The sequence below is a fragment of the Amphibalanus amphitrite genome, unplaced genomic scaffold (genome assembly GCF_019059575.1).
Source record: "Amphibalanus amphitrite isolate SeventyFive unplaced genomic scaffold, NRLGWU_Aamphi_draft 000485F_arrow, whole genome shotgun sequence".
NCBI classification, from domain to species: Eukaryota; Metazoa; Arthropoda; class Thecostraca; order Balanomorpha; family Balanidae; genus Amphibalanus; species Amphibalanus amphitrite.
In genome coordinates, this window is record NW_024881979.1 from 148718 (window position 1) to 268905 (window position 120188).

Here is a 120188-nt window from a genome sequence, read left to right on the forward strand (position 1 = left end):
AGGCTCAATAATACCCGTCGCTCGTTCACCTTCAAACATAACAGAATTCAGAAAAAGGATCCGACGTCGACAAATGACCCATACCGAAGCAGGCACCCTCCTAGCCAGTATTACGAGGCGGAAGACGAGGTCAAGTCCGTGCTGGAGCACGCGGGGCAAGACGCGCCACCGCCCACGAAAATGTGCAGCGGTGTGGCGTCCAACGGATAATCGCCCGCACCTCACCGTGCCCTGGGGATGGCCGGCAGTTCAGGGCCGTGAATAGTGACTGAGGGCCTGTTGGAAGCGACTATCGCAGTAGAAAGGGAGACTGATTTGATGCCGCGGCCTGTAGTGGCGCCCACACGTTGCAAAACATCAGCTTCTTCACCGTACCATAAATGAGCAACAAACAAACAGATAAGCGGGTTTGCAGCATTCGGTAGGCATTGAGCAGCACAATGCGTCTTTCCATTTAGCTCGGCTCGGCTTGGTCTTTTTAGTCGTTCGCGTTCAAACCCCTCCCCACATGCTGACACGGTCAGAAAAATGCAAATCCCAAAATGGCCACCGTTTGCTTCTGACAGTGGGAAATCCCTCACTTCAGTGCTCCTTGATAGAATTTTGAACCTACATCTCAGGACACATTCCATTGGCTCTGAGTGGGCACATCTAATTAGGTATACCTTGTGATAAAGCCCGGCGAACGGACAATCGAACCATGCTCCAAACTCCAACCCTCCAGCCCTCGCCGCGGACACGTCTGCACTCAGCACCAACTCTTGGGAGGGACCTCAGACCAAACAAAGACAAATCTGTCGGCTAACTTGAACTCCGGGACCATTATCCCCTTGCCGCATTCAACGGCATGCTCGCAGTCTCGTTGGATTTGTAGATAAATTCCGGCCCCCGGCGGCACTGGCTGAGCTGTTGGCGGTACTGTAGTAGCGACAGCACTCGTCCTGAGTGGATGTATCCCAGACCGGGGAAACTTCCAGGCTTCCCCGCTTTTACCATATCTCTAATAAGTTCCAACTTATTTTACTCAACTGCAAATACCTACTGATTTTTTCATAAAAGAATCTTTTTATCTGGCTGGTAACTCAATTACTATGTGAATTTTATTTGCACGATCACTCGCTTTTTGGATATTAACCTTCTCTAGCTGATTTAATTATGCTCATTCTGGCGCCTTTATAAATCAGGTCGTTCCAACAACACCGCTCCGATACGGTTGTATCTATGATTGGCGGCGCTCCTATCCCAGGAGCTTAACTGAGCATTTTGTGAAGATAACGATTCACCCCAGACCACATACATACCAGGCAGCTCTCATTTTGTAGGCGTTCCAAAGTATATGAGACGGTTAGGACTAGCCATCGCGAGATATCCATTATAGTAAATTTCTAGTTTCGGTGGCAAAGATTGTGTGTTGCTAAACCGTTTAAAGCTGCCACAGCAAACATTCAGTGGACAAATGTTCACCATCAGTGACTCTCACTGGCATTTACTTCGTAACTGCAAAGCTATGTGGGGCTATCGATGCGGTTCTTCCGGACCTTGAACATTCGCTGAGTAGCGACGGCCACAAAACGCAGCTCTATTCCGACATGTACAGCTAAAATTGCACTAGATGTCTGAGGAAATTTTGCTGTTCTTGGTATTCTATTAAAGTTCCTTTTATGCACAGCGTTGAGCAGAAGCAATCCTTTATATAAAGAAGTGCAAGATTGTCTCACTACCAAAGTTGAAACAGCATCCATCCAAATTGTGTTGTGTCTTGCTATAGTCGTTCTGCTGTACTTGCTTTGGCGTGTTTATTTAGGTGTATTTTTTAACCCGCGCCCCGCTGGGGGGAGGGGGGGGCAGATCTGCCCCCCTCCCGTTTTTCGCCAATAACTTCTAAACGCGTTTTGCCAGCGACGTCAAACTATCAGTACTTTATCATACATCAATTTGACACGTTCCCTGAAAATTTGAGCGAAATCCGTCGGAACTTTCTGAGAAAATGACGTTTTAGTGACGTCATGTTCGCCATTTTCGCCTCAAAAACGGCAAAATTTCAAACGCCGCTAACATCTTCATTTTTAAAGGAATCAGGACGCAACAAAAAAGGTTATACGTGATTCTACTTTATCTATCAAATGGCTGTCTCAGTTTTTTGAAAATTTTGGATTTTGGTCCAAATTTTTCAAAAGAAACTGACTTTTTGGGGAAAATAACTATAAAATCCAAAATTTTGAGTGTATCGAAAAAACCGGAATATGTGTCAGAGAAGTGGTCTATGTGCACCTACATACCAATTTTCAGAAGAATCGGTTAAAAAATGTGGGAGTTATTCAAAACTTTATGACGTCACGACACACATTTTTTTTGAAAAAAATGATTTTGTTGGAAGTTCTAGACCTCGTACGTAAGCGGAAATAGCACCATTCGATTCGCCGTGAAAAACTGCATCAGGTAGATACCTTTTTAGGCCTTAACATAACAATCAACTTCAAAATTTGACCTCAGTTGACTCATGACCTTGACCTGACCTCGACCTGAAGTTCATCCAGAGGTGGTCCATATCACTTATTGAGTGTGCCTTTTGAATTCTATGAATAAAATGGCCCATAAAACATGTGTTGCACATGCCCTTTTCTATATTTTGTTTTTGGTGACCTGACCTGACCTTGACCTTGACCTTTGAATGATATCATATGCAACAATATTGTCTTGGTAGCCTAAGAACACGTTTTGGGCAATCAGTCTCAGTCCATTCTTCGGCAACTACGGTGCAAGGCCGATAATGTAGAAACTTGCATTTTGTACCCTTGACCTGACCTTGACCTGACCTCTGACCTACTTAAGCAAACAAATTTGGGCTCTTAAGATCCGCCTTGTTGGGAGCTTTCTATTGCCGTTTTTCCCGTCTTTCTACGACCATCGGTTCGGAAGTTAGACAGGGGACAGGGGGCAGAATCTGCCCCCCCCCCCCCCCCAGCAGGGCGCGTATGGCTGAATAGCCCTGCGGGGCGCGGGTTAACAGCATGGGCAGCACCTTTTACATCAAACAGCATATGTCGTATATGCCGAGGGGGACACCGCGCGCTGCCGACGGAGGCGGGACTGCCGTCGCCGTCGGTGTCGGTGTCGGCGACGAACCGAGCGCGGCAGGGCCGTCGGTGCCGACGGACCGACCGCCGCAGGGCCGTCGGTGCCGACGTACGGTGTCGCGCGCGCGCGCGTCGGTCGGGTGCGCCGCGCGGCGGGCTCGCTGCCGGCGGCGGGGGCAGTGTGGTGCGCCCGGTGCCACGCGAGGGTCGGAACCTGCGGCAGGTCAGTCCAGCCCCGGCGACTGTGTCTTCCCAGGATGTTTTTTTTTTTTTTGTTACACTACTGACACAGTGTCCGGTTTCACAGTCCAGGGCTCAGGTCGATTTGGGGTTGATTTTGGCTCCGCCCCCATGGTCACCAGGACTGGTCCCTGTCCTGGACCCATGCATGGTATCTGTTCTGGCTCCGTTACAGGACCCGCTGTCACTACCGGACCGTCCGGACCACTGTCCTTGACAATTTTAACCCGCCCATGACTTAGGGAAAGCTCGGGCCCGCTCCCGTTTTCTGCAATGGCTTCAAAATCACGAAACGTATCGGCACAAAACTTGCAGTTTACCCTCGGATACATCAATTGGCACTTACTGTCAAAAGAAAAGCTTCGTAACTGCCATAGGTCGGCCGGAAATGACGCCATAGTGACGTCGTGTTTGGTCGATTTTCATGCAAAACATGGGATTACGCAAATCGCTTTCAAGAGCCCAGTATAGGGGGAGGGGGTTGAACAAACTCCCTCGGTTTTTCGCGAATAACTCGCGTAAAAAGCAGCCGATCGCAACGAAACTTTCAGTACCCTCGAGTTGATTGATTTTACACCTACTCTAAAAACTTCATGACCCTAACCTAAATGACCTTTGACCTGTGACCTACTTTTCGAGACCATGTTTGGCCGGAATCATGATTCGGCGTATGTCGGCTCGCATTAGCCGCGCTTTTGCAGTCTTTTCGTGGTTTCAAGCGTTCAAACATGTGATACGATGTTGCCCCCATGCATAAGGGTGGGTGTCAAGGTCACCTGAAGGTCAGGTCAGGTCATTGACCTTTGATGAACCCGGTTCACTTTTTCGAGTTTTACATGTTTCTAGGTCAGTTTTAGGAGCTGAATTTGAATTTAGCAGCCAGATGAACATTTACAAAGTTGTTTTGGTGCCTTCGTAACATGTTACGAAGCTGTCAGAGGCGGTTGAGACCTTCTACGAATACCTGCCCAGCCAGCAATCCCAGTCCGTTCCCGATCGGGATTTTCGGACTCAGCCCGCACCACCCCGATCGGGACCGGAGTGGGACGGGATTGGGAAATGAGACACTTTGTACGGGCTGGAACGGTCCGGATATCCCAACCTACCCCGCACGGCCGGTTGGGAGATCCCGCACGTATTCGGACCGCCTTATGACGTTTTAACAAGCACTGAACTCCGATCCCGATCGGGATTCCCCAAATCTCCCCGTACAACCGGTTCGGAAATCCCGCACGCATCCGGACCGCCTTATGGCATTTTAACAAGCGATGAACTCCGATCCCGATCGGGATGTCCCAACTCGGCCCGCACGGCCGGTTTGGGAATATCGCAGGCATCTGACATATTAACCGCAGTCTTATAACCGCAGATTGCTGTTATGCAGATGCGACCACTTTGCTTGCGCCACCGCAACCCCCTCGCCTCTTCATTATTCTCCAACTCAACCTTTATAATGCCTGCACGACAAAATGAATTACATTGGACACTGAAATATATTCACAAATTTACTGGTTGCACACAGGTCAAATTTTCACAAATTCACAGCCTGGCCAGCACATTCGTGGCGTCGGCCATCATCTTAGCGCCGCTGCAAGGCGCTGGCACAGCGGACTCACTTCCGGTGTTCACTGTTCACAGTCATTATAGCAGGCCTGCGCCTTGTTCGTGTCGGCTCCTCTGCGAACAGTGTGTCCGTCTGCCGTCACGAGCTTCAGAGAGCCACCGCGAAATTAGACGGCTGGCATCTGGTCGGGCGGTTCACCACTGTGCGAAGAGAGCATCTGAAAATGACCAAGAGGTTATTAATCAAAGTCTGGGACACACTAAAAATCACTAAGAAATAACCCACATCTGACATTTCACATGGTATGCCTGGTAATTCAGGTTTCAAACTACAATGCAACCATTAACGACACTTGACAATGAGACCAAAGATCTTCTGTCCATGATAATTGATCAAACATGCGACAGCACGAGTGTAATTCACATGCCGTACAACCACAACGAACATAACAATTTCTATTACCTACAGCTTTCCCGCTCCCTACATCACGGATGAAGTGTGCACTATACTCACCCTGTTCTCAAAGACGGACTGATTTCCCTGCAACGACAACAGTTGAACCGACCGCTTGCTAGAGCCAGTTCAAAGGAGAGGCAGCAGCTCAAAGGAGGGATCGACACTTGACCAACGCGGCAGCTAGACTGGCCGCTGCGCTCAGAGGACGCGTCTGCCTGCACGCGGCCCATCTGATTGCTTTTCCAGGCTTTCTGGGCCACCGGATATGGTGCCCGAAGCGCCTTCTCAGATCGGTTGGGATAACAACGTAAATCACAAGCCTGTCTAAACATGGGATTCGATTGGGCTATCCGTACCGCGTCCCAACCGATTAAGCATGCGGTCCGGAAATCCCGAGTCGCCCCTACCGCCGGCCATCGAGGTCCGGTATCGATTAGGACAACCCAAGCCTACCCAACCCGGTAGGGACAAGTCGGGACATCCGGAGCATATCCCGACCGTCCCCAACCGCATCCCGGACGAATTGCTGGCTGGGTGGCAGCACCCGTACTGGTTGACCTGACCTGACCTGACCCGACCTGGCCTATATGCATAAAGAAATCATCTGTGATCAAAACGAACCTGATATTCGTGATCCGCACCCCGAAAAACCCCATAGCAGCCACACTTTACGACGTTCCAACACTTCCCGATTTTCCCGACCTTTGGGTCATTGACCTGACCTGGAAGGTCAACCAATGACCTAGGACCTTAAAATTGGGTATCATCGGCTTTCTCTCGTCACGGGCAACATGCTCGTTTTTTTCCGCGAAGCTCTAGCTCGATCCGGGGCGAAACGGCAAGGGGAAGGTTCCAACGGACCCCCCCCCCCTTATATACGTCCCCGGCTGGAAAAACACCAATATGGCGAGGGCTAACCCTCGCCCTGGCGCATATTTACGTCTGGACAACGAGTTGCGGGGAAAAGTGCTGATTTTGCCGCACTTTTAGGAGCCGGTTATTAGGCTGGATTTTGGGGGTACTTTTTCGTTCTGATTCCTGTATTTCGTGGTGTTTGGCTTTTCAATATTTTAGTTCTTTCAGATAAATATTTATTGCCTTACAGATTTTGTGAAAATGTTTCAGTTTTTATGAGCCGACCGGTAGAGTCCTAAAACAATACATCAGCACTACAATTATTGTAAACAAACAAATGGAGCACCACTTGCAAACCACTTGGCTCCGTTCTGCTCCGTTCCAAGGGCTTTTTTAAGTTTATCTGGTGGTTTTCGAACTCTTGTATGTCGTTTTGTTGGAAGTTTTGAATCCCTTGTGACTGAATTATATCATATTAAAGAAGCATGTCGACTGAAAACAATCCCAAGTAGAAGCATACAGGAGGCTAAAAAGAGTCCTGAGTCCTGAGTAATATCAGGTTGAAGTTAGGAAAGGTTGGTTGATAAACGCAAGTTGATCTGGCTCACTTATCAGCAAGAAAAAAGTAAAATTAAAAGAGCTTACTAGTGTCAACCACAGGCTCCTTTTACTCAAGCTCCGTCACTCTTTTAACATCAGAGGTCTTGCGTATAGCTGGATTGAGTCTTACTTGTGCCAGCGCTCCCAACGGGTCATTGTCGATGGGAAGCACTCTGAGTGGACGCCAGTCTTGTCTGGCGTCCCGGAAGGCAGCATTCTCGGCCCAATCTTGTTCGCCTGCTATGTCGCTGACCTTCCAAGCAATATCAAGACAGGCTGTTTGGCATACGCGGATGACGTCAAAATTTTTCACCGCATTCGAAATCACGAGGACACCCTTTCCCTTCAGGCCGATCTGAACCGTCTGCGCGACTGGTCAAAAACTTGGCACTTGAAGCTCAATCCAGCAAAATGCAAGACGATATCATTCACTCTCCGCACGGCCCCGGTACAGGGTACTTATTACCTGGACGGACATCAACTGGAGCGATGCGAGCAGATACGCGATCTTGGTGTCGTCCTGGATGCAAAACTGACTTTTGCCGATCTGTTGATGCCGCGGTTGGCAAGGCGAACCGTATGCTCGGTCTGCTGATGCGCAGTGTCCAGATGTCCCCATGTGCTCGCCGCCCAGACTTCAATCATCATGCAATCTTGTCAGCGTACAGAGCCCACGTGCTGTCCGTGATGGAGTACGCTAGTGTCACCTGGTCCGGGGCCGCCGCAACTCATCTCAAACGCATGGAACGTGTTCAGCATAGGTTTCTGATGTGGTTAGGGCGTAAAACTCAGCCCCGCTGCCCTTCCATGGACTACACCACACTCTTGAACCATTTTAAAATCCAGTCCATCAAAGCTCGCCTGATTCAAACCGACATGAGGTTCTTGCAGTCTGTCATGCATGACCGCCTGGACTGCCAGTATCTTGTATCCGTGTTCTCGCTGGCTGTTCCCTCACGACGCACCCGTCACACTGGCATGTTCCATGTGCCGGGCGGGCGAGTGAAATCTGTGCGTAACGGCTTCCTGTCGCGGTTACCGGGAACATGCAACGCGCTTTTGAAAAAAGCGCCAGGGACTGATTTCTTTTACTCACCATCTTCTTTTAGATCTCAGGTTTTTAAGTTCGCAAACAGTGAGGGTTCCTACTGATGTCCATGGTTGAGGCAGCGGTGCTATCTACGTATGCTTAATCTACGCTGTCTAGTCATTCATCTTTTATGTTCGTGAATCTTTTATGTGCCCCATGTATGTTATGTGACTGCAGTCGTAAGTGGGCCTGGAGCCTGTGGTTGTTTCGTGCGTAATAAACAATAAACATAGTTACCCTTCTCATACTCGATTAAAGTAATGTACGAAATTTGAGCGCATGATCGGCCCAGCCGTTCTTGAGATATAAAAGCGGCCCGCTGCACGTGCGCACGCGCTAACTGAGACTCTAGATGACTTGTGCCAGCCACCCTTCAAAATTGTTCCTAACGGTGTACAAAATTTGAGCGAAATCGGCCCAGCCGTTCTTGAGATGAATAAGTGGACCCCTCACGTGCGCACGTGCAATCGATCCACCCTACCTGTCACACATGACCATGCATCGCCAGGTGAGTGCCCCCTCCACCCACAGTCCAAGTTTCAGCGCAATCAGCCCAGTAGCAGCTGAGTTATTCCTAGTACAATAATGTGCTGTTTACTGGTAAGCGCTTATTTTCAGTGTTTGGAATTCCCCTTTGCGGGCGGTGCATTGCAGCCCATGCTTTGATAGCTATTGTGAAAAGTTGAATGACTTGCCGGCCATAAGCCATCGATCGGATTTTGTCTAAAAATACCGGTAACGTTAACAAAACACAGTCACATGCTTGAGTCATTTTCACAAAAGTTTATTGACTTTTCGATAATATTTTGGGTGGATATTGGTCAGAAAAGAATGCTCTTTCCGAATATGTAGGTTTTATAGCGATTGATCAGCGTTTTCAATACGTTTTGGTGTTGTAAAGGTCATCGCGCTCCGCGCGAATCAAATTTTCAAATTAATTTTTCATTATTAAGGAAATGGTACGGATCATCAGTTTTTGTTTGCTATTCTCTGATTACACATACATTTGTCTGCAAAATGATACAACACCGATTTCATTCCGTCAAGCCGTTTTCCAGCGGCATCGATTTTCCCGTCACAATGCACGAAATCGGTCATTTTTTCACAACCGGGGGTGCTATCTTGCACGTGGCGCGTGCTATATTATGAAACCATATCAATACGCTAGGCCCATCTCTCCTCTATCCAGTGGTGAAAACCGCTTCTCGCTGCGCCCACCCGTTGCCGACTTATACAGCCGGGAAGCGGGCGCCGCAGGCCGGTTTTCGTCCGATGTTCGTTTTGACCGTTTCCCATGTTAACCCTATGGCGCACGCGAGCGCGTGCTGACGGCGTACCCCTGGGCCAATCCGTCCCAAATTTTAATACAGAGGTGACATCAACCCACAGATTGTGCCCACAAAATTTCACGTCGCTACGCGGCGCCGTTCCGGCGCATTAAGACACATAAGGCATGACAGTCGCACGGACAACTTATAAATCATAATATAGACTAGATGGCATGTTTTGCGCTATAACTGTGCGTTTTGATAGATGCGTTTGATGGGGCATTAGTTTGGGGGTGGGAACTTGTGATTTTTATTTGTCTTATTTTGTCGGAGTTGGATATTTGTTTGAACGGCATGGTATGCTGGTGCTGGTTGCGGGTTGTTAGAGCCTTTCTCATGATTTGCCTTTATCGAACTCAAACCCACCCTACCCTTCCATAACCTTCCCATACCCTACCTTACTAATAACTTACACATAGTTACCCTTCTCATACTCGATTAAAGTAACGTACCAAATTTGGGCGCGATCGGCCCAGCCGTTCTTGAGATATCAAACTGGCCCACTGCACGTGCGCACGCGCTAACTGAGACTCTAGATGACTTGTGCCAGCCACCCTTCTAAATTGTTCCTAACGGTGTACAAAATTTGAGCGAAATCGGCCCAGCCGTTCTTGAGATGTATAAGTGGACCCCTCACGTGCGCACGTGCAATCGATCCACCCTACCTGTCACAAATGACCATGAATCACCAGGTTAATGCCCCCTCCACCCACAGTCCAAGTTTCAGCGCAATCGGCCCAGTAGTAGCTGAGTTATTCTTAGTACAAAAATGTGCTGTTTACTGGTAGGCGCTTATTTTTAGTGCTTGGAATTCCCCTTTGCGGGCGGTGCATTGCAGCCCATGCTTTGATAGCTATTGTCAAAACTTGAATGGCCTGCCGGCCGTAAGCCATCGATCGGATTTTGTCGAAAAATACCTGTAACGTTAACGAAACACGGTCGTATGTTTGAGTCATTTTCACAAAAGTTTATTGACTTTTCGATAATGTTTTGGGTGGATATTGGTCAGAAAAGAATGCTCTTTCCGAATATGTAGGTTTCATAGCCAGTGATCAACGTTTTCAATACGTTTTGATGTTGTAAAGGACAACGCGCTCCGCGCGAATCAAATTTTCAAATTAATTTTCCATTATTAAGGAAATGGTACGGATCATCAGTATTTGTTTGCTATGCTCTGATTACACATACATTTGTCTGCAAAATGATACAACACCGATTTCATTCCGTCAAGCCGTTTTCCAGCGGTATCGGTTTTCTTCCCACAATGCACGAAATCGGTCATTTTTTTACAACCGGGGGTGCTGTCTTGCACGTGGCGCGTGCTATGCTATGAAACCATATCGATACGCTAGTTCCATCTCTCCTCTATCCAGTAGTGAAAACCGCTTCTCGCTTCGCCCACCCGTTGCCGACTTATACAGCCGGGAAGCGGGCGCCGCAGGCCGGTTTTCGCCCGATCGTCGATTTGACCGTTTCCCGTGTTAACCCTATGGCGCACGCGAGCGCGTGCTGACGGCGCACCCCTGGGCCAATCCGTCCCAAATTTTAATACAGAGGTCACATCAACCCACCGATTCGGCATGCCAAATTTCACGTCGATACGCGGCGCCTTTCAGGCGCATTAAGACACATAAGGCATGACAGTCGCAGGCACGCACGCACGCACGCACGCACGGACATCTTATAATTCATAATATAGACTAGATGGCATGTTTTGCGCTATAACTGTGCGTTTTGATAGATGCGTTTGAGGGGGCATTAGTTTGGGTGTGGGAACTTTTGATTTTTATTTGTCTTATTTTGTCGGAGTTGGATATTTGTTTGTACGGCATGGTATGCTGGTGCTGGTTGCGGGTTGTTAGAGCCTTTCCCATGGTTTGCCTTTATCGAACTCAAACCCACCCTACCCTACCCTACCCTAACCCAACCATACCCTACCTTACTAATAACACATAGTTACCCTTCTCATACTCGATTAAAGTAACGTACCAAGTTTGAGCGCAATTGGCCCAGCCGTTCTTGAGATATTAAACTGGCCCACTGCACGTGCGCACGCGCTAGCTGAGACTCCAGATGACTTGTGCCAGCCACCTTTCTAAATTGTCCCCAACAGTGAACAAAATTTGAGCGAAATCGGCCCAGCCGTTCTTGAGATGTAGAAGCGGACCCCTCACGTGCGCACGTGCAATCGATCCACCCTACCTGTCAGAAATGACGATGCATCGCCAGGTTATTGTCCCCTCCACCCACAGTCCAAGTTTCAGCGCAATCGGCCCAGTAGTAGCTGAGTTATTCCTAGTACAATAATGTGCTGTTTACTGGTAGGCGCTTATTTTCAGTGTTTGGAATTCCCCTTTGCGGGCGGTGCATTGCAGCCCATGCTTTGAAAGCTATTAACAAAATTTGAATGGCCTGCCGGCCATAAGCCATCGATCGGATTTTGTCGAAAAATACCTGTAACGTTAACGAAACACGGTCGTATGTTTGAGTCATTTTCACCCAAGTTTATTGACTTTTCGATAATATTTTGGGTGGATATTGGTCAGAAAAGAATGCTCTTTCCGAATATGTAGGTTTTATAGCGATTGATCAACGTTTTCAATACGTTTCGATGTTGTAAAGGACATCGCGCTCCGCGCGAATCAAATTTTCAAATAAATCTTTCATTATTAAGGAAATGGTACGGATCATCAGTTTTTGTTTGCTATTCTCTGATTACACATACATTTGTCTGCAAAATGATACAACACCGATTTCATTCCGTCAAGCCGTTTTCCAGCGGCATCGGTTTTCTTCCCACAATGCATGAAATCGGTCATTTTTTCACAACCGGGGGTGCTGTCTTGCACGTGGCGCGTGCTATACTATGAAACCCTATCAATACGCTAGGCCCATCTCTCCTCTATCCAGTGGTGGAAACCCCACCTCGCTACGGCAATCTGTCACCGAGTTTTGGGCCCGGGAAGTGGGCGCCGCAGGCCGGTTTTCGCCCGATCTTCGATTTGACCGTTTCCCGTGTTAACCCTATGGCGCACGCGAGCGCGTGCGGACGGTGCACCCCTGGTCCGAACACGCCCAAATTTTAATACAAAGGCCGCCCACGCCCACAGATTTGGCATGCCAAATTTCACGTCGCTACGCGGCGCCTTTCAGGCGCAATAAGACACATAAGTCATGACGGATTACGCACGCACGCACGGACATCTTATAATTCATAATATAGACTAGATGGCCATGTTTGCGCGATAACTGTATGGTATTCAATTGATTTTACGGGTTCTGTAGTGTGTACCAGATTTGAGAGAAATTGGCCCAGCCGTTCTTGAGATAGGAAACTGCTCCTTCCCAGGTGTGCACGTGCATTAGCATTTAGCACCCTACATATGGTAATGTGTCGTTCGATATGTGCCCGTTGACAGTCCCAAAATTCAGCACAATCGGCCCGGTAGCGGCTGAGTTATTGCAAAAATAAATTTATTTTATTTACTGGCGAATTCCCCTGGCGAGAGGTGCCTTCCGCTACCGTTTGTTGTCAAAGGTTCAATGGCCTGCCTGGGCCTGCCTGCCGAAGCCACCGATCCGATTTCGTCGGAAAATACGCGTAACGTTATCAAAACACGGTCGCATGCTTGAGTCATTTTCACAAAAGTTTATTGACTTTTCGATAATATTTTGGGTGGATATTGGTCAGAAAAGAATGCTCTTTCCGAATATGTAGGTTTCATAACGATTGATCATCGTTTTCAATACGTTTTGGTGTTGTAAAGGACATCGCGCTCCGTGCAAATCAAATTTTCAAATTAATTTTTCTTTATCAAGAAATGGTACGGATCGTCACTTTTTATTTGCTTTCCAATTATTACACGTACATTTGTCTGCAAAATGATACAACACCGATTTCATTCCGTCAAGCCGTTTTCCAGCGGCATCGGTTTTCTTCGCACAATGCATGAAATCGGTCATTTTTTCACAACCGGGGGTGCTGTCTTGCACGTGGCGCGTGCTATACTATGAAACCATATCAATACGCTAGGCCCATCTCTCCTCTATCCAGTGGTGGCAACCCCACCTCGCTACGGCAATCTGTCGCCGAGTTTTGGGCCCGGGAAGTGGTCGCCGCAGGCCGGTTTTCGCCCGATCTTCGATTTGACCGTTTCCCGTTTTAACCCTATGGCGCACGCGAGCGCGTGCTGACGGCGCACCCCTGGCCCGATCACGCCCAAATTTTAATACAAAGGCCGCCCACGCCCACAGATTCGGCATGCCAAATTTCACGTCGATACGCGGCGCCTTTCAGGCGCAATAAGACACATAAGACATGACACACGGATGGATGGATGGAGAACGCACGGACGACTTATAAATCATAATATAGATTGGCCGAAAACAAGCTATAATAGTTATTGCAGGAGATCAATACTGAAGAGCACGCACAGTATCAAGCCAGAAAATATTGGCTGAGGAACGTGTATTGATGTATTGGTATGAATATTGAAATATAACTTACAGCAGCAAGATCAAAGAGTGCTAACTATCAAGTGAAAAAATCTAGAATGAACGAACCCGGGCAGCTTTTACATTACTATGCAGATGGTACCTAATGTGCATTAGGTACTCAGTGTCTGGCAAATGAAACATGCGATCATTCTATTGCTACTGGAGGAGAAAGCCTGGATCACTAAATCGGCTTAATGTTTAATTTGATGTTCATCATTACTTTGCATTTCTTGAAAAAAGGATTTAAGTACAATTGTCAACGTGACAATCCATGCAACGATGTGATCATATCATGTGTTCATAATAATTTGTGATGGTGATTATTGGTCTAATATACACAAGCAAAGCTGTCAGCATTTCTTTCTGTGGATGGCCAGAAGGGACTCAGAACTTAGAAGTATTAGTTTTCCTCACAGGGCTGGGATAAAAAGTACTGAGGGTAATCTTCCAGAAAGGAACTTTATTTTGACTTGGTATGAGATGTAGGCACAAGTAGGTAGGTGCTCAGTACCTATAGTTTAGTAGTTATGTAGGTTTAGTTAGGTTAGCTAAGATTTGGTCATGTTAGCTTGTTTTTTTTTTTTTGCCAAGTGTCCATGAAAAATGTGACCTGATCAATTCATACCTGACTAACCTGACCATAACCTCAATCATCACACTTATTTGCAACTTACCCAAGACCTGCACATCATTAGCACCCAGTTAAAGGTACTAGGCACTCACCTTAACTCAATCTTACCTGCTAACCTTCAACTTGACAACAGTTAGCTCACCTTGCCAAACCGCATCCAGGGTAACAGCCAAATCATGAGGAACTGGCTCATTGGGTGGCTGGTGTGAGTCTGTGCATTTTAAGTGTTTCTTCTCTGAAGCTGCTCTGCACTGCTGTATGCCATGTTATATGCTCAGAAAAACATGGGAAATGATAGCTAAGCTAGTTTATAGTGCTTTGTTCATGCTCGAGACATCAATAAGTACAAATCCTGCGGGGTACAGCTATGAGCTAGGTGAGTATGTTATTTGAATATGCTGTTTGACTGTAGTAAATATAGAAACAATCACAGGTTCACAGTTATATTCAATCTCTGCATAAACATACAACAAAATGCCCATAGCCTCACTCCGAGCACACAACAAATAACTTAAGCCTTCGCAGGCACAAAAATGCTTTGATTTACAGGATGGGTATGCAAAATATCCTCTGTCCTTGGGGATCTTGCTGCAAAGTTTGAGTTGAAGTAAGATGACTGAACTTCAGGTATGATTAACTTTTTTTTCTTAGCCACTGCTTATGTACGAGAAAGACTTAATGCTTGGTTGATCAACGCCTTGAAAATTTAATGATCCATCTTCGATTCGACATGAAGGCACAAAGAAAATAGTTCCCACTTCTCTCTCGTCTTGGTACACGAAGCAAAATATTTAATAACTTCTTAGTGGAGGGACATGATGGACAAGAGCAATTATCATAGCTTCCCTTCAAGTTAACCTCTGGCAGTTGGCACTGATCACACGGACACCTCTGACCCAAGATAAAATTGAAATGGATAAATCCGTCTTGTCAATTATGGAAGGAACGGATGAACTTGAGGTCAATATCAAGGCCCTATATACCGTCAATATGATATTTTGCGATTATACACTTTTTTGCAGGTTCGCTTCACATTTTGTAACAAACGCGCAAAAACTGCAATAAAACAGCACTATATGCTTCTGGGCAAAATACAATGATAGTAAAACTTAGCGCTGATGGTATTCATTCTCGGCCAAAATCAAATTACAAAATATTTTGTAGTAAGAGCTAACTTTCGGCTAAAAACAGTGCACGTTTAAAAAAAGAATCATTCCAATGACGGTCCATTATTGCGGTCCTGAAATCGCCACTATTTCCGGCCTCTCCAACGCAACTCGTTGTCCAGACGTAAATATGCCGCCCTGGCAGGGCATTTTTCATAACACGTCCTGGCAGGGGGGGGGGGTCGATGCGACCCCCCTCGCGATTGGCTCCTATGGCACCTAGAAACACCAAAATTGGTAGGTAGGTGGGCCCTTTGGAGTTCTCGCCCCTGTGCAAATTTGGTTGCTCTAGGTCAATATTTAGGGGGGTTTGGGGGGTATAAATGTAAAAATTTCGCTAAAAACAGGTCAAAAGTTTTTCGCTTTTAACTTTTGATCTAATTAAGATAGAGCAAAAGGAAAAGCGCCAGTGAACTCAGCACGTCAAGGCGTGTCGAATGAGATAATTTTTAGATTGCTTAAGTGTACTTAAAGTTTTTCTTAATTATTAAGTAAACTTTAATTATTTCATTAAGTTCAAGTTAACCAAATTGCATCATGTCGCATATCATTCGATTTGGCTGATCACCAGGAACACAATGATACCATTTTTAAGCTCTAGCGTCATTATGTGCCAAGTTATTGGCAAAAACGTCATTTGACCTCAGTTGACCTCATTTGACCTGACCCATGGATAAGTACACCAAACAAAGAAGCACCAAGTGACCTGCTGTTAAGTACTGTGGTTTCAAAGCACAAAAGTGATAGAACGAAGCGGATATCTCCAGTATTTTCCTAATTTAGTATTTTCCCCATAGGCTTAACATTACGACATAATGACCTCTAACTGACCTCAGGTCAGAGACCTCAAAAAACCCGAACAATATGCTATACAACTCGGTGAACTTAGCACATCCTGAAAGTTTGAAGGAAATCAGTGAACAACTGTGAGTTGGACAGGTGCAAAAAGAAAATTGAAATTTGACCATGACCTTGTACCGGTTTTTCTGACCTGGTGATGACCTGACCCAAAGTCACCCGGACCTGAAATTTTCACGTCTTATGTAAAAAGGCTGCCCCATAGGCGGTGCCAAATTTGGCGGCGCTGCGCGCCGCCGTTTTTACGCTATCTTCGAAAACCCTTAGGGGGGGTCGCATCGCCCCCCCCCCTGCCAGGGCGAGGGTTAATATAGCACAAATGTCTTTGCATGAGGCGACGCAGAATATAGGTTATCAGTCTACTTTCTCGGAATTCATTAATTGAATAGTTGAGAAATTACGCTATGAAGTCGGAAAAATGAAAATTATTTCAATATTTTTTGTTACTTTTCCTAAAATAAACGGAACTTATGTGAGAAACAACGTAACAATCAATTAGTTACTCAATGAAGTCCGATGTCTTCGAAAATGGCAAAGTTTCCGCTTTTACATTGTGCCCTAATTAATGATTCATCATAATCAATAAGGCAAATTAAATTTTCAATACGTTTTGATATCATACAAACCAAAACAAATAGCACTTTTGTGTTCCTGAACATAAACTGCATCTGATAGACGCCTTTTTAATAATTTCATGTTCAAAATTTGACCTTTTTACCTGTTGCTGACATTCCTAGATGCATTCCAATAACATTCCTATAAAGTTAAAATTCCCTATAACATTCCTATAAACGCTGTCAGTGTCTTCAGACGGCACATGTGCCGTCTGAAGACTGCAGCGTCTGCAGACGATGAAATTTTCGATTTCCATGTCCAAAATAAACCATAAAACATGAGTCACATCACCTATACAAGCTTTGAAATGTCCTTGACCATTTATGACCAAGGTGTTAGGTGACCCGAAACAACCCGAGTACAAGCTCAGTACCCACACTCAACAGGGCATCTTCAGCGTACATATTTATGAATGTGTTAATGTAAATCGGCCTTATACATAATTGTATTCGTTAACATTTAACACTGGGCATTTTCAAAGCTTGCTTACCAACTTCAGACACAAAAAGAATACCAACCAAAATTATCAGTTGCACTCAAACAATATATTCATTTAGAATACTGATTGGCATTTTTTTTTCTTCCTTTTTCTTGCTCTAGCAGCGCTATGCTGTAGTCTTTCTCATCACAACATTTTCAGCACTTAACCCGCGACCTGGTGGGGGGGGGGCTATTTTTTGCCCCCCCCCCTCCAGACTTTTCTATATATCTCCAGAACCGCTGCGCCGATCGTCACCAAACTTTCAGTACCCTCCCGGACATCAATTTTACACATTGTGACCAAAAATTTTTCCAAAGGCTATGATAGGTTGGCCGGAAATGACGTCAGAGTGACGTCATGTTCTGCCGTTTACGACCCAAAAAAGGGTTTCACGGGAAGAGCTGTCAGGCCTACAGTTTTAGAGATACCGAAAAATGTTTTTGACATAAAAGCTGTAGAATTAACAGGGCTACAAAACTGCTATCTCGGATTTTTGAATTTTTTGGGTTTTGACCCCCAAAAATCAAAAAATTAATTTGTTGGATATAATAATCAAAAAATCCAAAAAGTTTTTTGAATTTCGCAAAAACCGGAATATATGTGATAGTCCTTACCGCCTTCCATCCACATACCAAATTTCAGATTGATACCTCTTTTTTTGGCGAAGTTATAGCGAAAAAACTGTTCAAAATTGATGACGTCAAATTTTCAAACTCAATTTTTAGCCATTCTAGACCCCGTAGCGCAAAACAAAGACCACCATTAGACTCCCCGTGACGAGCTGCATCGAATCAATACCCATTTTATGCAAAACTATCAACTTAAAAATTTGACCTTTTTTGGCCCGACCTTGACCTGACCTTGACCTGAACTTCACCAGAAAGTGACCTAAGCCGTAGCTGATAGTCTTATAACCAACACCATTGAGTTGGAAATGAAAAATTGGCCATAAAACATGCATCACACAACCTTAGTAAAGTTGGGCTCATGTGACCTGACCTGTGACCATTGGTGACCTGACCTGTGACCTCACCTGGTATTGTCAGTGACCTCTAATAGCAACATATCTACTAGGCAACTGACGCCCTATCGCTGATTCTCGACAAAATGCGTTTTCCTCGATGTTATAGCGCATTCCCTAGAAGACCCGTGAACGGTGAAACATTTCATCTTTGACCTGACCTGTGACGTCATCGGTGACCCCGAGGTCAATGAAATTTGGTTTTCCTCGACGAATTTGACAGACCTTTCGAACGCCGTTTGAATTTTGTGGATCCGTCCAGTAGTTTCGGAGATACGAGGGGGGCAAAAAATAGCCCCCCCCCCACCAGCTCGCGTTATAAACAGACCCCACCAGGGCGCGTGTTAACCCTCGCCGGCACATGGGGGGGTTGATGCAACCCCCCTAAGGTTTTTCGCGAATAACTCGCGTAAAAAGCGACCGATCGCGACGAAACTTTTAGTACCTTCGCAGTGATCAATTTTACACCTACCCTGAAAATTTCATGACCCTGACCCAAATGACCTTTGACCTGTGATGTGACCTCTTTTCCGAGACCATGTTTGGCCGGAATCGCGATTCGGCGTATGTCGGCTCGCATTAGCCGCGCGTTTGCAAGCTTTTCGTGGTTTCAAACGTTCAAACATGTGATTTGATGTTGCTCCCATACATTAGGGTGGGTTTCAAGGTCACCTGAAGGTCAGGTCAGGTCATTGACCTTTGGTGACCTCGGTTTATTTTTTCGAGTTTTACATGTTTCTAGGCTAGTTTTTTGAGCTGATTTCGAATTTAGCAACCATTTGAACATTTACGAAGTAGTTTTGGTGCCTTCGTAACATGTTACGAAGGTGTCAGAGGCGGTTGACACGTATTACGAATACCCGTCACGACCCCCACCGGTTGACCTGACCTGACCTGACCCGACCTGGTCTAAATGCTTCAAGACATCATCTCTGATAAAAAATAACACGATATTCGTGATCAGCACCCCGGAAAACCACATAGCAGCCACACTTTACGACTTTCTAACAGGTCCCGATTTTCCCGGTTTTCGGGTCATTGACCTGACCTGGAAGGTCACCCGATGACCTAGGACCTTAAAATTGGGTATCATTGGCTTCCTCTCTTGACGGGCAACACGGTCGTTTTTTCTGCGAAGCTCTAGCTCGATCAGGGGCCAAACGCGAGGGGGGTCGTACCAACCCCCCCCCCCCCTTGTGCCGTCGAAGGGCGCAAAACGGCCTGTGCCGGCGAGGGTTGAGTATCGTGTAAAAAAAAACTATATAAATATATGTGTAAAGCGATAATGTGAACACATATATTGCACAAACCGTTTTCGATATTACTTCATCAGTGTGCAAATATATAGGAATAAAACACAAAATACAAAACGGAGACGAAAGTTGTGGCTTATGTCGCTTTGAATACATAAAAGTCCTTTTGGGTAACGCATTCTGCATTTGGCGTTGGCCAAATTATCATAAATAGAGAGGTATTTTGACATTCTACTTTATCAGCAAGGAGTTGTGCACGGGTTGGCCTGTGTGTGCTTACTGCTTAAGTTGGTTTTCAGGACTCTTGTATGCATTATGATAATAGGTGCTTAAACACAAGCATAGAGGCCTGAAATGCATTAACATCGATGAATTGCCAAAGCAGTTACATTATCCAGCGTCATTACATGAACATTTTATTGTCATTTTCTTTGCACATTTCATGTTTTGGATTGATGGTGTTCCTAAATCCTACCACAGATTAATTGAAGCCAATAAGTTAAGATCTCCTTGTTGGCATATAATCATATAAGTAGAGAATTCAAATGAGGCAAATATGTATTCGATTCACTAAGTATATTTTTGAGAAATATTGTGCAATGCCACTGAATAACAATGGATAATGTATACGGTCATAGGCATGCGTGTGTATTTTGCATTATTTTGTATGAAATTTATATATGAAAAGGTAAAAAATATATAGAATATAATTGTGTGTACTTGCATATGCATTTAAGATGTCTGTAATTCAGGCACAATCGCCTCGAACGACGAGATGCAATTTCATCTCTTTGCGCTAACGAGCTCGCGGTAATGTTCTTCTGCGAAAAGCTGCCTGCCCAATCAAACGATCTCAGAAATGTGATATTGTCGAGCCACCGACAAGCACATCAGATAGATAACGATGCATCAAGCACAAATGTCAGTGCATTGCCGGTGATATGTTCTCCATGAACCCGGAAAGTTCAATTTACACATGCGCTAGCTAGCTGACCGTTTGAAGCGTCTCCACTGATCTTCAATCATCATTGAGGCGTATATGTGATGAGGAGGCACTCCCTCTGTGCAATCCTAGGGCGACTCTGGAGAAGTACCCCGTCCGTGGGTGTAAGTATACTGTTGATAGTTGGAAGATGATCATTATATCCGGTTTTGCCCTGAGGTATTTGCTGCGACACACTGTGATGCGACTCTCTGGACTCATCTCTAAAGAAGCAGACGTGTGAGCTGCTGTGGAAGACGTCAATAGTACCTACAGTTCTACATTTCCAACAGTTCTCCTACAAATACTTCTTCGTACTTCCAGCTTGTCTGAATTTCGATTGGCTCTGTTACCTTTTACGCTTAGTTCCTCATCATTCCTGTCATAGATTGCATCAGCCACTCCGTGTCGCGTTCTCAGAGTGGCTCTCTGATCGTTATCTGATACCTCCCACGACACTTCAGCACGTATCAGGTGCCAGTGTCTCAGCGAGCCTACGTGAGCCGGTGTGGGATCGAATTAAACGCAGAGTGGCGTTGCGGCACGGCGAACGGTGTCACTCGCAGTCTCACTGGGTCTGGGTGGGGTCAGGGGAGGGGCAGGCTCGGCCAGAAATTGACCCGATCTCGCAGACTGAGCTGGAAGTTGAAAACTGGAGACCGAGATTAAAGGTAGTGTGCCACCTTTGAAAGATTTCCCATTTTATTTTTCCTAGGATAAGAACCTTCTGTTTTTACCTAATATCGCAAAAAAAAATCAAAAATGGGCCTGGAATAGTGCCTTTTTCGCCTAAAAGTTTATCGGTTTTTCGATATGTATAACAACTGTAGTGGGCTGGCCTGCAAACAGGCGTCGGCAACAATCGCGAATGCGGCGCACATGTGACAATAAGCAAAGGTCATTATAGAGTTACGAGTTACGATACGACGTACGGGAATGAGTTATCAGCTGTCTAATCGTAGACAACACAATGTCGAGCCGTAAACTGTAAGCCTGTATGGGTATTGTTTCTTTTATTTGGCTGTCGAACATTATTTATGGTTTGAAATATGATTTTATGTAAAATAATTGATATGAAAAAGCCGTCTCTTAAGTTATGACCCCATTTCACCACACGCAAGTGGCAGAAATGACAATGATCAGCTGACGCATTTTTCTTGGCCGAAGTCAGAGCGCGCGGCCCGACGCACCACCACCGCACCACAAAGTATGAGCAGAAGCCGCGCCCAAAGCCAGGGCCCCGGTAACGTGAGGTAGCCGAGTCGGGGCAGCGTGCGCTGACCCAAGCCAGGGCCGCAGCTTCGGGCGCGGTCTACCGCATCCCCGCGGGCAGCCCCGGGCTATCACATGACACCGGGAGGACGCGCGGCCCCGGCTTGGGTCAGCGCACGCTGCCCCGACTCGGCTACCTCACGTTACCGGGGCCCTGGCTTTGGGCGCGGTCTACCGCACCACCTAACAGGCGTGTTCGAAACCGCAGGAGATGCTGATGAACGGGTTTATCGAAACTTGATTGGATGAGCATATCGGTAATAGCGATTTCAGTGTGTGCATTTATTGTTCATAGTGGTGTGAAATGTGGTTGGGGTACGACCGACAACCCGTCGGGGCGAATTTCGCACTGGGGTACTCAAAATTTGAAGAATTTAAGACGTTTCCATGAGTTTTGAAGGTATGGATAAGTTCTAAAAATCCGGTTCTCCTTATCTGGGCCATTAACTCCATACGGTCCAGGAAAGCTGGCACACTACCTTTAAGCTCGCCTATGGTTCACGATTCTTCGGAAAGCTACTTAGTTTTCTTTTCTTAAGTCAAGTTTTGTCATGCATAAATGTACCTAATTGATCCTCAAACAATGATTTTTTAACAAGCTTACAAGCTTTCTTATTTGGTTTCAAGGCGGTAATCGTTTCCAGAAAACCTTTAGGTATAATCTAATAGGCACAATAAACAGTTATGAAGGACTGTGATTCAGAAATGAGAGGAATTTAGCCTAGCTCAAGTGACCTATTTTGGCTCGTCCTCAGTGCTTCAAGTTATGAGTCGTAGGTTCAAGTGCTTAAAACACATAATTTTCTACTCGCAGCATAAAGTAAAGTCCCTACGCGATGCATGCAAGTCCTGCCCTTACTCGCAAGCTTTCATTTTGTTCCCACCATTGTGTCTCATTTGCATTTATAACAAAGGTGAGGAAGCCAAACGACTGCAAAAGCTACCAGCGAACAATGATACCTGCTGTTGAATGTATCAGCTTTGAAACCCATCATATCTAGACCAGAACCGGCATCCTGCAGCACTTTAGCAATTACAATGGCGCCGCTTCTGACGGCCGGTCGCATTTTCTCGACACATTCGCCATTAGCGCGCCTCCCGTAAGGCACGCGTTATTTCCTCGGGGAAATTAGGGATCGTTTCGAACTGGCGACTTAACACGATTAGAGCTGCCGCTGGGGATCGGCGACACTGGCCGGCAGCCGTGTCACAAGATGAGGTCACGACTCGCCCCGCTCTGCGGCCCGGCCGACCGGACAGCGCGCTTAGATATTCACCGGTCGACGCGACAAAAATATATCATATGTTCTGCGAGTGCATGCGCATTATTCATTTCAAGTTCGTGCTTAAGATCGTAAGTGCACTTGTGGGCACATTTGAACGAAGTCGTTTATCATTTCCATGAACGGCATTTGCATAGCGCGTGTTGTTATCGACGGTTCGAGTGTGTGGAACTTCAGATGACATCAATGTCAAGTTCGCCTCTTTCCGGGGCCTAATGAATAAATCATTGTGCTGAGTCGCGCTGAGCCCAGCAAAGTGATGTCGAGACTCTCAGGGGCACTTCGCCATGAAGGCGCTTATGTGTCCACTTATTCAATTTTCGGACGGTTGGAGGAGTTTTTCCCAATTGAAACACCTTTTGCCACTTAAAAAGGTAACCCGAACTTGGCTTTTACGGGAACTTCAATTGTCTATAATAGTTCAATTGCCTATTTCTGATTTATATGGTATGTTGCAACGGCCAGCGGGATTTTTCTTAGGCATTGTGAAAATATGATTGCGAAGATAATGTAGGGTAAGGGCGGGTAAGAGGACGCGGGCGATAAGAGTACGCATCAGCTGTTTCGGTTGCCTAGCAACGCGGGTTTGTCGAGTTCATGAAGTGACATGAAGCCGCCAGTGCGTGTTTGTCACCAACGGAACGTGGGCGTTGTGCGGCGACGCTGTTGAGTTTAAGGCGATGAATATTATTTTGGAGCGTTATGATATTATTATGGTATGGTACAATAATTTTGATACTTGGCAGTTGAGATAAGGTACATTTTTGTGATTACTGTGGGAAACTTGAGAGGTTTTCTGGGGAAATACTGTGCAGTGCAATATTCTGTTTGTGAAGTTTTGCACAATGTTTCGGGGTTGTTTTGTGCGCGAATTGTATGGAGGGTAAGAGTACGCACTGTCCATGAGGGTAAGAGAACGCAGAATTATACATTATATCGAATACCTATGCTTTTTAGGTTTTATACAACTACCAATAAAAATTAAACTTGCAAAAAAATGGGAAGGATACAGCCTGAACAAAAAATGCGTCAGCCTCTGTAACCAGGCCTGCGCACAGCTCAAATACCCACACCACCCATCGCACCAGCAGCAACCCCCCCCCCCCCCCACCGTCCATGTCATGTCACCGCCGGTCGGGGGTGGCGCTGACATCCCAGTCCGACGTCCGGTCCGCGCGCCAGTCGTAGCTGAATGTGCGACTCACCGCGCACGGCACGCGTCGTCGTCGACACGCGCGGTCGACCCGCGGTGATTCGCACACTCGTCACTGTCGACGGCGGGTCGACGGCGACTGCGACCCATTGCGCAGGTCGTCCGTGGGTTGGAGCGATTTATGGTCATCGGATGCGGGCAGATCCACCCGGGTGTTTTCCGGTAATTAGCCGGGATAGTTTTCATCAATTGGTGTCTGCAGACCATCAGGTCAATCGGCTGATCGACAGATCTGAAAATAAATATAAAATCATCGATTGCATTGAATGTGGCTACAAATCATGTGCAATTCACCATTTAACCCTCGCCGGCACAGGGGGGAGGGGTTGATGCAACCCCCCCTAAGGTTTTTCGCGAATAACTCGCGTAAAAAGCGGCCAATCGGGACGAAACTTTCAGTACCCTCGCATTGATCAATTTTACACCTACCCTGAAAATTTCATGACCCTGACCCCAATGACCTTTGACCTGTGACCTCTTTTCTGTGACCATGTTTGGCCGAAATCGCGGTTCGGCGCATGTCGGCTCGCATTAGCCGCGCGTTTGCAAGCTTTTCGTGGTTTCAAACGTTCAAACATGTGATTTGATGTTGCTCCCATGCATTAGGGTGGGTGTCAAGGTCACCTGAAGGTCAGGTCAGGTCATTGACCTTTGGTGACCTCGGGTGACCTCGGTTCACTTTTTCGAGTTTTACATGTTTCTAGGCTAGTTTTTGGAGCTGAATTCGAATTATCAACCATTTGAACATTTACGAAGTAGTTTTGGTGCCTTCGTAACATGTTACGAAGCTGTCCGAGGCGGTTGACGCGTATTACGAATACCCGTCACAACCCCTACCGGTTGACCTGACCTGACCTGACCCGACCTGGTCTAAATGCTTAAAGACATCATCTATGGTCAAAACTAACACGATATTCGTGATCAGCACCCCGGAAAACCACATACGAGTAGCAGCCACACTTTACGACTTTCTAACAGGTCCCGATTTTCCCGGTTTTCGGGTCATTGACCTGACCTGGAAGGTCACCCGATCACCTAGGACCCTAAAATTGGGTATCATCGGCTTCCTCTCGTGACGGGCAACACGCTCGTTTTTTCCGCGAAGCTCTAGCTCGATCAGGGGCCAAACGCGAGGGGGGGGGGGGTCGTACCAACCCCCCCCCCCTTGTGCCGTCGAAGGACTCAAAATGGCCTGTGCCGGCGAGGGTTAAGGTGAATGGAAACAGTGAGAAAATTTAGATGGAAAAAATGTTTTCGTTCTTAACCCGCGCCCCACTCGGGTCTGCGTATAACACGCCCTACCGGGGGGGGGGGGGGGGGGCTCTCCATAGCCCCTCCCCTCCTAACTCCGAAACTACTGGGCCGATCGTCACAATTCAAATGGCGTCTGATAGCCCCGGAAAAACTGTCGAGCGAAACCTAATTTCATTGACCTCGAGGTCACCGATGACGTCACAGTTCAGGTCAAAGTAAAAATTATTAGCATTTTGGCTTGTTCACATTTTGGGCTCTGGCCGCCTCTTACAAGTCAGATCAGACTCATTTTTGGTTTACACACTCGTGAATTGATGCTCCAGATACCTTGAGGGTACCAAACTTGTACTTTGATTTTCAGGTCAGGGTCAGGTCATCACAGGTCACGGAAATATTATATCATGCGTCGGTCACGTGACACATGTTTTATGGTTCATTTAGGCCATGGATTTCGAATTTGATGTCGTCTGTGTCATTCGAGGTCATTTTGAGTCGAATTTAGCTTAGGTCAGGTCACTTTCAGGTCAAAAAGGTCAACTTTTGAAGTTGAAATTTTTCAACAAAAAAGGTGTCTATTGGATGCAGTTTGAGCTCAGGAACACAATGGTGCTTTTATATTGGTGTACGATGTCAAATACGTACTGAAAAATTGATTTGAAAAATTAATAATTGTGATTTTTTGCAATAATGCGTATAACGTGGCCATTTTTGAAGATATTTAGCTAAAACTTGCTAGAGTTAGTCATAAGCATGCGTTCTGTCACATATATTCCGTTTTTTCGAAAAGTCAAAAACTTTTTGAAAAAAAATATAAAAATATAAATTTTGATATTATTATAGAGAAATTTTCAAAATTTTCAAAATTTTGAACATCCGAGATAGCAGTTTGATAGCGCATTCAATTTTGAGTCCTTTCATGCAAAGAAATTGGATCTAGCTTAAAAACTGAGCTCTTGGGAGCGATTGCCGTGATTCAATGTTTTGCGTCGAAATCGGCCGAACATGACGTCACTCTGACGTCATTTCCAGCCGACCTATGGTAGCTACGACGTTCAAATTTTGACACAAGGTGTCAAATTGATGCAGCCAAAGGTACTGAAAGTTTGGCGTCGATACGTCAAGTGGTTTGGAAGTTATTGCAGAAAAACGGGAAGGGGGGCTATGAATAGCCCCCCCCCCCCAGTGGGGCGCGGGTTAATTGATGGTCCACGAGACATTATGTACACATCGAAATGAATAGGGCTTGAAAACATTTGTGCGTCAGGTAACGAAACGAGGGATAGTTGACTGACACCGAATGGAGAGTGCTTAATATAAAAAAGTATTACTCGGCAGTTGCTTCCATTTACGACAAAATCTCCCACATGCTCCTTCAGAGCTCTCCTTCAGAACGTCCGTGTAGATTTGCATAAGCACTAACCGATTGGAGTAGACTGTGGGCGTGGTGGCCACATCATGTATCCCTTCATACGTTTCTAGGATGTTAGAGTTTAGACATAACGACGCTTGACAAGAAACATATATTTCTTCATACTCATATAGCAAGTTCATGGGACACGTTGGTGCATGCCCCGCCTAAAGGCAACATACTATACGGGCGTAGACTTTACAGTAAAACTGCATGTTGTTGAACATGCTGCTGGTTTCGCAACCGGTTCTTGCAATATAGTAGGCCAAACAAATAGGTCAAAGTCAGGAATTCAGTTGTATAATCAATGATGCTGAGAATCTCAATTTGCTGTAAAATGAATCACTTAAAACTCTACAACTTAGGCACAGGTCAGCTCTGCTAACAACCCACTATTTATTGGCCCAATCACGGCTCACGGGGTGGGGTGTCTGAGCGACGAATTCCGGCAGCGGTCTGTCTGATAGTTTCGTGTCCGGGTGCGATTGTGGCTGACTGGAGCTATTACGACAGCCGCCGGCGACCTCGGAAACTCGAGCTTTCCTGACCAGCCCCCATAGGCAGCGCGATCGGCCCGCTTGTCGGCCCCATATTGAGTGCCGCCTGATTATAACATTGGACCGCTAAGTGGCGAATGTCACGAGTTGAGCGTCAACTTGGATAGGCATGTGTTTAGCCTGTTGGCTGTTTAAATTCAACGCTCAAAATGAGTCATTTTAGACGAAAAGGAAAAAAAGCTTCACATTGTTTGCGCCATGGGTGCGCTTTCACATAGACAGCATTTTATTCGTCATAGGAACTCGTCGGGCTGGTGAGCGGTATACGCATAAGACAGCATGGTCAGTTAGGCATCCAAACTCGACAGGTGTATCGCCTGCGGTCTGCAGTGCCTCCCAAGGAGGGGACTTGTCTGATGACCTACACCCATGCACGCTCGCAAATGCATGGCTAACTATACAACTTACGCAATGTGCTAGGCATGACCAATGTTTTAAGTGGAAGCTTATCCATTATAAGTCCTGAAGTGAGCAGTTTGCTTAATTATTGAGTACTCAATCCGTTTAAAAGCTTCGCTTGACATGCTGTAAAATTTTCAGTGAGGTTGGTTGCTATGGCTCGGACTGGAACAGCCCCAGAGCGGTACTCGATAAGGCATATTTATCTTCTCTCAGCCCACCGCGGGACAGGTGGGTGTAGGTCAGAGTCATCTGGAAACGAGAATTGTCAAATATCGCTGCGAGTTTTGCAAAATATTTAGCTTGATAGTTTTTTATTAGGCCCGTTTTCATGACCGTGCCACTGGTATGGCTCATGTCTCAACCACAACCGAAAATACGCATCAGTTATCGAATATATGGGAGCTAGTGATTTGGAGAAGAAGTGGGACCGCTGCTAGGGCCGACTGCTAGTCATCTCTAGAAATGGTGTCACGGTGCTTAAAGTACTGGACGAAAAGAAGGGTGTAACTGTATATTTGCTGCGAAATCGGTGACGGAGCGTATGGCGCGAATAGTCAAAGGTGATAATGAGATATTTAGGTAATAAAGCAATTGGATGCAATTCTTAACCCGCGCCCTGATGGGGGGCCATTTTGCCCCCCCCCCCCCTGTGGTTTCTCTTAAATAGCGCAAAAACGGGCGGCGCTGCGCCAAATTTTGGGTACCTTACCGGGCATCAATTTGACACCTTCACACAAAATTTCAAGTCACAGGTCACCTAAGGTCAGGAGTTATTGAGGTCAAACTGAGGTCATGTTCGAGTAAAAATGAGCAAAAAACATGACATCTTGAAACGCTCACCAATCCTACAGTTAACAAGCGATTTTTAAGTTCTTTATGTGGTTGTGTAGAGAAAAGACGGCGCTACAAAACTGCTATCTCGGATTTTCGAAATTTTGGGATTTTGACCTCCAAAAATCAAAAAAATTGATTTTTTTTTAGAAAAACTCAAAAAATTTCCAAAAAATTTTCGAATTTCGAAAAAACCGGAATATATGTGATAGTCCCTGCGCTCTTCGATAAACATAATAAATTTTAGATCGATGCCTCTTTTTTTGGCCAAGTTATAGCGAAAAAAACTGTTAAAAATTGATGACGTCAAATTTTTGAACTCAATTTTTAGCAATTCTAGACCTCGTAGCGCAAAACGGAGACCACCATTGAACTCCCCGTGACAAGCTGCATCGAATCGATACCCATTTTATGCAAAAATATCAACTTTGAAATTTGACCTAATTTGACCTGACCTTGACCTGACCTTGACCTGACCTTGACCTGACCTTGACCAAAACGTGACCTAAGCTGGCCCTAAAGTCTGTCTGACCCACATAATCGCATTTGTCATGTAAAATGGACCATAAAACATGTATCACACGACACTTTCATATTGTGACCCCCCAGTGACCTGACCTCTGTGACCTGACCTGGTATCAGTGACCTCAAATAGCAAAATATGTGTTTGAAGATCATTTCCCCATCGATGATTTTCAATGAAATGCATTTTACTCGATTTTACAACGCATTTCTTGAAATGCCTGTAAACGGTGAAAATCTACCTTTGACCTGACCTGTGACGTCATCGGTTTGACCGAGGTCAATGAAATTGGGTCACAAGGTAGTTCCCCGTTGGGGCTATCCAACACCGTTTACCGCTTGTCGCTATGTTGCGTGGTTCTCGAGATCTGAGGGGGGCCAAAATGCCCCCCCCCCATCAGACCGCGCTGCTCGGCAGACCCCATCTGGGCGCGAGTTAATATTTCTGTGGCCACGAGCAATTCGCATATATAGAAAATTAATGTCAAACACACTGCATTCTGCAATGCCAGCTGCAGGAAGCATTCAGTTCAGATACCTCGAGATACAAGATACAGGAACAGATACAGGCAGAAACACAGAAAGGTACCTCGATACAATTAGGTACGACGAGCTATTGATGATTTGGAAGCACATTTAAAGTAGATACGGCTGCATAGCATCATGTACATTATATGAACTCCGATGCCGATAAACTCATTACATGCTAAGCCTCAGGTGTGCACTTGGAAGAGAAATATCATTCTCGTTACTTCATTCCTACTTCATAACAGGGATTCTTGAAGAATGTACGAACGCTATGTACATCAGCACTAGCATTCCACGTGCCATGCAAGGTCGTCTACAGAGGCTCATTCGAACTGCAAAGAGTGGCCAGTGACCGTTTCTTTGTTGGTCGATAGGGGAATGACTTACAGCGCCCGGCGTAGGTAAAGAGCCGTTATGAAAAGGGCGCCTTAGTAGTAACACCGTCCGACTACAGCTAACAGCGAAGAAAACGACTAATAGCCTACAGTAGGGAAATGCACTCTGAACATGCTGCTCACAGGAAAGCATGTGTTAAATGCCGAGAACCGGTATGACTTAACAGAAAGCGAGGTTACAAGACGTGTTCTTCCTTTTGCATGCATGCATGAGCTGAAAGCTGTTCGGCGTCTGAGAGCCAAATCTTTAGTCTATTGCAGAAATCAATGTTTTCAGGAAAATTTATCATTTTCGCTTCACGTAACATGCGCATTTGCGAGAGGCTTATGATGATGCTATAAGCATCATAACATCGTCCATGTCTTTATGCGTTATGTTGTCTGTACTGTCTATATCGTGACACCAGCTCACCGTCTTCCTGAAAAAAGCATCCCACCGCGACCAAAACAACCACTTTGCAGCAACTTACGCCAAACTGCCGGCAATATACGTCGGGATCAGCGCGGCGCGACACATCGCGGCCAATCCATCAAGATCACAATTCGATTGCCGGCTGATCTGGCGATGCCCTGCCGACTGGCGGGCTTGCGCAGACGAGCGGCCTGGGCGGTGACTGGCGGTCCGGAGACAGCCCGCCAGCGCCGCTCGCCGGGACGGCCGTCGAAATACGGCGAGCCAGTCACCGGAATCAGCGAAGCGCCCGTAATAAACCGACGGCCCGATCCCAGATAGAATTCCGGCGTGAAAGCGGCGTCTTAGTCGGGCCTGCCGGCGGCCGTATCGGCCCCGCATCAATGGGAGTCGCCGCCGTGCCATTCGGCCGGCCGGCCGACTCGGCGCGGCGTATGACGGTGGCGGTGACGTCCAAATACGGCGACACAGAATCAGATAGGAGCCGGCCGGGACTGACGTAAAGGTCGTACACCGTGATTAACGTCTCTGCAGCTTCGACATCTGCGCCTGACACGGCCGGAGGCTAAAGACGAGTTCACTAATAGATCCAGAGCAAATTAGAACGTATCTTATTGGACGGCTTTCATACCAAATGTTAGCAAGCTGCAGAGGAAGGATCAGTTAATGTTGATAACAATTTTAGTAACAAGCGCAGTTATGAAAAATCAAAATAAATACTATTTTACTTCGTAACAAGCACCGTGGTTACCACTTTAGGTAACAATGCGACACTTCTCATGACACTGCGGACTTTTGCAATAAATAAGAAACTAGGAGAATGTCGATCCGAATAAATAAAATACCAATTCGCATCAAAGGCCCTTTTTGCCACTGCATGTCGTGCTGCCAATGAATGGAAATGTGGCATTCACCATAGAGATCCTATATGTAAGATCTCTATGGCATTCACCACCACTGGAATGGCTTATAGGTACATATGTAGTCAAAGCGTTAGATCAATCAATTCGTTCTTTATCCAATCAGTATTCCACTTATTTTTGTTTTAAGTGAGCTCGCTCTTCATTGTTGGCTCTTAGCCACTCAAAGCTTTTCTAATTTTTCGCTTCTCAACACATCGAATCGTCATCTTCACACTAAAGCACTGCTTCAGTATTCAATTCCTTTTGCATCAGTTTTATAGTTTCCCTGACTTCTTCTCTTGCATAACTGATAACGGAGATAACGGAGATCGCATGATTCGGATACTGCCTTTATTCAGCATCAGTTTTATAGTTTTCCTGGCTTTTATTGCATAACTGATAACAGAGGCCCCTGTGCATATTTACATATTCCTAAACTGATAGTCGCGCATATATTTTAGAACATACCTAGAAAGAATCGTCACAGCAAGCCATATTAGGACGCGTGCCTATTGGTTGGATGATCTGAATTCTGACCCGGGAAACCATACATAAGACAACACTCGACAAATTATAATTAAGCTCAGAGCAATAACACTGTTGTCGGGAGCTAACAACAAAGTTTCTGTCATGTCATGATATCCAAAAACGAGCGTCATGTTGGTATATAGGAAGGTGATGTTACTGTCAGCTTTTAGCTGATCTATTTCATACCGCTGCTCCCCGTACAAATTCTTGAGTCACTGCCCGTCTGAAGTATGGCCGTTTACTTACGTAACGCCACCGCACCAGCTGCGTCTGAAAGATTTAGAGATAAATAGAGCTGAGGGGAATAAACCAGAAAGCTTAATTACTTCAGAGACATTGTTCTCACACCGAGCGAAAATTGGATCGCCTAATTTTGGGAGCGATCGTACTTCAAATCAAATTTGTTTGTAAAACTCAAAGGGCTTCCTATAACTGAAATGGTTTCAACCGTCAACCCTTACAACTGATAGTGCGCTCGGAATAACCGCAGGCGGTTTGAAATTGACAAATACGATTCGTTAGAATTGTGTTTTAATCAGAGATCGTTATGTGAGAAGGGTTTGTGCTTCGGACGTGTTGCTCTGTACTGACGCATGCATGCACTAGTCTGTCGGTCGGCTGGTCGATCGGTCCTTTGGTCAATCGGTCGGGACGACCGGTGATTCGATCGGTCTCCGGGTCGGCTGGTCTGTCGGTCGGTCGAATTCAGTCGTCCGTTCATTCGGTCGGCCCTTCATTCGTCCAGACGACTTTTGGTCGGTCGGTCGGTCGTCTGGTCGGCGGTCGGTCGGTCGGTCGGTCGTCTGGTCGGCGGTCGGTCGGTCGGTCGGTCGCTCGCTCGGCATTGCGTCGGTCGTTTGGTCAGGTGGTGGGCGCCGCTATAGCTCTCGGCCAACAGATTCATCACCTCTCGGCCGGACACCACCGGTGCCCTGGGGGCCGGCCGGCTGAGAAATGGCCGTCATCACGCCATCGCAGCCGGACCGGGCCGACGGCGCGGCCGCCTCCGGGCCTCATCAGCGCCGCGCCGACCGGAGATAGCCGGCCGCCGGCCCCGACCGGGCTGGCGCACCCTATCCCATCATATAGCACCAGTCCCGACCGGACCATACCGCCTCCGCCCCATCACGACACACCGGCCCCTGACCGGCCGGGACTGCGACCCTATCCCATCATAGCATAACGGCCCGGTCCTCCTCTATCCCATCAGAGCACACCGTCCCGTTCTGCCCCCATCCCGTCACAGCACACCGTCCCATCCCGTCACAGCACACGGTCCCCTTCTTCGCCCCATTCCATCACAGCAGCACATTGGTCTGGCACACCTCCACGGCACACCGACTCCGACCGGGAGTGGGCCGCAATGTGGCGGTCATTTCCGCCCCAAAGGGCGACACAGTGCTATTTCTGTCCTCCTACCTTTGTTTCTCTCGCGTTGCGTACCTGCTTCGCCCCCATTCCATCCCCATTGCATCACTCGTAGTTCTTCTCTTTGCTAAATGTATGTTCTGCTAATATTCGTTCTATTTCCGTTCTAGTTCTTTTGTAGTTACAGATGTTTTTGCTTCGTCCCGCATCAGCAGCATTTTTTTTTAAGCACATATAAGTCTGCCCGTCATTGGTCGTCGGTTATTGATTTCGAGTGCTCTGGCCTCTGGTAGGATTGGTAGGCTAAAAAATCGATATAAATTTAATGAAGTAGGCATTTTTCTGATGAAGTATATTTGAGAAACTTATATGACAAAACAATGACATTCTCCGCATGAAATCCTTTTTTGAACTCAAACAAAGACTGCGGCTCAGGTATTTCCCACAGGTCTTCGTTTTAGCGTTTTTATATCGCCTGCCCCGAACCTCTAAAATACCACACGACGCTTCATTCTCCTAAACTGACCATGAAGCCAATCTAATGAAAGCGATGGCCAAACTTCCATTTCACTCAATTGAGAGCCAACCACCATTTAGGCCAATTCCGGAAATCCCTAAGCGGCATTTGCAGCTAAAATATAACTGGGAAAATCCAGCGGCCAGAGTTCCCGTAATACCCTTTAGGAGCGTCATTTCCTGGGCAGAGGACACTAGAGGAACCGTTTGGCTAGCTGGAGCCGACCGGTGACCACCGCAGATGTTACCATCCAGTCGTGAGCAGGGACCGTTCCAGTGGCGAGACAAATGTTTATTGCACGACGGTGTGTTGCTACTGAATTGTTCCGGTTGTAGGTTGGACTAATTGGATCGTTGGTTGGTGTAGATTGGCGAAACACAATTTGATAATTTAATTAAGATCAGAGCATGTCAATTGCGGTAGCAAGCGAGTTCACATGAACATTTACGGGCTAGGTAATTTGTAATTTGACTGCAGGCCTCCTCCGTCCAACCCCGCAGCCCGTGGAGCCACCCCTTCACCCTTCCGAAGCCCGGATCCAGTTAGTCCTGACCTGTCTGCGCTGTCCGCAGGTGGCGGTGCCGAGTGGGTAAGCTGGCGGTCAGCCGGCCGGATGATGCGGCGGCTGGCTGCAGCAGCTCCGACCGGGCCCTGGCTCCTGGCTGCCGTCCTGGTCGGTGCCGCGCTGGCGCAGCATTCGGTGCTACTCGACGGCGAGCTCATCCTGGGCGGCCTGTTCCCTGTGCACGAGCGCGGCGAGCACGCGCCGTGCGGACCGAAACTCTACAACCGCGGCCTGCAGCGGCTCGAGGCCATGCTGTTCGCCGTGGACCGCATCAACAGCGACGACTCGCTGCTGCCGGACATCCCGATCGGCGTCAACATCCTGGACACGTGCAGCACGGACACGTACGCGCTCAACCAGTCGCTCGAGTTCATCCGCACCTCACTGGATGTGATGGACACGGTGTCGTTTGAGTGCGCCGACCTCTCAACCCCGCAGCCCAAGTACCGCAGCAAGCCGGTCAGCGGCGTGGTGGGCGCCTCCTACAGCACCATCTCCATCAACGCTGCCAACCTGTTCAGGCTGTTCCGCATCCCGCAGATCTCACCCGCCTCCACGGCGCAGAGCCTCAGCGACAAGTCGCGCTTCGAGTTTTTCGCGAGGACGGTGCCGCCGGACACGTTCCAGGCCACGGCGTTGGTGGACGTCGTGCAGCTCTTCAACTGGTCCTACGTCAGCACCGTGGCGTCTGAAGGATCGTACGGCGAGAGTGGCATCGATGCCTTCCAGCGTCAGGCCGTCGAGAGGAACATCTGCATCGCGGTGCTGGAGAAGGTGCCACGCGACGCCGTCGCCAAACACTTCGAGGCCATCATCCTGAGCCTGAAGAAGAAGCCAATGGCCAGAGCGGTGGTCCTCTTCGTTCGGGCGGAGGATGCGAGGTAAGTGTTGGCTGTGTTCTTAAAGCAATTCGTGTGAAATAATTGTTTTGATTTTTTGGTAATGCTCACAGTTACAAAGTTTTCTATGCATAATGCATATTCACACAATAAGTTTTCTAATGAAGGCAACCTTATGAAGGCAACCTGACTGACAGTTGACACTATACAGTAACTTCACTGACTCTGACGAGAGTAACTACAATGATGGCATGAACTTGTCTTCAGGCATCTGTAAGATACACTAGGCGACTAAATGAATATGAAGTCAGCTTCTCTAAATCAGCTTGACAGGCTATCAACGCTTAATTAAGTAGTTTTTCAATCGAGCCCTTTGGAACTATGTGATATCATTTAATCGTTATTCCGTGGAGATGATACACCGCATCTATTTCACTCTCGCTTCAGGGACATCCTCCTTGGCCAAACTGAAGCCCGAAGTTAAGCGTAGTTTCGTTGCTAGTTAAAAGTTGGGCCTTTTTTCGCAGTGTTTGCAGCCGGGCGGAAAGGCGTCAAGCCTGAAAAGTGTTTGGCCATTAGCGCTCTGGATAAAAATATCCGCTTTCCTTCTCTTAGTGGATTGATTTTTTTTCCCCAGTTATAATTGGAAGTCCGTGCACAGGGCAAAGGCATAATGCATAAAATGCAAGTTGCCATCGTTGAGACGCTTTGAGACAAACCTTGTGCAACCAGATAAAGTTATTTTCCTATATGTAAGCTCGATAGCTCGTATGTGCAGTGTGCAAATTGTAATGCGATCCATGACTGCCAGACTAAAAGGTTGTGTCGCGACCAAAGCATGACTAGACGAGCATGCTAATGAGGACTGAACACATACGGGCTATACATATCATCCTGTTGTTAGCACCGCGATCTCCATTCTCCTGGCAGGTGGTTTTAGCTAACTGGTAGCCCGGTCCTCACTCCCCCATCATTTGACACCGCGCCGGCCGAGGCTTTATTTTATGCGCCATTCTCGGCATCGCTGTCGGCCCCCGCGGGGTTTGACCTTTGACATCGGGCCGGTTTTATGATCGCCGGGGCGGGTGACAGCGCTGGGGGCTCCGGCAGCGCCGGTGACACCCAGTGCCATCTCTATTCAGTCACGGTGCGGACAGCCACGCGCCGCGATCATCGTATATCATGCGTGATGACAATGGAGGGCGATTTGTTATACAGCGGTACACAGTCGAACACTGAAACTGATTAACCGCGCTTTAAAGACAGTGGCTTCCGATACCTGTTGCTCAATACGCCCTTTGATTTCGGCGATCAATGTGAAGTACTCCACGAACTCTCAATGTGACGTCCTTTTTCACAGAAACGGACGAAACCTGGCAAAGTTCCACAATAAAGTGACTGAGGAATCTTCGGAATATCTCGAACACCTTGAATCCCGGCGCTGACAATCGCTGGCATGTATTAGAGCCACAGACAAAATAATAAATGTATGCCATCACAGAACTGAAAGAGGTCCAGACAGCCTAAAGATTTTCAATTCAGTGGGCTATTCGGCTTCCTAGAACAGCGAGTATCATGAACAGAAAAGGCCTGCTATCGGTGGGACCATTCTCGCGTCAGCCATATTCATCTGCGCATTTCGTCAAGCGTCGGTGAAGTTAATATGGAGGCTTTCCCGACCAGTAGAAAAAAAATCATGTCAGCAGCAACAACTGAGAAGGCCCACTCAAATTTGGCAATTACGGCTGTTTGCGTTATAAAGGTGCCTCTCTGTTGCTGCTGCTCCACCTCTGTTTCTGTCTTGCGCCACGTTTGTTCCTGTCACTGTGCTGTTTTGTTGCCGCGACCCCGGCCGCAGTGGTGTGAATGAGCCTCACCCAGGCCATAAGCTAATGACGGCGCGATTCTAGGGCGGCTAGTAACGAGATCCATTGCAGTGGACCGGTATTTCCAGGGCTGCATCAATGCCGCAATTGGAGCCACGACTGAATGAGAGTCCGGCCCTTGTACGGATTATCTATTTCTGGCTACACGCTAGAGGGTTGATAGGACACACACAAAATGGCTAAAGCCGGAGCTACACTTGGCAGTGGATATTGCACATCGCTTGGATCTGCGTTCGCGTTAGGCTCGCAAGGGCGAGCTCCCAACTAACGTTGGGCCGACGTTGGATCGTTAACTGTAATGTGTAATCCGCATCGTAACACCCGAAAGGCAACATCCGAGTGGCCATTGTTTCGCTGAGGCGGCGTTCTTCTCGGGCGTCTGTTTTGCCATCTCCCCACCGATCCGGATTCCGACGAGGTGAGAGAGAGCTGGCAATCGTATTCCCCCTCTCTGGGCCGGATGAAACGCTTCCGTCGCGCCGCCGCATTATATTATCACCGTCGCCACCGTATTTCCAATAACAGCGCCTCAAGTCGCCCAGTTCCTTTCTCCTTTTCTCAAATTGCTCCTGTCATCCGCTAGCGGACCTGCACGGATGGCTCGACTAATATGCGCCGTGTGCGAAATTCAAGATCCACTCCGACACAAGCGTTCAATATACATGCTAAAAAGCAGGGATCTGAGGAGCGTTGGATTAAGACACGAGCTGGCGTTGATTTGGTGTTGTTGCAGCTCGCCAATAATAAATCATGTATCTATATTTGTGTCTGTCTAATATAGGGCTATTAATTGCATGATGCTTTTTGATAGTAACTTTGGCTGCAAAATGATTGAACCGATGCAGCTAATGGCAATACTTATCAATCAATGATCTCGGGAGATGTTAGCAAAAGCTCTAGTGTTTTTAGAGATCATTGTGAATCATTTCATTTCAGACCCATTTACTACGGTCATTTCTTTTTGCGCATATCTTTATCTATCTTTATCTAAAATCGGTCCTGAAGGATGCAATTAAGCTGAAATTAGGTACCTAGCTGGTCGATGTGACCGTAAGTGAAAAGCAGGACTCTCTAAATGTATTGCACTCCACACAAGAACAGAAAGCGCTCTGCAATTTGTTATATTGCATTCCTTTTTCGAGCACATGTTCATCCACTTCTGCGGAGTGGCGCGACATTTGTCCGAATGCTGATCGATAGGAGAACGCCTAGCATTGACGTATACGGTGAAATATTCATCCTGCTAAAATTACCGCCGGCCATTTTCCCATTAAAGCACTCCCAACATATTGCCACGCTGGTAGAAGGCCATGATTGGCAGCTGACGATACAAAGCGACGAGCCATTCTTTACATTGTTACGTTTTTTCTCGTTTCAAGTAAAAAAGGGTAAAGGACATTTCAGGACGATTGATAACTGCGCGCTACACAAAGAGGGACAGTCATACAGATGATATGAACAGATTTATGCTAGACACTGCCAATATATTTATAGCATGGGGAGCACGTGTTGCATAGCATATGCTACTTCATACATATATACATATATATTAATTCAAACATGCATGCTTACCTGCATGCATGATACTAACACTATACATACACCGCACAAACGAAAGCTTTTAAAGATTCCACTCACCTGCACGACTCGCAATATGATATTCTAGGCATATGACCATTAACCCGCGCCCCACTGGGGGGGGGGGGGGTTAATGGTCCCCTCCCGTTTTTCTGCAATAACTTCCAAACCGCTTGACAAATCGACGCCAAACTTTCAGTACCTTCGGCTGCATCAATTTGACACCTTGTGTCAAAATTTGAACTTCGTAGCTACTATAGGTCGGCCGGAAATGACGTCAGAGTGACGTCATGTTCGTCCGATTTCGACGCAAAACATTGAATCACGGCAATCGCTCCCAAGAGCTCAGTTTTTAAGCTAGATCCAATTTCTTTGCATGAAAGAACTCAGAATTGACCGCGCTATCAAACTGCTATATCGGATTTTCAAAGTTTTGAAAATTTCGAAAAAATTTTATATAATAATATTCAAAATTTATATTTTTATATTTTTTTCAAAAAGTTTTTGACTTTTCGAAAAAACCGGAATATATGTGACAGAACGCATGATTATGACTAACTCTAGCAAGTTTTAGCTAAATATCTTCAAAAATGGCCAAGTTATACGCATTATTGCAAAAAATTCACAATTATTAATTTTTCAAATCAATTTTTCAGTACGTATTTGGCATCGTACACCAATATAAATGGCACCATCGTGTTCCTGAGCTCAAACTGCATCCAATAGACACCTTTTTTTGTTGAAAAATTTCAACTTCAAAATTTGACCTTTTTTGACCTGAAAGTGACCTGACCTAAGCTAATTTCGACTCAAAATGACCTTGTATGACACAGACGACATCAAATTCGAAATCTATGGCCTAAATGGACCATAAAACATGTGTCACGTGACCGACGCATGATATAATATTTTCGTGACCTGTGATGACCTGACCCTGACCTGAAAATCAAAGTACAAGTTTGGTACCCTCAAGGTATCTAGAGCATCTGTTCACGAGTGTGGAAACCAAAAATGAGCCTGATCTGACTTGTAAGACGGCGGCCAGAGCCCAAAATGTGAACAAGCCAAAGTGCTAATAATTTTTACTTTGACCTGACCTGTGACGTCATCGGTGACCTCAAGGTCAATGAAATTAGGTTTCGCTCGACAGTTTTTCCGGGGCTATCAGACGCCGTTTGAATTTTGACGATCGGCCCAGTAGTTTCGGAGTTAGGAGGGGGGCTATGAATAGCCCCCCCCCCCCCAGTAGGGCGTGTTATACACAGACCCCAGTGGGGCGCGGGTTAAAGGTAGTGTGCCACCTTCCAATGATTTCCCATTTTATTTTTCCTAGGATAAGAAGCTTCTGTTTTTACCTAATATCGCAAAAAAAATCAAAAATGGGCCTAAAATAGTGTTGTTTTTTTTCGCCTAAAAGTTTATCGGTTTTTCGATATGTATAACAACTGTAGTGGGCTGACCTGCAAACAGGCGTCGGCAGCAATCGCGAATGCGGCGCACATGTGACAATAAGCAAAGGTCATTATAGAGTTACGACGTACGGGAATGAGTTATCAGCTGTCTAATCGTAGACAACACAATGTCGAATTTAAACTGTAAGCCTGTATTGGTATTGTTTCTTTAATTTGGCTGTCAAACATTAATTTATGGTTTGAAATATTATTTTATGTAAAATAATTGATATGAAACAGCCGTCTCTAAAGTTATGACCCCTCTCACCACATGAAAGTGGCAGAAATGACAATGATCAGCTGACGCATTTTTCTTGGCCGAAGTCAGAGCGCGCGGCCCGACGCACCACCACCGCACCACAAAGTATGAGCAGAAGCCACCTGCGGTAGACCGCGCCCAAAGCCAGGGCCCCGTTAACGTGAGGTAGCCGAGTCGGGGCAGCGTGCGCTGACCCAAGCCGGGGCCGCGGCTTTGGGCGCGGTCTACCGCATCCCCGGGCAGCCCCGGGCTATCACATGACACCGGGAGGACGCGCGGCCCCGGCTTGGGTCAGCGCACGCTGCCCCGACTCGGCTACCTCACGTTACCGGGGTCCTGGCTTTGGGTGCGGTCTACCGCACGACCTAACAGGCGTGTTCGAAACCGCAGGAGATGATGATGAACGGGTTTATCGAAACTTGATTGGATGGGCCTATCGGTAATAGCGATTTCAGTGTGTGCATTTATTGTTCATCATGGTGTGAAATGTGGTTGGGGTACGACCGACAACCCGTCGGGGCGAAGTTCGCACTGGGGTACTCAAAATTTGAAGAATTTAACACGCGCAGTGGAAGGGGGGGCGGATTTCGCCCACCCCTCCTTTTTTTCGCCAATAACTCGCGCCGCGAACTTAATATCAATGTGAAATTTTGGCTACCTGTCCAAAATTGAATTGCAGATCTTCTTGTGCAAGAAATAAGAAAATCGGTTCACAACTTTTCTAGTAATAGCGGTGTAAAGTCAAACATCCTGCCGCCGCGGTGGCGCGGCGGCGCGGCGGCCGGCGCTAGCCGTTACGCGCCGCCTGAATTGTAGACTGTGCCGGGGCGGGACGGTTCCGTCTTTACATCGCGCTCCTTACCGCTGATTATATTAGATTCGCGTCAAATTCGGTGAGAAGACTGAGAAATGTACAGGCAGTCATATGGTCAGAGAATTTTGAAAATCGGCCGGTAATAATTTGAGTTATGAGTGTGTAAACACAAAATTGTGATTGCCGCGTTTCCCGCGTCCGCCGATCCCGCTTCAGCCGGCGACATCTTACCCTTAGCAGGCTTCTAACTGCCATATTTTTTGTTGGATTATCTAGAAATTCACCATACATACTCCCAAATGTTTGTTCTTTCGTACAGTGAAAGAAAAAATAAAATCGGCCGGTAACTTTTTGAGTTATCGGCGTGTAAACGCCAAAAAGTCGCTAATATGGCAGATTTGACCACATTTGACCTCATTTGACCTTGAAGATATTGACCTAGGGTCATGAAATTCACACACAACAGAGTTCCCCATGGCCCCCACCTACCCTCCAAATTTCGTCTTTCTAGCTCCAGTGGGAGCTGAGATCTTAGGGGGGGGCGACATCCGCCCCCCCTTCCACTGGGCGTAGTACTCGCAACCCTTCCACTGCGCGTGTTAAGACGTTTCCATGAGTTTTGAAGGTATGGATAAGTTCTAAAAATCCGGTTCTCCTTATCTGGGCCATTAACTCCATAGGTCCAGGAAAGCTGGCACACTACCTCTAACCCGCGCCCTGCCCAGCCAGCAATCCCAGTCCGTTCCCGATCGGGATTTTCGGACTCAGCCCGCACCACCCCGATCGGGACCGGAGTGGGACGGGATTGGGAAATGAGACACTTTGTACGGGCTGGAACGGTCCGGATATCCCAACCTACCCCGCACGGCCGGTTGGGAGATCCCGCACGTATTCGGACCGCCTTATGACGTTTTAACAAGCGCTGAACTCCGATCCCGATCGGGATTCCCCAAATCTCCCCGTACAACCGGTTCGGAAATCCCGCACGCATCCGGACCGCCTTATGGCATTTTAACAAGCGATGAACTCCGATCCCGATCGGGATGTCCCAACTCGGCCCGCACGGCCGGTTTGGGAATATCGCAGGCATCTGACATATTAACCGCAGTCTTATAACCGCAGATTGCTGTTATGCAGATGCGACCACTTTGCTTGCGCCACCGCAACCCCCTCGCCTCTTCATTATTCTCCAACTCAACCTTTATAATGCCTGCACGAAAAAATGAATTACATTGGACACTGAAATATATTCACAAATTTACTGGTTGCACACAGGTCAAATTTTCACAAATTCACAGCCTGGCCAGCACATTCGTGGCGTCGGCCATCATCTTAGCGCCGCTGCAAGGCGCTGGCACAGCGGACTCACTTCCGGTGTTCACTGTTCACAGTCATTATAGCAGGCCTGCGCCTTGTTCGTGTCGGCTCCTCTGCGAACAGTGTGTCCGTCTGCCGTCACGAGCTTCTGAGAGCCACCGCGAAATTAGACGGCTGGTATCTGGTCGGGCGGTTCACCACTGTGCGAAGAGAGCATCTGAAAATGACCAAGAGGTTATTAATCAAAGTCTGGGACACACTAAAAATCACTAAGAAATAACCCACATCTGACATTTCACATGGTATGCCTGGTAATTCAGGTTTCAAACCTACAATGCAACCATTAACGACACTTGACAATGAGACCAAACATCTTCTGTCCATGATAACTGATCAAACATGCGACAGCACGAGTGTAATTTACATGCCGTACAACCACAACGAACATAACAATTTCTATTACCTACAGTTTTCCCGCTCCTTACATCACGGATGAAGTGTGCACTATACTCACCCTGTTCTCAAAGACGGACTGATTTCCCTGCAACGACAACAGTTGAACCGACCGCTTGCTAGAGCCAGTTCAAAGGAGAGGCAGCAGCTCAAAGGAGGGATCGACACTTGACCAACGCGGCAGCTAGACTGGCCGCTGCGCTCAGAGGACGCGTCTGCCTGCACGCGGCCCATCTGATTGCTTTTCCAGGCTTTCTGGGCCACCGGATATGGTGCCCGAAGCGCCTTCTCAGATCGGTTGGGATAACAACGTAAATCACAAGCCTGTCTAAACATGGGATTCGATTGGGCTATCCGTACCGCGTCCCAACCGATTAAGCATGCGGTCCGGAAATCCCGAGTCGCCCCTACCGCCGGCCATCGAGGTCCGGTATCGATTAGGACAACCCAAGCCTACCCAACCCGGTAGGGACAAGTCGGGACATCCGGAGCATATCCCTACCGTCCCCAACCGCATCCCGGACGAATTGCTGGCTGGGTGCTGGGGGTCCTGGATTTCCACGCCCTGCTGGGGGGGTGTTTGAACACCCCCCCCCCCCTTGTAACTCAGCTCCTGGGCCACGTAGCGATACGCGGAAGGCGGCGTTCGAAAGAGCGTAAAAAATAATGACGAAATCACTTCGGTCAATTTTTTGGTCAGGTCAAAGGTCAGGTCACCAGAGGTCATTGAAGGCAAAATTTCGCCGATTTCCAGGCCGAATGTCGAAAATTTCCAAGAAGCCAACGCATAACTCGGGAACCAATAGAGCTACAGCGCCGCGGAAAAGCGCATTCGATAGCCCTATTAACGCCCTTTCTGAGTAATTCTCTCAGATTTGACCTAACGTCAACGGTTTTGCCTGCAGGGGGCAAAAACTGCAAAAATAGCCGATTTTTTCGAAAACAGTTTTTCTGCAATAACTTTTGACCCAAGCCTTGTACGAGCTTACTTTTACCGGCATCGTGTTCCTCTCGTCAAGACGCATCGAATGAACTATGACTTGACCTTGAAAGGTCAACTTGAAAATTTGACCTCAGGTCAAGGTCATGACCTGACCGGAAAGGGTCATGTTGCATATCAGTCGATCCGTATCGTCGAGCTGAACACATCTAAGGCGTTTTCATCGCTCTAGCATGCCTCTATCAAAAGTTATTTGCGAAAAACTGTTAGATACCATTCGTGACCTAAGATGACCTCAGGGCATAAACAAGGGTCACGGACACCATTTTCAAGTTCAGTGTGTCTAAACCACTTGTAATTCGGTGTTTGGGAGTGTTTATGATGTCTTTCATCCAAAAGAGGCGCATTTCAATTTTCTCCCATTGACTTATAATGGGGAGGTCGCAAAATTGACCTGACCTTAGGTCATCGATATCAAAATTCTGAGATATACATTTTGTACATGCTATTGCTCTTAGCAATCGCTGAAAGTTTCAAAGCGATCGGTCACTCGGTGTAGCTATGACAGACATTGAAAGTTTTTATGAGGTGAGGTCACTTCAAGTGACCTGGTGACCTGACCTTGAATGACCTTGGTCTGAAATTTTCACAACATGTGTAGAATTGATGTATGATAAGGTGTACCAAAAACGGCGGCGCTCCGCCCCGCCGTTTTTGAGATATTCGCGAAAAACCACAAGGGGGGGTGTTCAAACACCCCCCCCCCCAGCAGGGCGCGGGTTAAGCCTGAATAGCACACAGGAGAGGTGGAATTATTTCCCACTGTTCTTGCTTTTTGTTGTCACTCACACAACATTCCTATACACCGACTGTCAGTAATCCATGTGGGCGAGTGTACTAACAGCACTTGACACCGCTCGCAGCAGGGGCCGGCACGCAATAGCATCACGCACGACATCGACCGTCAGCGTCCGTCCGTAAACGTAAACGGTCTGTTCTGTTGTAGTTAGCAGAGGCTCGATAAACGGTGTCCATATCTTGGTCTCTGTTGTGCTAGGCTCGATATGTGTGCTGCAGTGTCCATTGGAATGTTTTCGGTTAGTTATCGCACAAAGATAACTGAGGTTCTGGCCAGCGGGAAACGGACGGGAGACCGGCGCAGGCGCAGCGGCCATCGTGGGTTGGAGGCTGGGGCGGGGAGGGGACGGGAGAGGAGAACGGGGCAGTAAAGTACACACGGCCGGGCCGTCGGCAGTGATAACACCCTAGGTGACAAACAGGGGAGGAGGGCTGACCGCGCCGCCGCACAGACAGTCAGTCGCCGCGTGGGGGCGAGAGGAGACGACGCTGTGCGGTGAGGCGTGGACGGACGATACTCTGTGGTGAGGCGAGGGGTACCAGGATACCAGCGTCCAACAGCCGGAAATGGAGCCACCTCCAAGTAAGTCCCGGGTTATGACGACGCCCGACGGGACGCCCCGGTCCGCTACGCTACCATTACCAGCCTCACTTCAGAAGACCCAACGGCACACACGCCGCACTCAGTGTCCGCCATACCGCGCCACCACTGCCGTACTAGCGGGCCGGGAGCCACCCGAGACGGGGTCAGTCGTCCCCGGGCACATTTTCTGGGTGTGAACAGTGTCGCTATTAAACGCATGCGCTAGACCCCACGGGTCCGGCAGCCGCGTGCATGGGTCTCAGGGATCACTGGCCGCGCGCAAGGCCCCACGGGCCGGCCTGACGCACAGAAGGGCCCCACGGGCCTCTGGATACATTCATTAGGCCCGACGGGCTCGACAGCCGCACGCACGGGCCCCATGGGCCACCGACACATACATCAGGCCCCACGGGCCCGCCAGTTCCGCACACGGGTCTTACGGGTCACCGGCTGCATACATTAGGCCCACGGGCCCGCCAGTCGCACACATGGGTCCCACGGGCCGCCGACTGCATACATTAGGCTCCAAGGACCCGCCAGTCGCACACATGGGTGACCCCCGGCTGCTTACATTATGTTCCACGGGCCCGCCAGCCGCCACACGGTTCCCACGGGCCACCGCCTGCATATTAGGCCCCACGGGCCGCCAGTCGCACACACAGCTCGCAGGGACCACCGGCTGCATACATTAGATCCTACGGACCCGCTAGCCGCCGCGTTTAGAAGCCCCATACACGGACCTTGCACTGGCTGTTACCAGCCACCACCACCGTCGTACCGGCGGGCTGAGGGAGCAGCCCGTAGCGCGGTCAGTCGTCCCCGGCAGAGTCGGCCTACGTTACGTTAGTTTGAAGTTTTCGGTAACCCGTAACTGTCAGTTCCGTTTCGTAGCGTAATTGGGATGTTTCGGTAGCGTAGTACGGAAAATAATAGAATAACGTAGGAACTACGATATGGATTCGGCAGCAATTTCAGGTCAGCCGTATTTGTATAAGGTACATATTTTTTTTCAGTTTACTCATATCGTCACCAGACCTCCGGCCGTTTACACGGATATGAGACGCCTGCTATATGAATACCACTGAGTCTTCCGGCCGGACCGACACCGGGGACTTCACACTGGGGAGTCCCAGGGAATTCCCTGTCGGAAGTCCAGCGCATCTAGCGAGTAGCGCGTAGGCACTGCCGCACCGACGATGCTGCAAAGCCGGCGATCATTGTGCGCAGTATTTGGCTTACTAGAGACTAACCGTTTCCACTGGGTAGTGGATGATGACATATTGCATAACGTAGTACGATCAAATAATGTGCTGCGTTTATTAACAAATGCCGTTATTCAGTAACGTAGCAATATATATAACGTATCGTAATTCGGTATCGTAGTTTTGGAAAAGCAAACGTAGCGTAACGTAGTGCGCAACGTAGCGTAACACAGACCAACTCTGGTCCCCAGGCATATATGTCGCTATACATATTGCTGTGTGCAACTATCTCAACCAGCTGTACGTGCAGACCCCACGGGCTCGCCAGCCGTTCACACCGGTCCCAGGGACCGTCGGCTGCACGCGCACGCCGCCTCGGCTCGCCAGCCGGCCGTAAGTAGGTATTGGTCCCACGGACCGGACAGCTGCACGCGCAGACCCCACAGGATCGCCAGCTGCTCACACCGGTCCCACGGACCGTCGCACACAGGGCCGATCGCCAGGTCTAGCACGACATGGGTAAAAAAATCGAACTTTGTGGATGTGCAATGAAACCTATACCAATTTGTTCAAAAATGATCAAACTACATTGCTGTGGTCTTTGTTTTCCAACACAAAGGCTATTTCATGGCGAAAACTCAGCTTAAACACGAACTTCGGAATCGTTTGGACCGAACTCGTCCCCCGCACTCTTCGACAACGTATCTTTGATCTACGAAAACAATCACAATTTGAGGAGGAATTCCACATTTATATACATCAAACGATAGCTCCGGGTCTGCAGAACACACCTAACCACATGAAAATGGCGAACTCTTACTTGGTTATGATGTATTGGCACCGCAAAGATTTAAAGACGAAAATATAATTTCACATAATTGATGTCACACACAAATAGACTTTTAAAAAAAAAAGTACCGCAGAGTACCGCTTCGAAAATCTCGCTACATGTCAATAATTCATTGCACTACAAGATCCGACAGTCATTTTTTGCGACTTTTTGCGACTTTGGATGTAGCAGCCAAACATCAACCCGCGCCAGACCGGTGCTCGGCGTCTAACGCGCCGGGCCGGGAGGTGTTGATTGAACACTCCCCTTCTAACTCGGCTCTTGGGCCACATAGCGACACGTAGTAAGTGGCATTCGAAAGAGCGCCCGAAATTCCAGATGGAGTAATTAGTCATTTCTAGGTCAGGTCAAAGGTCACGTCACCAGAGGTCATCAAAGGTAGAATGTTGCATTTATCAACATTTATCGAAAACCGGCTCTTACATCGGGGACCAATAGAGCTACATCGTCGCGGAAAAGTGCATTCAATTGCTCTTTTAGCGGTCTTTCTGAAATAAGCCCTCAGATTTGGCTTAACCCTCGCCCCTAGTGGTGTTTTTCCAGCCGCGAACGTATAGAAGGGGTCCGTTGGACCCCCGCCGTTTCGCCCCTGATCGAGCTAGAGCTTCGCGGAAAAGACGAGCGTGTTGCCCGTGACAAGAGGAAGCTGATGATACCCAATTGTAAGGTCCTAGGTCATCGATTGACCTTCCAGGTCAGGTCAATGACCCAAAAGTTGGGAAAATCGGGACCTGTTAGAACGTCGTAAAGGGTGGCTCCTATGGGTTTTTTGGGTGCTGATCACGAATATAATATTATTTAAGGTCATAGTTGATGTCTTCATACATTTAGGCCAGGTCGGGTCAGGTCAGGTCAGGTCAACTAGTAAGGGTTTTGCCGGGTATTTGCAGTAGGTGGCAACCGCCTCTGACAGCTTTGTAACATGTTACGAAGGCACCAAAGCTACATAGTAAATGTTCAAATGGTTACTAGATTCGAATTCAGCTCCAAAAACTAGCCTAGAAACATGTAAAACTCGAAAAAGTGAACCAAGGTCATCAAAGGTCAATGACCTTACCTGACCTTCTGGTGACCTTGACACCCATTCTAATGCATGGGAGCAACATAATATCCCATGTTTGAACGCTTTAAACCAAGAAAAGACTGCAAACCCGCGGCTAATGCGAGCCGACATACGCTGAATCGCGATTCCGGCCAAACATGGTCTCGAAAGGTCACAGGTCAAAGATCATGAAGGTCAGGGTCATGAAATTTTAAGCTTAGCTGTAAAAGTGGTTATTGCGAGGGTACTGAAAGTTTCGTTGCGATCGGCCGCTTTTTACGTGAATTACTCGCGAAAAACCAAGGGTTCCGTTCGAAGATGCAGGCCCTGTCGCGCTAGAATGGCATATCGGCCCACTGTGCGTCGGCTGCACGCGCACGCCGCCTCGGCTCGCCAGCCGCACGTAAGTACTGGTCCCACGGACCGCACAGCTGCACGCGCAGACCCCACGGGCTCGCCAGCTGCTCACACCGGTCCCACGGACCGTCGGATGCACGCACACGCCGCCTCGGCTCGCCAGCCGGCCGTAAGTAGGTATTGGTCCCACGGACCGGACAGCTGCACGCGCAGACCCCACGGGCTCGCCAGCTGCTCTCACCGGTCCCACGGGCCGTCGGCTGCACGCGCACGCCGCCTCGGCTCGCCAGCCGCACGTAAGTACTGGTCCCACGGACCGCACAGCTGCACGCGCAGACCCCACGGGCTCGCCAGCTGCTCTCACCGGTCCCACGGGCCGTCGGCTGCACGCGCACGCCGCCTCGGCTCGCCAGCCGCACGTAAGTATACTGGTCCCACGGACTGCACAGCTGCACGCGCAGACCCCACGGGCTCGCCAGCTGTTCACACCGGTCCCACGGACCGCAAGCTGTACGCGCACGCCTCCGGGCTCGCCAGCTGCTCACTCCGGTCCCACGGACCGCAGGCTGTACGCGCACGCCTCCGGGCTCGCCAGCTGCTCACTCCGGCCCACGGCCGCAAGCTGTACGCGCACGCCTCCGGGCTCGCCAGCTGCTCACTCCGGTCCCACGGACCGCAAGCTGTACGCGCACGCCTCCGGGCTCGCCAGCCACACGTAAGTATATGTACCGGTCCCACGGACCGCAGACAGGTCCCACGGACCACAATCTGGTCACGCGCAGACCCTACGAGCTCGCCAGCCGTTCACCCTGGTCCCACGGACCGCCAGTCACCCCCCCACCCCCAGGCCCCTCGGGCGCTGCTCACACCATCCCCACGGACCGCCAGCGGCATGTACAGGCCGTACAGTACAGGCCCCCCAGCCGCATACACGCGGCACAAGGACCACTGCTGTCCCGGCACCGCACGTCTTCTTCGGACCGGCCAACCCACTTCATGGTCTAACGTCTCGCCGTCACATACGAGTGTCGAGTAGGAATGGAACAGCTCAGTCCGGCCAGCCAACGCCCGGCCCTGCCACTGGCGATGTTCGGAGCTGGGCCTCCTGCGGCCCCGGTGACAGGCTCACTCCCGGCCACGGGCCTGGGAAGCCAACATGAGGGCCCCACGGGGCGCCACAGGACGGGAGCGGCGGCGCCCGGAGCGCCCAGCTGCGCAGCTCCACGACGGCCAGCCGCGAGACCAGCGGGCACAGCGCGGGACACTGGCCACTGGGCCCCGTGTAATCGGACACCGATCCCGTCTCCACCGCCCGGCCCCGCGGCGGCCGGCGGGCGGCCAGGGGAGAGATAAGGCCCACGGCCAACACACCCGCACTGGGCCATGAGTTCGGCAATCAACACGTGGGGAGACGGGCCGCCCGTCGCCACGCAGGCGGCACTGGCCGGTCCCGGCCCGTCAAAACACGAGATAAGGGCCGCAGACGAACCAACAGACCACAGGTTCCAGTGCGTCATCGGACCTAGACATACAGTCCGCGCACAACACCGTCGGCGGCAGAGCAGCTTGTCGGGGACCGACAGCGGGTCGGCGGACAGTTCAGACAGCGAGAGAGGCGTGCAGAGACGGCGCAGGGGCGTCCGATGAGTTACCCATAGCCGTGGCATCGGAACAAGGAAACGACAGCGGCAGAGCTCCTCCAGTGCTAATAGCGAGGACACCAGGCGACGCAGCAGACACCGCCGTCAAGAACGCCAGGACAACGGCACCCCCTCCCCCCCGCAGACGGCGTACCGCGGGCGCACGGAGCGCCGGGCGACCACGGGGACGCATCGACGGGCGAGCGACCGGACTCTGTCTCCTCCTGACCCATGTCGCCGAATTCGCCGCCTAGAGACCCACTCCGTGTGTGTCCCTCGTAAGATGACACCCACCGGCGCTGTACGGCTCCGTGGGTCAGCGTCAGCCCAGCTCCCCTCCCCTCCCTCATTACCCACCCCACGTTATCTGGCTTAGTATGACGAGCCAGTGCAGGCTTAATCGGACATGATGTTAAACCACCGCCGACCTATTGCTCTGACGCACAACGAGCGCTGGTTTTACTCGGGCACCGGCTGCTCTCCCCCTCACTCCTACATTATCGAGGCAACTGGAAACACGCGCTCCCCAGCCAGTCGCAGCCCGCCGGAGGAGACGGCAAGTGGGCCGGCCGCCCGAGACGCCATCTTCCCCACCGTGGACCGTTGGTTGTGCTACAGGGCGCCCGCCCTCACCCAACCGCCGGTCCGGCCGCGGCGCGTCCACTTCGGCAAATAGAGCGGCGACGCTCTTACCTCCCCTGTGCGATTTTTCCCACCCCCTCCCCCCCCACCAGGCGCTGGAAAAAAACAACCAAACCAAGTGACAGAGGTGAGTCGAAGCCCAACCCCCCATTGTGTGATAGGTTACGTTTACCCACCAACCTTGCCAACTGCCGGTCGTCTCGCGGCCGCGGCCGGGCCTGACTGAGCAGGCCACTTTACGCCGCCCCTCCTGGAGCACGTAAGGAAGGGCGGAATAGACAGAGTGTGAGAGGGCCGTCCCGTAGATCATCAGCCCATCATACGGCAAACACCTACAGGTCACTCCGTTTTGGCGGTTTTTGGCGTGTTTGAGGACGTAAGGACAGGAGCCGTCGCCCGGCACCGGGCAGGCGGCGCCGAGGGCAGGCCTCAAATGGCCAAATGGATGACATGCATCGCTGGGAGGTAAGCACGGGAGTGAGCGCTAAGGCCAGAACGGTTAGTTATCGCACAAAGATAACTGAGGTTCTGGCCAGCGGGAAACGGACGGGAGACCGGCGCAGGCGCAGCGGCCATCGTGGGTTGGAGGCTGGGGCGGGGAGGGGACGGGAGAGGAGAACGGGGCAGTAAAGTACACACGGCCGGGCCGCCGGCAGTGATAACACCCTAGGTGACAAACAGGGGAGGAGGGCTGACCGCGCCGCCGCACAGACAGTCAGTCGCCGCGTGGGGGCGAGAGGAGACGACGCTGTGCGGTGAGGCGACCCGCCCCCATCCCCATCATGCCACCTAACCTCGTCCCACATTCCTTTCCTTGCCCCTTACCGTCTGCCCTCGGCACTGCCTCGTGTTTGAGGACGTAAGGACAGGAGCCGTCGCCCGGCACCGGGCAGGCGGCGCCGAGGGCAGGCCTCAAATGGCCAAATGGATGACATGCATCGCTGGGAGGTAAGCACGGGAGTGAGCGCTAAGGCCAGAACGTGACGACAAAAGCCCGACATTTGTCGAAGAGTGGCATTCGATGATTGTTATTGTTCTCTGATGGTCCCAAAATGGTGTATCGATGACACGATGGTTCAGACCTGTACGAGTACAGCCAGGCTAAAACAGGAAATATGAAACCTCACCGCAAATGTGAGCTGCACAGTGTGTTGTGTTGTGATGGATATTCGGTCTTTCCGATGCGTTGCCGCAGCCATCTGACCATGGCGGATACGTCCGATTTTCAACCGAACGACGAACGTTAACTTTCCTCTGCAGGCGAAACTAGGGTCGTAGAGGTGATATGTCTGGCTGCAGGAAAACTTGAACAGTTTCCTTCAGCGCTGCGGGCCAGATTTTCGTCAACTTCCGTCATTGAGGTTGCCGCGGATTCCTGTAGTTCTTGAAAAGATAAGACGCAGACACAGAAAAGTGCTTGGTTGTTCAAATTTGTGTTCAGCTGATATGCATTCCATGCATTATGCGAAACTCCTTATTCCTAACTGAGAGTGCAACAGTTGCAAGATATTCTTGGCCAGGGTGCTTCACACATATACAGTTCAACGATCTTTTAATGTATTGGCAGGAACAAACTTTGATGGTTCCACAATGAGCGCTAAAAGCTGGGATTACTGTTTAAACAGTACATTTGCTCCAACAAGTGCCAGCTTGCTTAACTCTTAGATCTTGCGTCGATCGCACTGGTTTAGTTGGAGCTGTTAGCAGCTCCGGGTATATATAGACAAGTACCAGCGATCCTATTAGCTCGAAAACCGGCTCGGTGCTGGCTCGCTGCTAAGGGGCCCCATTCTCTGATAGCTGCCGAAGGAGGGCGGGCGGACCAATAGCGAACAGACTGACCCACCCACCGACTGACCGACCGATAGTGGCGCTGTGCGTGGTTCACTCAATTTGATACAGATGGTTTAACTGGACAAAGCCGTAACAAGCTCTTGTAGCGCCATCGATGGCGTGCCTGGTGTGTCTGAGTAGTCAGCACAAGCGGATATCAATTTATAAAAGGTGTCACTAATTAACCCGCGCCCCGCTGCGCTATTCAGCCATACGCGCCCTGCTGGGGGGGGGGCAGATTCTGCCCCCCCCCCTGTCTAACTTCTGAACCGATGGTCGTAGAAAGACGGGGAAAACGGCAATCGAAAGCTCGCAACAAGGCGGATCTTAAGAGCCCAAATTTTTTTGCTTAAGTAGGTCAGAGGTCAGGTCAAGGTCAGGTCAAGGGTACAAAATTCAAGTTTCTACAGTATCGGCCTTGCACCGTAGTTGCCGAAGAATGGACTGAGACTGATTGCCCAAAACGTGTTCTTAGACTACCAAGACAATATTCGTTGCATACAATGTCATTCAAAGGTCAAGGTCAAGGTCAGGTCAGGTCAGGTCAGGTCACCAAAAACAAAATATAGAAAAGGGCATGTGCGACACATGTTTTATGGGTCATTTTACCCATAGAATTCAATAGGCACACTCAATAAGTGATATGGACCACCTCTGGATGAATTTCAGGTCGAGGTCAGGTCAAGGTCAGGTCAAGTGAGGTCAAATTTTGAGGTTGGTTGTTAAGGCCTAAAAAGGTGTCTATCTGATGCAGTTTTTTACGGCAAATCGAATGGTGCTATTTTTGTTTCCGTGCGAGGTCTAAAACTTCAAAAAAAAAAATCATTTTTCAAAAATTTTGTGCGTCAGGACGTCATACAATTTTGAATAACTTCCACATTTTTGAACCGATTCTTCTAAAAATTGGTATGTAGGTGCACATAGACCACTTCTTTGACATATATTCCGGTTTTTTTCGATACACTCAAAATTTTGGATTTTATAATTATTTTCTAAAATAAATCAGTTTTTTTAGAAAAAAATTGGGGCCAAAATCCAAGATTTTCAAAAAACCGAGATAGCCATTTGATAGACAAAGTAGAATCACATATAACCTTTTTTGTTACGTCTTGATTCCTTAGAAAATGAAGATGTTAGCGGCGTTTGAAATTTTGCCGTTTTTGAAGCGAAAATGGCGAACATGACGTCACTAAATCGTTAATTTCTCAAACATTTCCCGACGGATTTCGCTCAAATTTTCAGGGAACGTGTCAAATTGATGTATGATAAGGTACGGAAAGTTTGACGTCGCTGGCGTAACGCGTTTAGAAGTTATTGGCGAAAAACGGGAGGGGGCAGATTCTGCCCCCCCCCCCAGCGGGGCGCGGGTTAAAGAAAATGGCTACCACAGCTGAAAGATAGTAGGGAACTAGTAATTACGTATGTACCACGTCACCTCAGCTTCATTGAATTATGATTAGCATAGTTAATCAGAGTTCTTTTAACGATTGAAAGGCGCGGATAATTAACTACCTAATTCACATTTGGTTTTACGTGAAAAGCGTTGATTTAAAATGATGATGTCATTTGTCTATATCAGTTATCTTGTCAGCTTTCGTTAAAAGGACAAGCTTGACATGCTAGTTGACTGGTTCATGCTGATGGCAGGAATCCAACACAATTTTTTCTTGAAATGTTCTATATTTCACGCAGTCGTGCACCAATGAACAGTTTGCAGAACAAATTGCCTGACCAGGGATATTTTTTCAAGTTACCTACTTCTTTTGAGTAGAAATTAAAAAGTTTCATGAAAACCGAATTTAATCATCTAAAATATTTACATCATCCTTATGCGTTATCACTTGATCTATGATACGATTACGAAGATCGTTGTATAAATGGCTTAATAGATGTTTTGAAATTGAATGACATAATAACTATTTGCCAGACCGAGGAGATTTTAATTATATACATTATAGAAGCACAGTTGCATAATGCATACAGCAAAGTGGTAAACATCACGATAGAAGCGCTTTTTCATTCTAGTGCTATAATCCTTCAAGTTGCCAGTCTTTTTGTGATGAAGGGCCCTTTGGTGGCCAAAGTTCGCAATAAAAAGTTGTTGACTGCGGTGGAAGTTTCATTTACAGCCCGATCTTTGTGTTCCAGGGGGATTCTCATGGCCGCCAAGAGGATGATGCTATCGGAGCGCTTCTTCTGGATCGCCAGCGACGGCTGGGGCAAGCAGGACAACCTGGTGCAGGGCCTGGAGGACGTGGCTCAGGGCGCCATCACTGTCGAACTGTCCTCCAAACACATTCCCGAGTTTGACAACTACATGGCGTCGCTGACGCCGTTCAACAACCGGCGCAACCCGTGGTTCAAGGAGTACTGGGAGACGCTGTTTCAGTGCGAGCTGGACGTGTCGGCTGAGGTGCCGTGTGATCCTAAGCTGCGACTGCTGCCAAAGTATGGGTTCGTGCAGGAGTCCAAGGTGCAGTTTGTGATTGACGCTGTGTATGCGTACGCGCACGCCCTGCAAAGTTTGCACCGCGACGTCTGCCCTGGACACAGAGACGTGTGCATGGCGATGAGAAAGTACGACGGAGGACAGTTTTACAACAACTACATACTCAACGTGTCGTTCACAGGTGAGTACATTGCCCATCTCTGTTGAGCATGGTGCTTGTTTCCGATACATTTAATTGCAATGAATGCACGCTGCTCGATGTCTAATTTTGTGCATATTTGGTTATTTATCTATTTATGTATTTATATTTTAGCGACAATTAGCCATTAGCCAAAGATTAGGTAACTACATACAAAGTTTTCCAAGACTGAGCCAAAGCAGACCTATGTGAAATCTGACAAACGTTCAGCCAGAAATAGTAACAAAACTTTCAGACAGTCTGAAGTGGGCACAACGTAGTTTAACTAATTATGCCTATTTATAGACAAGAACGCCGATTTAAAGAAAGACAGCTCTTTCTGTCACGAGTCAACCGCGGGCGAAAATCGTCGTCATTTGTTATTTCCTCCAATGCTAACTGGAGCTCCGCTCACATTTCGGTGTTGGCCTCACTAAATCACTTCAACAGATCTTTAAACATCCACTCGAACAGAACTGCGATTGACTTTCGAAGCATCTCCGTCCTTGTCTGACCGCTGAGTGAGGTGCCTTTTCCCGTGCCTGAGCGTCGAGTGGGTGTCTCTGCCCTTGTCCGTAAATAGCGCTGAGTGGGCTGCCTTCCTTCGTGTCTGACCGTCGAGTGGGTGTCTTCTTCCTTAGCTGAGCTCTGAGTGGGCGTCTTCTTCCGTGCCTGTAAATGTAAATACCGTCGAGTGGTTTGGGTTATTTACTGCTTGACCGCCTAGTGGGTTGCCTCTGTCCGTGTCTGAGCTGCGAGTGGGTTGCCTCTGTCCGTATCTGCCACCGAGTGGAGCTGTCTCTGTGCGCGTCTGCCACCGAGTGGAGCTGTCTCTGTTCGTGTCTGCCACCGAGGGGAGCTGTCTCTGTCCGCGTCTGCCACCGAGTGGAGCTGTCTCCGTCCGTGTCTGCCCGCCCACCGACGGGCCACCCCTCCGCTTACAACCGGCAAGACGTCGCCGAGCTGTTGATCACCGTTTGTCACCGCCGCAGCAGCGGTGGCAGCAGCCGCCGAGAGCTATTCGCCTGTGCGCGATGCATGGGCCCATCAGTGAGAATTGATCGCCGGTTATGGCCTAATTGAGGCGGGCTAGCGGCCGGCGCCGCCGCCGCCCGCTCGCGCTCTCTGATGCAATTTGCCGCCGACCGGCCCTGATTTGCCATTAGGGAGCGGCCCCCGGCTCGGCAGCACCAGACCACTGTCTGCCGTGCGTAAAATATCGTCCGACAGCGCCCACCATGAGAGGTCTAACAAGATCGGAATCTCGGCCGGCGGGATACCGACGGACGGTGGTGGCTGGATACCTACTCGTATAAGGGCTGGTGGGATAGCGAGCGGACTGGTGGGATACCGAGCGGGGACTGATGGTACACCCAGCAGGACTGGTGGAATATGGGACACACTAGGGTGGGGTACCTCCGAGCAGTGATGCGGTATACTTACGAGTTGTGACAACGAACAGACTTTGATTGCGATGTATCGGAGCATTATCCGTCTTTTTGCATCAATGGAGTATGCATCTGAGTACTGTCATCACTCTCATCTCCCCATATATAGCCCTAGAAACCCGTAAGTATCGTACCACCGGCTCACCGCCCGAGCCCATAGCCCCCCCCCCCCCCCGTGCTACGGTCCCTGCGGTGCCGCACCGCATGTCTGAAGCAGACGGCGTGGCGCCAACGGACTTCGACCAGCGGCGATCGACTCCGATCGACTGCCATCGACTGAGCCGACCCCAGAGGATTCGATGGCCTCTCAGAGGCTGCGATGGATTCCAGTGAACCTCATCTGACCTCGATGGGACTCAATGGATTTAAATATTACTTCATTTTGTCCACGGCCAGCGGGCCCGAGGTGAAATATGACGAATATTCAGGCGCACCGCTTTCGCTTGATCTGGTGACATCAAGTGCCAGCCTATTTGGGCCTCACTGAAATAAACAGGTCAAAACCCAACTCGATACTTTCACACATGGCTTGTTAGGACATGTGACTAGAATCGTCATCTAAAATCCTATCTCTCGTTGTCTCTCATAGCCATGGCTCAGTTTCAGTTTCCTCGGCTCTGAATTCCGCTCAGCTCTGATCCCGTCCCGGGCCGACCGTTTGCCATTCACTGAGCAGACACCATAACGTCAAATGCGGTGGTTTCACGGCCGCCACGGGGCCGGCGTGGGTCAATCTGTACGGTCTCCAGAGTCGTCGCTGCAGCGAACCAGAGTCGTCACTGCAGGGTCCCAGAGTCATCACTGCAGCGATCATATGGGAGGCTCGGGCGAGCAGTGATCGGGTCCGGACCTCCCGAATCCAGACATGCGCGTGGCGGCGGTGGGGTTAGTCACTACAGTCAGTTGTGTGAGCTACATTCAAGGCGCCGCTCTGTTGAGCTGGGCATGGCGAGGAGGCAATAAGGCCTGAGTTTCGTATGTGAAATTCAGTAATGCAAGTCGGGTTGCCAGAGGGGACGACCCAAGGCTGCGAAGTGGAGCAGTGGTAAAAAGGCCCATGGACAGCGAAGGAGATGCAGGCAGCTAATGTCCGACAAACATCGGGTCAAACAGGCACCAGTCTCCAAGGTCCGGCTTGACCTTCATTGCCACTTTCCTGATGAGACGTCCGTCTTGGAAACCACTGCATTAGCTTAACATCGGGAAAGTACCACACATTTAGTTAAGCAGCTCGGACCGGCCCGGACTAGAGCATTATTCCCTCATCAACTGGTCTAAGTAATGGTCAGTGCTGTTTGGAAATTCTTTCAGTGGCCTTTGTTTTGTTCCTGTGGCTTTCTATGCGGCCATTCTTTTATTATGGGCCTACCTGCCGACGTCCAATATGAAAATGCATCACGAAAACACATTACAGGAAAAGCAACCATCGGATCTGGAAATAGATGAAATAAAGGCGAAAAATCTTCGAACGTGTTATTGGTACGCTGTCATTTGTACCTTAAAACATATACAGATGTTCCGTTGTGATGAAGGTATCATCCTAGGAGATGAAATACTATACCATGGAACAGCTTCATTCATTCTTTGTGAAATGGAACAAGGGCATGCACATGCTACATGAACAGCTACAGCTACACACCGTTTGTAGGGCGCAAAGCCATGGACTCAAATCGTGAAGTAAGACCACCACCTAAGGGACGAAAATCTCGATCAATTAATTGATCATCAATTTCCTCCGCCGATTATCACCTACCTGATAGAGCCAGCGACCATTTTGCGTGAGAAAGAGTCAAGGCAAAAGCAACAATCGGGATATTGACTCGGCTTGGACTCAAGGAAAATCCACGGAGATATATATTTAAATAAAAGAACTCATAATAATTCGCCGCAGAGCTGAGAACATTTCGTGCATCCTGTTGCACACAACGGTAGCGTCACCACATTATAGTGTCGCCCGTTGCACCATGGTTGTCTTTTTTTTGCACCATGGTTGTCACCGAGAGGAATGCAGCCATGGCTATTCATTTGGATTGGTTATTTGAGACGATTTCTCCCTATATGTAGAACCACATCTTTGATCTGGTTGTGATTGGCCAAACGGACAATCAGTCGGCGATTGACTTAACGGAAATGATAAACTGACAGGATTTAATCACTGTATTTCCATCGAAATGGACCTGAGCTATAATAGCAAGTCAATCGCATAATTCAAAAGCAAGATCGTTTCTTAGGTGATAGCCGCTGTGTATTTAAAAAAAAATCCTATTTGCATTTGTGTAGTCATAAAATTCAGAATGGCACGCATAGCACCAGCTTTCGATTGGTTTCGTTCATGATGCAAGGACGTAGCTCGGCTGGCTAGCTGTCATGTTACAGATGCAATGTTATACTACCATGAATTATTCAACAAAGTACTGTTGGCAGCTCATCGTAGTGACACCATCGTTGCTCGGAAATCATGTTGATAGTCAAGATCAAGGTTACACAGAAGCAGAGTGCACTGTGACATGAATCTCGTAGTCGTCGCGGATAGTTTCGAGTGCCGTGAGGCCGACGCAATATGGCCTAGGATTTTGGAATCCAGACTATACAATAGGTAATAGAAATCCACTGCAGTTGGAAGCTTGTTCGCTATTTAAGACATCATGTTGGAAGTTGTATTTGTTGGCTTTCCGCTTAGTATGCAGGTCAACGTAAGACTTTACGGGTATGCTGCTTTCAGATGATCAGATACTCATATCTACAGATCAGATAAGCTCAGAAGCTCAGAATTTCAACGTTGATATAGAAAATACTATGTTCCGCAAGCTCATAGCTTTTAAGCTGTTTCCCACAGCTCAAAGCTTAGGTGATCGAAAGGTCAATGTCATCCTTCGAATGCCTTCAGCTCTAAGTGACAAAACAACATCAAATTATCATCACCTCTAAATAGGTATACCTTCACCCTCTCCGCCAATTTCTAGGCAGTCGTGAGTGCGCTTTCCCACGCCCTCGCCGGAGAGTTATTTCCGTCGCTGTTGCTGTATTCGGCCGGCCGCGGCTGTGGTCTCTCCGTCATCACGGTAGGCGCTCCGTCTCCACCCTGCGCCGCTCCGTCAGCGAGCGACCGTCAGACCGGCCTCTCCGTCACCGGCGCCGGCCCACTCCGGCGCGCGGTGACGCCCCTGTATGTATGTGCCGCCGCCACCGCCGCCGCCGCCACCGCCGCCGCTCACGTCGTCACCGCCGCCGCCGCCACCACTGCCACCACCGCCGCCGCACCGCTGAGGCGCTCCAACCATGCAGAGCAGGGATGAGTTTTTCCGATGATGCATCGGGCCAAATAGGAAAACGAGATAGTCGAGAAATCTGGTTAGATATTACGGAAGAGGGTATGTTTGTGTGCGACATTCTAACAGACTTTGGACTGAGAAAATAAGGTGTCAACACACGCAGACCAAATGTATTTAGGGTCATTTTTCGCATAAGAAAAAAAACAGATATGGAGCACTTTTTGTGCTTCCGGTGCCTTTATTCGCACTGCCCTCCATGTCCCAGCGGACACAGCGAAGGGATTTCTGGCTGATAATGGACGCAGCCGCTAACGCGAGTGTGTCGCTAGTCAAAGAGGCAAAGTATGTCGTTCATGTGCGGAATGTGTCCCTCCGGACCAGCAGGATCCCGAGAGAAATCAACGAGAAACAGGCTGTGATGGGACGATGCAAAGGGTAATGCAGTGGAAGCGCCGAAATAGATTCAGCTTTCAGCGGTGGATAATCTAGCTTTAGTGCTGGCCGCTGACCTCTGCCGTAAAATATTTCAACGAATGGTGATTCATGCGGAGATAGCCACAGGAGGCACACAAAGTGAATAATCTTACTTTAATACCTCTGAGCCTAACCTTTACGAGTTTATGTCGGGGGTAGGTACATGAGTATATGAAAGTGTGGCAAGTGTGCGCGAAGGTAGTGAGCGCGTTTTATTTTATTTCTTCAAACAGCTGTCAGTCACTGCACGCTGACCAGCTACGTATAGCTAATGTATTCCTGATTAGTGCATGCTTCATAATTCAATGGCTCGAAGCACATGACGTGCGTCGGCTGTTGTAATATTGCAATTAACCCGGCAGTTGCTGGGGTATTTCGCCACCCACCGTTTGCTGGGGGGGGGGGGGGCGTTAAACGCCCCCAGCCGATAACTCGAGAACCAATAGGCGCAGCGAAACGCACGAGGCGGCAAACGAAAGAACGCGACGAGACGCTTCAGATGAGTACTTTAAAGTTGAATTTTGAGGTCACAGGTCGGGTCAAGGTCAGGTCAAACACCGGAAATCGGACTTTCAGTAGCATGGACCTCAGGACTTCGCAATGGGCGTCTCTCGTCAGAAACTCTGTCAAAACGGTGCACAATCCATCATAAAAGGCCTACAAGAGTGTCAGTTCCATGTAGGGGTCAGTCAAGCATAGGTCAGGGTCAAGGTCAGGTCAACCGGGTAGGCACATATCCCCGAAAATCAAAACTGATATTCGCAGTCTATGACACATGTTGTATGGGTAATTTGGGCCGTAGGACACGATGGTGACATTCATTTTATCATATGTGTACGTGTTTGGCTCAAAAAGTTCAATTTAAGAAATGCATGTATCATGGTCGTGAAGTAGTCACGAGAAATTGTCAAGATTCAGTTCAAGATTTTGGAAATTGTGGAACAATAATCAATAATCGAAGATAGCCATTTGATTGTTCATGGTATTGGCATTCTAATGGCGTTTACGGCATGTCTGTATGTCTATTCTGTGATTTTATATGATTTTTTGAACATATGCCGTTTTTGGTCGAAAATTCAGAAATCATGACGTCACTAAAACCTCGATATCTCAAAAATTTTCCGACCGATTTTTTTTGAAACTTTGTCACAAAAAACTTCAATCAATTCCCTACAGGTACCCAAAATTTGGCGCGCCTGCGGCGCGCCATTTTTATGCTATGGCCCGGCGAAAAAAGTGGGGGCGTTTAACGCCCCCCCCAGCAACTCGCGGGTTAAGTCCCGAAATACAGCGGCGAATGGCAAACCGATGGCATTGCTATACGTAGGCTCTGACTAAGCATCTATCCACGTCTTAGCAGTCATTTGAGCAAACGCTGTTACTAATACAGGCCATAAAGGCGCCGATTATAACACCACATGACAATTATTTATATGTATGACCATGCTCAGCATAAACATCTATACCACATACAGTATGATCAAATGGCCATATGACCTTTTGTGTTGTTTCGCCGACAGACATGGCTGACAGTAAAGTGATGTTCGATGAGCGTGGAGACGGCCTGGCTCGCTACACCATCTTCAATTATCAGCGCAGCAGGGACGGCCAAGGCGCTTATACGGTGAGTCGTGAGCTCAGTGGAGTGTCTTTTCTTTGCCTTTTAAGCTGCTGAAACGCAAGTTTGCTATAGGTTTCTTGGATATATCACGGTATGCAATGAAAACACAAAAGCTCGCTCTTTTCTGTATATATATTTTTTTATAAATGCATCCAGGCACTAAACGCCATTTTCAATGCTGAGATCTTCAATCTCAATCTCTTCAATCTCAGGAAGAACTACGGTCACAGTATCTCAGAAAGGTCACAAGCACACTCTAGATTGCATCTGGTGTTTTGTGGGGATGTGAGCCGGACATTGAGAGATTATCCTCCCTTCTGCCACTGATTTCCACAATCACATCTGCGCTACTGCAGTTGGCCGCCTGCCGCTGATCCACCTCTGACCTGGCCCTAACCGGAGCGCCATTCTGGCGGGTCATCCTGCTCCGCGGCCGATCCTGTCGTTGCCGCCGGCAATCTGCCGCCCATGCCGCGCCCGATGGTGGCTGTTTATTGCCACTGAACCATGACAGGGTGTCATGTCATGCATAGTTAATCAGCAGAGTTTACCGTCGCGCCCGCGAGCCGTACTCGCTGGCTTCCATGCGGGCTCAGATGCGGGGTGCTCAAGTTTTATCGGGGTGCGTCGAGCTAATGTCGGGGTTAACAGCTGGATTATGGAAAGGTCGGTGTACTTACTACGAGTATTTACATATTGACAGCACTGAGGTGTGAGTGGCAGTGAATGTGTGCCACTCAAAGGGCAACTTCATACACTTGGCGGAATGTGTCAGTGCCAGTGTGGTTGAATGGAGACTTTTTCTAGTCTAGTGGTTGTTCCCTCGTTTGTTGTGAGAAATGTAAAATCAGGTAATTCATTTTCTAAGAGATATCAAGTTTCGTTTTCACCAGCTAATGCCGAATAGTTTTGAGGCGATGATTAATCCTTTCAGCTTTCAAGACATCGTCTAAATCAGAACCCTGACTTCTTTCCTCTCACGTCAGGTCCTTTGTTTCCCTGTGCAGTGTGCATACTTCTGAGTCCTGCATCAGATAGTCCAGAATTCATGTTTCTAGCGCTGTGCAGACCTCTGCCAGACCGCTGACTCTGCTCCGTCCGCCAGGTGATCGGCAGCTGGGACGGCGGCCTGCACCTGGACCCGGCTGACGTGCAGTGGCACGGGGCAGACGAGCCGCAGACCACCCCGCTCTCTGTCTGTGCTCTGCCCTGCCGCGTCGGCGAGGTCAAACGTATGCAGCAGGTCAGTGATGTGGTGTGGCCGGGTCGGCCCAGCGGACTCGGTTGGAGGGAGTGTGAGAGGAAGGGGTACGGTCTCGACCTGAGCCCACGAGCGGGTACCAGGTGGGCTGTGTGGTCTCAGCTGGTCAATTATGACCGGGGCGAGCCACCATACATCTCCGCCGGCCGGCGCCTGGGCCGCGCTGGCCGGGGAAGCCACGTCCCATCCGGGGGCCGGTTGCGCTGATAACGACCCCATTTGTGGGCGGAACACGCCGGCCGCGGTCCGCTTGTGGCCATGACCGCTCCCGGCCGCCGGTCGCCGGCCCGGCTCGTTCAGGGGCCGCCGAGCTCCGCGGTAGGCCAGCCGCCGCGGATGGTGCCTTGTTACCTCTAATTGAGACTAAGGGCTCGTTTATGGCCAGATTTCAGACGGGCTGGTCCGTAGAGGCGAGGCATTAGTGGATGGTGGTCGCCGCCGACCCGCGGCCGCTACAGACTGAGGTCAGGCGGACGCGACCGTTGGTCATAGGCCCCGGTGCCGACCGGTCTATAAATGCCAGTCATGCAGGCGAGCAGTTAGTGCTGATTGATAGGTGCCCGGCAGCCACGCCGATTGAAAGCCGGGACTGCCCACGTCCATGAATATGGCCGTTGAATGTGCCTTGGTAATATAGCCGCCATACAGTAGCAGGCGGTGGAAATAATCAGAAACAGTGTATGGGGCAATACATGCACAGAGCAACAAAAAATCCAATAGGCAATGGCGTTAAGCGCTAGGCGCGCAAAGTGGTTGTCATGGAATGTGAAATTAATCATACTTATTTTACTTTCTTGCTTAGTAACTTGCTCATGCAGACTGGAAGTATCTGATATGAAAAGAACGTTTGAATTAACCATGGGAGTGTGAAGCGGGGCGGTCCCATTGTCTTTCATAGCATCATTATTGTATGCTCTTTGTAATTTGTTACATATCAATACAGTCAATACAGTACAGTGAAAAATATTAGCAAGGAGCAACAATAACTTTTTGTTGCTAAAAGTGATTTCGTCAAACGCCGAGCGTCGGTTAGGCTGCCCGAGACAGATATGCCTGTCGGGTAGACTAGCCCGCACTACATCAGAGTGTGGCGGTACAGTCTACCAGTGCAGGGTGTTCGCTGCGGTGGCGGCCGGCCGTCCAGTGCAGCGTTGGCGCAGCAGGACAGTTCTCGGCGCACGGCGTATGATATATACGCTCCATTATTTCCATATTTATTGTTCAATGTGCATGCAATTCGTAATAATGTAGCTTAACACGTGTTATCACTTGCCGATGATATAGGTATAGGTATTCAATTCGTTCACATGCCATGGTGATGTTCCTCTTTCCTTGCCAACTGACAAATGAGCTTAATATTGTAGTGTTTTTATGGTAGTAATACACACGAATAATCATTTTCTTTTATAATCAAGATATTTGTAATCTACCCGATTAGGAAAACGTGAGATACATACATGTTTGGTAGTCGGATCTGACGATCAGGTCCTAATTAAAACCAGCGGCTCGATTAACGCTTTGCTGCTAGTTCAACCGTTACTGTTTTTCTACCTTCTGAACACACTCAGATTTACATTTTCCTCATTTTCGGCGTGCTTTTCCCTTTTCTCTGAAACGACTCTTGCATCAAACTTTCAGCTATCACAGGACTGTAATTAAAATCAGTTTCCAGTCTGTTGAGCTTGAAGTTAGAGGTCGTGCTTTTCGGAGATTATACTACCATTCGGCAACTTTGCGAGGGTCGGCGCCGGTCCCGCCAAGAGCGGCGTGGAATGTTGGGCTCAGATAAGACGGAAACCGGCGACCGCCGCCATGTAAGCAGCTCTGAATACTGACAGAATCGAGATGAACGAGCCCCTATGTGGTATTGGACGCATTCATGCGCATAGTTTAACGGCATGTCATACCCGGATGCATTCTTGATAAATGTCATCGGTTTGAATCATAGCCAAAAATCATCTACCTTATTTTTTTTTTTGCCACTATAACATGAAAACAGTCTGGCATCAAGTTACTATCTTTACCAACTTGTCCGTTCTGTCTACTTTGTTTTACGATAAACTAACGGCTGAAGCTGGTCGTGAAATATATTTTATTTTTTCAGAAGGTAGGTAATGAAAATAACTCTGTAATTCACTTTTACTTTAAACTACACACTCTCGATATCATGGTTTCGAGTTTTCCCCCGAACGGGCCGAGTCGTGGGACATAAAGTCACGCTGAGGCGGCGCCGAGCAGCGCCGATGGGCCACTGGCAATATCAATAAAATACTTTCCCTCATGGCACAGAGGCGAACTCAATCTCACCAAATGCAATCCACTCCAAAAATCGATATCGTTCATCCAATACCTATCTAGCTTCTAAACTACGCATAAGGATACTGCAACTGCTTGTATGAATCACAGGTCGCTTCACATGCTTATGCAATGCTTTTTCGTATGCGCTTCAATACTCACTGGCCTTTTACTTGAAAGCATGTGATCGTTTCATGGAGTTTTATTGCCAATGCTGTGTTCAGGATCACACTAAAGGCTCTTCCAATATGGCCAGAAAGTGTTGTCCTGCAGTCTGGACTTGCAAATAGCTATTGCGTTAAATGTAATCACGACACATGGTCACGTACGTACATTGCAACTTTTTTAGGTACGTACATGTATGTAATTGTCACGCTGTGACGTATAACGTAATCTCGTGACACGTATGAAGGCGCTGTGACGAGTATGGTAGCGCTATGACCTGTGACCGTAACGTTGTGACGTATATCATAACGCCGTGCCGTCCAACCGATCTACCGTGACTCTAGATTGTGGAATGTCTGCACATGAATAGTGGCTGTTCGCCACGGGTGCCGAATATTTCCACAAAGGACAGAAAACATCGCTGGTACAGACTGTCTTTGTCAGCGTATGGGTTTGAAAGCATCTTTTGCACCTCATAGTTGAGTGGGATGCTTCAGTGGTCAACGTTTCCAAAATTAACGTGCATTTGTTGTTGTTTTCCCTTTGTTGTTGTACCGCAGTCTTGCTGCTGTCCCGAACGCGCGGTAATACCTGAACGGTTTCTAAGATCACTGACCAATAATTATGAATCACGTTCAAGTGTTTTCGCGAGCTTTTCCTTTCGGTTCGAAAGTCTCAACCGCTCTTGGAATGGATGAAGATGAAAACAATGGCAGCAAGTTTGTAACATTTACGTGAAGCAGTGCCTTTGTAATAAAACAACAAATGATTTGTTGACTTTTTTATACCTACAGACTCTAAAAAAAAAAGAAATAAAAAATTATTTGAAAGATTGCGAAGTTTGCATTGTTATACTCTTAACCCTCGCATGTGTAGGGGGGGGGGGGTCGGATGGACCCCCCCCCCCATGGTTTTTCGCGAATAACTCGCGTAAAAAGCGGCCGATCGCGACGAAACTTTCAGTACCCTCGCATTGATCAATTTTACCCCTACCCTGAAAATTTCATGACCCTGACCCAAATGACCTTTGACCTGTGACCTCTTTTCTGAGACCATGTTTGGCCGGAATCGCGATTTCGCGTATGTCGGCTCGCACTAGCCGCGTGTTTGCAAGCTTTTCGTGGTTTCAAACGTTCCAACATGTGATTTGATGTTACTCCCGTGTGTGTCAAGGTCACTGAAGGTCAGGTCAGGCCATTGACCTTTGGTGACCTCGGGTGACCTCGGGTCACTTTTTCGAGTTTACATGTTTCTAGGCTAGTTTTTGGAGCTGAATTCGAATTTAGCAACCATTTGAACATTTACGAAGTAGTTTTGGTGACTTCGTAACATGTTACGAAGCTGTCAGAGGCGGTTGACACGTACTACGAATACCCGTCACGACGCCTACTGGTTGACCTGACCTGACCTGACCCGACCTGGTCTAAATGCTTAAAGACATCATCTGTGATCAAAACTAACACGATATTCGTGATCAGCACCCCGAAAAACCCCTTAGCAGCCACACTTTACGACTTTCTAACAGGTCCCGATTTTCCCGACTTTGGGTCGTTGACCTGACCTGGAAGGTCAACCAATGACCTAGGACCTTAAAATTGGGTATCATCGGCTTCCTCTTGTCACGGGCAACACGCTCGTTTTTTCGGCGAAGCTCTAGCTCGATCAGGGGCCAAACGGCAAGGGGGGTCCAACCGACCCCCCCCCCCCTACACATTAGAAGCTGGCAAACGCCGCACACATGCGAGGGTTAAGAGTCACTAATCATTCGAGATTATTCCATGAGTGTTAAAGACAAGTATACTTGTTTAGAAAAATAGAATAGAAAAATGCAAAATAAAACGTCACCTCCTATAAGAGGTGACTTTTTTTGCATTTTTCTATTTACACTGCCAACCCAACTGCACCAGTGATGCTCGCATATTTCTTCTTTTCAAGATGTTAGAAGCGATGTCAATTCCAGTCTGCTCCTCTGTATGTTAAGCTCAACATTTCTCCAAAAGAATTCGTGGTATTCACTTATTTGATGGAAAGGGAACTTGCATCAGATCCCTGTCACTTCACCTGCACGCAATGCCTTTGTCACTCATTAAAGTTTCAGTGGAACGCCACATAGTATGAGCTTCACGTGAGACTTAGGCGGTCAAGCAGAATATTATCTGACACAGATTCACAGCTGCTAAATTGTTAGTGATGCTAATACCTCTGAAGGCCTCTGAAGCAGGGCGACCCCGTTCCGTGGACAGTGACGGACACGTGCTCTGCAGTTGCATCGTGACCCCAGCTCCTACCGACCGGCCGGCGCGGCGCATGGCCTTGCCTCGCCCGACGCTGGTCTGATAGGAACTCCTTGGCGTGTTGGGGCTAATGCGTTCCGGCTTTTCAATGCAGTTTTCAGCATGTCAGCATGCCCTTAGGCTCAGCTGCCACCCATTCTAGCATCATTAAGCCAAGGATAATGCTTAAGTTTCGTGGGTTTATTACCCATTTTGTATAGTATGCGGTACAATTTAGATTCGTGACTGCAATGCATTAGGAGTTTTCATAGGATAAAAACTTGCAATGTTCACACAAGTCCTGGTTACAAAGTATCGCAGAGCTATGCGAGGTCTGCTGAAAAAGGCAAGACAAGTAGAAATTCATGCTGTATAAAATCGATTATCCGTGGCCACTTTGGCTACCATTAGCGTTTTGGAGATTCCTTTGATCACTGTTCCGAGCTGTGCTTTGTTTCGCACACCGGCCACTCGGCGCTGAAGCCTGTTGTTGGCGATGTGCCTACTGGCTGTAAAATCGGAAGGATTTATTGCTTTCCGGTAGCGATTTCCTTCTTTTCGTAGGGAAAAGGCGCAGCGCTTTGGAGAAACCGCCAACTTGTTTATGAACGGCAGACAATGCACGAATGATGGAACGAGGCTCTGCCGCAAATGGAAATGTTGCTGCTTTGTTCAAAATATTAAACGTAAAAAAATGATAAGCTTTTCATTTAGTCCGAGTCAAGCCACAACATTTCGACCAACTCTGTTTTCGATCTACCCGTTTTTCTTTACCTACCTTATCTAGTTTCATTCAACTACTTTGACCGTTGTTCAACATTCACACCTACATAGCCTCAGCGTAATTCGGTTCGGTCCAGTTCGGTCCGATTCAGACTGTTTCGACTGCCTGGTCAGGTCAGACTACTTAATTCCTCATTTGGTCCGTGCTGTGTTCTCGCATGATATGGACCAGTTGAGCTGATTTCAACGTGACTATTACTATCCAACTGACATTCACTTTCGGTGCAGCTGATTACAGCATGTGTCATCGCCTTTGGTATCATCAGCTGTAAATAGGTTACTGGCATTTCGACATAATCGCAAACGAGTTTCTTATCAAAACTGGTCTGGACGTGCTCATGGAAATCACTGGCCAGACGCCGCGCTGGGGCACGAATGAACTTCTGGTTATGAGGCAGCTAATCATTGATTCATATGGCACTGTCGGCACCTAACGCCTCCTCACATCCCACGTATATGTACGGAGGTGGGCGTTGTATGCATGTGCCGCCGCTCTCCGCGCCGGCGCGTGCTCTAATGGGCGGCTAGCGTGCCGTCTGCCGGGCGGGGGAGGGGCTTGGGAAGTGGCTCCGGAGGGGGAGGGGCCCGGGGAGGGCGGGCGGAGTTGAGGTCTGCGGGTCTCACATCGGAAACGGTAGCCCGCTGCTTCTGTGAGTGCCGGGCTCGGCCGACAAAAAATGGCCGTCTCTGAAGAGGAGAAAGCCGCTAAAACAGGAAAATGGTGCACTTAGACGACCAAAACAAGCGGCCAGTCTGACGCATAAAGCCGGAGCTGGAATCTGGCGAAGGCCGGACAATGCATCTGTTCAAAGGACTTAACTGCACTGTAAAAAGCGAAGCTTATCCACAAATGTGATTATTGCACGGCAAAGTCAAAGAAAACGCGAATAATTTATTTGCATTATATAGTAGAAAATACAGTGCGCTGTTTTCAATTATTAAGCAGGCAATGGGGCAAGAACTTTAACTAGTGGCGCGACATATTTGTCCTATATAGGTGTGCATTTTTGCCAAAAAGAAGGCTGCTAAAACAGGATGGCTAGCGTGCCGCCTTCCTCGAGTGGAAGGGAATATCTTAGATGACATTGTTCTAGCCACTCTGTTCATGCTCATTTATCAGAAACAATTGTGTATTGATAAAAATTTATCCACATCCCTATGAACACTTACCTTGCACTCATCCTAGGCATTTCTGTTGCATTGTATCTAAAAGCTGATGCCGAAATCAGCGCGAATTGTGCCCGATCACGTTTATCTGAGCTTTACGAGCAATCTACACTCACAAATTGTTTTAAAGCAGTCGTCCCACTCAACCAGTCTATCACTGAAGCATCCAATCATTACGTTGCTGAAGTGCTGCACCAGCCACCCAAGGGTGTTCAATCAGTGCCACTCGGGCTTCAGTTCACCTCATGACCGCGTCGATCGCTCGTCGATCTCGCGCCGCCCTGGGTTGTGTCAACAGGCAGTCGCTCCCGACGGCGCCCGGGGCACGGCACGGCCCGTTCCGTCGGCTGGTATCCGCCGCTGTCAGCACGGCAGGGATCGGTCCGTGCCTTTCCGGCCGTGCCCGCGACCCTGTCAATATCTGGTGTGCCAGCGGACAATCGGGGCTAGCCCAACCCTCTGCAGGCGGCACGCTCCGGACGTGCCCAGCAAAACCCTCCGTCTGCGCACAGCTCTGGGCGTGATTTACTGCCGTCGGTCGGGGATTCAGGGCTGCTCGGCGGCTTAGCCCCTGGGCTGACCGGTCACATTTGTGTCGATTTTCGGAGCGGCTCTGACAGGAAGTCGATCGGCCGCAACACAAACCGAACGGGATGTAAATTCGGCCAGCGGCTCGCGTCCGAACTCGGTCGGGGCTTCAATATGTTCCCTGAGGCGAGAGGCGGCCCGGGGCCCGGGACTCGGGCGGCTCGATGGACGGATATTGCCAATACCTGCTGTCGGACGGCTGTCAGGGTCTGTCAGAGGGCCGCGGCACGGCTGTCAGCGCTGACAGCGGCGCACTGACGAGCGATCGGTCAATCTGTGAATTCGCCGGACCCGTCCGGTGGGATCGGCGCCCGACGATCGGGTGGCTCAGCGATGCAGAATACATTAGGGGCAGCTTACGTAAAATCAAACAGGTTTCTGGTAAAGTTTTACAGTCACTTTGGGCTGAAGTAAAGGCATGCTTATGCGAGTCCAGATAAAACTCAATATAAAGGACTCCTGCCAATCACTTTAAAATCGAAATTGATATTTACATTTAAGTGTCTTTCAAGAATTTCATGCTTTAGAATATTTGCTTACATTTGTGAGAATTCTATGATGCATAGGCCAACCGTTAAATATGTATTCGGTACTTTAAACTTAAAAATGTTTAACTAAACTAGTCATAAATGCGGAATAATGCGTATGCATACTGTCGTGCATAAAATAAAATGCGTTTTTAGGGATTCGTTAGGCAAGAAAGAGACCTTGAAATGAATTCTTATCTTTTGATTTTGAATTCCTACGCAATCGGGTTCCTCTTGCGACTCGCCCGTTGCAAAAGAAGTCGCTGGTCAATGTTTCCAGAAGTCTACATTTTGATTTATAGGCCTCATTTAGATATTGTGACTCTTGCAGGTCAGTTGCATGACTTTTGGGTGCCATTTGTACCGCACTCGTCTTGCACTTGGTATCAGCTCTCTTTGGCCGAGACACTTTTGATGTCTGATAGCAAACATGCGTTTAATAAATAGCAAACACGTTTTGTAAATTATTTTATCTATACCACGGTCGTAATCACCTGAAGTATGATATTGACTTTGTGAGCAATGAAATAAGCATTGTCTCGTCCATATTATTGTTCTGTCTATTCATATTGCTGGAACCTATACGAATTCTCTCATTCTATTTGTGTCTTAGGTTTGACATGTTCTGTTGGCTACGAGCTGTTATGAGGGCTTTGATTGCCCAGTAACAGTTCTACCCTAGTCCCTACAAACACACTTTTCGACAATCATCCCGCGAGTCAGTGCCGCAGAGAGACGCCCGGGGACCGGTGTTTTCCCTGCACATTGATTAGCAATGATAACATCTGTGCCTCTTGTGCATCATAGCCGCGCACAGTCGAGGCGCCATGTGATGCGATTCTTTATTATATCCTTCATCCCGGAGAAAGGAAAAGCATATACAACGGTAACAGAACAAAAAGTTGAAAATACATGATTATGTATATAGACAAAACAGGGAGATATTTTGCTAATTTGCTAATAAATAATCATGGCTGCGGTGTCACTGAATTTTTGGTGACTCCGACTACGGCTTCGACTCTGGTTTCCAAAAGCGACTTAGACTCCGACTCCGGTCAGAACTGTCCACTCCGGCCGACTCCGACTCCGACTCCGACTCCGCAGCCCTGTGATTCATGGTATTGTTTTATTTAAAAACATATTCACCAATATTCAAAATAAAATTTGGCATGGCCTACAATCGCTAACAAATGAATGAATGAAAAAATCGTAGTTCTTAAATCTTATCACAGTAGCTTATTGGGTAAGAAGCCCATATGTGGGCCATGAACTCTATATGGAAATGGGCAAATGCAGTATGACCTCATTACCTTTGTCATAGGACAAATGTATATTCTGTAGATGTCTCAGCCTTTGATCAAAGAATACCTTTGATGCGTGTACTTACGTTAATTCCGGTGTCACATGAATTATGCAAGCGTAGCGCGTGACTTAGTGTCATTCAAGGCTCTATAATTTGCTCTGCGTGATGTCTTCAGCAGATACAAGTAGATACTTTTGCATGTGTCCGTTTCAAAGCCCGTTTAGCTGCACTTAGCTATCGTGTTTTATAATATGATGATTGATGCATACATAGGGCATGTGCACTTGGTTTATGAGACAATGCAGTTTTCTTGCTTGATTAATGCTTCGTCTTCATCGCAAACTATTGAACGAAGTGTTTGTTATAACCAAGCTTCATCATTTTACTTTTATTAGCGTCATAACGACATAAAATTGCTATCGGATTAACATTATTCAGTAATAGGGTTGGGACCTATCTGCATGCTCTGTATGTTTTGGTAAAATAAGAAAGCTCAGAATTTTTAATGATTTAATTTAAAATCAATTTGTTAAAAAAATGCCTAGTTAGCTCAAAAATTAATTAATAGGGTTGGGACCTATCTGCATGCTCTGTATGTTTTGGTAAAATAAAAAAGCTCAGAATTTTTAATGATTTAATTTAAAATCACTTTGTTAAAAAAATGCCTAGTTAGTTCAGAAATTAATTATTTGTGGCTGAAAACAACTTGCTTCTGATTGGTCGGGCTAATCATGACGTCACATGTAGGTATATAACTGTCTGTATATTTGGCGCAGTTGAGACATACATTTTCTATGTATTTTCCTATGGTAAATCGGAGTGATTGGTCGTGTTTTCAGTGTCTCTTTATTTTGCGCTGGTATTGCGTGGCTAAGAAGTTTTATCAAGAATGGCATATACTAAAATGTTCCTTTAATAATGGAGCTTCAATATCTGTGAGTTTTATTGGCAAGCGAAAACTGATTTCGCTGTTATTTTATCTGGAAATTACTCATTTTTTTAGGTCAATATTCAAAATATTTTACGAGAACAAGTTGGCACTTTTCTTGATTTTTGCACTCAAATCGCGTGCGATTCAACTGTATTGGAACTTGCAAAGAAGCTTGGTGATTAATTAACTGTGTTGTTATGGCACTGTTTGCAAAGCATGGATAACGAAACTCTGCCAAAGACTTAGCTACATAGCAATGCCTCAAGTAATACGCAGGAGGGACAGAATTCAGAGTCCGATCGAGAAGAATCGGTGCAAATGCTACGAAGACCAGGCAGCTCTGATACAATAGCTAGTCGTCTCACTACTCTCACTCCATTAGACCAGCTGATTCCTGACAGCACCGACTCGGATGCAAAGATGGAGCTCATCTTCCAAGCCAGAAACCAGTTCTTTGATGGAAGATGTGATGCTGCCTCTGTCTCTGCTTTGTTGGCCACTTTGGACGGGGCGGAGCTCCGCTCCTTGCGTGAGCGGTTATTCGCCTGTCATCCTATGTATCCTATGTATCCTATGTACATGTTTGTATGTCCTATGTATGTTTGTTTTAAAAACGTTGCAGCGGCGCTGGGAACTGCAGTCTTAGATCTGGGTATGTTTGGCATCTGCAACTCTTCATATACACATTAACCCTATTTCGGACGGGGAGACCTTTCAGGATTTTCTTGTACAATTGCCAAACGCCGCGAGACATTCAGCTCATATTTGGTGACTTTTCCTAAATGCTCATTGCGCACATCCCAGCAAAAAAAAAAAAATCCGGGTCAGGTCAGGTCAGGTAACCAGAGCGGGTTTGTTGACCCCACCTCAGAAAAGTTTGCAAACACGTCAGAGCTTGAGTTTTTCACGAAGTTATTTCCTCTTATCAAGTCTTCAAAACAGTACCTGCAGTATGTGTCGTTTGTATATCTCAGAATTTTTTATCTGTGACCTGAGGTTAGGTCAGAGTCGTGACCTTTACATTGCAAGCCTATGGAAAAGTATTGAAATGCGACCTGCACCTCGAGTAAACGAGTCAAAACCACCCAATTCTTTAAGAATTATGACAAATTATCTTATCTGTAATGATTCAAGTGCCATTTACTGACAGGGACACCGGAGAGGGTTATCTGAGCCGAGATCATGTGAGGTGATATCTACCATACATCAATGCTCACAATACTTACAATATTGACAATGCTTTTGCTTACAACACTTACAATACTTACGATGAGACCAGCAAGCACTCTGCCGTTACAGTTCTAACTTCTGCTTCGAAAAACGACGTTACACACATTCGCTGCCAGCATAACATGTATTGTTTGACAGTAACAAAATACAATTGACATCTGAACCCCAAACGGACCGCCATCCACTCAAATTTTATAACCCTGACCGGTCAGGGGGCGAATGGAGGTCATTTCCTGGGCATTACACTCAGCCCTTGCACAAAATATCTCACCTCACAGTGATCATTACAACAATAGCACCGACTTGATAGTGGATTTCAAAGTACTTGCATCAGCTCTTCCTGCTATTGCAGACGATCATCTCCTCAGGGTAATGTTGTTCGGGACATGAACGAAGATCGTTTTCGGAGTTTCATAAGTGCTACTGCAACAGCCTGGCACAAAACAGGACTTGTACGCTCTTCTCTGCACTTTGCCCTTCAGTATATCACAAAATAATTATTTAGAATCCATCTTACGCTTCTTTCACAGTCTCCCTTGCCACCGTAGGGCGTAGATAGATTGCTGTTGCTGGTAAGTTAAGGCACGGTAGATAGAAATTACCTCGGTTCTCAACGCCTGAAGTTATTTTCATAAAAAAGAACAAATAAATGATCAATAAGATAACAGGAATGTAAACATTTTAATCGTAAAGTAGTCCAAATATTGGAATGAGCTTTTGCTTTTCAGCATCCTCCGATTCATCATCTTTATCATTTGAAAATTCGAGGTACATAAAATGTTTATCACGCGCTCATGTTAAGTGGGAATATAGTACACGGCAGACACATCAATTTTTGACACTGAACATTTCATCCGTAAATGTTTTAGCATAATTTAAAGTTAAAAACAGCGCGAATGGCAGAGTGAAGCAAACAACATCTTTCACCCATTGATATAACATGTAATCTGTGGTGCGCCAGATGCGCCATTATTTGTCAACCGCAGAAGGTGACATGTGACGTAACAGCATCAAGAGCATCTTTTTTCAAGAACTTTTCAAAACAAGTTTCCTATCTTTCTTCCCCCATTTCTCTCAGCTTATTGATTTTATCAGGCAATGGTATGCACCATAAATTCTGTGAAAATAGTTTGATCATTTTCATGCATTCTTAAAAAATCGAGTTCCCAACCCCATTGTGACTGGAAACAACTTGCTTCTGATTGGTCGGGCTAATCATGACGTCACATGTAGGTATATAGCTGTCTGTATATTTGGCGCAGTTGAGGCATACATTTTCTATGTATTTCCCTATGGTGAATCGGAGTGATTGGTCGTTTATTCAGTGTCTCTTTATTTTGCGCTGGTATTGCGTGGCTAAGAAGTTTTATCAAGAATGACATATACTAAAATGTTCCTTTAATAGTGGAGCTTCAATATTTGTGAGTTTTAATGGCAAGTGAAAACTGATTTCGCTGTTATTTTATCTGGAAATAACTTATTTTTTAGGTCAATATTCAAAATAGTTTACGGGAACAAGTTGGCACTTCTCTTGATTTTTGCACTCAAATCGCGTGCGAGTCAACTATATTGGGACTTGCAAAGAATCTTGCTGATTAATTAACTGTGTTGTTATGGCACTGTTTGCAAAGCATGGATAATGAAACTGTGCTACATAGCAATGCCTCAAGTAATAAGCAGGAGGGACAGAATTCAGAGTCCAATCGAGAAGAATCGGTGCAAATGCTACGAGGACCAGGCAGCTCTGATACGATGGCTAGTCGTCTCACTCCATTAGACCAGCTAATTCCTGACAGCACCGACTCGGATACAAAGATGGAGCTCATCTTCCAAGCCAGGAACCAGTTCTTTGATGGAAGATGTGATGCTGCCTCTGTCTGCTTTGTTGGCCACTTTGGACGGGGCCGAGCTCCGCTCCTTGCGTGAGCGGCTATTCGCCTGTCATCCAGAAATAGTTCCTTCGTCTGCTGGCCGTTCCCTGATCATGTGCAAATGATCATGCTGTAATAAGGGAAGCAACTTTCCATATGAAAGGGGTGTAGGTGCACCCCCATCCACTAGAAATGCACCCCCATCAAGTCAAAGTGCACCCCCATAGGCTAAGCGGCGCCCCACACGCCGCCCAACACCGATTAGCTCTAGGCAGATGGCGAGGGTGATTTCCCGGCTACATTCCATCTCGGTGTCGTGATGCTTGCGGGCTTGGGAAGCGTCCAGTCGTATGTAGGGTAGTGTAGGGGTACGGTTGAGTTCAATAAGGCCCTTACATTTGAAAGGTTTGAACAACCCGCAATCAGCACAACATACCACAAGTTAAATAAAAAACTACCAAACTCCGCCCAACTAATATTAATAAACATAGGTACAAGTTTTTAGAGCCAAACTTATCATGGCCTAAATAAAAATATATCTCAAATCATAACCGTTATCGCGGGTGATGGCGCCATGATTTGCTATTATCCAAAACGGATGCAAAATAAACAAACATGTTTGTATGTATTGTTATATGTATGTATGTTTGTTTTAAAAACGTTGCAGCGGCGCTGGCGACTGCAGTCTTAGATCTGGGTATGTTTGGCATCTGCAACTCTTGATATAGGATTAACCCTATTTCGGACGGGGGAGGCCTTTCCGGATTTTCTTGTGCAATTGTCAAACGCCGCGAGACATTCAGCTCATATTTGGTGATTTTTCCTAAATGCTCATTGCGCACATCTCAGAAAAAAAAAATGACGGGTCAGGTCAGGTCAGGTAACCAGAACGGGTTTGTTGGCTACACCTAAGAAAAGTTTGCAATCACGTCAGAGCTTGAGTTTTTTTTCACGGAGCTATTTCCTCTCATCAGGTCTTCAAAACAGTACCTCCAGTATGTGTCGTTTGTACCAATATCTCAGAAATTTTATCTGACCTGTGGCCGTATTCACAATCACGGGTTAAGGGTAGGGGTAGGAGTAACGGGTAACGGGTTATTTTTGTGGCCGTATTCACATTCGAAGTTTACCCCTGATGCTCGCCCGGCGCCACGCAGACGGCGCCACGCAGGCCAGGTACCGTCTGCTTGGCGCCGGGCGAGCATCAGGGGTGAAACTTCGATTGTGAATACGGCCACAAAAATAACCCGTTACCCGTTACTCCTACCCCTACCCTTAACCCGTGATTGTGAATACGGCCACTGAGGTCAGGTCAGAGTCGTGACGTTTACATTGCAAGCCTATGAAAAAAAAATTGAAATGCGACCCGCGACCTGCCTCGAGTAAACGAGTCAAAACTACCCAATTCTTTAAGAACCAGTATAACGCCTTTTGGGGCGACTAACGGAGCGAGCGAGAGGGTGGGCCTTGCACGTGCGAACTTGCGAGGGGGTACCTCCAACTGACTTGTGCACGGCACCCTACTAACTGGTCTCTAGCGATGTGCCAAATTTGGGCACAATCGGTCCAGCCGTTCTCGAGATCTGGAAGCGGCACCCTGCACGTGCGCACGTGCAAGATGGGTCCAAACTGACTTGTGCACGGCACCCTACTAACCGGTCCCTAACCGTGTACCAAATTTGAGCGCAATCGCTCCAGCCGTTCCCGAGATCTGGAAACGACCCCTGCACGTGCGCACGTGCAGCAGCACCCCAACTCTGGCACATGTATATGCAGTGCCTAGTGGGTGCCTACCTACATGCCAACTTTCAGCGCAATCGGCCAAGTAGTTACCGAGATATTGCAACAATTACAAAATTGACACCTCTTCGTTTTGCACGTGGCACGTGCATAAGGGGTCACCCACATGCATCGGGAATAGTCCAATACTTGGTAGAAGGAATGAAGCTGCCCTACAAAAATTACCGCGTGTAAATCGGTCAAGTGGTTGCTGAGATATAAGCCTCGCAAAAGCGTGACCACGGCCGGCCGGCCGGCCGCTCATACTCAGAAATTTCCGTTAATCTAAGGAAAGACTACGCTCGCTTCGCTCGCTCCGTAATTATGACAAATTATCTTATCTGTAGGTAATGATCCAGGTGCCATTTACTGACAGGGGCACCGGAGAGGGTTATCTGAGGGCGGGATCATGTGAGGTGATATCTACCATACATCAATGCTCACAATACTTACAATTTAGACAATGCTTACAATATACTGTTACAATACTTACGATGAGACAAGCAAGCACTCTGCCGTTACAGTTCTAACTTCTCTTTCGAAAACCAACGTTACACGTATTCGCTGCCAGCATAACATGTATTGTTTGACAGTAACAAAATATAATTGACACCTGAACCCCAAACGGACCACCATCCACTCAAATTTTATAACCCTGACCGGTCAGGGGGCGAACGGAGGTCATCTCCTGGGCATTACACTCAGACCTTGCACAAAATATCTCACCTCACAGTGATCATCACAACAATACCGCCAACTAACTAGTAGATTTCCAGGTACATACTTGCATCAGCTCTTCTTGCTATTGCAGACGATCATCTCCTCAGGGTAATGTTGCTCGGGACATGAACGAAGATTTTTTTCGGAGTTTCATGAGTGCTACTGCAACAGCCTGGCATAAAACAGGACTTGTACGCTTTTCCCTGCACTTTGCCCTTCAGTATATCACAAAAGAATTGTTTAAAATCCATCTTACGCTTCTTTCACAGTCTCCCTTGCCACCGTAGATGAATTTTGCTGTTGCTGGTAAGTTTAGGGCACGGTAGATAGAAATTACATCGGCACTCAACGCCTTCAGTTATTTTTATGAAAAAGAACAAAGAAATTATTAATAAGATAAGAGAAAGGTTAACAGTTTAATTGTAAATTATGCCAAATACGTATTAGAAAGAGCTTTTGCTCTTCAGCATCTTCCGATTCACCATGTTTTTCATTTGAAAATTCGAGGTACACAAAATATTTACCACGCGCTCAATGTTAAATGGGAACAGTAGGTACACGGCAGAGCATCAATTTTTGACACTGAACCTACATCCGTGAATGATTTAGCATAATTTAAAGCTAAAAACAGTGCGAATGGCAGAGTGAAACAAACAACCTCTTTCACACATAGAAATAACATGTAATCGGTGGTGCGCCAGATGCGCCGTTATTTGTCAACCGCAGAAGGTGACATGTGACGTAACAGCATCAAGAGCGTCTTTTTCAAGAACTTTGAAAAACATGTTTTCTATCTGTCTTCTCCCATTTCTCTCAGCATATTGATTTTGTGAGGAAATTGTATGCACCATAAATTCTGCGAAAACAGTTTGATCATTTTTATACATTCTTAAAAAATCGAGTTCCCAACCCCATTAAAGAAGCCAGACAGCAAATTGTTTAACCCAGTCCATATATGTAATATAATTATTTTTAAAAGGTCATGGTATTTTCAACTCGTGTTATGTGTGCCTACGCATATTGAGTGCATTATGTGTACGTACATATGTGTTCCTCTGTTCTTGGCAACGTAAATGGGACGCCAGCTTCGGTCTGATTATTTCCGCCGTGGCGGACTCCGCTCACCCGTCGTACGCTGTGCTCGTAATGTCATTTACTTTGCTGGCCTTGGCGTCTTTTTCAAAGCTGTCTGTTGGACGCTGTTCGGGTGTAATGTAATTGTGGCACCCGGCACGATACAAGGTCATAAATCAGTCCGAGCACCTCATATATTCGGAGGCTGTGGCGCGAGACTGCACATTACTGATTATCCGAAGGAGCGCGGTGAACTACAGCGCCAGCAGTGATTAGTTAACGGAACAGCTTCCTATCTCGCCGTATTTCACCCAGACCTGAGTTATGTCGAAGGGCCTGCACCAAGCCATTTCAAAGCTATCCGGTCTCAAAAGTTCAAATCTCTCCACAATGCGAAATTCCTTCCTCTTCATCTTTTCTCCTAGGCGCTATCTACTTCCCAGCCGCTCTCTCTCTACCCTCCTTATCCACTCTTCCTGAGCACCTTCATGTCTCCCCGCTCTCCACTCTCGCCACCCTCCATCGCTGCGCTCATTTTCCTCCTAACGTCAAACTGTCCAGCAACTCAGCCGGCTGAGACAGCTAGCCCTCGCCGGCCGAGGGGGGGGGGGCGGGTGCCGCCCCCCCATAGGGTTTTTTCGCGATAGCTCCGAACACGCTGGCGATAGAGAGCTGAAACTTGGCATACCTGACCTTTGATCCAAGCCACATCTTTTGACACCAACCGCATTTTTGGGTCAGGTCAGGTCACTGACCTATGACGTCATAAGTGAACCTCTGCACGGTCTTCAGATGTCGCAACTTCGCAACGCCCTCACTGCCAGAGGAGATGTCACAGGGAAATGAAACTTGCAGGATCTAGTATCCATTATGAGTCCCACAACTTGTATATCTCGGATTTTTCCTAAAGGTCATATGAGGTCAGGTCATTTTCGTGACCTCACCATTATAAGTCAATGGGGAAAAATTCAAACTGCTATTCTGGCGCCGGGAACGATCTCCAACTATCTCAAGCACACAGAATCGTGATTTTATGCACTCCTTGCAAGGTTAGATGCGTCACTTTTGCAATGTTGACCTTGCGTGACGTCATTTATGACGTCATCAAGGTCATATTAGTTTTTCGTCAATAACTCTTGATCAAATTGAGCTAGCGAGTCGGGAAAGCCACCAATGGACTCAGGAAGACCTGCCGAATCGAATGATATGCGACATGATCCCTTTCGACCAACTTCGTGACCTGGGGGTGCTGACCTGACCTTGACCTGAGGTCAACACCCCAAGTTGACCTGACCCGGACAAAAAGTATATCATTCGACGCGCCTGAGCGAGACGAACACGATGCTGCCAAAATCGGCGCTCTGCGGCCGTTTTTTGCGAAGTTATTCACCAAAAACTGAACCGTACCTTGGGGCACTTGACCTGACCTCAGAGGTCACCGGTTGACCTAGGACCTTAAAATCGGGTACCAATCTCTGCGTCTCGTAACGGCGCACACGCTCGTTTTTTTTTCGCGACGCGCTAGCTCCACCAGGGGCGAAACGGCGAGGGGGGGGGGTCGTACCCGCCCCCCCCCCCTCGGCCGGCGCGTATGTAGAAAACCAATAGGTCCGGCGAGGGCTAGTGGCCGTGGAGGCCGTTCGGCTCCTATGGAAGAGCCACCGTCGCGAGGCGCCCCCGGCGTTCGGCGTCGCTTCGGTGACTCTCCCCCGGCACTCGGTGTCCGATCTGGTGCGCCGCAAATTTGTGGCCTGACTCGAGTTCGATGGCGCCCTGTCCATTGCAGCACGAGCGATGCATACGTAACCCAAATAGAAACTACACGTAACCACGCGACGACGAAAAGACGGATAATATTATGGGATACGCGTGGATGGATAACTCTTCATAACAAAGTTTGGAACATTGGAATATGGAATTTGCCTGACACCAACATGACGCATGAGATGTCTTGTGAACATAACGAGTGTTCCCTTACCATGACAGCTATGCTTAATGCATTAGTAATAAAAGGGGGATTTCTTTTAAACAAAATTGGTTCAATTCAGCTCATCACAGCACAGGAACTAAACAAAGATGAGACCAGCATTGTAGCTTCGCGGTAGTTGCCGATAATGTTGCCGCGGTACCACCCGGCGCCGGGCCAAAATAACGCTGCACATCTGCCCGGGTGTAACGGCTGCTGCCTGCCTCTCTGACGTTGATAAAGGGTGGCTTTCGGACGCCGTCTGTGTGGCTCCGCGGACCGACCGTCCACCTTCACACGCTCAAAAGTGGTGCTCGGATGGTCGGCCGCTCCATTTTCGCCCACGGCGCAGCAAGATGATGGTGCGGCGGAGAGGGTGGTACGGCAGGGGAGGAGAATGAAAACGCATTCATGGTGCAGTGCAGCGGTGACGGTTACTCAACAAACGCGATGAGCACTTGAGTATATACAGCCTATACCAGCTTACGTATCGCGAGCTTTGTTGCGCTTCCGTGGTTGCATGTTATTTTACCGTTCATTGGCGTTGCCGAAAACCCAAAATTGTTAACATAATCATCTATTCAAGGGTTTGGAATTAAGATGTTTGGTTGGACGTTAGGAGGTTGATTCAAGTGTCTGGTGGCAGCGATAAGCCATGGGTAAAGGTGCGAGAAGCGCTGCTCATCAGGCTATACGAGTTTGTAGCCTGAAGCGTTGCGAGCCCAGCTCGGTATGGATTTTCCCGGTCATGCTGAGAAGGCCCTCAGAGCCTCCCCACTCCCCAGTATCTGTGTCTAAGAGCCCTCCCCTCCCCTCTCCCGCGGCCGGGCCGGCTGACCTCAGTTCCGGCTAATCACCGGTGGAGTCGCAGCGAGCGGCGCGGCCCAGCGGGCGACGTCCGGTGCTCGTGACCGATGGCGCGCACCGCCTCTGGCACCTCCGCCCCTGACGAGCCGCAATGACCCGGCGCGGGGGTCACTGACCCCGCCCCCCCCCCCCCTCAGACCTGTCTCCGGGCCATGGTGGCAGGCTCAACAGCAGTTAGTAGCGGCCGTCTGACCACTTATGGCTGCCAAAGTGGAGTTGGTTTGATGGCTGCGGTGGAGACTTGGACGGTGTTCAATCCAATTGGGGAAGTTTGGCTTCCCAGAGGAAGTAACTTCTTAGTTTACTTGTGGAATCGACAGCTAACTTTGGATATCTGGCCAGGAAACAAGAGGCTGAGACCACGAAGGCGATGCCGGTATTTTCAGAGGAGGCAATCTGATTAAACGTGATGGAACCAAAGCAAGGCTGCGTTCAAAGCCGACCCGAGGATTTAATTGAAAGGTCACTGAGGTCTATTTCGGCTTCGGCTGCCGGTTCGTGCGGCTTCGGCGGCGTATGGTATAGGCCAGGTGGAGGAGACGCTTTTAATTAGCGCTCGCTTAATTGGGGTACGCTTTAAATGTCGTCCAAGTAGAAGGTCCTGCTAGTTTAGTATTGATATTCATCATTGTGTCATATGCCAGTTAATCATATTGAACATGAGTATTAACAAGACGAAAGGGAAAGTTTGAAAGTAGGAGGAAAGTTTTAAAAGTTATCTGAAAACTTAACACCAGGACTTTAATAACATTACTTATCAATGTAATGCCTATGCAATATGCATGGCTTTTGCAAAAGTGCTGCGTCGAGTTTGCTAGCAATTAACTGGCGACGATTTGTTCGTTATGAAAAATGTATATCTTGAAGCATGAAGATTGGGTAGTGATTTATTTATTTCCTGTTTCAGCGTTTAGTGTACACTGTGCCACATCTTTTAACCTGCGTGTCGTCATGTAACATCAAGTGCAATCACAGGTCATTGCACGTCCCAGACTCGCCACCAATGACAGCACACCTCATCAAACACCGAAATTCATTTCCCAAAACAATTTTCGCACGCTATTCCACAAACGAGCACCGGCCGCATAGAACGACCTCCATCCAGGAGGTCGTCCAAATGAGGTCCTCGCTCATCACCATTGAGGCCAGTGCGGCAGAGCACCGTCGCTGCGCCACAATGGGCGCCACTGCGTGACAACTGTGCCGCCGCTCAGTGTCGCCGCTATATTGCCGTCCATTTGTTTACCCACCGGTCGTGGTATGGGTGCGCCCGTGCTGCCGATGGCGACATTACTTACCGGTGGCGGCAGCGACACTGCACCGCCGCCGTCGCCTACCGACGTCGGACTGCTTTGGCCGCTGATTCGATCACGGAAATGCATGGCGGGAGATCGGTGTAAGGACGAGCGGGGCGGAAAGATCAGATATTGCGACGTCAATCTTGTGATTTCTTGGGCAGATTACGTTAGGATATTGTGAGTTTTTATGCCCAACTTATCGCTGCTTTAGCTTATTGCTTTGTTGTCTGAAGGGATAAATGTTTATTTCAGTAGTGTTCAATTGAGCTCTGAGTACCTAATGTTTGTGATTACATTCTGCAAAATAAGAACCTAACTAAACACAAGCTTTCTGGAAATGTTTCCTTAGCATTAGTAATTTATACGGTCCGGAAAAGAGCTGTCCAAGTTGCTCGACGTAATTTGGCTCTCCATTCGGCCCCCCAGCTGACCTCCTCTCACCACAGGAAGGTCTTACCGCCTCACTTCCCCACACCTCTCCCCAAAGGGAACACAACCACCGCCCCAGCTCACTATATCTTCCCCCTCCTTCCCTAGGTCACCCATAACCTCAGCTCACCTATACATGATCTGCCCCCTCTTCCCCAGGGGGACACCTGCTGCTGGATCTGTGACCGGTGCGAACCGTACGAGTACGTGCTGGACGAGCACACGTGCCGGGACTGCGGCCACGGCAGCTGGCCGTACGATGACAAGCTCTCCTGCTACCAGCTGGAGGTGCAGTATATGAAGTGGAGCTCGCCTCTCTCTGTCGGCCCCATCGTCATCGCCGTGCTAGGTACGGACTGCAGGCGCTCTGCAGCGCGCGCGGAGGCGTGATTACAGCCGTACGACGGCCGACTGATTTACCCATCTGTTCTGCAGACGAGCCCGCCTCTATTTCTGTGACTATAATGGCAAATTATTCACTGATAACGACCGTTAACGTCGTCTCCTCAATGCATGCTTTATGTGTGTAGCGCGGGGCATATACCGGGGCAATCGGCCGGTGTGTTTTCTTAACAACAATGATGGACGCATGTTTCCATTATTTGTAGATAATCACAAGCAATAGGTAAATCAAATAAGCTTGCAGTTTTGTTTTTCGTGAAAGCATCCTATTGCGCTTGTGTGCATTATCAGGGTAATAGTAGCTCGTAGGCGTTCGTATCTATGGCACACATGGTATATACCATTTATTTTGCACTGCACATTGTATGTACTTACAGTGCACACCTATGGCAATCGTTGAAATATCAAACTCCCTTATCGATCGATGAAAATGCAATATGAATTTGTGTGTGGCATTTGTGTTTCTACACTTCTCACACATCTTTTTTATATACTTTTGAGTTTATCTTTATCGAACTCAAAGTGCTTGCATGCATAAAGCTTAGGTTTTGGATTCAAACTCAGTACGTCAGTTGTGGCAAACGGCTTTACCGTTGCGACTACATTTTCATCGTAAGCGTAATCGGCCCCGTTATTTTCCTCAATTTTTCAACAATAGGTATACGGTATCTTCTAAGACGTCGATAGTGATCAGCGATAATGTTGAGTGTATTTTTTGTGACGCTGCTTATTTCAGGACAGAGATAATGCTTCCTGTCACGTGCCTTGAAATGTGATGGCTCTCGGTCAGATATCCGTTGGTACAAACCTCTGGTAAAAACACATCGCTAAGAATATCAGCCGTCCGCTGGTCTTATATGTCGCTCACCAAATTCCTCTCCCGATTGCAAACTTCAGAATCCATCTAACTCCATCAAATGGAATTGTAGCTCTACAGACGTTCTCAGTCGTGCCCGTCCATTTCTGATGAGGGCGGCCGCCCAAATACTGCAGACAAACGACAAACACGCGTGCCTCCGCTGTTTGCGCAGGGATTCTGCTGACGCTGCTGGTGATAGCGCTGTTCCTGCGGCACGACGACACACCGATCGTGAAGGCGTCTGGCCGCGAGCTGAGCTACATGCTGCTGGCCGGCATCCTCATCTGCTACCTCAACACGTTCCTGCTGCTCACCAAACCGAGCGCCGTGGCGTGCGCCCTGCAGCGCGTCGGCATCGGACTGGGCTTCTCATTCATCTACGGCGCTCTCTTTACCAAGACCAACCGGATCTCGCGCATCTTCTACTCGGCGTCTCGCTCGGCGAAGCGACCGAGCTGTATCAGTCCGCGGTCTCAGATTGTGATCGCCACGCTGCTCATCAGCGTCCAGCTGCTGGGCACGCTGGCCTGGCTGGTGGTGGAGCCTCCCGGCGTGCGCTCCTACTACCCGGACCGCAGCGAGGTTATCCTCAAGTGCCGCATCAAGGACTCGTCCTTCCTGGTGTCGCTCGTCTACAACATGGTGCTGATCGTCGTGTGCACCGTGTACGCCGTCAAGGCGCGCAAGGTGCCCGAGAACTTCAACGAGACCAAGTTCATCGCCTTCACCATGTACACGACGTGCATCATCTGGCTGGCGTTTGTGCCAATCTACTTCGGCACGGGGAACTCGTTCGAGGTGAGTCTTGACACAACCGACACTTCAGCTTCATGGGTATGGCAGGTCAGTAATTTACTTTAAATATGTGATGCAACATTATTCGCGTTCATGTGTAATGTGTAAGTATTGCATGAACACAAACACTTTACCCTGGTCCACAGCTATCCAGTCAGGATTTATAGAAATTTTGAATTCTCTCATCGCTCTTATTCTAAAAACGGCACCCAAAATTAACATCCGTGATAACCAAATCCCAAAACATGTCACGGGTTTTACACTACCCCTGCTCGCTGCTCAGGACATCTCTCTCCCTGTCATGACCTGGCGACGGCCCAGGGGAGCGCCTGATGTCATGTCACGTGAGCAGCGCTATCTCGGTCCGTTGTTTATTGTTTCGCTGGCTCGGTGTGGTTGTCGACCGAGCGCCCATTCCGAGCCATGACGGTCCTGCGCAAACCGACGGCAGGCAGCTATTGCCATTTCAGACGGTAAATATTGGTCATATGACCGACCACGGCCGCCGGACACCGGTCGGAGGCACATAATATCCCTGTCCACGGGCCGATTCGCCTTTCAGAATGTTGATTTCCGCAGTAATGCACCGCCAAGTCTGTAGGTAACATGTAATTTGTGTTTCATGGGACTCTGGCAGGGAATGGCTATCGATTTATGACCTAATGCGCCATCGATGCATTACTTTGCTTTTTTGCACAAATAACAGGCATGCACGTATGTAAACGACCAATATGCAATGCATATGCATCTTTGATAGGATGAACCATCCGGAATCCAATACAGTTACAATCAAGTGAGGTTTATCAAGAAGTTGCGTTCGACCTTACACTTGGTTCACCCAGACCAGTTTATGGCTGTTCGTAACTTGAACCGACATGTGCCTTCCCAGTGACTGTTAGGCCTATGTGTCTTCATTTTCCCTTTCTCGGCTGTGATTGCGGCGTGGCATTTCTGTCAACGTTAGTTACCTCCAACGCTGTTACGGTGTGACTGTGATTCCAAGAATGGGCTCCTTCAGTTGGTTTGCCCCTGAATTATTTGGAGTGCAGTGAAAACTAGCATATGATTACGTTATCTACGCATATGAAAATCTCGGCTGGGGATTCCATTTTAAAATCCGTTTCGTACTCTGCTCTGTTGTTGTTTACAGTCGAGATGGCACCTGGCTCTGACTCAATGGACATGTTGCAGGTTCAAATCACCACGCTATGCGTGGCCATCAGCTTGTCGGCGTCCGTGGCTCTCATCTGCCTGTACGCGCCAAAGATATACATCATCGTCTTCCACCCGGAGAAGAACGTGCGGAAGTTGACGATGAACAGCGCGACCTACCGGAGGGCGCTCACCAGCTCCACGGCGCAGTCCATCAACCACGGTGAGTCCGTGGAGTCAGTGATCAGTCCCTGGCAAACCGTCAGTCCCCGGCGCTGTCAGGTTTCTGGATGCAATCTGTGTGTCCCGGCATGAACAGCCATACTGTCTTCGGTTCAGTCAGTATCTGGTAAACAGCCAGTGGCTCCGGCGCACAATTAAGGTCATGGGTTAAGTTAGTTCCAGGGAAACCGCAGTAAGTCCCTTGCAGTGAGTCCTTTGGAACAGTCAGTCACAGTCACTGGCCGGTAGAATCAGTCCGCGGACTTCGAGGTGTGCGACCTCAGCCAGTCCCCGGGCATGCAATGGTACTCAGCTTCTCAGCTCCACGGCCAATAACAGTGAGATGTGAGGTGGCATTCATGTAACGTGCTGATATTTCGACCACGACCGGACCTTATCCTGTGAATCACCTCCAATGAGCTCGGGCCACCAGCGGTGCTCAGCTCAACAGATGCCATGAATCTTGGGATACGGTTAGAGATTCGCCGCATGAGGTACTTGATAGCAGTTTGGCTCTTAGTGAATTTTCCAGATCCTTAGCGATTATTTTTTGTGAAAGAAAATGAGCGGAATTAGAATGTAAGTTTTATTGTAGATGAAACCAAATGAAATAACATTTTAACCTGATCAGTAATGATGAAAATAGCTCGTAGCGTTTGATGGAGTTGCTGTGGGAATGACACCAGGCCATGCAACTGTTTATCATGAGCCAAAATAGTGTAGTCAATGTTTGATAACTCCTTACATCAAATGGCATCAATTGGACAGTATATACTGCCATTTGATGTAATGAGTTATTAAACATTGACGGTAGACTGTAGGTATACCTACAGTCTACCGTCCCAACCATTAGTATATTGCACGGTGACATTTTCTGTGCTGTGAGTAAAACATCCTCCAATAGAACTCAATTTCCCCGTATAGAAGAGATTCCCTAACTGATTCCCCCTTGGTCCGGCGACGGATGGTATGAGTTGTCGGCTCGACCCACTGATGCGCTGTCCCGCCGGGCGCTGAGCGGCGCTCCTGATTGTCAAAGTTGCCCGCTCTCGGGCCCGGTCGACCTTTGGTCTGTTTGAGCGGCGGCTCTGGGTAGCCGGAGCGACATCGGTCGTCGGTACTTGTGCGCCGCCGGCCAGTCCTCAGGAGACGTCCTCGGGTCGCCCGTCGACGCCCAGTGAGAAAAGTTGGTCGGCCCTCCTCTCGTCTTTGTTTGACAGCCGTCCGACCGGCAGCGGCGCCGCTCTGTTTGACATCCACCCTGTGTTTTTACTGTCCGAATTCTGGAGTCATTTTATCTTCGTTGGCTCGCGGTGTATAACCAATCATCCGTTGAAGCGCCACCTGCGTGACATGTTTACAAATAGCTTCCTGCGCACTCAAACGTGTGATTGGGTTCCGGGAACACACTGTTCGTTCACACTTGCGAAATATTTGAAAACAAATTTCACATGTTATGGTTCTCATTCACCATGTTCTGTTCAAGCTCTTGTCCTTCCTTATTTCGTTCCGTAAAACGTTCCGTCTAATAAGAAACGTTTTGCCGTTTTGGAAGGCTGCGGACTCATAAATTCTGCATCCCGGCGTTGTTGAAGCTCATCGCTAACCATCTTTTAGACCTTTCTGGATCGGACAGGATCAGACCAGTTGATATGCTGAACAGTGTGATCAACTCCTGCCAACTTAGGCTCTGCAGGGATTCACCTGTTGAATGCTCCTCTATTCCGAGGGCGCCCGTATCTGAGCTGCCGGCAATTCATCGGACACCTCCTGAGCATCGCGTGGGCTATAATGGTTTTACGGAGGTACAGGCTTATGCTCGGACCCTATAACGGTACCTTCTGTTGTGTACATACATGAGTGTGGCGTGTGAGTCTGTGTGCCAGTGACGTCAGAGAGTTGTGTCGTGACGTCACTGGATCACGAAACTCGCGTCCATGCCACGAGTCACGATAGTTCCATGTCCCATTGCCGTAGGCCGGATCGTCACGAAATAAAGCTGCACGTTCACGCTGTTCATCGGTCTCGATTTGTGGAACTTTGGAATCTCGATGAGTGAATTGGCTCTTATTGAACTGCGGTGTGAGTAGCATGTGATGTTTTATTCTTATGACTGAGTCTGGGTAGAATGCAGAAACAGGAACAGTTTATAAAAAGTTGAAGTTGGAATAATTACTATAGTTGTTTTTATACATATGATCATTTATTTGTCATTTACTTGCCAGTAACTTATATATAGAAATGCTTGAAATGCTGCCAATTGAAGCTATCGGATTTTCATTAATCTCGCGAGCGCGAATTCGTATAAAAAGCGGACGTAAAAAGACTAACAGCTATCTAACAGCACTGCAGCTGCTTTAACACTGCAGCGTTAGGCTCTTCTGGCTCGCTTTTCTCGCTTGATGGGCCGTATTTATCACGTGCCGATGCAAATGGGTCTTGGCAGGACCATAGCGCTGCTTAATGTAGCACTCGCTGAACACTAATTGAAACACATAATTATAAGCAAATTATGATGCTTTAACTGTCGTCAGAAATTAAATGAATGAAAATCATTACAGAGCCTGGGAATTCAGCAGCAGCGTGGTGAGAGCAATAGCAGCTGAAATTATGGAAACCGCTGCAATGGATATTTAGTTTCCGGCGATGCACAGTGGCCCTTTTTCAGAATTAGCACGCATAAATTCAAAATATTTTTTCTCTTCTTTTGGGTAAAAAGCAGTCTAATCGTGTGCAAAACATTCCAAACTATCCGATGGTGCCATTTTTACCTCCTAAAAAATAATTATCGTTGGTAAAACTGACCGCAAAATCGAAGTTTGTCGAGAGGCGCGCGGACACCACCGGCGGACCCTAAAAAGTAGGGTGAGATGAACATCAATTTGTAAGACTTTGGATGAGAAAATATTAAAAATTAGTGGCGTGGCTGTGAAGCTGAGTTTACGTAGAAGCCCTAGAAACCACTATTTTCATTGTATAAACTTAAATAGACCACTTTTGCCGAATATTGTGGACACAATAACAGGACAATTATTAACTGGAGATGGCGGGATACATATGAAGCTTTATGTTAAGTAGAACACTCTGGAACATGTCGTATTATACATCGTTCGAATCGCCGATCTCTTCTGACCATGTCCACCAAAGGGCATCGCGCCATTTTGCGCCATTTTGCTTCTACGGTGGATAACGTGAACCAGTTCAGTCCGCGAGCGGCTGTGGCTCCTGTTCGATACGACTAAGCTCATTGACCTGGCTCGAAGCTGGTGTCACCTGGTGTGCGCCTAAATGTGGCTTGACTTTTGCCATAAGATGTGCTAATTGAAATGTCATGTAGGCATAACGCTGTGCCCAAGAAAAACTGTCCGATTTCTTGTCGCGTTTGATGTCCAAGCCGCACAAGTCCCGTGGTCGGCTTAAGATCTAACGTCAAAAGCGCCTATGTGTTTGTATTGTTCGCGTCGCGCTGACCTTAGTTGCTGCCCGGCCTGGGCCGACTAACGGTGGCTGGCAACAGCTGTAGATGCGGTCACGTGACGCCCTGGGGCGTCCTGGCGGTCAGTGCAGCGCGGTCGGCTGGCGGGCTCGCCATACAGTTCTCTATATACCGTGGCCACACTTGCGTTCGGAGCGGCCTGGCCGGCGGGCGAGCCGTGCGAACGTGCGCCAAATCTTGGGCCGAGCGGCCTGTCGCTATTGGGCCGAATCTCCTTGGGCAGTTCGTTTCTTTTCTTCTCTTTGCATTGGCAGGGAATACGTCCTTGATCACGTGGTGATGTCTTGCACCACTTTCAGGTAATGTGGGAATTAATGCGTGCTAATTCTGAAAAAGGGCCACTGTGCGATGGCTGGGCTCCGTTGAAAATTAGGACGGGACGCTGAATTAGTCCTTTAAACGCTGCTGAGAGACCCACAGGGTTGCTGGTTACGTAATATAATAGTGAAATATCAAAGAAATAATACGTTTATAGTGTGGGAATTTAGGCCATTCACTCCCATCATAAACGAGCTGAGTCGAGTTTCATCTTCACTTTAGATCGCTGTGGGCTGTGGCTATACTATAGGAATATCAGTAAATAAAATCGAAGCTGCTAGAAAAGATTGCTTATATGCTTAGGTGAAAGAATGATCTTCATGATCTCCCATGCAGAGGTCATTTATGCACTCAGCAGCTATGCAGCTATGCAGTTTTTCGTGCTACCTGACGTCAGCACTGTCACGTGACCTCTCCAATCCCTATTATTGTTTCGTGAGAAAATACAAAAAATGCTGAAGTAGCGCTGGAATTTAAATTCAGTTGGGGAAACTACGAGGCGAAAATCAAAAAATTGATTGCGTCAATAAATGGACTTTTGATGACCATATATGGGCATAAATGCAGCCCCTGCTACTAAGGGCGAAAAACGGTATAACAAGCCGGTACTTGCGGTATCGCGTCCACTTATCGGAGAGAAAAGGCTTCCATTTTCCACTAGGAATTAGCGTGATTTGATAAAATTCGGCGAAATGACTCGAAAATGGCGATAGGAAAACGGCTTTTCTGCAGGTTCTGAGCGTCACAATCAGCTGGCCATTCAATAAATGGATTGGTGTTTTGAAAGAAAATTGTTAAAAGATTTAATTTAATTACAATAAACAATGATATTTAATTTTAAAATAATAATTTAACCATAATTAGAAAAACCATAAACAAAATAATTAAAATAATGAGATTTTTAAACCACCGTACTGTTCACATTTTTTGGCGCGTCTGTTTCAGTCCGCCATATTTGCCAATCACTGATTGACCTTGTGTTGTAACTCTGCGATTTAGAGCCGCCAGTTAATTGTGCACCGAGTGAGTGTGGGCCTTGTGTGGTTAAAAAACATTCTTATGCCTTATTTTTTTCATTTGAATGCTAGGATGCATTGAAAAGATGAAGTTGTCTGATTTTATGACCATATATGGTCATCGCCCCGCCCACTCCAGCCGTTGATTGGCTAATCCAATTTTTGTTTGGCTCCTCGTAGTTTCCCCAACTGAATTATCCCAATAAAACGTCCCATGAAAAAGAACATCATGTTCCATGCTGGGCTGGTAAATGAGACGATTTAGAAATCAGTATTTTGCCATGCCGTTCTAGACCAATCAGGGGGCGAAACGACGAGCAGCCCCAATAGCTCATAACCGCCCCTCTTCGGTCGAGACGCACTATTTGGAAAACGATAAGTCCAGGGAGGGTTGATATTTCTTGATTCTTCAGAAAATAGGTAGCGCTATCTCATTGCAATAACCAGAAACTCTCAGACAACAGCTCATGTTGAGTTACGTCAGCCAAAGCTCTTCAATGGTAATGAAGCCTGACATGAAAACATGAAATACGCAATAACATGTAAAAAAAAAATATATATATATATATATGTTGCAGGCACTTTAGAAAATCAGTCATTTTGTAAAATGCCTAGGCATTTTGCAAAATGCCTGATTTTCCAGGCTTTTTGCAAAAAGCCTAGGTATTTTACAAAATGACTGACTCGCCAGTCATTTTGCAAAATGCCTAGGCATTTTACAAAATACCTAGCCATTTTACAAAATGACTGAGCAGCGTGTTGTAGATACGAGTACCTAACTATATACGTTTTGGTAGCGTGTAGGTGGACCGAGGAGTCCAGCATTATGACCAGAGGAGTCCAGCAGTGGGAAGTTCATACCTACCTCTCTCTATTTTGAGAAGTGCAGGCCCGCGACATTTCCAACCCCCACGTCAGCGACGTTACTGGATTTAAAATGATCGATCTGGAGCGTCAACAAACGACTGGCTCTATGCCGGCCTGTATCTGTAAAACCATGAGAGGTCGCGAGGATTCGATCCCACATACTTAGGCGTAAGTGTCTTCTGAAACCAACGCTCTCGTCCTACGCCAAGCGACCTGATGATTCTCCCGATGTGGAGCTTGATATTTTTAACTGGGACCATGCAAGTAGGTACTCAAAGCTGTCAAACAAAGACACAATCAAACAAAGACTACACTCATTCTTTTACATGTAATTGTACAGTCCACAGCAGAAGTAATGTGTGGTTTCAGTCATGGGTATGTTCTGCTTCTGAAGCTTAGGAACGATTAGCCAGACTACAATGAAACTTTGAATGTAGCTTATATGTATCGTCACCCTTGCAGCTGCAACCTTAGCTATTGACATCTTCTTTTCGATCACTCCGCATTAAACAATCGCCAGTCAAAGCCAACCGTTGAGATTGGTAAAACCCTACATTACTTAAGCGGTGGGCTGTACATCAACCGGGCCTGCTATTGACTAGGGCCGGTCTCTGGCTGGTTTTGTTAGGTCTAGTTTCAGGCAGAACATGAACGGCGTTGAAGTACTTGGGAGTTTTTACAGCGTTAACTAAACAATGCTTTATGCTACAGCCGAGTCTGCAACTCAACCTGGTCGTTACTCAGCATTGTCGTCATCACAGAGCTTCAAATCGATCAGCTACAGGCTGAACACGTACCTATAGGGTATAGGAAGACGTCCAAAAACTGTTGGCCATAGTATCTGTAGTGGGATCTACGTTCCATGCTGGTCAGGCATTTTGCAAAATGCCTAGTCATTTTGTAAAATGGCTAGCCATTTTGAAAAAAGCCTGGTTGCGTTCAGTCATTTTTCAAACAGCCGTCTTTTTGTAAAATGCCTAGGCATTTTACAAAATGACTGATTTTCTAAAGTGCCTGCAACATATATATATATATATATATATATATATATATATATCCACTTCGAGTTTCTCGGAAATAAGTTTAGACACGCTTGTGCAATTCCTTCCATTCATGTAGAAGTTACTTCTGAACTCCCCGCAAACAAGCAAACGAATGCATTTCTTGCCGCTGAAGTTGTAGAACTCGCATGTTTTCTCCGTATGCTGCATTCAGTATTTCCCAGCCAACGATAATTCCCACAACCTCGCAAAGGCCCACAACCTCAGCGCTAATAAGTGCGCCGACGCTTAACCTGGTTCCTCCCTTCCCATCGATCCGCCGAACTTATGTGTATTCTGACAAATGATATCTGCGCGCGACCCTCATCGGCGCCGACACTGCTCATCGGCCGCCGTCCGGGTCGCCGGGCCGAGATCCAGGAACGCCGCTGCAAAAGCAGCGCCGGGCTGCCTTTGACTGTCGGCCCGAGGCCATTCAGGTCGGGCCGACAGCGCCATTATCCGAGCGCCGACAGCCGCGGGCCGGCATCGGCTTACGGGCGCCGCGCCGCCGCCCATCGTCAGACAATCCGGGCCGGCCGCCCGCCGGCGCCGACCCATTGTCGAGCACCCGGAAACGTACGGGGATCGCCACCGGCACGCCCCAGAGGCTCAATACTCGGCTGCACTTGGGATAGGTTAGGTACCGTGGGCGTCTGTTTTGGAAAAACACAGAGCGGATCAGAGGCCGTGCTTCATCAGTTGATTGTAATTTATCAGACGAGTTGTATTTGTGAGAAGTAATAGAGTTGAGTAGAATATAGGAGTCGGGAAATCTTCCTGACGCAAATCTTCCCGGCGTATGATGAAAATATTAATTTAAAGGTAGTGTGCCAGCTTTCCTGGACCGTATGGAGTTAATGGCCCAGATAAGGAGAACCGGATTTTTAGAACTTATCCATACCTTCAAAACTCATGGAAACGTCTTAAATTCTTCAAATTTTGAGTACCCCAGTGCGAAATTCGCCCCGACGCGACGGGTTGTCGGTCGTACCCCAACCACATTTCACACCACTATGAACAATAAATGCACACACTGAAATCGCTATTACCGATAGGCTCATCCAATCAAGTTTCGATAAACCCGTTCATCATCATCTCCTGCGGTTTCGAACACGCCTGTTAGGTGGTGCGGTAGACCGCGCCCAAAGCCAGGGCCCCGGTAACGTGAGGTAGCCGAGTCGGGGCAGCGTGCGCTGACCCAAGCCGGGGCCGCGCGTCCTCCCGGTGTCATGTGATAGCCCGGGGCTGCCCGGGGATGCGGTAGGCCGCGCCCAAAGCCGCGGCCCCGGCTTGGGTCAGCGCACGCTGCCCCGACTCGGCTGCCTCACGTTACCGGGGCCCTGGCTTTGGGCGCGGTCTACCGCAGGTGGCTTCTTGCTCATACTTTGTGGTGCGGTGGTGGTGCGTCGGGCCGCGCGCTCTGACTTCGGCCAAGAAAAATGCGTCAGCTGATCATTGTCATTTCTGCCACTTTCAGGTGGTGAGATGGGGTCATAACTTTAGAGACGGCTGTTTCATATCAATTATTTTACATAAAATAATATTTCAAACCATAAATTAATGTTCGACAGCCAAATTAAAGAAACAATACCAATACAGGCTTACAGTTTAAATTCCACATTGTGTTGTCTACGATTACACAGCTGATAACTCATTCCCGTGCGTCGTAACGCTATAATGACCTTTGCTTATTGTCACATGTGCGCCGCATTCGCGATTGTTGCCGACGCCTGTTTGCAGGTCAGCCCACTACAGTTGTTATACATATCGAAAAACCGATAAACTTTTAGGCGAAAAAAAACAACACTATCTTAGGCCCATTTTTGATTTTTTGCGATATTAGGTAAAAACAGAAGCTTCTTTTCCTAGGAAAAATAAAATGGGAAATCATTGGAAGGTGGCACACTACCTTTAATAATGAGCTTCCACGAAGTATTCTTATTTCCTTTGGTCTTTTCTCGCCCTCGGTCTTCAAAGCCGCCTTCCATCGGTGGTGGAATTGCCTCTGCGATAATTTATAATCAAAGTCAATCGGATGCTGCACGGTTCACCGCCTGCTGCAGCTATCGTCACTATACGATTCTACCCTGGCCTTATTGACCCCGATCGTCAAATTTGCACGCAATGCAGCCCGGTCTGGACCGCCCTATTACGATACTATGACTGCTACAGACACTATGGAAACTGGGGACTCTTTGACCAGGTGTTGATGCGCGATACTGGCTTTGAACCTCATGACCCCCGTTACTGGATAATTCTGATGAAGATATGGCATTGTTGTCGCACTAAGTGGACAAGGAAATCTACGCCAGAATATTGACAGGGAAGGGCGCATTCATTGCCAATACATGACATTCCTGGAAGGCTGCTGTGAATTATGGACGGCAATGCTCGGCGGATTAACTGGTAGGGTTATACGGTTCCAGCAATAATAATGAAAACACAATAAATCCAATCACTGTACCAATTAACGTCGACTAGGAAACAACGTTCGGTAACCGCAGGTTGGTTTGAAATAGACAAACACTATTCGTTAGAATTGTGTTTTTCTATTGAAAAACAACCGGATATATATGCTGTGCCGCAAGGCACCGATGTCGGGCGGCGCAGCCTATAGTCAAGTTGCAGCCTGAAGCGTGGCTGAGTGAAAGCAGTGGGCACCAATAGAGCCATGCATAAAGTTAGCCCTGCTGGCAAGCACGACATGCTTCTGATGCATTCTCGTCGGCCTGAATCAACTGGCTTGGGCCAAGAGGATTTTGGCGCTCAGCTATACATTGTTACCAAATAAAAACTATCTAGAAAGGCAGCGGGGACTTGGGCTTATGACGACAATGAAGCCATGCGACAGCTCAACAGAGATCAATGAAGCCAACAGCCTGTCCACCTTATGAAGTATGTGTCACGGATGATAAATGAACAGGTCGCGTCCAGACTGCCCGGGGTCGACAGCCATGACGGCCAAGGGCCGGGGCCGGGAACCCAACACCACCCGCCCCACGCGCCAGGGTGGGCCGCCGCCGCCGCCACCGGCATCAGCATTTATTTATGGTGATGACTATGGTAATTAGGGATCATTGGATTTGCGATTCGCCCTTCTGTTGTGCATTCCGGTGGCGCACCATCGATTCCTTTCATGATGTGGTTTGGTAAAATAATTATCCCCCACCAAGGCCGCGGGTACGCTATACAACCAACAATACCACACAAGCGGTTAAAAGGGGGTTTGTATGATGCTCCAGCTTTCTTTTTTTCACCACCAGGTTTCCCTAGAAACAAGGATAGACACACTAGACGTTTTTACAAGGAAATGTCAATTAGCGTTGTTATTGAGCAGCCCAGGGGCCACCTTGTCACGTTAAGGAGGCCATGATCGCGTGTTTCAACATTTTACTGATGAGATCAGACGGCAAAAAGCAGAAGGATAGCCTTCGTCCACAAACATGCTGTAAACTCAAAACTGAATGCTACCATGCATAAGAATCCTTTTGGTGGGTCACGTAGAATGTAAGTACCTGACAATAAAATATTTATTTGACAGGTCAACAAAGGTCATTACCCAAAAGCTAAGACAGGAACAATGACAACGCATTGTCATTACTTTCGTATGATTGCATATACCTTTGTCAACATTGTACATTGGCTGCTGACTTTTTTTTACCTGTATAGGAGTCTTACCTGATAACCGTCAACTCCTGGCAAATTAGCGTTACATACCTAGCGTAGTAAAGCCCTGGCAAAAAAAAACTGAGTTGTTTTGGAAACGACAAAGTTGTTAACGTTTTGACTATCAGAAAGCTACCCCATATGCACAAATCCGCTATGTAAGAAAGATAAAGCACCAAATGTATGACTAATTGCTAATTAGTATACAGATGGTGCAGTGTCCCATTCCGCCATCCACCTGCACTACCTGATGACATTTTCATGTCTAATAATAATCGGTGAGACCATATAACCTGTCATGTCCATTTATTCAGAAACTTATGAGCTACCAACCATCAACTTTCCCTCCCTCCCCTTTCATCATTTAGCGATTCACGTCAAACGACCAAAACAGTCACCTTGTCCCTGGAGAACACCGCGACGTCTCAGTCTACACCTACCCAAAGTCATTATCGGGCAGACAATGGCACAAAACTTGTCGCATCTGGTGGGAGCCCACCCCTGGGGTTTTCGCGGCGGCGAGGACCCGTTCGATCCGCGCCGTGCGGCTGTCTCACGGCCGCCAAAGCTGCCGGGATCGATTCCAGGTCACCGCCGGGGAATCGACCCGAGGCAGCTGCTCGACCGGCCGGCCCTGGCCCCGGGGAGGGGGAGGGGTAGGTACTGACCGCGGGGGAGGGGTGCGGGTCGGTCAGTCGACCCGGTCCAACGGGGGCCCCTAATAAAAGCACACACCTGCCACCCAGGCTGCCGTCAGTGCCACTTTCCGACATCGGTAAACGAATGAATTGCTGAGTGGAACGGGTGACATTGGGTACTGTGATCGACGGTGAGCATTGGATCGATCGCCATTGACCACAGCTCAGTAACAATTCGATTTCATTGCTCGATCTCACGGCATTAGAGGCTCGCCTTGATTTTGGAGGTCAGTGATGATACAGATGTGGTACTGTTTTGTTCAAATCGTTCCACAGCAGTTTGCATTGAATAAACAAGAATGCATGAAAAATATCAAATAAGTTGAAAATGGAAAAAGTTTAAATGTTGTAAGTGGCTCGACTAAACAAGAAGACCTGCCTATGTTCACTCAGCTAATGATTTAAACAAAAACAGCATGTCTGATAAAGGTCAAAGCTTGCATCCTATTCACCGTAAAATAGTTCGCTTTTTGTGACGATTCAGTCCGCGCTCGTATACTCATGCTTTTGATCACCCAAACTAAGAAACGGCTGCTCCGTCTTTTCGCTGATTGTTATGAATGAATGATAATGTGTGGAATATATTGGGCACTTTTTACGGTTTGGATGGTAAAAGCAGTACCTAGTGTTCAAAGTAAACTTCTAAAAACAACATTGTTCAAACAAAACGCAAATAAAACTTCTTGTAGGCGCATATGTGTGCTGTGCAATTTCTCTATTTTGTGTTCGAGTGTTTTTCGCTGCAGCCTTTCTACCGTTACCTGCTGGTGCGGAACATATATCATCGTTCATTACAAGAAACAGCAATATGCAACTGGCAAAACAACAATGCTCATTCATTCGCAAGGCACCCACACTGGTGCCAGTAGTAAAATTACACAAACGACACCCAGGAAACCACACCACAGTCCAAAGAGCCCACCAGTAATAGGGTTAAGGCGTTTGATGATTTGGACTTACAAAATAATAGAAAACAGATTGATGCTAGTCTTGTCAGAAAACTGTCATTTGGATATAACTGTTCAACTTTCGAACTAACTATATAACTCAAATAACACACACACAACCCAATTTCCTTCCGAAGCAGCACACAATTCGGATACCATCTCCTAGCTAACAAAATAGGGCCAACTGTAATTGTTACCTGGTAACAGAAATTTTAACTTCGATAGAAAGGTCTGGCATACTAAACCTGCCAGCAGTGTCTGATTTTGGTTGATTGTGAGGTGGTAGGAAATGTACGAATGTGAGCCTTCCTCTATTGATCAGTGTCAAGGGCCCGCTTCACATAAGAAGATCCATATTCCAGGGACAAGAAACGAAACACTCCACGCGGATCCCCTCTAAATGAGTTGCTAAAGGAGTTCAAAAGTGCTTCAAATAAGCAAGTGAAAAAAAAATACAGACCCATCAAAGCCATAAGGATACGATGTTTTCGTTATATCTGTGAAGAATAGGTTTGGTCTTTTTCCAATAATTTATTCTTCCAAAACATGACTTTAGCTGGCTGGAGCTGCCTACGTTCATATAACATGCTCGCCATGGCGAGCCGTTCCGTGGCTAGCTCATCTTCAGCCGGCTGCAGCCCGCGACATGAGATATCGGCGGCGGCACCTCAGTGGGACACCGCTCCATATCGCCCCGACCGCGCCGTATCCAGGGATGAAGGGTACGGATGGCGGCCTTTCACCGCTCCTTCCGTGGATGAGGTCGAGGACGGGCAGATAACACGTGCGACAGAGCCGAGCCGACAAATGAGCGGCGACCCGGGAGACGATGAAGGGGTTCCGGACAGTTTAAAATGTGATCGTTAAATGGGAGAACTGAGGATCACTGACTGATGAAGGTGCAGTGATGCAGGTGCAGTGTTTTGTAACACATTCTGGTCCACATTACAAGAATACCAATGTGCAGTGATGTTACATTCTTTTGAACGCCGCAGGTGCCTTATGCGCTGTGTGTGTGTCTGTGTGTGTTGTGTTGCTATTCAGCTGCAAGTAACCGTGGCGTCACCACGGGACGTGTAATTGAGATGCCGGCAAAACGTTGCAGCGCTGCTTTGAGCCTATGCAAACACCTGGAATCAGCTGCAAAGTTGTGGACGGTTCGGTGACCATTAGGGGAATGAGTTTTGGGACGGAATGCACGCATACTGTAGCAGTGAGAACGATGTTTTCCTTTCTTAGGTTCAGTTTTATTAAACACATTTTCTGCCAAGGTGTACATACTTTGATGCATTACATATTCGCAGTTATTCAGCACCAGAAATAGCCCGTTCGCCGCCTTTACGCGTACAACTTTCAAATATTTCTGAACCACCGGTGCTCTCCCAACTTCAGTTCATTCTGACGCTATTATACCCAATGCCAGCATGAAATATTTTCCCGTCCATAGCGGAGATTGATTATCTGCTCCCAAATGAAGGACATAAATCGTTCTGTCGGGACATAATGCTGCCTCCATGTATGACAATCTCGCTCTAACACAAAACCAGAGGCCTCACCAGAGCGTTTCATAGCCATTCGAAGCGATCAGTGTGCCGTCATGGATTTTTATTCAGAACAATCCATCGTATCGTTTGACTGGATTGCTTCCTTGATCGCAGTTTCACCGAACACTCTGTCCGGCTGTCAGGGAGATATGTGCTGCCCGGTGAAATGTCTGGCGAGCGCTGGGGGTCTTATCTGGCCCATAGCGGAAAATACACCTCCTCTATTTCCTGCAGGGCGGCGATTGTTTGTCTTGCCGGGCTCGACAGGCGCCGCTGATCATGTGTCATATATCGCAGACTTCCTCGTCGCTCATGTGCCGTGAACATTCGAGCCCAAACCAGCAACATATCCATCACCTCTGCAGGCTCTGCCTCCACCGTGCAGCCTTATAAACGTCATCGAAAAACTGTGTGTATTTTCCAAAACACTCCCGATCCTCCAGAAAGTAATTTTCACAGCCACCACACAGCTCTCAATCCTTCACTGTGACACGGCGTCTCAAAGTCGCGCTATTACACGGCGCCCCTGAAGCGCACACCTGTGACACGGCGCTCCTGAAGCCGCCCTCATGTGACACGGCGCCCCTCTCGCCCACAGCGCTGGTGCTCACCGACCTGGGCAAGCTGCAGATCTCGGCTGGCGGCTCCCAGATCACCACTGCGTCCGCCGTGGTGGAGGACTCGGTCGACCACAGCCCGCGGCCGGCAAACACAGCCGTCTCATGAGATGAGGCGGCGCCGGCCGGCGGCGCCGACCCGGACAGCTCGCCGCGCGGGTCCTCTCCGCGCGTATCCTCTCCGCGCCGACCCCCGCCGGTGCACATCGTGGAGAACCCGCTGCGGCCGAGCTCGCGCTCCCCGAGCCCAGCCATCGCCATCGACGAGACGGTGCGCTGCGGCGCGGCCGGCGACTGCGACCGCTGCCTGCCGCCGGCGTCCCCCCGCGCCGTGCGCTTCTACGGCGATCCCATGCCGTCGGCGCCGCAGGCTCCGCTCGCCTGCTCCGAGCCCGGGCTAGAAATCCGGCTCGAAGCGCGTCTCGAGACGCGGCTCGAGACGCGGCTCGAGACGCGGCTCGAAGGACGGTTAGATAACCACAAGGACGGTCTGCCGAGTTACGAGTCGGCGGCGCGCCGCTCCGGTCAGTGGTCCGAGGCGCGGTGTGACAGTACGGTGTCTGGCGCGTCGTCGGGCGCCCCCGACTGGCGAGACGCGCCCGCTGACCGCGCGGAGGACGCGGTGCTCAAAGACTGGTCTGGCGAGCTGGAGAGGGCCGGCGAGAAACAGGACGAGTGGCAGGACGAGGGTGAGTCGATTGTAGCCAACTGTAGCGACTCGCCATTGTCCAACTGTTTGGACTCACCCGAGCTGGTGCCGCGTATTGGCTTCCATAACGATGTGAAGGAGTGTGCCATATGAGCAGCGCGCGCCGTGTGGCCAAGCTGTGGATACATGCGGGTGACGACTGTGTAGGTTTCTGGTTTTGGAAACGGTGTTGAGCTGCGTGAGAGCGTATTTTGAACTCCCCTACTGCTGGGTTGTGACCACTACTGCCGGTTATATCGGTATCTGTGTGCCGTTTCGTTGTCTCTCCCGGCGCCCCGATGCGACAGGCGCTCTGCCAGATAGCCCGGGGGACTGACCGGTGACCGTTGGTCGCGCCGATCACCCCTGGGCTGTCCCTGAGCCCCGCGGGCCCTGTCGCCTCGGAGCACGCCCCTCCCACCCTCACCCCACCCGGCAGACAGTCGGTGATCTGTAGCCGAGAGTTCCCGGACACGGGACCCATTCTTCCCCCATATGTTTTCAGCTCACGTCGTCTGCTGAATCCGGTAGCGGCGTGACATTACGTTATGTCCGTCCTCTGTATTTTTCTGGAGTTGCGTCAGCAACAACCAAGCTGTAGGTAGTTGCTGCAATTGGGAGAAACTTCTATGAATTTTATTGCAGGGGTTTGTGTGAGATTGCTCGCTAGTCATATTTCAGCCTCTGATTTCACATTGTGTGATAAATGATGTGTGTTGTACGAGTAATGTTGATCACACAAAGCGCTCATTTCTGTAACTGTGTAACTTATAACTTGTCGCCAATACTCAATACTTGTGCGGAATGCGACAGGAACGAGGATGCGGAATCAAAAAGGACAAACAGCTTCGGATGACCGATTTCTGCATCCCAATAAAAGCGACGCAATCAGCCCTGTCGCAATTGTGCTGGTGCTTTGAAGATCTGAGCGAGTCTTCTTGTTCAAACATTGGCGTGAATGTGTAATTCGCGGTGGCATTGATGACGTGGGTTACTGTGATTGGTTATTACGAGTGAGGAAGCACACAGTTTGCTGAGTGAGTCGAACACAATGTCGCATGTCATGTGGCAGAGCCGTACCTAATGTGACATCAGTGTCAAATCAATCACGGTGACAGATTTCAGATTGGCTGCATTCGTTACCAGCGGCACGGGGAAATTACGGAATGATTGATGAACATTCCATGTGTTACGGAATGGTTGTAATGTGTACTGTTCTCAACATCAGTGTAATATAATTGTTCCACAAGAAATATAAATAGAAATATCTCAACGTCGATGGTTGTGTCTATTAACATCGAAGTCCATCATCTCAATGGTCGCACAACACATGTAACTATTGCACGTTCCGATGGCAATATGCATATTGCCTAGTCATCGAAACGTTTCCACGAGACGTCTACTTACTTTCCGAAGAATCTTTTCTGGCTAAGCATGCGTCTATCATGGTTTATTTGTATGAGCTACTGGCTCTAACCTTTCGTTAGTCAGGCCCATGAAGACGGACGCACAGCAAAGATAGCTCAAAGAAACGTATGTTGTACTCCTCAACTTTTACGCCGATCCTCCCGGCTCCCGCCACCCTGGCCTGTCCCTCACCCTCCCCCCCCCATTCCCCGGTGCTCGGTCCCTCCCAGCGCCCTCACCCAGACCTCTGTCCCTCCCACCACCCTCTTCCCAGACATCTGTTCCTCCCTCCCTGCCCCGGCAATGGGGCCCTCCCCGGTGCCCTGCCCCCTCCCCGGTTCCCCGGGGCTCGGCGGAGGATCGCGTGCCGGTCTTTTTGCAGATCCTCTGGCCGCGGGTGCCGGCTGCCATTGGTCGGTGACCGGGCACCACGGACCGCCGCTGGATGATAGCCGACAGCCGGGATCCTCCGGCCGGCCACGCAATCACTGCCGCCCCCCCCCCCCTCGCCTCCTGGCAGCGGCCATCCCCATCGGTATCCTAGCCGCAACTCATGTCTGATATCTCTCTCGCGAACGTTTCCCTCTGCAGTCTGGGCCTCTGCTCTCGTTCCAATAGGCTGTCTTGAGCAGCGTCACAGGATCCAACCTACTTCTGGAAGGTCACATACCGATTTCGTAATTTCACTGCAATTAGATTCCACAGGGTAAAAACTGACCAGGAAGTTTGCCTTGCCCAAGCCCCTGACTTCCTGAGACGTCCGAAGACGGAGTCTGAAATCCTCAGCTCAATGCACTGACCTCGTGTGAGCTGTGACCCGGACTTCTAACTAACCCCGACCTGAGTTCGAGCGTCTCACTGTTTCCTTGACACCGAATGAGCCGTATAGAGGCGGACGCGAAGTGACCAAACACTGTTGGTTTCGTTCTGTTGGCGTCCCGCTGAGCACGTATGCACACACAGCAGCTAATTCAGCTGTCAGGGTGTTGATGCCGGACTCATTCCCCTTATACCGTCAGACCCCGAGTGTGCTAATAGCATGGTTGGCGGACCACCTCCGATGAGCGGTGGCGGCCTCAGGCATCACAGTCCCGCCCCGGCCGGTGCGGTCGATACGGCCCCAGCACGATTGTACCGGCCACATTCATCTTTCAGGCCTTTTTTGCGGCGCAATGAAGGAAGACAATGCCCAAGTGGCCTTACACCCACTCGATAGCTATCAATCTGGTTAGTGACTGTGTACCGGGCCTTCCGAAGCTTGTTACGTAAGGTGGGTGCCAGGAACGCAACAACACACCACACCATCCATTATGAAGCCTCGATCACTATGCAACGCCTGTTCTATAAGACGTCCTCGCTCTATAGCTATGGGACAGAATACGCTAGCGCCGGTGTCTATGAAAAGATGCAATATTAGATGGCCGCCATGACTGTAAAAGCTTTTGGAATACAGAATGCCAAAGACGTGTATTTATGTGCTGTCCTAAGATATGATGGCTTTATATTCCTATTGTCCCTTTCTTACTAGGCGGTGATTAGCTGCCTAAAATTTGGCGACCTGTTATACACACAAGCACAGGAAACACAACCTAACAACAGGGTTCACGTGCCAGAGGCCGGGTTCAGTAACTGGCATTTCTGCCTTCCCCAGCCATGAGTTGAAATTCATTTCAGATCCCTGCCATTTCTCGAGTCTCGCCGCACCATTAACCTTCTCCCGCCTCTTCCGAGCAGACGCTAAGACGCCAATGACCCACTGCCAGCGTGCCCAGAGCTGTCGTCAGCGCCATTGTCCAACTCGGAGCTGACATGACGGTCTCCTCCTCTGGAGAATGGATCTCATATAGGGCGCCGTTGAGCGATACTGGAGAGAAATGTGCTGTGCTGTTGCCGATCGAAGTCACTGGCGCTGACCGCAGTGCACTGTTGCAGTTCGCGTGCAGTTCAAAGGTCATAATGGGGCGTCGGAGAGCGTGTTTTTATCGGAACTAAGTGAAGGAAGAACATGAATTTTTAAGGATGTAGGCTCAGTGGCACGGCAGGAATGGTAAAATTGGCTATAAAATTAATAGATTAATTAAACTTTTATCAGTTGTAGAGCCACAGCTTGCTGCATGACATGTCTAATCGTTAAACAGAAGCGAAGTCAAGATGGCACCCTTTGATAACTTTGTCTAAGAAACATGTTCCTTGCGGTTGGGCTTATTCAAGCGATCGTAAATTGAAAATTACTTCCAGCATTGGCACCGGTATGAGACCTTGTGATTCTTTACAAGCAGTTGCATGGTCCCCACCTTCATCGAAAAGTCGTACCGATAAAATAAGGACAAGATACCAAGTAAACCGCATTAACAATGCCTCACCTTCACTCAGGTTATACACGTACAAAGTTCAGAAACAAAGTTGGCTCGCACCTCAGGATGTCAAAAAGTGAATATCCGAATAGGTAGCACCCATATGTTGTTAGCCATACCTTGAACATTGCATACTGCATGCCTACGACTTATACGCCGCTGTGTAAGTAGTGTGGACCCTATTTACCGGCAAGTTACTCGGCCAGCGTGGCGCCTCAGGTCTATTACGGAGGAGTGCGGCTACAAGCCGTTGGTGTGCGTCTGTCAGGTGTAAAGGTGTTTATGGGTCAGGCTGCAAGGTGGAGGTGACAGGTCACTGACGTCACTGACGGGTCACTGACGGGTCACTGACACTGACGGGTCACTGACGGGTCACTGACAGTCACTGACAGGTCACTGACGGGGTGCGACATGAGGGTGAGCACGGGGCTGGCGCTGACTGGACATGGAGGCAGCGTGCTGGTTTCCGGAATGGGCTGAGGAAAACGTGCGGTGGGTAGAAGGAACAAGCTTTTTTCAAAAGAAGGTATGTACAATTAATTTCATCTGTCATTCACAATCATCCATTCATTCATTCATTCATTCATTCATTCATTCATTCATTCATTCATTCATTCATTCATTCATTCATTCATTCATTCATTCATTCATTCATTCATTCATTCATTCATTCATTTGGGTTGCCTTCGTAGTTGGGACTATAGTCTAGACTCTAGAACTTCTAAATACCAACCTTTGTAACCCAAAATTTAGCCAATCTTTAGATATTTTAGATATCTAGATATTTTTATATTTAGATATTTTAGATATTTTATCTCGCCGTCTTCAAACTATTATTAATCGCTACCTACATACATGTACCATCCAAACCATGTACTATGTACCATACAAACACTTCATGACTGCAACCTGGTACGCTGCAAAAACATGCCCTTTGCCATGGATAAAACTTTATTTTCAATCTTTATCTGCAACATATTTATTTGTAACGATCAGTCAGCACGCTGGATCAGAAGTGATATAAAGACGCGTAGAAACGCAGATAAAAACGTTCAATATATTGAAAACGCCTATGTTGCCCAATGACAATCACAAGTAGGCACTTGATCACACCACTTGTCGAATATATTCCCATGGTCTAGTTATTTCATGATCGTGTACTGAGCAAGCCCTACTTAGTCCATACTTGTTAGTTCTGCTCAACGGGGAAGAAACAATGTCTGACAAAGGACAAAACAATAATGTTTTCTAAGGAATAGTAATGCAGACCGACTGCCAGGGCGCAAAGCTAATCGGACAGCCTCGTCCCTGTCATGTTCTGGACCTGGTTACCGATCAAAGCAAGGCCGTATATGATCAAAGCTGTGGAAAAAATGAGTGCGTCAATGATGCCAGGAAGCGGTAACCATTTGTACTGCTCTTTCGCCATTTCATGCTCGGCCGGCTGGAGTCGGGCACAAGTCCGTTTGATCTTTGCTGTGTATGCTGCCAATGTCGACACCTTGCATGTCCCAAGCAGGTGCAGTCCAGAGATAACGGCTGACTCGACTAGTCATTAGCACCTAGAGGAAGTCGGGGTCGGCGAAGGGTTGGTGCCCGTGCGTCTTTTTGTGCGTTGGGCTGAATTATTGTATTGATTTTTAGACGTATTTTCTTTTGTATGTCAACAAAATTAAAAATAAGCCGGTTGATTGATGAATTTAAGATATCTCGCCGACTCTCGTTTAATAATTCGCACTTTAATAGTAGTCTACTTCATGTAAAATAAATAAATAAATAAATAAATAAAGCAAACATATGGCTTTAAGACCCAAGTTTTCAACACCCTCAAACAATTGTTTACCCAGGCGCCTAATATACGCCAGAAATAAGCAATGAGAAAAGTTCCCACTAGACATCCGGACGGCACACAAAACTTCAGCCCATCAAAAGGAAGGCATCGCCCGCCGAAGGTACTAATTTGCAGACGGCTTCAAAGTATCACAGTCCCTTCGCAGAACATCGTGAAAACAAACTAAACTCTCCGGCGACGTAAAAGACCTCTACGTTCCCGTTCGGACTACGTCTGACTGTGGCAGCTCCGGTTACAAAAAAAGGCGCCTTGAGGAGCATCTGGCGAGCGACACCTGCACAGCAGACTGTTTATAATTAACGAGCCGGCCCGGCCGTGGCCCGGCACAGTCGGAGCGCAGTGCGATAAATCAATTAGCGCGGTCGGTCGATGGTCGCTGCGGCTGACAGGCCGATTTGAGAGGGCCGCCGTGTCAAGGGGAGCGTCGCGCGCGAGCAGCGCAGTCACAGCACTGATTGAGGCTCTAGAAACGCACAGGTAAATGGTGCTTTGACAGCTGGCAGTGCTGCTAAATGTGGTGAATATGAGAAGTCACGCAGCAGTGCGTTTGCATAATGTATAGTCCGAGTAAGGTAAACTAGCATGTGCATCTCTCGCTTGAAATAAATGTCATATAACCAGGTGTAATTCGTTTATTTCATATAACACAATAAGATAATTTTGTATTCCATACTCCGCAACAGCTCGACAAATGGAACTTTTGTATGTAATTCCTCGATCAGTCGATGGCCTATGGCCATCAAGCACACCATTGTGACACAGAATGATTAAAAGAAAATCCTTAACGGATTATGTTACTATTGTCAAAGCACCTATACAGCATAATAGACATCAACGACCTATTTCATGGAGCTCGAAATAGCCATTTCCCTAAAAAAGCATGGGTACATAAATGGGAAAAGCCTTCAAATTGACCATGCTGGGAGGATTGTCCTGCAACCATGGAAGGTGGATATAGCCAACGCAACTGTGCAGGTGGCGGCCACAGAACCGATATCTTATAGACTGGCTGCTTGGCCGGGCCTCCGCCGCTTTGATGGCCACCGCCGATCTCATTAGTGAGTCAAGTAGCGACCTTCGCCGAGCTGAGCCATTTCCTTTGAAGAGTTTGCAACTTTTAGGATACCGTTCCTTTGCACTGTTGTGTTTAACGTCACTGCGGCGCATTATATTAGCGATACAGATAAAAATAGCCTTAATGTTAAAGAGTGCTTATTTAAGGCCTTGACGAAAGTATTTTCAGTGTGAGGAAACATGTGTTACAAAGATAATCGCGTATTTCTAGCTTTAATGAGACACTAAAACACAGAAAAAGACATCGGAAAATATTCATTGTATGGCTTTCCTTTGGGGTGGAGAGACATTTTGCTCAAACCTTTGTACCTAAGTAGATTGTTTTAATTCGCTGTCAAGTTCGCGGTCAACATGTTCAGGTATTTTTCATGTTTTATTCCACAATGTTTTACAAACCAAATAAAATAAGTATTTAAGTTTCAAGCCTTGTTACAAACAATTACGGTTACATTTCAAAGACACCAAATCTCTCGATTTTCCAAAGCACTTGTGAAAATGAGTCCAACGAATCGGTAATGTCCAACATTACTTCGCAGACGTAACTGACCTGCTTGCTTAGTCTAAGTGACACCGTTCATGAAATATTTAAGCACATTTCTCTAAAAACGGATGGCCATATAAGTCTGGTTAATTAGTTTAAGGTCTGTTGTAGATTTAAACGCAGTCGCCTTGATTCGTTCACTTATTTGCTTACTTATTTAAAGAGACATCCATCGTAATGGTCAGCGTAGAGCTGCTTTATGATGTTACATAACATATTTCCAGAACATATAATAGCCTACAACAGAAGCATGTTTAAACAGTCGAACAGAGCTGTGCTGCACCTGTCATTCTACGCATACATTCCCACATCAAAGCAGACTTCGGGAACAAATGATTCTCCAAACATCCCATTGTAGTCGCGTGCCGTCAGCGCTATTACTGCCCATCACGACTCTTTCTCTCGACTCAGTCAATTCCTACCAATACTGATCAATCGAACACTACACTTTCACCATCGCAACAGCTTCCACAGTGCGATCAGCACGTGTGCACGTGAGAACTACTGGGTGCTGGGCCAGCCGTCAGCCCGGAGGCTTTTCCTGCAGCGCGGCCGGGTTGGGTCGGTATTTTCGGTGACCCCGTGGGCGTAACGGCTGGACGTTTCACTCGCCACGCTGCCGGCACGTGAAGAGAAGTCGCACGATGTTCCGCGGGCAGCAGTGACGTCATGCTAGCGAGAATAGCTAAGTGTGGCTCTGTTTGTGGTACGAGTCGTGTGGCATGGTGCCTTGCTTTAGGGCGTATTATTGGACTCAAGGCGACGGCTCTGTTTGGAAGAAGTGTATTTACAGATTTATGCAGAGACTACCGTCAGTGCTAGTTTAGTCAAATAAAGTTAGAGAGCTACAGTTCCACCCGGCAACCCGACATAGGAACGTCGAACATTGTAAGCACTCAAGGAATCTGGCTCAAAATTAATGATGAATGATGATCCTATCGTAAAACCTGGATCCCTTGTTATCTGTAGCGTGACGATGCAGTGCAATATAAGCTGTGTATTAATACATGTGCCCGGCCTAGGCCATACGATGCAGCTCACCAAATCCTTGACATCAATGTAATTGGCCCCTACTTTTTTCTGCAGCAGGCTGCACGACCGAATGATGACGTTAGCAAAGCTGAAATAAGCGACGAAGATTTATACGGAGCATGTGTCACCGCTTCTGAAGACCATTTATAGAGGCCAGCAAGCAAGCAATGACGTTGCATGCAGACATCAGCCCGAATGTAATCAAATAACAATATTTGATATTCGCGACCTTGTCATTTAATTGTTTTTATAAAGTCGCTGAACACTGAACTTGGATATAGCTGCATTAGTCTGTAGGTGCAGGGCTGCTTTGTCATGTGTCACTTGCCTATTTCTAATCAATGCAAAAATACTTCAAACGACACATTTCCCCTCTGTGCTCGGGTGATCAGATTCGATGACCTGCAGGGCCTCCGGGGACGATAGCGCCGACTAAATAAAACAGGATCCACCACCATAGGTTGTGCACCCATCCCCACGCGCGCGACCCCGCGCCCGTCAGCTGTTCAGGCATTTTGTGGGGAGCGGCACTTCTACAGGTTAGCGTGTGACAGCGTGTGTGAACTGAACGCGCATATCGTGCAAAAAAATGTGAAGTTAATTTGGCTTTAAACATATTTAGGAAGTTAATCTGAAATGCCCTTATCAGTTATGTAATGACGCTTGAAAGCGCGTAATGTAGAGCAGCAGCTGTGTGCAATACCTTTAGGACATAGCATGCCTAATTATTGTGTCCTTCACTTAGATCGAAGCTTGTGTAGTAAATATGTACACCAAATTTCATCAGAAATAAGCCGGACCGATGTCAATAGAAATATTTTTATCGGTCATATCAGAATATGTTTACTTCTGCTTTTCATATATCGAATCGTGCTGTACTAGGCTAAGTTTGTGTGAGTTTGTGTTTACATTTGAGTTTGTGTTGCAGAAGTTCCGTAAGACGTTCATTCTTCTCATCCAGTTATACGGCACGCAGTATATATTTAGGTCACAAGTCGTCACCGTTGGACCACGTGAATGTTGTACGCGCCACGTTTCCAACTTCCCTGTCCTCGCCAGTCGTCGTGGGTGTTTGTCCGACCCCTCCCACACTGCACCCCCTATCCTCCCCATCGGGCGTGTCCACTGTCCAGTTATGTGCTGAGAACTGCACCAGGTGTCGGCACCGTGGCACTCACACGACACGGGACCAATTATACTCCCCTGGCACCTATGATGTATCCGCGTCCCCTCGGCTGTGTCCGCGGCCGTGCTGCACCGTGCCGGACACGAAACCGTCGTACAAAACACCTGCTTGGTCAGCGCGGTCCTGGAGATTCGAGAATGCCAAGAAGGCTGACGGTATTTTGGTGGTGCGGGGACCCAATGACCCGCTATCGGACCTCGGGCATTTCGGAAATGCAGTCATCGGTCTCTCTCACACCAAGCCACCCATCTCCGCGAGCAAAAAGCGAGACGGCGATCAGCAAAAACGACCGACACGGAAAGTCGCCCTCCGACTCCTTTCCGTAATCGGGCTGCTATATACAGTTGACCCCAGCTTCTCCGGCCGACTGTGGCGATGCCTTCTCGTGCTGGGGTTATCGTGTGGGCAGTTCGCGGTCGGGTCGCACCTCGTGCGTGGTGCGGTGGTCAGGTCTGTCGGGGCCGCCTGGACGGCGCTGACGGCAATAACGACTGATAGGCAAAGTCAACACCACTTCTGATTGCCTCCGCGAGCCACGCGCGGTGTTCATTAGTATTCGGCACGAGTCGTGTCGCTGAAGGCGGCAGGTCGCCGATTCCTCGGCACGCATTTCTTCCGCCAGCCGCCCGACCACATTCGTCACCGGCCGGCCACTGCCACCCAATGCTTTAGCCGTGAAATTATAGGTATCCGTCTCCGATTTGGTATAAGGTTATCAAAAGCTCATTCATCTTCAATTAATTCATGTTTTCCTCCACGAAAAGCATTTATGCCCATTGCCCATGGCATTAGTATGTGTATGGGATTACGTTACGCATTATTTATTGTATAGGTATTTTCATGAAGTTTTATGTTTTCCATGAAGCGATTCTTGAATAGTATTGCAACGTCAAAGTCTTATGATGACTCGTTAAGACGTTCGCCATGAATTGCATCCAGATTTTCTAAAGCAAAGTAGACTAAAAAGACTAAAATACATGTAGTATGTACATATACATGTAGTAATACATGTATATGTAGTCAATGACTTATGTCAGTAGAATAATCACATAATGAAAGCACGAAACTCGATATATAAGTCACAAATATACCGATTTCTTATGGCTATTGTTCAAAAGTGACGTCCCACGATCCCCGTTTCGACATATTGATCAAAGTCCGAATTAGAGATGCCACTTTTGAACCCGCGAACCCGCTTTCTGCGGGTTTTCAAAACCCGCAGGGTTTTTGGCGGGTTTGAGAAGCAAAACTTGTCATGTGGCGGGTATTTGGCGGTCAGACTTAAGAACCTATAATTTTTATTTTTTGATTTTTTTTTTTAGATGCAAAACACAATGCCAAGTGCATTTGCTCAGGTTAACAATACAATATTCATCAAAACAACTTTTAAAACAGAACCAAATATAAAAATATATCAAGGAAGCACATTTCAAATGCAAAACTGAAAACAACCAGCAATAGCATCCACAGTCTAGCAATGACCAAACCAGGGTACAAGCAACAAACTGCAAAGCATAAATAAATGCTGATGAAAACATTCCATAAAACATAAAAGAACCTGAAGGCAAACTTATAGGAAGCTGAACTGAAGTCTATGTGCAGTGTGCACTAGATATACATTATGGAAGAACCCAGAAGAGATGTTGAAAATCAGAGCAAATGCCACATGTTACTTTATTTGCGTCTGGTCGGCATAAAAAGAGCTATCAGCTAAACAAAATTTGATGCAAATTCACTGATTACCTATCCTACTCTATGTTCTGTTCCACCCTATATTACGAAAATAACACACCAATTACCCTTACAAAAAATCAAAATATTGACTGGCATGCGGCCCAAACATAACGCAATACAATACTGGCGCACTTCCGACATTCTGACAAGGATTGGCATTTGACTGCGTCAATTTTGGTCTCTGAGGCGAAGGAAAGCTGTCATTGATGACGCAATAATTTTACAATCAATTTTTCTGTCTTGGTTTTTGAATACCTCAAAATAGCAGTTATACATGTTACAAAACCACGTAGCTGGTCGCATTTATTTGTAAAATAATTTTATCAGAATGGCACATGGAGATGCATTATACAACGGTGTTTTCGCAACAAGTTCGCACTAACTACGGCCGCAATAATTTAGTCGCTGTAACGTTCCTTGCAATCAGCTGTTGGTGACGCTTCTGACGCATGTTTCCAGAAATGCGTGGTTCATTGGTGGTTAGTTGTTTTGCTGGGATTTTGCATGATTTTGATTTGTTTTATGTGTAGATCGACTGGATACTCATTATTCACCGTGTCACTATTTATTTTTAACTGGAAATCGCATATCTTTTTATATCAACATTCATTTTGATAACAATATCATTCCAGAAGCCTAACATTGAGAGGGAGCCAGAGTGAAATTTTGATCCTCAGCCAATGCTGAAGGGTAAGGTGAGAGAAAGATTTTATTGAACTCTTTTCAGAAAGGAATTTCAAATGTATTGATGCATTATTCATTGTCCACTATCCAGTGTGCACTTCCTGAGGACTTAGCATAGCAATTTCAAGTCCTTATTATTTGTTTGGCTGTCTTTTTCTGCACAGCAATGAAGCAAGTAAGGTTTATATAGCTCTAGCATTGACCCAGATGTATTTTTTCTTGCAAAAGCAGGTTTTTAAAATTGCGGGTTTTTTGCGGGTTCGGCCCAGCCAAAATCAGCTTGCGGGTAGTTGTGGTTGGGCAAGGGGTAGCTGCGGGGCGGGGCGGGTAATGAAATTGCAAATTTTTGGCATCTCTACTGCTAAGTGTCAGCACGTCAGACATCGTCAGTCACTATTTTTACAGCAGCACCTGGCATGTTGAACGGTTTGATTAATCTAGTGATCGTTTCTTAGTTGGCTAGTGCTGGCACTTATCCAGCATCGATTGGGTCACTTCACAACCGTTTTATCTGCTCAGTGGCGGCGGAAGGTATTCTAGGATAGGGGTGCAAACGATATTGAAGCGCCCCTTCCCGCTGGGCGCCCCTTACCATTGCCGGGCGCCCCAGGAGAATGAATGTTACACATCAACACCAATATGCCTCCCAGTGAAATAATTATGAATGTCGCCTTTCGACGCCGGTAGGCGCCCCAGACACCAGTGGATTTACTGCCGCCTTAACCCTCGCCGGACCTATTGGTTTTCTACATACGCGCCGGCCGAGGGGGGGGGGGGGGGCGGGTACGACCCCCCCTCGCCGTTTTGCCCCTGGTGGAGCTAGCGCGTCGCGGAAAAAACGAGCGTGTGCGCCGTTACGAGACGCAGAGATTGGTACCCGATTTTAAGGTCCTAGGTTAACCGGTGACCTCTGAGGTCAGGTCAAGTGCCCCAAGGTACGGTTCAGTTTTTGGTGAATAACTTCGCAAAAAACGGCCGCAGAGCGCCGATTTTGGCAGCATCGTGTTCGTCTCGCTCAGGCGCGTCGAATGATATACTTTTTGTCCGGGTCAGGTCAACTTGGGGTGTTGACCTCAGGTCAAGGTCAGGTCAGCACTCCCAGGTCACGAAGCTGGTCGAAAGAGGTCATGTCGCATATCATTCGATTCGGCAGGTCTTCCTGAGTCCATTGGTGGCTTTCCCGACTCGCTAGCTCAATTTGATCAAGAGTTATTGACGAAAAACTAATATGACCTTGATGACGTCATAAATGACGTCACGCAAGGTCAACATTGCAAAAGTGACGCATCTAACCTTGCAAGGAGTGCATAAAATCACGATTCTGTGTGCTTGAGATAGTTGGAGATCGTTCCCGGCGCCAGAATAGCAGTTTTCATTTTTCCCCATTGACTTATAATGGTGAGGTCACGAAAATGACCTGACCTCATATGACCTTTAGGAAAAATCCGAGATATACAAGTTGTGGGACACATAATGGATACTAGATCCTGCAAGTTTCATTTCCCTGTGACATCTCCTCTGGCAGTGAGGGCGTTGCGAAGTTGCGACATCTGAAGACCGTGCAGAGGTTCACTTATGACGTCATAGGTCAGTGACCTGACCTGACCCAAAAATGCAGTTGGTGTCAAAAGATGCGGCTTGGATCAAAGGTCAAGTATGCCAAGTTTCAGCTCTCTATCGCCAGCGTGTTCGGAGCTATCGCGAAAAAACCCTATGGGGGGCGGCACCCGCCCCCCCCCCCCTCGGCCGGCGAGGGTTAAAACACCGATAGGCACCTCAGTGAAGCGAATGCCGGCCTATACCACCGATAAGCGCCCCGGATGAATAAATACCACCCGTCAACACCGATAGGCGCCTCAGTGAAATTAATGCCGCCCCAATCTCCGATATGCGCCCCAGGTGATACATGTCGCCCATCAACACCAACGGGCGCCCCATTGAAATGAATACCGCCCTTCAACACTGGCAGACGCCCCAGTGGAATGAATGCCGCCCCACAATGCCGATGGCCGTCCCTGCACTGGAAAATCAGTTTCGCCCCTATACAGGCGCCCATAGAAGTTTGCAGAGTGCTATTCCTGGTCATAGTCATCTCCCCAGTAAAAAAAAAAAAAAAAAACGCAAAATACGCCCTAGCACTAGGGGTGTAACCGCCCATACGGACAGTGCAATTTTACAGGCCCCAATCTCGGACCTCCCTTAACATTCATATGTTGTAAACGGCAAACCGCCCCCAATAAATGTTACACAAACTAATTTCCTCTCGCATATCGGCCATCAGGCGCCACTTTTTGTCGCATGGAGCCTGCAACGCTATAAGCTCTCATATGTTCGTGTTGGCGTTCGGAGGCTATTGCCTTCAAAGACGTCTCCATAAATGTTTCTTTTTCGTCCCACACACAGGCGCCCCTCTTTCGCATGCAGGCGCCCCTCTTCCGCATGGCGCGCTTCTCGAGTGGCTGCGCCCTCCTAGCCTTTATCGCCTGGCAAGATTACATTCGACAGGGTCGGCAGCATCTGCCTTTGTTTCAGATAAGGATGCCCTCCACTCTTCAGCATATCAAAAGATACTTTTCCCACGTCATTGCCACCCTCTTCGTGTCACAAGTGCCTTTATCAGTTGCGGTGTCGCACTGCTCAGCTTTATGGCTGCCGCACCTCTTAACTTCCTGCCTTCTCTACAGATTTTCGAGGCGCCCCTTTCCATAGCTTTAGGGTGCAGCTGCCCCCCTTGCCCCCCTGCTTCCGCCGCCACTGTATCTGCTCGGGTCCCACCAGCACCTACAGTCGGGCAAGGGTTTCTTAAAGTGAATCGCGTTCACTGCGATATAACTGACGGAAATTTTCGTATGTCTTTAACGTTTGTTTTCTCATTCTTATTGTGTAGTTATGCACGATGAAGAATTGCTAGGTTTCCCGAATATCATCGCTGAGATGTTAAATCAAATGTACCGAGCCGTACCGGAAGTGTCTAAACGGTCGCTGGGCTGGGCTTGTAGTGGGCCGGGCCGGTCTGATCTGAAATTACAGCCCGACGCTCCTCTAGTGTCGGAAAGGGACTGGGCCACTGGCAGACCCGATTTGGTGTGATTTTTTAGCATGATCTCTGATGATTGTGATTAACATTAGTTTCTATATGGACTAGAACGGTGTGTCATGAAACTGTTTTACGCGTTGAATGGTAGACTGGATTAATCATGGTGAACTGCAGTTTCAATAGTTCGTCCGGATTCGACCGTTGATCGTCTCTAATGTCAACTTGCTCTTTCATTGGCTAGCGCTGTCGGTCCAAATATTACACTGTATGTCTCGGCAATGATTTTTCCCTCCTGATTACCCACGTACATCTTACTTCTTATGCAACTTTGTTTATTTTCAGATTGTGTTACTGACCATCCCGCCGAGTAAATACTCCACCATCATATTTCGGATCCACCTGAACTTTATGAACGGCGCCGTCCTGGCACTGCTGTTCCCCGTCACCAACACACGCCTGGTGAGTGGCTAATTTACTGGCTAATTTACTCCCCTCCGCTACTTTAGGCCTCTCCCAACCACCCCTCTGTCCTCCCACCCCACGAGCATGGCATCCGACACTTACCTCCCCTCCCTTCCCCTCCCTGCCAGTCATTGGCCCCTCACTGGCACCCTGCCCTCCCCTCCCTCCCACCACTCAGCTGTGGTGCCGCTCCATACGACACGTTTAATGCCCTCCCACCCCACCCCCTCCCCCTCCGTATGGCGCGTGGTTCGTGCCTCGTCGCCCCGCGGTCTGTTGTTACCAGGCGAGTAACGTCCCATACACTATTGGTCCCGGCCAACTATCGATTTTTACTGGGTAACCGCTAGAGATGCCACTTTTGAACCCGCGAACCCGCTTTCTGCGGGTTTTCAAAACCCGCAGGGTTTTTGGCGGGTTTGAGAAGCAAAACTTGTCATGTGGCGGGTATTTGGCGGTCAGACTTAAGAACCTATAATTTTTATTTTTTGATTTTTTTTTAGATGCAAAACACAATGCCAAGTGCATTTGCTCAGGTTAACAATACAATATTCATCAAAACAACTTTTAAAACAGAACCAAATATAAAAATATATCAAGGAAGCACATTTCAAATGCAAAACTGAAAACAACCAGCAATAGCATCCACAGTCTAGCAATGACCAAACCAGGGTACAAGCAACAAACTACAAAGCATAAATAAATGCTGATGAAAACATTCCATAAAACATAAAAGAACCTGAAGGCAAACTTATAGGAAGCTGAACTGAAGTCTATGTGCAGTGTGCACTAGATATACATTATGGAAGAACCCAGAAGAGATGTTGAAAATCAGAGCAAATGCCACATGTTACTTTATTTGCGTCTGGTCGGCATAAAAAGAGCTATCAGCTAAACAAAATTTGATGCAAATTCACTGATTACCTATCCTACTCTATGTTCTGTTCCACCCTATATTACGAAAATAACACACCAATTACCCTTACAAAAAATCAAAATATTGACTGGCATGCGGCCCAAACATAACGCAATACAATACTGGCGCACTTCCGACATTCTGACAAGGATTGGCATTTGACTGCGTCAATTTTGGTCTCTGAGGCGAAGGAAAGCTGTCATTGATGACGCAATAATTTTACAATCAATTTTTCTGTCTTGGTTTTTGAATACCTCAAAATAGCAGTTATACATGTTACAAAACCACGTAGCTGGTCGCATTTATTTGTAAAATAATTTTATCAGAATGGCACATGGAGATGCATTATACAACGGTGTTTTCGCAACAAGTTCGCACTAACTACGGCCGCAATA

The 120188-nt window shown here is 48.0% G+C and overlaps 2 protein-coding genes across 2 annotated transcripts; both read left to right on the forward strand.

Moving 5' to 3' along the window:
* The first annotated feature begins 34680 nt into the window (after positions 1-34680).
* Positions 34681-64125, forward strand: LOC122392408 (metabotropic glutamate receptor-like). The gene is made up of 4 exons (XM_043387232.1): positions 34681-35552; positions 55364-55845; positions 62557-62660; positions 63763-64125. The coding sequence occupies exons 1-4, from the start codon at positions 34720-34722 to the stop codon at positions 64123-64125; spliced, it is 1782 nt and encodes a 593-aa protein (XP_043243167.1). The 5' UTR covers positions 34681-34719.
* A 51-nt stretch (positions 64126-64176) lies between these two features.
* Positions 64177-103217, forward strand: LOC122392409 (metabotropic glutamate receptor-like). The gene is made up of 5 exons (XM_043387233.1): positions 64177-64236; positions 85344-85533; positions 86618-87243; positions 88432-88615; positions 102808-103217. The coding sequence occupies exons 1-5, from the start codon at positions 64177-64179 to the stop codon at positions 102933-102935; spliced, it is 1188 nt and encodes a 395-aa protein (XP_043243168.1). The 3' UTR covers positions 102936-103217.
* Positions 103218-120188: the final 16971 nt, after the last annotated feature.

Excerpts from the sequence above, each read along its gene's own strand:
- LOC122392409 (XM_043387233.1), top strand. The coding sequence starts at position 64,177 with ATGACCGCTCCCGGCCGCCGGTCGCCGGCCCGGCTCGTTCAGGGGCCG. Across the intron at positions 87,244-88,431 it reads GCACGGGGAACTCGTTCGAG|GTTCAAATCACCACGCTATG; the intron begins GTGAGTCTTGAC and ends GACATGTTGCAG. Across the intron at positions 88,616-102,807 it reads GGCGCAGTCCATCAACCACG|CGCTGGTGCTCACCGACCTG; the intron begins GTGAGTCCGTGG and ends TCTCGCCCACAG.
- LOC122392408 (XM_043387232.1), top strand. The coding sequence starts at position 34,720 with ATGATGCGGCGGCTGGCTGCAGCAGCTCCGACCGGGCCCTGGCTCCTG. Across the intron at positions 35,553-55,363 it reads GTTCGGGCGGAGGATGCGAG|GGGGATTCTCATGGCCGCCA; the intron begins GTAAGTGTTGGC and ends TTTGTGTTCCAG. Across the intron at positions 62,661-63,762 it reads ACGGCCAAGGCGCTTATACG|GTGATCGGCAGCTGGGACGG; the intron begins GTGAGTCGTGAG and ends TCCGTCCGCCAG.